This window comes from Tetrao urogallus (genome assembly GCF_951394365.1).
Source record: "Tetrao urogallus genome assembly, chromosome: 3".
Lineage (NCBI taxonomy): Eukaryota > Metazoa > Chordata > Aves > Galliformes > Phasianidae > Tetrao > Tetrao urogallus.
In genome coordinates this window covers 40888387-41032565 of record NC_136815.1, presented here as the reverse complement: position 1 = coordinate 41032565, position 144179 = coordinate 40888387, and the positions used below count along the sequence as shown (strand labels likewise).

General features: G+C 40.7%; 1 protein-coding gene across 4 annotated transcripts; it reads left to right on the top strand.

Moving 5' to 3' along the window:
* Positions 1-42378: 42378 nt before the first annotated feature.
* Positions 42379-138374, top strand: DTNA (dystrobrevin alpha; the record flags this gene model as incomplete). Of its 4 annotated transcripts, none has more annotated exons than XM_079533613.1 (22): positions 42379-42445; positions 51225-51305; positions 73987-74200; positions 79527-79612; positions 81151-81305; positions 86928-87033; positions 89596-89762; positions 92132-92256; positions 96683-96763; positions 98615-98704; positions 104135-104212; positions 104828-104920; positions 111135-111222; positions 113694-113791; positions 115108-115221; positions 118541-118637; positions 119856-119873; positions 123655-123814; positions 127100-127189; positions 127897-128065; positions 128818-128950; positions 138219-138374. In XM_079533613.1, 22 exons carry the CDS (start codon positions 42379-42381, stop codon positions 138372-138374), a joined length of 2466 nt encoding a protein of 821 aa, XP_079389739.1. The 4 variants fall into 4 exon arrangements, with proteins under 4 accessions (XP_079389739.1, XP_079389738.1, XP_079389737.1 ...); XM_079533612.1 differs by having other exon boundaries at positions 113691-113791; XM_079533611.1 differs by having other exon boundaries at positions 113691-113791; positions 119856-119876.
* Positions 138375-144179: the final 5805 nt, after the last annotated feature.

The following is a 144179-nucleotide window of genomic DNA, read 5'->3' as shown; positions in this document are numbered from 1 at the left end:
TTCAGCATCACACAGAAGTCATCGTGTCTCAGCACTGCTGTTCCTGTGGTGCACAAGTTTACGGTGTCTGTTTTTCTCTATCCATCCCTTATTGATATGGGGCTTACCGTAAGGAAGTGAATAATCATTCTGATAAACCTAGACATTCGTAATCTGACTTACTTTGTCTTTAGAAAACCTGGCTTTAGTCCTACTGGTACAGAAACATCCAGCAGCCATATCAGTGAATTCACTGCGTTCAGAAGCAGGGTCCATTTGTTACTCAGTGTACATTGACTCAGTATGTACTACAGCTAAGTGCTACTTTTTCCTTTGGAGAAGAATCAGAGATTTAGTTCCTTTGTAAAGGGGCAAAAGATTACTATAATTCTACACGCTTGGTAGTAGTAACAAGAACATAATAACAGGTCTCTGAGTGGTATTTCTGTGAAACTCGAGCTGGGGAAAGGGGAAGCCTTAAGAAACATCACAAGTGCTACTTGCTTTGAGTTTGAAGTACTGAGGTACCTGGTAGCCAATGAAAAACAGAGCATCTGAGAAGAATCAAATACAGATGTTGACAGTAAACAAAGGCTTTTGCAGCTGCTCAGTTCGTAAGTGTAATCTGTAAGGCTGTCTTCTTTATCTGTGATGGGTGATACAGGCTCAGGCTGTTGACATCTCACCATTTTGTTACTGAGGTGGGTGGACTGGAAATCATGATGACACATTGGAAGTCACTACAAAATCCTGTATTGTTTAAAGGTTTGTCGTGGTTTTATGATTTTTGTTATCAGTATTCCATATTATAAGATTATGTCGTGATGTACAAGATTCAATCCAACAATTTCAGAGCTGTATTTTTTCTTCTAGTAAAAAAAATTTCAAGCTGTTAAAATAATCAAGGGAGAGTACCTTCTTCCCCCAACCTTCTACATATAAGTAGTGGTCTTGCATATACCTGCAAGAATTGCTTGGGAAATCCTTGCCTTCCATCAGGAGATTAAGCCTTCCCGTCTTTTGGGTGAGGGTTAAGCACTATTAACCACGAGGATGAAGACTGGTGCAGTTGCCTTAGGGAGCTGGAGAGATGTTAAGACTTTCAGCTCACTTGATTTATTGCTCAATTATTTGACTGCATCCCAACAATTGTGTGTGAATAGTGAGAGCTCTACATTTCTTCCTGATTTGTATTAGCAGCCTCCAGAATAACAGCCTGTGTTAGCAGCTGCTTTTGCCTTTTTGTGTCTGGGAAAGAAACATTTGAAAGCTTTTATACTGTAGAGTGAATTAGGGAGAGAAAGAAGGTGCCCTTGTCTCCAACTCGGCCTTTATGTCCGGTCATTTGGGCTTCCACAATAAGCAGTGAAGGCATGTTGTAATACTGGTTGCTATTTTCTTATCTCCCTATTTATGAGGCATTTTAGAGAGAAGCTTACAGGCATGCAGCTGGTGAAGGATTAAGGGCTGAACAGTGCGGTCGCTCTTGTGTATCATGAGTGATAGGGGAAAGGCAACTCTGCCTTGGCTTCTCCCACTCTTCACAGCAGATATTTACGTTAGTTCTGGTGGAGGGAGTGATGGCTTTGGTTAAGAAGGAGTGGTATTTGACAGTACGGAGCAACCCTGCAGGGAGATGTATTCTGTGTGTTATTTGAGATAAGTTAATTGTCAATTTGTGGGTTTGCCTGATGTGAGAAATGTGAAGTACTCAGGCTGCTGGGAGCAGACACTGCAGATGTTGTTATGACACAAGGAATATATGAACTGAAACTTCAGAGAAAACCTGCATTAAAACCTGAACTGAATCCTGCTGGGTTTTCTAAGCAGCTCCAGAAATGATAGAAAGGTTCATGTGAACATCAATTAATGACATTCAGTACTGTTGTGATTTGTAAGTAAGGCAACACATGCCTTGAGCAAGAAAGTTTCTATTATAGCAGCTTAGACCTTCTCTCTCTCTAATTTCACCACGATTTTGCCTCCACTGTATCCCACCTCTTCAGCTCTGACTCTTACCGTTTATTTACCTGTTACTCTTCTCTCCTCTTTCCTTCTTCCCCTCCCTCTTTCCTTCTGACTTGCCATGCCCTTCTCTCTGAGAGTCTCCTGTTCTTGGCCACTGCTCTCTGGTTTGGCTGGGCTTGCTCTCCTCCCAGGAGGTGTGGGGCTCTGGGAGAGCTTAAAGAGAGTCCTCTTAAATATCGTTGAGACACCTCCTAGATATTGGGCTTGTGGTGGGGCTGTTTGATGTCAGTGCGACGAATTCTAGCAGGAGTGGTCTGCTAAATATCTGTCTTGAGTATTTCCAAGCTTCTTATTGGTGTGATTGTCTTATCACATCAGGCTTGGAAATTTTTTGTGCCTTCAGAAGAATTCAGTGAGATAGAATGTGCTGTTCATCCCATTTCGTAGGTGAGGGGCTGAGGTCAGAACAAAGAGGAAATTAAGCTAGGGTTTCCTAAATTACAAATCAGTATAATAATGCCTTTTTAGCAATATACTCTTTGTTTCAATTTGGATAGGTTTTTTTAAGCATGAAAGCAAAAGAGTGTGAAAAAATGGAGTGAACCAGCAGTTACAAGGCTGCTGAAACAGGAGGTAGGGAGGAGTCAGGGAATCACAGAATTATGTTATTATTGGACGTGCAGAATCTTGTCCTTGTATTGAAATCTGTCAGCATTGACAACGTGATTTTTTCCATTTACCATTGATTCAAAGCTAAGTTATTTTCAAGATAACCTGCAGAGATGGATTCCCAGAAACATACGTCATAAGAGCCCAGAGGTAAGGACAGTTGCTTCTCCTGGTGGCATTCCAGTTTCAGGGCTCCGTAGCTGTAGTGACAGAGTAAGGGATCCAAACATCTGTCTTCTCAGTCATCAGTGGATGACCTGACTTCTCATTGTGCATTACTTCTTATGGCCTTTCAAGAGAAGTTCTACCACAGACTCGAGAAACACTTCCAACAAAACTGTTATCAAAAGTAGAGTATGCTGATTGTAGATATTGTGTTTGATAAATCCGCATTTGCTTATTACAGACTCCTGTTGGAAAAGGTCCCAGCCAGCTTGGCTTTTCTCATGGTGCTGTAAGAAATGTTCTCCTCTTTTGTGTGCAAGTTTTGACCTCTGTTATACATGCTTGCTGAGTGTCTGAGCAGATAAGCTGATTTCAATTATCTTTCAATTGATTGTTTTCTATTTGTTTTCAGCTTAGTTCTATTTCGAAAAAGAAAAAAAAAATTCAAGGTACTTTAATTTAGCTGTAGCAAGAAGTAAACAAGTGAAGTTTATCACTGCTGGAGAGAACTCAGATCCAACTCCGACCTCCCAGGGGAATAAATCAGGGTTAAACGTAGATTTTCAGATGCTGTCAAGGGATGCATAGGTTGCAGTACTGAGTTCCGCATAGTGCTAGGAGTGGGCTGACTGTACAATGGAGAATAATCCTGATTCTCTTGTTTGATTCATTATTCTTCTTCTCATCTATGTTAAGGAAGAAACGTAGTCCCAAATGAAGAACTCCTAGTAGAGTTTCGTATATGGAAAATCAGACCTACATAGGCTTTCCAATGCAGGATTTGTGAGGCATTTAATCTCTGGATTACATAAGGTGTCCAGATGCCTAGTATATTTTCTGAAACTTGCTCTTACTATGCGTCTATGTGGTGATAATTTTTTTTTGTAAAACCAATTTCCTTCCGTAAGCCAAAAGTAATGTACCCAGTTATGAATGATGTTGCTTTTATTGTATTCCTTCAGACTTTACTGCATGCCTCCTGTAGCTTGCTGGAGCAGTTTTTAAAATAAAATGTTGTCGGTGATATTAAAATATAAATAATAATTGGCTTTAATGTAGAAGTCACATTTCACTCTGAAGTATTTCTGCAAAGGATTCAATGTGTTTTACAATTAAAATAATTTTCATACTGACACCAACCTCATTGCTGAAGACGAACAATGCTTTTGGTGTCAGATGTGATAAATCTGGGATCAGAACGTTTGAAAGAGAATGTAAAGGAGAAATCCATTGCTTTTCCTGCACATGGCACCATGGAGTGGTTCGGGTTGAAGGGACCTTAAAGATCATCCAACTCCAACCTCCTTTCCATGTGCACCTCCCACTAGACGCAGCTGCTCAGGGCCCCATCAACCCAAGCTTGGATGCCTCCAGGGATGGGACATCACAACTTCTCTGGGCAGCCTGTGCCACTGCCTCACTGCTCACTTCACTGAGTAAAGAATTTCCTCCTAATATCTCATCTAAATCTCCTCTCTTTTAGTTTAAAGTCATTTCCTCTTGTCCTATCACTACATGCCCTTGTAAAAAGTTCCTCCCCATCCTAAGGTACCTGAAAATACTGGAAGGCCTTAGTGAGGTTTCCCCAGAGCTGCCTCTTCTCCAGGCTAAGCAAGCCCAGCTCCCTCAACCTTTCTTAATAACAGAAGTGCTCCAGCCCTCTAAGATTTTCGTGGCTCCTCTGGACTTACTCCAACAGCTTCACACCTTTTTTGTGTAGGGGGCACCAGAGCTATTCAGTATAGTCCTGCAAGTGGGGCCTCACAAGGGCGGAGGAGGACAGTCACCTCCCTCATCCTTCTGGTCGCACTTCTTTTGATGAAGCCCAGTTGGCTTTCTGGACTGCAAACTGACGTGTGGTTATTGGCTTATGATGAGTTTTCCATCAATGAACTCTCCCAAGTCCTCCTCTTGAGGGCTACTCTCATTCCATTATCCACTCAGCCTGTGTTTGGGATTGCCCTGTCAAGGCCCCCCGGCTCGCAGCCTTTCAGTGTGTTGACTGCACATACAACTTCACTGTGTTTGTTTTTTTAAACTAAGTAAACTAGGCGAATACAACATTTTCCAGGTAAATGTGCACTCTGCTCAAACACAGTTCCTTTGGAAACAAATTTTAGATTGTTGCAAATATCTCTGAAAGTTTATCAGAATCCATAATAGGCAAACGTTTCTGGTGGGCAGCTGCTACATGAGGGTAGTCAGGATTGGTGTAGATGACATTTTATACACTGTGGGGTAAGAATAACTTGATGCCCTTCAGATTCGTCCCTGGAGTCAGATTCAGCCTGCAGAAGAGAAGACTGCGGGGTGACCTCATTGCAGCCTATCAATACCTGAAGGGAACCTACACCCAGGAGGGGAGTAAACTCTTCAAAAGGGCTGACAATAGCAGGACTAGGGGAAATGGATCCAAGTTGAAGGAGGGAAGATTTAGGTTGGATGTTAGGGGGAAGTTCTTTACAAGGAGAGTGGTTAGGCCCTGGAACGGGCTGCCCAGGGAGGTCGTGGATGCCCCGTCCTTGGATGTGTTCAAGGCCAGGTTGGACGGGGTCCTGGGCAACCTGATCTAAATGTGTATGTTTGGTGGCCCTGCTTGGCAGGGGGGTTGGAACTACATGATCCTTGAGGTCCCTTTCAATCCGGGTGATTCTGTGATTCTGTGATTCTGTCCCTCTTCTAACAACGTAATGAGATAAATTTATTACTTTATGTAGTCTGCATTTTGGTTGTCATTTCCCTCACCCCACAAGGCTCCATTTTAAAGTGCAGGAAGGAGCCTTGCTCCGTTTCATTATGCCTATTTTTTCCACAGTTGAATGATCTGTCATATTCCTGCTAACTGCGGATGCTCCATGACCTGCATGGATTTCGGAAGTGCTGCAATTGCTGCAGACCCACTGCCCTGTCTGCATGGGCAGGATGGCCAGCACTCTCAGCTGTCCGTCAGGCTGACAAGCAAACACTTTATTTGCATTCCTCCTCAAAGAGCTGGCTGACTCTCTCAGTGCTAGTTAAATTAAAACTCTTTTAATCAGATGCAGCTGTCTTCAACTTGATTACTTTGAATACAATTTCCTAGCTGTCTTCCCCCAACATTTATCTGTAGATATATTAATAACTGTGAAGAATAGATAAGTACAATATCTGCTTTAAACATACTTATGCAGGTGCCTCATTTGGAGATCAGTGGTGTGATTGGTCAGTCATTTCTAATGTGCTCGAATCCCAAGAGTTCAGTCACGTCAGTCCCCTGGGCCACAGTTCATTTACCTTGACAGGTCACAGAGGTTTTGTCTTGACAATGGCCCATTGCTGATGACCTGAAAGGCTCTGTCCTTTCTGTTGGCAATTGGAAATACAGCAGGTATTCTTACACATCATAACCATCCTCTCTCCCTGGTGCAAATGTCCAGTGATGCAGGGTTTCTTTTGTTCAGAACTGCTGAAGAGATGCTTTAGGGCAATGAGTGAAGTGCAGCTCAACAGTGGGATGAGGACCGATGCTGCTTTTAAGATGTTCAAAGCTGGCTAAGGAGAGATAGATCCTTTGAAGCTTGGGATAAGTATGGGATTTGAGGGTATTACAGGGGCACTTTAAGACGTTCATTGCAGTGAGTGGTAGAAGGAAGAAATCCTTCCTGTCATGCTTGATGTTTTGTTAGTTTACATCCAGAAGAAAGGAGAGATTAGAGGTTCTTGGCAGGAACAGGAGGAAGAATTCCAGAGTGTAGCAGTGCCCGTTGGGCAGAAATTCCACAACACCTTTTAAATTTTTGTGCAAGGTATGCAGAAGTCAAATTGCTGAGTTTCAGGGCTCCCTCTTCAGAAAAGGCTGCATCTGGGAGGGAGCAGGTCAATTGTAATCCAGCTCTCCTTCAAAGTCAGGACTACAGCCTCTTGTTTTGAATGTGAGGCAGTGAGTAGCAGGGTGCTGGCCTCTCCTCCCACTTGCAAGGTACAACTGAAATAAAAGATGATTTCTAAGGGAAGAATCAGGAAGAAAGAAGCTGTGTGGGTTTTTGTAGTGCATGCAATATTGCAGTTACAGTGCTCTTGGGTTTTTGACAGGTTACTCACTGGTGTGCACCCTTTGGTAGAGTTAGATTGGGAAATCTGAGGATGCAGTTGAACTGATTCACGATTAGGCATAGTTCATATACCGGAAGATGGACAGACAGTGGAGGAAGATAGCAGCATCCATGTGTTCAGCAGCGTGTTCTAAGTCACCTGTAGGTGTTGCGGCATGTTGTGGCACAAGCAGATCTGGATTCCCAGACATCTGTGTCTCTTTCATAAACAGTCAAATCAAAAACCTATTTTATCACTTCTGTTTCACCCTTTTTTTTTTTGCGATGGACACCAATCCTGTATGTCATTTTCGGCTCAAAATATGAAAGCTGGGAGGCCACTGAGCTGTGTTTTATCTTGGGCAGAGGAGTTTTGGGGGAAGAGCAGAGAGGGTTTGGTCAGTTAGGTTTTGAAGCTCATCTGTAACATGAGCCAGAAATTAGCTTTCAATTCTTTTTGTTTTCAGGGAAAAGTAGGGACCTAAGAATTCTGCTATATGTGGCATCTTATAAATTATCAAACGTCTCTGGAACTATTTTGATAACAGTTCTGTTTGGTTCAGAGTTAAAGATGCCTCCTTCCTATGGTGATTGTCTGGTGTAAAAAACAAATGTTCCTATTGAAACAAAGGCAGTTTGTTTTAGATTGAAAAAGAAAGAAAGAAAATATTGCCAAATCAAAGACGATAAACTAATTTTAAGAGAATACTTTTCAACTTTCCAGCAGGCAATAAAAGTAGAACTTAAATTAAGCACAGTGAAATTACTAAAAATCACTTGAGCACATCATTCAAAAATTAATGAAGAAATGTCCTTGTTTGGTGCAAAGTTTTGCTTGGAATTTTGTGCAGCTTGATGCTTTGTTTATGAACAATCAGGAACCGGACCTAAGGGAGGTCACCTGAGAATCACGTCTCGTATCTGAAGGACCATGCGGCTGTGGTAGGCTTATTGAAAAGCTTGTATGGGTCTCCTCAGGAAGGCAGGGACCATTCTGCCACTTCTGCAATCAACACTGCTCCTTTGGTTTCCTGCAAAAGGCTGCTTATCTTCTCAGATGGAGTGGGAACTTGTTTTTTTTTTTTTATGGAAAAGCACTGGGTGAAGATTGAATTTATTTTTATTTGCGATACAAGCAGGAAATGAATTCAGCCTGCCAGAGCTGGGAACAGAATCAATTAACTCTTTACAGCCTTTCCAGTCACAGCCCCTTCTGCCTACGCTCTTTGTGGGATGCTTGTGGAGAAATCAATGGGAGAAATGTCAGTAGAGAGCAGGTCTAATGGAGGGTGTTAGATGTCTTAGTGCATTGCCCATGTTTGACAATGGAAGAGTGCTTCATCTATTGTACAGAATTCACTTTAACAAAGGAGTTACAACAGCTAACAGTTTCAGGTGACCTGTCTCATTCTGTCTTCTTCCATCTTCATTTTGTTCCCTGTATCGCTGTGTATCGCACCATAGTTCCAACAGGAAAGTTGCTTTGGTTAAAGTCATGTAAAAACCACTGCTGTGGTTTACCCACTGTGTGTAATCACATTTTCCTTAAAGCTTTCTCTACAAAGGCTTTTACATTTATCACAATACTGTTCCTCATGCTTATTGTTCATGCTAATAGCAGATACAGCAATACTAAGACATTATTGTAATTGGTGCTGATGCTGCCCTATTTAATGTCATTTCTTTCTGAGTAGTGTTAGATTTGCCGAATCCATCCATTTTTGCTTTCATAAAGTAAAAAAAAACAAAACACATTAACATGTTTTCAAAGAGATAGGGGGAGAGGGAAACCACTACATCCCAGTGCACTAATTTAAAAAAATGCAAATAGGCCCATAAATGAAGATCAAATGTTGTTTCTTTTGATAGTTACGCCTCTGTCAATACAAGATCTATTGGTTTCTAGTCCTCCCAACACTTATGAATGTGCCTAATTGAACTCACTGGATTCAAAAGCAGTGTTTCTTGCACTCTGTGGAGCAGAATGCCAGGAGCGGGCTGAGTTTTGACTACTGTGAGCCTTCACATCACCAGCTCTGGGTTTGCCTGCGTGGGGGCAGTGCAACATCAGGGAACGTCTGTTCAGGGATGCAGGACCTTATAAAGTTGAGGTGTACATTCAGTGCTTCTGCTTGAAATCAGCCAAGTGGTGCCTCACAATATGTAAGGGGTTAAATGACAAAAGATTAAGGCTGGTATAGAGGGACATGCATGCACTGACTACTTATTGCCTCCCACTGATTTTCCAGACGTGTTAAGGCAGGCTAGCAAAAAGCACAGAAGCCATTGACGAGGCACTGTAAGTATTTGTGGTACGTTAGAAAGGCGAAATTGAAAATTGCAGCAGGATTTTTCTCATTTTCTCCATTCAAAGTATAATCAAATATTCAAGTAAGAGTTAAAAATATTTTCAGTTATTGCACTTCCCTTAATCTCTTGTCCATGTTTTTATTTCAAAATCACTTTTATTCTGTCACGCCTTTCTTTCTCTTCTGCTTTTATATTGAAAAGCTCCACAAACAGAAGTGCAAAGTGCTACTTAAACCATAAATCAAACCAACAAATTCAAAAATTATTTATTTCCAGAATGGTTTTATTTGAAGTTATTTTAAGTATCACTTAATTATAGCACATTTGAAAGTCAGAGGAGTGATTTTTAAAAAAAGACAGGTTGGTTGTATCTTTTAAGGACTGAACATACAAAGACTACTGTTCTTTATAGTAAGAAATAGAAAATACACAGTCATTAGAAGCCCTGTATAGACTTTTGTTGCCTGAAGGCAAAATAACTTCCATAGCATTTGCAGAGGCATGTTGTTGCTCCCCACAGCAGAATGCTCATGCTGCCTGCTAGCAGAGTAACACTGCAGGAAGCTTGAGAGGCCATGTAGAAGAGCAGATAGGTAGGAATTGGCTCTTGTTGCCATTGTGTTTGGACGCTGTTTACTTCACTTGAGGTGGATGCTGCTCCTGGCTCTTTCCTGGCCACTGCCCATGGATGCTGCCACCGTGGCTTCCCTCTGCCTGATGCACACAGGCTTCCCCGACGTCCTGCAATTAACCAGTGCCAGACAGTTTTAGCTGTCATCAGTTTTAGCTTTTCAGCTAGTGATGTCATGGCACTGTTTGCAATAACTTTATTTCTGTTATGGTGACCTTACTGACAGCAAATTACTGTTGTTAAAATGTTGTTGGTATACCCTCAGTCATTTTGAAATTAGAATATTCTTATGCCCCTCTGGCTGAGTGGTTAAATGACACCGCAGTGGCCCTACTTGTCTCATGAAAGACTCAAATCCAAGGGTTAATTAAAGTATCTAGGGAGGCATATATAAATGGATAACAGGATTCCTACTTTTATCTTCAGAGAAAGACATCACCATATATAGTTTATGCTAAGCTAAGGACAGAAAATCCTTAGATCCTTAGATAAGGCAGAATTTTTACATTTTCTGGCAGCTGCAACCTTAAGAAGCCCAAACAACAGTATAACAACACAAGATTTGATAACAATGATATGTAAATATATCCCTAATAATCACAGGGATTAAGCATTCCAGAAGACTGCATAAGGCTTTGTATTTATGGAAATCTTAGCAGAAGAACCTGCTTTGAGGGTTGGAAAGTGAGAAAGGCTGCTGTGTCCAATTGCAACTGCAGGGAAAATTGGAGCCATCAGAATTACTTACTGATAGTGTCATCTGGCTGGTGCTTCAGGCCAGGACATGACGAAGAAGGACTGCAGGATCTGTCATGACGGGCAGTCAGAGGTGTTGCTTGGCCTCTTGCCTGAGAGCCCTATGTTCAAGAGTGTCTGCTGGCATCTCCATCCACCCCTACCACCAGCTCAGAGTGAAGCACCTTCCAGTCCTCACCCTCCGTTTTGGTTGGTTTCGGTTTCTCCCGAGGGCTGTCTTTCTGTACCAACCTCAGTTTATGCCAGGTATTTGAGGTGAGGGAAAAAATGGGTGAAGTGGTGCTAGAGCTTTTGACAGGAGTCTCATCAGAGCCAGTGGAATAAGGGATTCTACAGAGTGTTTCTCTAGCCCCCAGCTAATGTGGATGGTGATCTGCACTCCTGAAACTGATTTTTTAGCATTTCTGAAGAGGGTAGCATTTGTCTACTCGAAGCAGAGCCTTAGGAGATGCACTGATACCATCTGCCTTATACATCCAACTTGGATGCAATTCAGAGGACAGCATTAGGAGAAGAAATTCCCTGCGATTTCACTGTGGAGAGGCAGGTGTCTCTATGTGGGCAATTCAGGTCATTTGAGTTAGACGCTTAAAATAGCAGATAAGCAAATGCAGTTCATCTGCTCTCTTCATCGAGTCCATCTATTTGTGTCTTGAGCGTGATTGGCCATCTCCCTGCCGAAGGAAGCTTGGGGCCTAGAAGCATGCATGAGGCTTTTGGATGGGTGATGAGAGGCTGATGTGGGGCTGACTTTGCACAGATTGGTTTTGAGGCAGTTCAAGCTATGTGTTTTGTATAAACATGTACAAATACAAATGAAGAAGCACACAGGTACTACAGCACTGCTGGTGCTGGAGTAGAAGCTGCTGCCCGAGGGCTGCGGGACCAGGCCGCAGTGTGCCACGAAGGCTGTCTGACAGTTATGGCAGAGATAGCATGACCCCAGTACTGCTTTGTGGCAGCCTGTGAGTTCTGCCTAATCAGAGGAGGGAAGGAAGTGCCATGGAGACTTTGGAAGCCACAGCCTCTGTTTGGCTATTGAAAGATTAGGGACACAGCTGCTCAGTATGAGCTGTGTGACATGCTGCCTCACTGTTCTTCCCACGTACCCACCCCACAGCTGGTGACTCCTGCTGCTGCACAGGGCCTCCTTGGCAGTAGTAGGGCAAAATATTTGTGGAACCATGAGTTTGAAGAAATACCCTGGTCTCACTGAAGAGAGAAAACGCAGTCAAGGGGAAAAATGCAAGTGTAAGTGCTAGCCTCTATCTAAAGGACATGCCAGGCAGGGGTGCCATGATGGCAGTGTGAAGGAAGTCAACCTTCTCTTTCAGACAAGCAAGGACACAGGGAAGAAATTTGATTCCCTCTATCAACTCCTGCTTGGTGCTGGAAGGGCTGGAGTGGTGCCGTGGCTCCATCCCCACTGCCTGGGCAGCATTTTACAAGGACATCTGAGTCTTGGCGGCTGCTGCTGCCGGGCTCCTCCAAATAGAGCCAGTTCGTGCTGGAGCCAGGCTTTGCCTTTATTTTGCATGGCTTGGGCTTTGCATAAGAGAATCAATTATCCCATGATAGTGAGAGAAGAGTCCTCTAAAAGCTTTACATAGGTTAGCAGCGTTTCTGATGAGAAGATATTTTCGAGGCAAAGTGGCCATTCATCTTAAAAGACCAAATGCTGCTTGTGTAAGGCAATCCCTGGCCACAGGACATGTAAAGCCAGGCAGAGTGACCTCCATGTTGCATATGTTTGACATTGGCACAGTCTCTCTTATGACTTCCAGGTGTGCATTAACTGTTCCAGAAGAAAAAGCATGCTCATGTCCAGCCCTTCCCACACAAAAGTGCACGCCACCTGGAACCTTCCTCAGGAGTATGTTTGGGTGCCTGCTCCTGTTAAAATACAGGGGCTATTCCCTATTACTATCAAGCTTGCCTGCCCTGCAGATGCCCTGAGTTCGCTGCAGACCCCCAAGTGCATAGAACTGGGCTTAGGGGGCAGCACAGCGGAAGGGAGAAAGCCTGTTAAAGCATTAAATTGTGAGCGACACGGGAGGCTGCCTTTAGCCTTGGGGCACCTGAGCAAGCATGAATTATTGATATTCTGGCTCCGATAATGGCTGAGTTGTCAGCCCTGCCATAAACAGTGAGCAGGTGCTGCCTGTCCCACGTCTCGCTAGTTGGGGTCCTACTGGTCAGGGACAGGGAGGCTGGTGCTGGGCTTCCATCCTGCGGCCTCAGCTATGAGCTATGGTGGCTCCTGGTTCAGATAGAGGGGACATCCCTCTTCAAAAGCTTGCATTCATTTCTTTCAGAGCAGATGACTTCCTTTAATAGTCCATGAGGCTCCATTGATAGGATTTCTTTCTTTTATATATATATATATTTCACTCTACACACAAGCAGAGTTGAGTCATTAAAAGCATACAGAAAAGCCAGTAATATTAAAGGATGTGCACAGAATGTTTGCTTGCCTCTCAGCTTTTGTTATTTTTTGCTTTTTTTTTTTGTTTGTTTCTAAAGTGCTTATTATAGTGTTTGCACATGCAACAACCAAGACTGCATCACATTATACAGCTTTAGGAAGCATTTTATGGTTTGTCTGCTGTTCTGATAGAGAATCTGCAGGGAGAATATTCACAGCAAGGTAACAATTAAGGAGATGCAAGTTATTGAAGAAGTACAATACATACTATATATATGCAATATATATACAATATATAATATAGTAATTGTAGAAATCGTTCTGAGGAACATTCTCTTGCACCGTGTGTTTTGTCCCTCTCTTTGAAACAGTAGATGGAATTTTGAAAATTAATAAATAGATGTCTACTTCAAGGCCAAGTAAGGCAACTCTTCCAGGAGCCTGCATGGCTTTTTCTGTCTTCAGAGGTCTCTTACAGCTGTGGCTGTGTACATCTGCAGAACTAGGGATCTGTGTCTTCCATAGCCAGCCTTTGTGGCGGTTACAGCAAACTACAGATTCTTCAAGTGGGGTACTTCGTGGCAATAGGAAAAAATATTACAAATTGACTTGAACAGAGTATGACTCTACTCATAAGCAGTACAAAATAATTAATTAGTAGGTATGATTTTATTTTTATTTTGTATCAAAATCCATGATAGCAGAAGCTAATTTCTCTGACTTTTTCATCGTATTTAGAAAGATAGAAAAATGAGTAGAAATGTTGACCTTTTGGTGACACAGTTGCAGAAATACATTACTACTTAGGTCATTTTTTGGAGCAGCGGTGTCTTTCACACTGACTAAACTTTTGTCTCAGAGATGAGAGAGACTATTGTGATTTAAAAAGCTTAGCAGGTCTGGGGGTGGGCTAACTGCTGGGCAAACCCCTTCTGAAAATACTGGCGTGGGTCTTGTGCCATGGATCAGGTTCTGTCAGCTCCATCACTGCTTGTGAAGGAGAAACTACCCTACTCCCCAGTCAAACTTTGTTCTCAAAGGTGCAGTTGAGGTGCTAGCCTATGTATTCTAGTATGCTTCCTGAGGCAGACTTTGAGTGATATTATTATACTATCTATCTAAGCAGTGCAATAATTCATTCTGAAGTTGGAAAGCATCAGTGTTTAACTCCAAAACGACTGCTGTGATTAATACTCATGTAGAATGCAGTGTAGCATAACAATTATTTAGCATTTTCCAGATAGATACAGTCATGTTCCAAAAGCAAACACTCTTGTAAGAGTTTCCAAGGCCAGGAGAGTGGAAGTACCCGTTGCATTTTCTGAAGATGCAAATCTGGCTTTTGCTACCTGTGCTGATCGTGCAGCTATACTTCTGTTAAGTATGATCATTTGTTTTCATTTCCCATGGAGGTAGTGACCTAAATTTGAAACCAGTGAATGCCAGGAGCAGAAAAACAATGATCAGCTGTTTGAGGGATCAGTGGTGATTTCATATGATTAATTCATTTGTTCTCTTATAAATAAAACTCAAATCCCCTGAAGTAAAATGTATCGTTAATTGTGTCTTTCTTTTTAGTCTTCATCACAGTGTAGCTTTCATAGGTGGCATGAATCTATCTGGATTAAATTTGCTGCACCAGAAAATAACCCTGACTTTTCCTGGGTGGGTGGACAAGGAAAAAAAGAAAAAAAAGAAAGAAAAAAAAACTTTTTATCAGTCTTTTGTGTTGCAGCAGCTGGATTCATCGCTGCTATGGCAACACACCACATGATGAGGTGTATTAGGTTGCTCTGTGCTGGGCGTGAGGGGAAATGAGCTCAGCTTTTTGCTGAAGGTAGAAACTGCTCTAGAGCTCCTGTTGCAGAGCTGGGTAAGGTCAAGTGCTCTGGTTCCCAGCACGTGTTGTGCTCAGAGAAAGCAGTAAGAGTGCGTGGCTGCATGAAACTGCAGAAGCAGGTAAGCATCGATTAAGCTGAAGCGTTGCCTTCCTCTCTGGGTCAGCAGAACTTCCAGGAGTGTTTTCTCTTCATTTTTCCAAGTTCTGTAAAGTCACTGTGCTCATGTGGCTATGTGAACACCTTGTGAGGTGTTTAACTGTTTGAGGGACTCCCCTACTGCTAAAAAGAAAGTCTTGTCATTTAGGAGGTGGTTGCCTTCAAATCAATGAAAAGTGTATGCGGGTTTCTACAACTCCATTGGCTTTGCCTCAAGGTGTGTAACTAGTTTTGTGTCTATCATTGTTGCTTAATGATTGGGAACATCTGTTGTCATTAAGAAACCAATGTTTTACTTACTCTTTTATTAATAATACTTCTTAAGAATCTGCTTTAGTCTTTAATATTTATTAATGTCTCCCTTTCTCTTTCCTGATTAGTGGAATCAATGTCTCTGATGAAGGAGGAAAGGAGTATCTATATCATTTCCTCCTACAGATTTTACACAGCCTCCTTAAGTTTGGCAGCATAAAACCAAACTTCAGTGCCTTATAGGGATGTGAATGTGGAAGCAGTGCCACAGAATATTCAGTTTCTTACCCATTAACCATTTATCTACATACAGATGAACTGAAATATCGGCATTGGGTTCTATCTGTGTATTCATGCCTACAACAAATTCAAATGAGATTTATCCCCCTATTATTTTCTCTGTGCACCCTTTTTCTTTCTTTTTTTTACTTTTACGCATGACTAGGTTAAATAGGACAGGCTGTTTTAAAATCCTTGTTCTCACTGTAGGTAAACTGGAAGCATTCCAGTGGGGCTGGTGGAGGTCAGCCTGTCCCTCTGCTGGTGGGGAGCAGCGGCGGCTCAAGTTATGGTGTAACTAAACCAAGTCTGAGAGGCAGGTAACTTTGCCACAAGCAAAGACGACGTGTTCTTTATGCCGTGCTGTAGGGATTAAGTGCTCAGAGCTCAGGTTTTCAACTCAGCTGTAATTAGGTGATTTTATCAAAGGTGAAGAAAAGCAGCCAGCCCTGCCTGCCAGCTTACAAGATAGAATTTGTGAAATAAAGAAGTGCAAAGCTAAGCAGTCCATTTATAAGTCCAGAATGCAACAGATTTACAATGAGTTGAATCAGGATTCTTGAAAATGGGCATTTTATGTCAGTGGAATTCTCTGAAGGAGAAGATTAGCCAAATGAGGAAGAAGTCAAGCAAAGTAGGACTGTGATTTAGCTCTGATTCCGTCAGTTCAAGCAGAGCAAGAAAAAATCAGATCAAATTATCCAAGCAATCAAAGAAGTTTGATCTCTCTAGATTTAAGGACCTTATTCAATTCAGTGAACGAGGAATCTAATTGAAACACCCAGGATTATCACAACTATAGCACATCCATTGTGACTCAAAGCATAAGGCAACAGGGGAGCAAGTGGTTCATAGTCTAGTATCACTAACACTCCTCTGACTGTCACAGAGATAACCCTAGATGTGGGGATTCAAAAATTAAGGAATTTAGATGAAAGGAGATAAACCACCATCTTATAAATATTCCCCTCTCTGAGAGTTTCATCTTTGAAGTCAGAGCTGTGATAGCTTATAACAAGAGAGGGAGAATTAGAAGTGAGAATCTTGGTAAGGGCCTTCATTATTAAGCCTCAGCAACAAACAAGATAGAAGAGTTTGTGTTTAGCTGGTCATCTTTGCAAAAAGGTAAGAGATTATGGAAGTATGGGTATGGAAAATCCTCAGTGAATTCTGGTGAACAAAAGGAGTATAAGCACTGTCCAAAAAAACCTTCCTATGCCTAATCAGGTGTTCTGCTGCGTGGTTTCTCTAGAACCATGCTTGGCTGTGCAGATGATCTTAAAGATAACCAACTTGATTTGGAAATGTGGTCATGTTTTGATGAAGAACACTATTTTCAAATAGCCACCTTTTGTCCATTTTTAAGAACTTTACATATAAACTTTCTCACCTTGGACTTTCGTCCCTGTTGCTTTCTGCTGTCTCCTTAATCCCTCTGGATCTGGTATAAAATTTTTTTGCACAAGGGATGGTGTCTTTTATGCCTGTAGACTGCACAAGATTTTAATAGCCAGGGCTAACTGTAGTTTTTGAGGAGTAAAACAAGAATTCTTTACAGGCGACTCTTGTACATGGGACAGCTGAGAAGGACTCAGAACACTGCTAAAATGTATCACTGTGCCATCAAAATAATTTCATAGAATAGTGAGTTGGAAGGAACTTTAAGATCATCTAGTTCCAACCCCCCACTACAGGCAGAGACACATCTCTCTAGACCAGGTTGCTCAAAGCCCCATTCAGCATGGCCTTGAATACCTCCAAGGAGGAGGCACCCACAGCCTCTCTGGGCAACCTGTTCCAGTGTCTCACCACCCTCACAGTAAGGAATTTCTTCCTAATATCTAGTCTAAATCTTCCCTATTTCTGTTTAAAATCATTTCCCCTTATTCTCTTGCTGCCTGGCCTTATAAAATGTCCCTCCCCAGCTTTCCTTTAGGCTCCCTTCAGGTACTGGAAGGCCACTAAGAGGTCCCCCAGAGCCTTCTCTTTTCCAGGCTGAAGAGCCCCAGCTCTCCCAGCCTGTCTTCACAGGGAAGGTGCTCTGATCATCTTTGTGGCCTTCCTGTGGACCCACTCTGGCATATCAGTGTCCTTTCTTGTACTGGGGGCCCCAGAACTGGACACAGTACTCCAAGTGGGGTCTCACAAGAGCAGAGTAGAGGGGCAGAATCACTCCCCTTGACCTGCTGGTCGTGTTTTCTTGATGCAGTCCAGGATACAGTTGGTCTTCTGGGCTGCAAGCACACTTTGCTGGTTCATGTTGAGTCTCATCAACCAACATTAAAGTCATTACAAGATTTTACTATTCAGATTTTACATAGTTTTAAAACTTGTAACTCACTTATAATATCGACAAAGTTATTGGAGAAATCTCATTGGCCCACTTCCATAAAATAAAATCACATGATTTACTAGTATAATCAACTTTTGGTAGTTTTGGATTCATGGAAAACAGTGGAAAAGCCAAAAAATGATTCCACTGAGAAGGAAAACATTGATCCATTGGACTAGCATAACTGCCTCAGTCTCTGAGAAGAAAGAAATCTGGAGTCCTGATTACCCAGAATCAAAACAGACACAACATTTTAAGGCCGGTTAATATGATGTGTACATGTGTTGTATGCAAATAATAATGTGGGCAAAATTCCAGTGGGGAACAACTTGCAGTGACTAATTGATGCCAGAATATGTGTACCAGGAGGAGCAGGCCAGTCCTTCATTCAACTGTCAGATGGCTGAGATATTTTTCCAGGGATAAATATGTTACAGCAACAGACGCTAACTTTAAGAGCTTGAGCTCCACATCCAAATGTTCATCTTGCTCAAATGAAAATGGGCAAAAGCATTTCTAAAGGGAGAGCAAACATCTCCTGGGCAACACCTCAGATCACAAGTAGGTGGATTGTAGCAGTCCAGGCTGTCCTTCCACACAGGACCTGTGCACTTGGGGCTGGTTATTTCCAAAAGGTCCAACTAGCTAACAGCATTAAGCAATGGTGAATTAGAGAAATCCATTCTCTGAAAAAATGTCCACTATTTAGTCGTCATAGAAGGTGATTCATTTTATCATTGAGCACGAGAGATTGTGGTATCAGTATATTTACCTTGGGTGTCTGCGGAGCTAGTTCCAATGTCCATTTCCATTTTAAGGGTGCACTAGAACAGACCGAAACAAACACATGTACCAACTTGCAGCAAATGAAGCTCCAGAAGTGCCACATATAAGGGACCCTTGTACATGAGTATCTCAGGAAGAGTTGTAGAGCCATCACCTAGCTGTATTTGCCTGTGGTCAGGCTTTCTATAATTGTTCCTCTGAGGCGCTTACTTGAGTTCAGTACTAACGTCTCAATGCTCACAGGTCATGAGTCAGTGCTACAGGACAATCATGGGATTTTGGAGCTTCTTTCTGAATCTTTCTGGCTTGTTGCAGAAAAGAAGATGAAATCATGAACCTTGGAGAAATGGAAAGAGAGCACAGTTTCTTCTTACAGATTTGTCTCACAATAAACCTGCACTGAGATAATCTCTTCCTCTGAATGTCAAACAACGCCCAGATCTTCTGCCAAGGAAAAGCTCCTTTTCATGATTTTACTACTTTCTCCATCAGCTTCAGACTGTGCTAAGTTAGTAAATAATCTACAAGACTCCTCACTCCCTACCTGTCTCATATAACGTAGCTCTTATATGCTTTGCTTGTGTACATGTACACACAACCACACATAAAATAAATCACATAGCCTTGCTATATGTTATTAGACACAAAGTAATGAGTTTGGGATTAATTACTTTCATTTTCCCGGTTTCAAAAAAAAAAAAAAGCTGAAGATGTTGAGTGCCACAAGCTGTTTTATCAAAAATAAGTGGCATAATCATAGAATGGCTTAGTTTGGAAGGGACCTTAAAGATCATCCAGCTCCACTCCCCTTGCCGTAAGCAGAGTTGCTGCCCACCAGATCAGGTTTCCCTGGGCCCCAATGCATTTTGAGTACCTCAGTTTTCTTCATGTCTCTTGGAGCTGGTTCTCCTTTCTCATTTATCAGAGGAGGTACACACTCCATGGCCTGTCTCTTCTGACCAGCATATCTTTAGAATCTCTCTTGTTATTTTTCACATCCCTTGCCAAGTTCAGTTCCATCTGTACCTTGGCTTTCCTGATCCCATCTCTTCATATCTGGACAGCATCCCTGTATTCTTCCCTGGCCGCATGTCCTTGCCATCCACTTCTAACATCACACTGGGTCAGGCAGAGTGAAACTGGCGCAATCTGCAAGTCTCTCCTTCCTTTTACTGCACAAGTTGCCTAATAATTCTGCCAAATTATGTGCTGATCCAGGATGGTGAAGTGATTTTCTGACTGTCTCTGAGGGTGAACTTTATTCTTGGTGTGAGTTGCAACCTAATACTGGATTGAAAGTAACTGGATTTGCAGGGCTGAGAGGAACAGTGCCACCTACCTACTAATGGTAATTAAGTATGTATTTCTTACACATTTATGTAATGAGGTGAAAGCTAAATGCCTGTTAACTCTCTCTGGCTATGGATATTTTTGTGTGGGATGCTGCTTAGAATTTAAAGTGGCAGATTAGGCTTTCAAGAACCCTTTGACAACAACAGTGAACTGCGGGTGCTCCGAGGAATGCTAATACTGGAAAAGTAGGAACATCTTGATTGTTAATTCTGCTGAAGTTAACAGAGCAAAACTGAAAAAGAGAGAGGATTTTTTTTCCTTTTCATAACCCTTAGGCTTCATAAATGCATCATGCTTCCTTATTGCCAATTTGCTCGGGAAATCACTGCTAACATCTCACCTAAGAATTTATTATCATTCCAGTCAGGCTGTCTTTCACGTATATTGAAGATTTCCTGGATTTTTACCAGCTTTAAATCATACTGAAAGCAAGCAGATGAACATTAAATTAAAAGGTTAACTGAAGATTAAATATTGTGATGGCACAATACAAATTCTATTGAACAGTGACTGGTCCCACAGATATCCTTTAGGTCTTCTGACTGACAGAAGGCAACCAACTATATAATTCTCTTCTTCTTTGAGGGCTTTTTTGACATTGACCAGCAAGATCCTCATGAGGAAGAGTTATTAGAGAAATATACCAGCTTTTTCTTTTCCCTAATTGGAGAGGTGGTCGGTCTCTTCAGGTAGAAGTACAGGAAAACCAATTCATTCCTGCTGTCCTGAAAGAAGTAAGTTTTTGTATTGGCTTTTCTAGGTGCCTGATTAACAGCACTGTGGTAATTTTTAGCAAGTAACCAGTTAGACTTCATTGGCTTTATAGCATTTAAAGCTCTGTTCTGTTTTATGGAGGTGTTTTGCCCATTTGAGCATCTGCCTGAATTATGGGTATGAGGGGACAGTAGCATACCAAAACCACCAGTCTTCTGTAGTTGGAAAACCCCAACATGTGTTTATGAGTTTATTTATCTTGCTAGCTGCACTGAAAGAGAGGAGACAGAAGGTAGATGGAGAAAAAGGTCTTAATGCATCCTGTTTTGCTCAAAGTGTGATGATAGATGACTTTAGTCATCTTTTATAAGACTTTCTTTGTGCACACCTAGCTCCTGCATTAGCAGTCACTCAGCAGAGCAAGTAAGTGCCTAAATGACTCTCTAATGCACTGTTTCCAGCTGATGTCTTCTACAAGTAGGCTGACCTCAAATACCTGTTATTCAGGTTTATATTCCATGAGTGTAGTGAGTTTGCTCCATGTTGGAAATATTTCTTGACCTCTGAAAACTCTGTGTGCAAAGGTATGATTCACCAACTTCCGTGAACTTTGAAAAAGCTTCCAGTGCCTTTGTGTGAAGGGCATTGATAATAATGGGTACCCTTATTATCTAGACTGTATGTTCATTGTCTTCTGTTACTTCGTTTTACTGTCCTCTCCTGCCTGCTTTGCTGCTTCTTTTTCTTATTGATCTATCCCATTCCTCCTTCTTCACTCCTTCTTCACCACGTATATGTACTTTTTTTTTGTCTCCATCACACTACTCACTGCCTCAAACTTATATTTTCTAATAGCCAGATGCTCTTTCTTCACATCTGTCTTTCAACACTTATGCAAGGAGTCCCTTCTCTTAGCTCTCATCATCAATAATCCATGCTCTTTTTCAGTTCCTTTAATAATTTCTATATGTCTTTCTTCTTGTCTTCGTTGATGGCAAGCTTTTCTTGTGCTCGTAAAACATGTAAGTTACATGTATGATTCCCTGTGAATGCTGATTGATTTCAGAATTCTCGCTGCAATTATTTTTACACTTTGTGTACAGTCAGTTGCAAATGTATTCAGAGATATTAACTGGATTTGAGCCACACTCCTGCACATCTTTGCTTTGTGTCTGATAAAATTTCCTAATTGGTGTCCTACATATCTTAGTGGGATTAGGCATTACCAGAACTCAGCAGTTACTTGTTACTTATGGGAAAAGTACTGTAACAAAGAAGCTGTGCCCGTGGTAGACCCTTTGCATGGTGAAGCCCACGTAACTCCTCAAGAGAACCTGAGCTGATTTGAGGAGATGAACAAAGCTGAGATGATTTGAGGTTATGAACAAAGCTTGCTCCTGGTCCAGCTGCCTCTCACATGGCTGCCTTGTGTGCACTGGACTGCCTAGGAGTCATGACTTCTCCAGGCATGCACATCGGGGTGCCAAGCAAGCTTTGAGCTGTCAGCATCATCAGACCTTCCATCCTCAACTGAAAGGAGACCTTTGAAAGTGCCAGGTCTGGGCTTGTGCGGAGACTTATCTAGAGGGCAGCCTCAAGGAGGCTTCCAAAAGAGCTCAAGGCATACCCTAAAAACTCCAAAGTTATAAGGTCACTTATTTCTGAGGTATCCTTGTGTGCTTGGGAGCTCCTTTCTAGCTAAGGAATGTTATGAGGTAAGGTGAAAGAGTAAGCAAGCTTATTTTCTGCACCTTTAGCAGTGAACAATGATCTTTGGAAAGGACAATCTATGGATGAATGAACAGAGGTGATAGTGTCACTGGGACACGGACTTCCTGCATGTTAAAGAAGAAACCTGAGACGGCTACACCAGGTGTAAGGAGATGAAGCCACCTCCTGCCATGCTGCCTTTTTCTTGTTGCTGCACCTCACTGCTGAGCCTCCTTTTCAGAGTGATTTTATTACAGTGATATATTGAATGCAGGAAAATATAATCCTGAGCTATGATTAGAAGCTGAAGAAGGAGGATGTTTTAAGCTAGCCATTAGCGCAGGGTTCTTTTCCCATTTGGCAATGTAAGTCTGCAAATGACATAAATAACCTAAAAGGCTAAAAGCAGAATGAAATAATTATTCATTTTGGGTCAGGTTTTGTTTTTTAAGAGCCTGAGTGTGATTATTCTGGCACAAGGGACCTTGGTTTTAAAGGAGAGGTTTTAAAGCGTGATTTTAAAGCAGAGCTGGCTGCAGCAGGAATCCTTGTGCCTTCAAACCCGCCAGGCTGAGCAGTGAGGCCCTGAACCATGAGCCAGAGCACCACCATCCCACTTGCCCTGGGACCTGTGCAGGCCTGGGAGCTTATGATGGCCTCCTGGCAGCAGTCAGGAAAACTGTTTGCGATTGGGTTTTTCACCTCCATTTACTCGTAAGTGTTTTATCGCTCTTGACATGGTAGGGGCTTTTTTTACTTCATTTGTTTGTTTTTGTAAGATGGCAAATGTATCAGATAGATGCAGAAGTAGGTCTTGCAGTTCAGAAGTGTTTTGAGTTGCTGAATAACTTTGGCTCTTAAATTTTGAGTGAAGTTCAAAAAATAATTCCAGAAAGACAATGCCGAATTTAGCCAGCCCATCCCATTCCCGTGACTCTCTCTATAACATTGGTAATAGGGATGAGCTCGATCCAAGATCCACTGGTACAATTAGCATTAGCTCAGAAAACATTCCTCAGTTTAGGATGTGACTTGGTGATGCAGAGAACAGCTACGGATCTGAAAATAGTGAGACAAGGGGCAGAAAATGCTTTCGCTGGCTTTTGGTAGGTTCACATCTGTGTGTCTGACTTCTGACTAAAACCCAGGCTAACATGAAGTTACAAATAGAGTCAGGACAATGTTGCAATGAGCTCAGCAGTTCATTTTTAAAAGTTTTCTATCAGTATATTTGTGTCTCGTCCTTGTTTATAATACAAACCAAAGTTCTATGTGTGAGTTGTAATTTCTAAGAGAAATAAAATACTGCAGTGTATTTTAAAGTGACTACTATCACATAAGAGGGTGTCTTCATGGTGATATTTCTTGTTAGGAGTTAACCCACACCAGACATAAATATTATACAGTTGTATCTCTTGGAAAGAGAAAATGAAAATTTGACATCCCAGTTTCCGAACATCTGTTCTTCTGGAGAAGTGGGAATGTGTAAGTCAGAATAGTTGGGATTATGGTGATCAGTGCTCCCTTCTACTGCTGCTGGTCCCACCTGTGTGCTGGAGACATGACAAATGTGACTCAACTGTCTGCAGCATCTCCCATCCATCTTTGAAGCTGGCCTCAAAGGGCAGCTGTGCGAACTGTTGCTAACTGGACTCCTGGCCCTTTAAATTGCCTTTGTGCCAGATGAAATGTTGGTATGTGAAAATACCTACAGGCCAGGAAGAACATTTTAAGTGATTATGCCTGCATTTGAAAATAACTTTTTTCCACCCCACGCTCTGATTTGTTGCATAAAAATAGGTAATATTTTAAGCCTGCCTCCCTTCTGGGAGTATCCCATTCAATCTTTATGCCTTTGCATCCTCTCTTGTATCTATTCACATATGGGTAGAAACACTTTACTATCAAAATTCTGGACAACTATGGGACAAATTGCTTTCATTAGAATCAGTGACTGAAATTGATCCATCAAGGTCATTTGGTTAATTTCTTTTCTTTGTAAAACAGCTGCTAATTTTAAATCCAAAATTATCTGAAGTGGATAAAGGTGTGGGAAAATGATTTGGTGTGATGATGTGCATCTCCTATCAGTGAGTGTTTCACATCTGCCACTTGAGGTTGAAGAAGATTTTGTCATTAGTAATAAATGCCACCTTTTTCATGGAAAATCTTAGAATAATTAAACTACCAACATACACATTGCCATAATTCATTGTATATCAATTGTTATTTTTGATGGTGCTGTTCTGCTGTCTTGACTGTCTCTTGATTGCTATCTGTTCACGTTACAATTTAACCTTGCAGCATTCTAATTTTAACACCACAACGCTACAGAAAATACAAACATGCTAGACTCTGGTTTCAGATAATGTTTATTTTCATTGCCCAGCTTGATCCCAGAGGGAGAATGAAAACTCTTCTTTCTGTGAAGGGCAGACGCCTAACGGATATCTTTCAGTATTGCCAGAAATAGAGGTGTCTTAAATCACAAGTTACTTTTGAAAAGATAAGCCATTATAGATGAAACTAAACATGAGTAAAATCCTGACAAAATTGACTTCATTATCATTGAAGTCAGTGCAAGCCGTTCTATTGGTTTAAATAGAACTAAGATTAAACTCTGTATTTATGTAGAAGATGAAGAGCTCTCACTTTTTTTTATACATACACATGCACATTTTCTATTCCTTATTCTGGTATAAACGTACTGTACTGGGAAAGTGCCACTTAAAAGTTCACAATCTTTATGAAAGATGTCATGCCAACAGCAGAGAAGCATTTAGGAGTGAAGGACAAGCATAGCTGTATACATCAGTTAGTTCTTTTTGTTCCAAAAAGAGAGGGCATTTCCTCTGACTGTGCTGCAGCACAAAAGTTCCAGGTAGATTTCAGCAGGCTTCATCTGAGGTTTAAACAAAGTTTCAAGCATACTTATGGGTTTTCAAATTCAGTGTATTACATTTTCTAGAAAATGTTATGCAGGCTACATTTGTGAAAGTATATTGCTAGAGCAGCTTAAAACAATGTACTGGATATCCACCTTGCAGCTATCTAAGCCATATCAGTGTTCAATATTATGGAGTTTTCACTTTTCAGCATGTTTGTTTGCACTAACAGACGTCAGCTCTGCCCTTTCTCTGTGTGGCAGTAATCTGAAGAGCAGAGAGCTTTGCCAGGCCTGGCTTGTTCCAGGTGTTTAATCTGAGGATTGCCTGAGGGCCTGGAAGCAATGAAACAAGAAATGATGCATTTTACAATGGACTTCCTTAAGAAGCAGGGATTGTACAAAGATGCCATTTTGTCAAAATAAAATTTGTAGTGTTTGTTCCAGCCAAGATAAATTTGCCACAATATTTTGCTCAAGTGCTCATGGTAACTGGCCAGGCGCCCTCAGGCACAAGTCTCCCCAAGCGTCTGCTGTTTATCGTTGTAGGCAAAATTTTGACCCAGCACCCAAAAAAAAAAACCCACTAAAACCTTAATTTTAAAGAGCTGACATCTACCTTCTCAGTTACCTGACTGGAATGTAAAAGAACTGTTTACTGAGACAAAAATGAAACAAAAGACATTTTTCTTTTTTAAAGCAACCCTCTGAGAAGGATGAGAAATGTAAATTAAATTTCCTCTTTTTCCAAGTCTGTATTTTTATCCCATAAGTACCAGCATGAACAGATACACGTATTTTAAAGTTCGCATTTGTTGCAGTTATATCCCGGGCTTCCAGAACAAGCAGAAAAACCTTTGTAACAGGACAGAGGCATTTCAAATGCTGCATCTTCCCTAGAGGAGCAGGAAATCTGTATAGAAATCTTTTTCATGAGTAAAGATAGAGAAGAAAAGATTATTCTGAGTAGCTGTTGCCCATAGGAAGCCTAAAAGTCTTAATTTTAAAAGCTATTCTATCCTGTGTACATTCAGTTGCTGCCAATTTTGCAGTCAGTTTTTGCAATACTGGGACAACAAATACAAAACAAACTGACTTTTATCATGATATAATCAGATGTGCACAGATGCAATCTCTGCTCAGTGTGTTTAAGGAGAATGGGAACAAAAGAAAAGAGAGTTGTTCTCTTTTTCTTATTCAGAAAATTGCCTGAACAGAAGAAATACAGAGTTTGTGGGATAACTTCATTGTTTTGATGAGAGATGAGTGGTGGGAGGGTTCTCCTTACCTAGGAGGAGTATTTGTGACCGTTAGGGGGGCAAAAAAAATTCACTCCCTTTTGGACACTTGAGAGTGCTGTATTTGTTCTTTTCTAATCCTTTGCTATACCAAAAACTAAACAGGCAAGACAAAGATTATGTGTATTTTTCATAGTAGCAAACATTCAAGTTTGATTAACTGAATTTTTTTCAATATGTTTGCATGATAAAGCTAAAAGGAGAGCAAATGAACATAGGAAGCATTGGGTTTTGTGTATTTTTCCTTTTCAGAGTAGCTTACATAAAACTGTTCCAGGATATCAGCTTTCAACACTGTTGAAGAGTTTGGCTGATGTCATTTAACTATTGCTGGCAGTTGTACCAACTTCAATGCACGTGAAAAGATTGATTCTCCCTTTTTTAAAAAAAGATTAGTTCATTTTATGGTTTTGTAAATTAGTTTTGTAATACATTAGAAGACAGGTGGCCAGCAGGGACAGGGAGGTGATTGTCTCTCTCTACTCTGTCCTCATGAGGCCCCATCTGGAGTACTGTGTCCAGGTCCAGAGCTCCCAATACAAGAAAGACAGGGAGCTGCTGGAGAGGGTCCAGAGGAGGGCCACAAAGATGATCAGGGGACTGGAGCACTTCCCCTGCAAAGAGGTGCTGAGGGAGCTGGGCTTGTTCAGACTGAAGAAGGCTGCTGGGTGACCTCATTGCAGCTTTTCAATACCTAAAGGGTAAAAAGAAGGGCAGTCAACTCTTTGAAAGGGTAGATAATAGCAGGACAAGGGGAAATGGTTTTAAGTTGAAGGAGGGAAATTTAGGTTGGATATTAGGGAGAAGTTCTTTACAGAGAGAGTGGTGAGGTGCTGGAACAGGCTGCCCAGAGAGGCTGTGGATGCCCCGTCCCTGGAGGTGTTCAAGGCCAGATTGGATGGGGCCCTGGGCAGCCTGGTCTGGTATTACATGGGGAGGTTGGTGGCCCTGCATGTGGCAGGGGGTTGGAGATTCATGATCCTTGAGGTCCTTTCCAACCAGGGCCATTTTATGATTCTATAATTAATAGTCTTGCAGCATTTTCACAAATTTCTAGTCTCCCCCCAAGACAATGTCACCTTTTCAGACAGTACAATTTCAGTAGATCATTCAAAAGAAAGGAAATGTAGCCGTTTTTGTCTCAGACTTGAATTTTCCTTACTAGCTAACACGACTTTCAAAATTATCTATTCTTTTTCTTTGTTACATGAGAAAATAGATGGAAAAATGAAGTTTGAAGGAATTCCATGCCATTTTTTTCCCTCATTATTTTGACCTTATTACTGCCGTGGGTTATTTATAGCTCAGTGACTGCTATGTTTAAAACCTTTGTGAGCGGACTGACTTTATCAGAAGCTGAATATTTGAAAGGCTTCCAGGATCACTGCTGCTTTGAATGAAGATCTGTTCCACACTGGTCTCTTGTGGGCCCTCATCTGTTAGATGACCTCCCATAGGCAATTCATTCAATTGACATACAAATGCTTACCTCCAAAAGCGTTACTTTGTAGTGCTGTTCTACCTTACTCAAATCTCTGTGATGTGCAAAAAAAAAAAAATGCAGTTGATGATACTACTTTAAATAGCCTGCTGCTGATATAGTGAGGAATGACTGCACTTGATATAAATGAATGGTCCTGGCGTTGGGGATTGCCAGTGGAAATCTTTTCAGTATTTCCCAGTTGCAGAAGAATGAAGCATAGGCAAGGAACACCATCAAAAGGCCTTTTTTTGCCAAATATTTCAACACCTTACAGCATCTAAGTCTGTTCAAAGCAGAGATATCTGTCTTCTCTGGCTGCTATATGAATAAGATTGAGTGGCAAAATTGTAAATAAAATAAAAAATAAAGTTGTAAGTAATGAGAAAAGTCCTGTCTGCCTTTTCAAAATTCTCTTTCTGACTTGTTTTTGTTGTAAAACCACACTTCCACAGCCTTGCTTAAAACCAGGCCTGCAGCTAAATATTTACCCAATAGATTTTGTTAAATCTATTTCATTGCCTCTGGAAATGAATTCACACCTCTAATTTCTAAGTAACCTTTGCCTCTGGGCATCTGTAGTGAAAGCAGGTATTAGAAGAGCTGAAATAGAGTTGAAATAACTGATAAACTGAGTCAATAAGTAATGGATTGAGAAAACAGAATAATTTTTTGTCTCTCTAGGGTTTGGAAATTTTTTAGCTGAAAAACTGAGTTGGACTTGAATATTTTCAGTCCTTTAGATGGTGCTGGAGATATTTTGAACTGCATGTTGTCAGTCTTCCTGTGCCTTCCAGGTCGCCTCCAGCCCTTCCCAGATTGGATCTCAAGAAAACAATGCTGTGGGGAGGTGCCACCACCTTGCAGTGGGAGACCTGAGGAATTCTGCTTGGAATTGCTTTTCTCAGGGGACAGTAGAAATCCCAGATTGGCTCAGAGAGTCTCTGCAAGGCCCTGCAGTCCTGCAATGGGTTGTACTCCATCTAGTTGGCAAAAGTGAGCCCCCACAACTAAGACACGGGTTGAGAAGATGGCCGCTTGCCTCATGTAGCAGATAGGCCCACCTGTTTTTCTTCACTGCTCATTGTATTACACTGTGTTCATTCAGCACGCCTACTCATTCTCTCCCTTTTCTACCTTTTCTACATCGTCATAGTTCTCCTCCGCCTTTACTTCTTTTACTGACTTTGCCGTAGCTTTGTCTTGCCTTGGCCCAGGGTCCTAATACGCAGGAGTCATTCATTTCCTGATCTGGAGCCCCATCTCTTACTGTGCCCCTAGACCTGTGGCCTCTAGAAACCCTTGAAACTTGGCTACCAGTCTCCAGTTTGATGCTTAGTTCCTCTGAGCTAGGTACATCATGATAATGCTTTGTGATGGTAGATCAAGGCTCACTGGTGTTTTTCCACCCACCACACAGGTTTTTCTTTCCTCTTTGTGTGATTCAAAGGCTCTCACTGGAGACCAAGGTGGGAGGATGGGGTGTACTCTCTTGCAGAATGTTGGGATAGCATACCCCTGACCTTGTAGGAGTTTGCCAGCTGTGAAGTGGTAGAATTTGCTCCAGAAAGTTCCATTATACTCAGTTTCTGCATGTAGCTCAAGCACCCTGTGAAAAGTATCGGTTAATTGAGCCCAGTCCTAAAAATGACCCATCAGAACTTGTTTTAGTAGAAGGTGAAGAACATGTAAGGAGTCACTGGTACAAAGGGGCTTCACCTGCTCCTTTTTCTAAAGGAAAGAGCAGCTTCTTCACAGTTCTAGCACTACTCATCGTCATCTTGTAAGATCTTAATGCATTTTGCTCATGTATAGTGTATATTGTCTTCTTTCTCATAGCTATAAGGAAAGCTTGGTCATTCTTCAGTCCTTTTCATGTTTCAACCACTGAGCTTTCAGAAGAAATGAAAGATGAGCCCAGAATCCAAAGTCCAGCTGTGCAGTTCTTTGCATTCCTTTACTCTCTGTTTACACTGCAGTCTGAGGCAAGAACAAAGTGCTTGACTGTCACCAATCAGTCTGTTGTAGGACATCACAACTTTGTGGTACAACACAGGAAGTCTGAGAGGCAAGCATCAGTAGAGGCAAAGTGGATGGTTTGGGAGTGATGCAGCAGAAAAAAGGTAATAGTGAAGGCAGAAATAGCAATAAGGGAATAGGATGTGGCTAATGAGCTAGCCTCTTTTAAAGACTGACTGTTTCAGAAACTAAATGATGAAATATGTAAGATGAAAAAATGAGTATACACATGGGGAATGAAAGATGGTTCTCTTCTATTTTATACCATCTGAGGATCTTTCTATGAAACACTTCTACAGTCTCCATTTCACCTCACTGAAAATATAGTTGAGCCTACAATATATATGATAAAGATTTATTGGGATAATTTTAAAAGACAGACTGTAGGGCATTCTCCACATTTCCTGAGAGACTGCCCAAGCCTAATACATCTTTCACTTCAGAGTTCCCCTTCTGACATATGACAGTTTCTTTGTTTAAGTATCAGTTTTTTATTCCCAGTTAAACCCTATGTATCATACCGAATAATTCAGCTCTCAGCATCAATAGCATACAACTATTTTATTTGCAGTTCATCAGCATTCAGCAAAACTGTGTAGGTTTGATGTTACTCTCTTCCCAGAAATCAGACTGTCCTGTCTCCATCCTCTGATTATTTCCCCATGTCTCCTTCTCGCTCCTTCCACTCTGTCAATAGCTTTCAGACAACTTGGTGCCTAAACCAGAGTGTAGTAGTTGAATGAGGTTAAATCAGAGCCAAACAAGGGAGAAGGTCTCTTCCTTCCTGCTCTGATTTGATACATTTGATAACAGACCACTGCTGCCTTTTTTTTTTGTTGTTGTCGTTGGAATGCTCAGAAGAATATTAGACATGATCTGATTATTAAGCAAATGGCACTCGAGGCGCACTTGTTCTTGTTTTTAAGTATCATTAAGCAGCTTAGTTTAAATCTGCTTAAACTACTTCCAGTTAGATGCCTCTGTACCAGTGTATCTGCTGCATCTTTCAGCAGGGTTCTCTTTGGAGGTGGTTTTGTCAAGGTGGTGATGAGAGACTTCAGACTGGCATGGAGCTCTCGTCAGTCTCAGTTTCTGTTCTTTGAAGTAAACAGGTTGATGTTTGATGTGCAGTTGGGGCATTGCGCCAAGAAGCTGGCAGCCTCATTGGAGGTTGTGAGTGGTGCTTCAGGAGGTGGAAGGGCTCTGTAGCTACTTGCTAGTCTTAAGTGCACCAAACTAGTGTGCTTCTTGCTTGTCACAGTCAGTTCAAATACATTTTTTGGTCAATGTTCAAGCCTAGATAAATTATCTCTCTCCCTGCGGGTTCATGCCATCCTCATGCTCTTGTGGCCTAATTTGTAAATCCCTGATGGTAGACAAAATACCCCAGCGAGTCTTGCTGAGGAGAAACAGGTACAAATGATCAATACCTGTTATTTTACTGTTAGTATTTGTGTAATGTTATACCTACACAGAACCATGATATTTCACATAAAAAATTAACTTGCATTTAGCATTTAGCATTGGAATATCTCTCTCCAAAATACATCACGTCTTGCAAGTTGCTGGAGGCCCTAGCACCCTCCACACTGCTGCAAGCAGTCTTCTTTTCACATGATCATCCCTTCTCTTTCCTTCATCATCTGTGAGCCTATCTGATAGTTGATGGCCACCCAATTTTGGTCACCAGTCTGCAAAATACCTACGTAAGTGTATTGGGTCTTGGAAATCACACTGTTAGAGCTAGAAGCTCAGTGACTGGGATTGCACCACTGGATGTTCTTTGAGCCAGTTCAGCTAGTGTGTTGTTGGGGCTTTAAATCCCTCTTCTGAATGTGACTGTGACCTAAGAACAGGGATGGGGAAGTCCAGTGTGGCTGTTGAATAACTTCTAGTTGTACTGATATTAGTCTGAGGAAGTTTAATCTTTTGTTAAGCATGACAGAAGCGTGTACAGATCTGAATTGTTGTGTGACAGTATCTTGACAATTTTGACACCTCTACTAACCTGTAGTTAGTGTTTCAAAATTAAGTTTTCTGCAAAGGCCATTGCATTTTGTGCATCCCTTGCTATGTTTGCATAGGAGTGTGTTTTGACTGCCCTTACATTAGCATTCTTAAGAAGCTATCTACTTGGTTTACATGAACAAAAGTCTCTTTAACAGCTGTTGGGGGATTTCAAAACACACAAGGAATCCCCGCAAATGTAGCTGCCAGCCTGGTGAGCTGTTCTTCCACATTGCTGTTCTCCCCTTTGCTTTCTTCACATTCTCATTCTCCCCTTGCCATATGAGAGGTAATTTCAGGACACTGAAATTTCTCCAGATGAATGTCTGCTTACAAGTCTATTTCTACCAGCTGAAAAGTTTACTCCACATTGGAGGGGTGTTTATAACCTAAATACTCCTTCACAGTACAATTAATATTTTTTTGTTAAAAATGTTCCTCTTCAAGCATATTTTGTATATATAGCACTAACTCAAGTTTAGCATGGTCCAAACAGTGTTACTGCATGTATCTAAGAAAGACCAGCATCTGTGAATCATCCAAAGCAGGATATTTCTGCTTATCCATTTACAGGCATCACCAGCCATTAGCTTTGCAACCCATATTTCAAACATTAGATGTGTGTTCTGGCTTAATGTCTAAGATTATTTGCTACGTAATTATATTGTATTTCATTTTCTTCTGTACACTGTTGTAATGATGATATTGCCTAATAAAATAATGTCAGATTTTAATTAGGTTAAAAATAATTTGGTGTACTGGGTTTTTTATTTGAGAAAATAAACTAGCTAGTAGTGCATATCAGACTAGCCATTTTTCAGTTTGTGTTTGTTTAGGTTTCGTTTCATCCTTAACCTGTTGAGATAAGAGGGGGTTGGTTTTTGTTGTCTTTCTTTCTTATGTAAGTTATTACAATCCCTCATCACCTTATATCTATTTTTTCATTGTGAGGATGGAAGTTGCCATAATATTAAATACATTTATTATTTATTTAATGGTTAATTTCGCAGAAATTTCTGCTTTGAATAAATAGCTGCACCTTATTAATCACTGAAGTGAGTTATCCAGCCTAACAAGAAAGGATCTGATAATACTGCATGAGAGTAGTTCAGCAACAGGAGGCCTAAATTTGCTGGGAGGCAAAGACAGAATATATTTGCGTCAAAGGCAGTTTTGTAACAGAAAAGCTTATGTTAGCCTTCTGTGGTGGGGTACTTGAGGAATAACCACTGATGTATAAACTGACATAAAATGTAGGTCTTTTCCACAGCTCACTTTTATATGTGTCCTGAATAGCATCTCAACATACACCCAGATAATGGAGAGGATGAAAGAGGAAAAGATTTCTATGGGTTTGATCCTCTTCTCTTTAATTCTTTAATTCCTTGTGCTTTCCAAGTGACCTCAGTACTCTGTAAACTTCTACGTGCTATGTGGAGGTATGTTCTTTGTTAGATACCTCTCTGCATGTGAATAAAGACAGTCATGTATTGGAAGTTATTTTGACTCCTTGACGTGCCATTTCCAAGTACATCTTTTTCTGTTAGATGTTTACTGAGAACGAAATAGAAAAATCTTTGAGTCTAGTTCAGCAGTCCATTCCTTTTCACTTAATACTCAGTCACCACAGTGGAGTTCAAGCATATCCTTTATGTCTAATGTGTGTATGAAGGGTTTGCTGAATAAGAACATATTAAAGACAGCTTTTGTTGAGCTCGAGTCTGTCTGTGTTTGCCTTTCCTTTGTGTTCACTCTTAGGAGGCAACAGAAATGTTTGTATCTGGCTATGATTTCTGATCACCTACCTTTTAACGAATTTAGATGTCTTATTGCTTGGGTTGGTTTTTTTTCTGCCGTTTTTTCTCTTAACACATGGTACTGCCAGGCTACCTGTTATGTTTCTTCTGGATATAACTAGATTGTATTGGTGTACTGCTTATGAGATTATTCATGAGTATGCAGGCCGGTACAGAATAAGAATGTACAAATGCTGATTTCAGGCATTGTCTTTGTATAGTTAGTATTTTAGCTGAGTATCTTGAGGACTGAACTGTTGTAGCTAAGGCTGCCAAATGAAATAATTGTGATGGCAGTTGTATTCCACCACAAACTTATAACTTCTAAGGCTGTAAGACTTAAGAGTTGCATCCTTAAATGTGGTCTGGTATTCGAAAGCAGAATTAAAAGCAACCAGATGGTGTCTCCTTGAAAAGAGCTTGAGCTACAATAATGGTGAAGTTGTGCTACTTTTACCCAAGTCATCAGACCACTCACAGAAAGGATATGTTCAGATAAAAAGGAGAAAATCTCACATCTTTATTCTCTGACAATAGCTAATTGCTAACATACCTTCTTCATATATTGATCTGATCAGCTCCTAGGATAATCTACTTGCATTAAAGATCTGGTTTCTCTCTGCATGAGTCATAAAGATGCAGTAATCAAAGCTTTTATTTTGCTTAGAAGGAATACTTTTTCCAAATATATTCATAAATTCAATAATTGCCATCCTACTGACAGTCTGCTATTCTAGCAACTGCTATTAATACTTAAGACAAATTAACAGCTACCACTACGAAAAAATATATGTGAAGAGTTTCATCAGCGCCTCATTAGTCTTTCATTTATAATTTGTTTTCCACTTTTTCCTGAATTAGGTCTTCTTAGCAACTTGGATTTCCATGGGAATGACTTTAAAGAATCTTTCTTAGCTGTGTTTTTGAGGTAGAATTGAGAATACGTCTTCATGAATCTATTTTTTACAAATGTTTTGGAAAAATAGAAAGTAGAAAAAGTCCAGAGTCCATGCATAAAGATGAAGAAGTTTAAGTTCGTGGTTCTCAGTTGAATAGTGAAAACTCTTCTTAGCTGATGGGGTTGTTTCGTCTTCTCTAAATCAATGGCCATTCAGTTAATAGTTTGGATGCTGAAACTATTGATCAGGTGCGGTGACAAAAAACAGCAGCTTCCCTCTTTACTAATTTGACTACTCAACAATACATTCAGTGAAAGATTTTCACAATGCGCACAGTGAAGCTTAATAACTTCAGTTGCCTAGGAATGTATCTTCACCCACAGCTAATATTTGGTTTATTTAGATGGGTTTTTTTTTTTGTAATTCTACCTACTGTTCTACAGCAAATAATCATCAAATCCCTATTTGCAAAAACTGACAACTTGTCTTATTAAAATTGGCAGAAGCCAGGAAATGCTTCCCAACACAATCACTGACAGCTTACTCAAATGAATTTGAGTTTAATTATGCCAGCACAAGAAGAAGTGAAAAGAAATCTTTGACTAAGAAGGAGTTTAATTATATCTGACATCCTGTAGCCTCCTTTGTGCCTCTACAATGGCAAATGAAAAGAACTGAGAGGAGACCATCGCAGCAAAGTATCGGTGTATCAATTACATACTTTCTGTGATAAAAGTCCTGATAGCTTTTTATCCCCTGAGTTTCATGAAGGTTCTCCCTACAAGCTATTCTTTGTCTAAACAAATGAAAGAAGTAGAATTGCAAACTTGAGTTTTCAGAGGTAATCAATACAATATCGATCCTGTTTTTCAGAAAAAATAGTAAAGAAAAAATAAAAGCCCAACAAATGTTGAATGAAAAACTACATTTTGGGTGAAATCCAGGTCCCTGAGGAGGGCATGGCAGAGCTCCACTAACAGATTAACACATCAGACAGGCAGATTTGGCATTGCGTATTGTCAATTTCTGTGTCTGAGTTTTGAGAGTTTGTTCTTTTTCTGAAATGCGTTTTTAGTGTAATAAAAAAAGAAGTGGCTGTTAGCAGAAGTTATTCCTAACAACCCCTCAGCTGTACAAAGGCTCCGAAACATTATGAAGTATAAAGAAAATCAATATCCGCTTAACTTGTTTTAAAATATTTAATGAACTTGGACTAAGTATAATTTGAAGATAGCATTTGAATAGAACTTTGAAGAGCTGTATTTAAATCTGCACCATTTAGCTGAAATCAATCTTGCTCTTTATCAGAATTGTTTATCAGAAGTTATGTCAATGGAGCACTGGAGAAAAAGATTTTGGAGCTGAACAAAATGATTTTATTGGATTGCTTTATACTCTCAGTGGGTGAAGATGCATTTGAAGCACTGAACATTGGTTTTCCTGCAGTGCTTCAGCCAACAGAGTAGTTTCTTAGAGTGCCAAGAAGGCTGACTCTAAAAGCACGTGATTGCAAAATTACATCTGAGCACCTTGTGTGTGACAGCCTCAAGGACTGCCTTGTTTGAATGGCTTTCCTGTCTCAAGTGGTAAGGGTCTCTTCTGTTGAGAGAAGTCCCTCTCTGAGTTTTGAGGGGAAAAGCTGGAATCTACACTCTACAGGCACCCATAGAAAGGTTTGTGGATATATTTTGGCCTAATTAATAACTTTTTGAATTCTTAAACTTGGCAATGTCTAGTGCACATGGAAAATGACTGGTGGCTCATTTGTTCCCTCATTGTCATTGTCAGTCATGATATTCTCTGTTCCGGTTCTCATTCTGTACAGTGTTACATATGAAATTCAAATGCTTTGTCTCTCATGTTTTCTACCTCCATACTGTCCCTTTCACCTTATACTGTCAGAGTGTGTTTTTCAGACCTTGCAAATAAGATCTGGGTAACGCTCAAGACTTCCCTGGATACTGAGCATTCCAAAAATGGGTTGCAGTAGGTGCCTTATTGGGCATTTTTGGCAGTTTCCTTCTAAGAATGTGAAGCTCCTGAAGGGGAACTGATGAAAAAATCGGTGGAAAATTCTTAAAAATGAACGGCACATTTTACTGAAGGAATTAAATCAGGAAAGATTTTTTTTATATAGTATTAAAATTGCAAAAATATGACAAAAATAAAAGAAGATGGAGAATTGCAGAGACTCATACAGAATGTAGGCCTAGCAACAGCTTACATTTTGTCTCCTTCAATGTAAAAATCTCATCTAGATAAAAATACAAACAAGCACTGTAAGTGCAATGCAATTATACCTAGCCTCAGGAAAGAGCACTGAACAATTTTATTATAGTGCCAAAGATTAATCCTGGAATGTAAAGCTGCAAGAGTCCTATTACGGACCTGCTTCATTAAAAGATGTGGAACAAGATGTTTGTAAGGCACCAATAAATCCATTAAGTGACAGAGGACTCTGAAATGGCCTTTGATGATTTCAGTTATTAAAATTGCTGAGGTTGCTGAAGTTGGTGACTGCAAATACACTTTTAGCTGGAGTCCCTTTTAACCCTCTGTTCTCTGGTCCAAATTCTCCTTGAAATAAGCACCTGTCACTCTGCTCTAGTTAAACGGGCAACCCCCAGCTAACTGGATTGAATCTGGAGAAGATGGGAGAAAAGAACTGTAGGTTTAAAATCTGTTCTTTCAGGTTGCTGTGATCCCAGAGTGAATAGTGCTTCAAACCCACGTATTGTCTAGAGTTCTTTCACTACTTTATCAGATCACTGTATGCTGGACCTTAGCAGGCTCTTTCATTTCCATAAACTGGGATTTCTGGAGCTGAAAATGCCTAAAAAGGAGCAACAGCACTTTGATAAAACTGGCCCAAGCAGTGACAGAAAGAAGCCTGTGCTACTGAAAAGGAATCCTATTGTCTAGTCAAACCTGTCTTTAAATTTTGACCAACAGTGTAGAAAATAGCATCTGATTTGTCAGCAGCATGAAGAAAGGCCATTGAGAAACCTGCAGTTCTCTCCTAATCCTCATCCTAATTCCTCCAACTCCCAAAGATACCTAAGCAAATTTTTAGATTGAAGTATTTTGACATTTCATGTTAGATTAAGAAGTAGCTCTTTAGATCAGGGGATTTCCATGCCAGGGAAATACACGCTGCTCAGATGCTTGAGCCCTGTTGATATTCTCTACCAAATGAAGTTATTCTTTCCGGAGGTGATCTCGGGACACTCACTGTTGATTTTACCAAGATTCTGGATCAAAACATACAACTAGAAGTTACATCCCAAAGTATTCCCAACCAGAAGTAGACAAGACTCAGGCAGACAGAAATGTTTGTTTTTTTTTTTCTTTTGTGCCAGCTGCAATGGAAGGAGCAACTTTTATCCAGTCTACAAGGCAGGCAGGAATGTCACTGATCTGGGTTTGGAGCTCTTGTGTCAAGGTTGTAAAAACGCGCAGCTGCGTCACAGCCATCACGTAGGAGTTTATAAATTTTCCATGCCACAATTAATCAATTTCAGTGTATGAAATTTCCTTGCTGGCACACTTCCTGACTCCCTGTGGCACTTCATCTGTCACTGATAAACAACACAGGGATTTGTCAAAGTGTTAATGGGGGTGGCTTTTCTCAGAGTCATCAAACTGTGCACGTATGTGAGTGTCACGTTAGGAGTTTCTTACAGTCTCTCCCTGAATTTATGGAGCTCTCAAGAAGAGAGCTCCTTTTCCAGTTAGACAGGCAGTTAGCTCCTTTTGGGTTTTGGAGCAAATGGTTTAGTGCTAGCAGGTGTTGCTTTTGCCAAGTTCAAGAAGCTGGTAATATACTAATTGATGACTTAAAACAGAATTTAATAAAAAGCTATTTATCCTAGAAATACTAAAGCCAAAAAAACACTTATGTGAGACAGAGGTTGTTATATTACTCATAAATCAAAGTGGCAGAAAGGAAAGAAAAGTAAGGCATGAAGTTCTCACCTTATGTATGTATGGTATTTTCTCTCAGATTTTATAAACAAATAAAATATACTAAAAAATAGACCAGCTATGCTTCTGATGCATAACAAGCATGAAGATTAAATTGACATTGAAACAGCTCAAATTGGGCTAAGCCATTTGTTTATTGATTGTTTTCCCTCCAACTCTACTGACATCATAAAGGCATTCAGCTCAAAGCACCGGTGGAAGTGAAACATTCATGGTATCCTTTTCAGTAACTGGAAACCTTATGCTTAATTATTTCTGCTCTAGAATGCCTGTAATGTTTGAAGCCTTAATACCTTGCTAATCAGTACCTCACTAATTAGTCCATGACAAGAATTTTAATTAGATGCACAGTAGGTGTTCTCCCTGTGTACAGAAGAGCTCTTTCCCAGGGAGAAAAGAGAAGGAAAAAAGATAGTGGAAGGCATCAAGGGAAGACAAATATGTCTCTTCTACTGAGAGAAGATTGTACGAGAATTAATATTTGTAAAAATTTATTCTGTTTTGTAAAATATGTTAAACTTCACTTTGTGATTTGTAGAACATAAGATACCTCTTTTTTTGTGAATTGGCATTTGTTTTAAGCCAGACAAGAAATACTGGAACGTGACAACAGTCAGTTATGCTCATGGCCAGCTCCAAGGACTGAGCTCAGAGCATCCTCAAGTACAAGTTTCTGTAATCTGAGTTAAAGAGCTGAGCTGCATATCTGTGAGCTGGAACAAGGTGAAGGGGTAAAAAGAAGATGCACAGCACTCATCACCAGTGGTGTTAGTTGAGCCTTGGCTTGGACACATTCTAGAATTCCTATCAGAAGAAACCCAAAGATAATAGTATTGATCACCATCATCTGTATTTGGTTGGCTGGTTAGTTCTATCAGAAAGATGCAAGAGAGGGACAGAAGATACTTCTGATAATACTGCCGGTGCTAATGTTCTCATTAGCTTAATGGTATATATGCCACTGGAGAGAATTTTAGGAGTATTTTGGATGAAGGCTATTCAGAAATCTGCAAAAAAAGCTACTGCAGTGAGAGTCTTACAAAGTTACTTGTATATATATATACATGTAACTCAGGCTTCCAGGGAGAGGCCCTTGTCAAGTCTCATAGTCTCCATATACTGCCATTTTCACAGCTGTGAATGAAGTGTTTCAATAGATATGGGACATTCTGAAAAATGATGACCATGTCTAAAGAACCCTTCATATAAAGAGATATAACCACCAGTGAAATAAAAATAAGGATGGACTGCACAAAAGAGAAAACTAGTTGATGATTTTTACCCCACTGTATAAGGATACTTCAGCAAAAGGCTTCCTGGAGGAACAAGAGATCTTGCTTTAGAATTAGCATTATTTGAAAAATGCATTTTTCATTTGGTTTTGATTGGGAAAATTCTTTCACACGGTGAATACAGTCACAGGTAAGCCATGCTCAATGAATGCTCTGTCTGTATGTAAAAGCTGTGACTAAAGAATGCTTTTATCTACAAGGAATTGTAAGGAAAGCATGAATAAAGTAGCACCCTTTTTGTTTTCAATAAACACTGAAGCAAGTCAGAGGTTGGAATGTTTGCAAATCCAGTGATTATTAGATGGACTGTATTGAACATTTCTGGAAAGAAATGCCAAATTAATCAATGGAGAAGAATCTGTGTTATCCATAAGTATAAATTGTATCAAGAAACTGAAAAAGGTGATGTAATTGTTGTGCCAAAATGAAAATAACCCAGTCTTGGTCAGTTAATATGAACAGTATGTATATTGTTGGTAAAATAACTCTGAATATAGTAAAAGTCAAAGAAAAAAGATGATGCTGTGTGAAGCACTCTACAAATAATAAATGTTAATGTAAAATTGTATTTGCTCTGAAGTGTTCGCTCAGCTGTCCTGCCTGACTAAAAAATGTTATTTTTTAAATTGCCTTTATTAACTCACCTGTTTTAGGAGATATAGTAATTTCCCAAAGCAAAATTGTTTGCTACAGTAAGTTCAATTAGAAAGAGAAAGGTGTGGGGAACTCGAGCTGGGATTAGTGGGATTACATGATTTTTCATATTTTATGGGAGATGTAAAGCTGGTCCAGGTACAAACAATCTTGTTACTTAGAATGTAGAATGGGTATCTTAAGGCTTACCTCATTTTGCAGATTGCTGTGAGCCTTCCTTGACGCCTCCCAGCCAGCAAGAAACAAACTAGCTCCAGATCAGAGGCTGTGTGGCCACTTCAATAAGGCATCATACTGAAGGCTTTTATCTTTAGAGAAAGGCAGGATATATTAGCTCCTCAACTTAATGCCATGGTACACACATCTGTATCTCTCATAGCCAAATCAGAGCATGAGTGAACTTGAATATACCTATAAACATTGTACAGCCATGCCCTTTGTCCACTTCGTAATGAGACTGCTACTCACATCACAAAATGTCCACCATAAACAGCACTTTAGTGGAACCTTTATCAATACTCTCAGACTTGAATAGGCTATTGGGAAAAGGCAGCTCTAATGTACCAGCACTTCATTTGAGCAGTGCATTATGGAGGGAAAAAAAATAATAATCAGAAATCTCTTATGTGACTGCTTTCCTTTCTCCAAGAAATGAAAAGAAACGAGTCTTCCACCCAGAGTCCTCTGGTAGGCAGATAGTAGACTTCAGCAATTAATACTTTTATCCTTCCTCTTAAATACATGTGTGGGTTTGCTATTGAAAACAGCAGAGTATTTTGGATTCTTTTCCTCTACATAGTATCTCCTTTTCATCCCACATGGCCCAATGTTATTTGACATGATCTAGTTGAAATAAGGATTTAGATTAAAATGTGGGTCAGAAGCCTGAACCAGGCTTGTTTTGCTAGAGTAATTATCCATAGGAAGTGGTGAAGCTGACACAGATTCCATTTTTTTAAGTGATTCTAAAGATGTTTATTCTGGAAGCTTTTGTCTTTTACAGTTTGAATGCCAGCTGTGAGGGAAGCCGTAGTTTTTCTCTATTCTCTATCCAGCAGTGGTGTTCTTAGTAATATTCTGAAGACTGCAGGACAAAATATTCTTACTTCTGAGCCTTTTTCTGGAACTCATTTAATCAGAAACATACTGTCCTAAGTTTGAATGAATATTTGGAGTGTATTTGCTTGAGTAAATAGAGGTGTTATGTTGTGGAGTGTGGATTTTGTTGTGTGATTTTTTTTCTCTCTTCCACCCAGAACTGGCTAGAAAAGCATTTTCTAAGCTGCAAACTAATTTCTGAATCTTTTATGATTTCTTCTCTCTTATATAATTTAAACTGAAGATTCCTTATTTAAGAAAACCTAAACTGAATTTCAGAGCTTGTGTTATGTAAGTCAGTTAGTTACATCAAGCGGAAAAACTGAACATTGCCTTTGGGAGATAGAGAGGGGGAAAACAAATGCTTGAAAGCTGAGTCTAGGGAATGGAGGGCAATTTTGGGACCAGCTTTCCCCCAAACCATGCCACAAAGAGGCTGGCAAAAGGCACTGAATACATATGGAGCACCAGTCATCCACAAAGGTTCTCCGGGATCGATTATGGATATTTAAATGTGAATGTTCTGTCTGGGAATAGTACTTAGACTTTTCACATGATTTTGTCTTCCAGAATGATTGAAGATTGCGGGAAAAGGGGAAATACCATGGCAGAAAGAAGGCAGCTGTTTGCAGAAATGCGTAAGTACTTCCTAGAAATTTCACTGTATTAGACCAAGCCACTTGCATTGCAATGTCAGTAAAATTTATGTAAGCTTTCCATCTCAAGTAACTGATACCTTTGTTTCACAAACAGTTTAATATTGTGAAAACAAAACTACAGGAAAATGGGCTGATTTAACCAAATATCAGGAGAGATGAATTTCCTATACTGGCTTTTGTATTTTTTCTACACTACATGATATTATTTAAATTAATGCCTTCTTGAGACAAATATGCTGAAATACACAGGTAGCAGTGAAAGGGGACTGGGGGGGGCAAATGTTTCCAAAAGCAGACCAGTGCCCAGCCAGTCTCTGAAGAGTGCCCACCTTGGAAGACCAAACTTCTCATCCTCTTCTTCTACCCCGACTTTTTATTGCTGAGCATGATGCTGTATGACTATGTACTGACTACCCCTCTGGTTATTACAGATCAGCCATCCTGACTGTATCCCCTCCCAGCTTCTTGCTTACTCCAAGCCAACTTACTGCAGGGGCACAGTGGGAAAGTAAGAGCACCTTGCTGTTCTGCTCAGCAGTAACTAAGAAACACTGATGTATTGTTGATGCTGTTCTCGCCAAAAATAAAAATACAGCACTGTGCAGGCTGCTATGAAAGCTAACTCCATCCCAGCCAAACCCAGTATAATCACTATGTTTTACTCCGTATCACTTGCATCATGCTCCTGTCTTATATGATCCACCATTCTCCCAGCCCTTTAGCACATATGCAGATACAGTTCCTTTAGTCTAAGAGCCATTCCCATCAATTGTCCATAAGATACCCATTCAAATGTCTGTAGAAGTGTGTTCAGTTAATTTTAACCATAACTTGAGCACCATCTGTTGTGGTGGTCACTAAGGATAGGATAGGCGGTGAGTTGTGTTGTGTGCAGAAACTGGCTTAGATTGGATCACTACTGAACATGCCCAGTTCCTTACAAGGCTCATCGTCTGCTGTTTTAGGTGATACCTGCTGTAGTATTTTGACATAGAAGGATAGCATACAACAGCAACATACAGTTTGGGCATAATTATGATGTTTAGAACTCAAATCATGGGTTATTTCCCCCCAAGGTTAAAGCTCCATAGGGTACATACTGGGTTTCACCATCTTCACACATTACCCACCAAGTTTGCCTGGGTCCTCTGGTGAAAGCAATCCCACAAATATATTTACCTTCTCCCAAGGAAAGAACAACCCATGCCATCTTTCCCAGCCAGTTCTCTACATCACTGTGGAGAATGTACTGTGGGGACCTTATCTCCTTCCATAGTATGTAGGGATAAGAAGGAAGAAATGCTCCTGGTACTCAATTTGAATCATTGATCCTCTTGGGACAGTGCTTCCTCAGCTGAGATGCAGCCCCATAGGGTGAATGAGGAAGAGAGATTCTCTTTGAATCCATGAAGTTGGAAGGACAGTCTTTGTGTGGTTGGTGCCTTGAAGTCTGTTTGAGCAGCCAGTTGTCACGAAAGTATAGGCGTATAACTCTGGTGTGTTGCATACCAGCCTCCACCACATGGGTTGTGTGCATTGTACAGCATCTGGATCTTTGGTGTCCTGTTGTCCAGATTGCTATAGACCCTGTCCACCACTGCTAATTCCCTCAGATATTTTCCTCAGCAGTGGTCCACTGCCCATGGTAGTTTACTTTGTTTTTGAAAGCAATCACCTTCATGCTTGACATGAGCTGCCTCCAGAGGCTGCGGACATCTGGCCCTTTTCTGACTATTTTGTGGGTTAGGTGGTCCCTAGAGAGGGACCCCAGCTGCTGGGCTTCCCTGCCCTCCAGTTCCAGACCACTGGCACCACTGGCCCAGCATTTGAGCAGCCAGCTGCTCTCCTGGATCATGGCCACAAGCATCTCGCATATCCCACAGCTTATTCAGCGATGAGGTGGTTTTTGCCTCTTCTGTGATGTTTCTCTTCCCTTCCATGTCCTTACATCTGTCCCACTGAGGAGCAGGCTGCTTGCCATGGTTTTCCCTCCTGCTTCCCTCCATGCTACTCATGGGGAACCTCTTCGTCCCTCACCAACAGTCAAGAGTTGAGTCTCTGGTTTAGCCACAATGTCTGTTTGTTCTCAGGTCTGTAGATCCTTCCAGTGTCCATCTGTGTGCCCTCAGATCCAGATCTCACCCCACTAGGGGCTCTATATAGAGCATCTTTGTAGACGTAAAAGGCCACAGCATAACGCTAGAAGCTGCTGTCAGGAAGGACAAGGCATCTTTGTTGCAAGTGATGCACCACAGTGCAGAAGACTAAGAAAGGAAAATAAGAGAACCTAGATGGTGTGCAAGCAATAGCTAAAACACTGGTATGTTATCAACACTGTTTGAGTCACAAGTCAAAAATACAGTGCTCCGCACACTGCTCTAAAGAAAGTCAGCTCTCTCCTAGCCATACCCAGTACAGGGTTTCATGTACCTCAGGTACCACTTCAGTATATTTTTTTTAATGTCTAGTTAAGCTTTGTGTTCCCTGCAGAACTGTGTGTCATGGATGTGTTGTTCTAACAACGCTCCTGCTATTCTCTTGCCAGTCCCCTCTTACTTCTCTTACAATCCACCATTTCACAGGGAATTCATATCATGTATGAAGTTTGAGACTGACACCTTCTTGCTAGATCTACCAACGTTTTGTTTGTTTGATGGTTAAGATTCCTATTATTTGCCCCTTGAAATATAGAAATATAGAAAATGGATTTTTGTGAATATTTATTCCTCAAAATATTTGATCAAGTTAGCACGTTGCTCTTTCTGTCCTGTGTATCAAGACTTTGGTTCTCTGACTTTAAAGGCAAGGCCTTAATGAAAAAAAAATCATTAATGTGTCCAGAGCAGCTGTGCACTCTGAAAGGCCAGGGCTATCCTGGTGAATCAAATGTGGTCAGTACTGTTCTCCAGGGATCAGCTCAGGTGCACTGAATGGTGTATGTCTGCAATACTGAGCTCTGCAAAATAAGGACTTTTCATTCAGCTAGGCTGTTAAGAACAGGCTTGGCCCATTCCACTGTATCCACTAGCTTTGACTGTAGAATCATAAAATTGTCAAGGTTGGAAAGACCAATAAGATCATCTATCCAACCATCAGCCTAAGCCTGTTAGCATTCTAGACCACGTCACTCAGTGCGACATCACCCTTTTCTTGAACACCTCCAGAGATAGAGATTCCACCACCTCCCTGGGTAGCCTATTCCAATACCTCACCACTCCTTCTGAGAATAAATTTTTCCAAATACTCACCCTAACCCTCTCCTGATGAAACTTTAGGCCATTATCTCTTGTTCTGTCACAGTTATGTGGGAGAAGAGGCTGACCACCACCTCACCACAATCTCCTTTCAGGTCGTTGTCTCCCTTGAGCCTCCTCCAAATTGAGCAATCCCACTTCCCTCGGCCACTCACCGTAAGACTTGTGTTACAGACACTTCACCAGCTTTGTTGCCCTTCTTTGGACACACTCTAGGGCCTTAATGTCTTTATTGTAGTGAGGGGCCCAGAACTGAACAGAGTACTTGAAGTGTGGCCTCACCAGTGCCAAGTAGGAAGGGACAATCACCTCCCTGGTCCTGCTGGCTGCACTATTTCTGATATAAGACAGGATGCCATTGGCCTTCTTGGCTACCTGGACGCACTGATGGCTCATGTTCAGCTGGCTGCTAACTGACACCCCCATATCCTTTTTCCTTCCTGCAGCTTTCCAGCCACTCTGCTCCAAGTTATAGCAATGCATGAGGTTTTTGTAACCAAAATACAGGAGCCAGCTGTACTTTTTAGCTCCCTACTATGGGCAAGGACACCTCCCTCTACACCAGGTTGCTCATAGCCCTATCCAGCCTGGTTTTGAACATCCCCTGGGAGGAAGCATCCACAGTCTCCCTGGACAACCTGTTTTAGAGCCTCAACACCCTCACAATAGAATTTCTTCCTAATATCCAGTCTAAATCTACCTTCTTCAAGTTTGTAGCTGTAGGATAACTGTTGAGTCATGGCCTGAACCACTGATTGAGCATCCGGGGGAAAGGACCCAGTCAGCCCTGGGAGCACAGGTGAAGGCAATTCTCCTGTGTGACTGGAAGGGGCGGAGCCTGGCTACATCTCTCTTAAACCTCACTTAAAGGCTGACCCCTGTGAGGGAAGGTTCTCTTTCTGGATGTCTCTCCTTTGTGGAGTTTTCCCTTCTGAGCCTAGGTATTTGGTGAGCAGTCCTTTTTCGTTTTTAACACTTTTCTGTTGCATCAGTCCCTCAGTCATTGCACCTCTTCTATCACCCTTCTATTGTGTTGATCTTTCTGATTGTTATAGTAGCCATTTCCCCTCATGCTGTTGCTACTTGCCCTTGTAAAAAATTCCTCCCTAGCTTTACTGTAGGCCTTATTCAAGTACTGGAAGGCTGCTAGGAGATTCCCTTGGAGCCTTCTCTTTACTAGGCTGAAAAGCCCCAGCTCTCTTAACCTGATTGTATGGGGAGGTGCTCTGGCTTATCTAGAGTAGTTGAGCTTGTATCAGCTCAAGTCAATGGCAAAGCTTCCATCAACTTGAGTCAATTTGACGTGGTCATGAACTCCTAAACCAGGAGATAATTCTCTACAAACTTCCAGTGAAGGTTTGTGGTTTATTTCCATGAGGTTGAAGGCTTTGTTGTTTTGAGGCAATGTTTCTAAAATATGCAGTGAGCACTGGGAGGACAAGGAGGGATTATTTTCCATGTAATACACAAATACTCATTGATTACTACTTTTTTTTCCTCACACTTCAGTGCGTTAACATGTTACTTGTCTACTTTTTGTGCCAGGTGTTCCTCCCTTTTCCCATTTGCCTGATATAGGAGCCATTAGATTGTGGCCCAAACCAGTGATTGAGCACCTGGTGAAGGGGTATAGCCAGCCCTGGGAACACATGCAGAAGCAGGTCGGGTCACCTGTGGGACTGGACCCTGTGTGTCCACCCCTCTCTAGCCTCATGGAAAAGGTCTCTAGCCTTTAGGAAAAGCTCCTTTAGGAGTTTTCTTGTTCTCTGATCTTTGGAAGGGGGAGGGTAAGTTATTCCTTTATTACTAAATTGCAACCAGTACCTTTCTTGGGTGATGTGAAGGTGATTAAAGGCAGTTATATCTGCTGTCTCCTATCATTACAGCCTGCCTCCCTTTCTTCTTTTCTAACATGTACTTCCAGAGAAGCAGGTTTCAACTAGAGTAAAAGATAGAGGGGAAAACACTAATTTCTAGTGATAAAATAAATGTTATAGGTGAAGAAATGTCCACATTCAGAAAATGCCCAGTTTTGCATGTTGAGAGTACCTTCAATTCTAGCATTAGTATGATGGGTGTGCTTCAGTACAACAGCAGCTTGTCCTGCTGTTGTTGCATTTAAGTTTTTTCAGCTGTGTGCAAGCCCACACAATCCATGTTTAAGTGTAAACATGTACCTAATGTGCCCTACATACCCTTGATGATACGATGTTTCTGAAAACTGTAAAAAACAAACAAACAAAAAGAAACCATAAAAAAACATGCACTTCTGGTTAAAATTTAAACTCTACAATTTTAGAGGAAGAAAACAAATGATACAGAGGACTTTGCTAGTGTTTTTGTTTCTAGTGGTAATACTGGCAAGTCTGTGGTTAAAATTCCATGGTATATTTAGAAAGTGGATTGTGCTGAAGATTACACAAGATAGTAACAAAAGAAATTCTTCTATTCATTTCTTTTTAAGTAGGAAACTTGCTCTTAACAAGGAGGAACTTACCCTCACTTCAAATCTGGGGTGGTTTGTGCTTTTCCCTGTTTTGAGAGTTAGTTTGACTTCAGAAGAGACATTTTTCTGGTTTCAAATTACAAACATTTGTGAATTAGTATCATACTCCGTAGAGTCTGAGTCTGGATTGTCTTATCTCGCAAAATGCACCAGTGGATGTCAAATCAGTAGGCTACCCTTAGTCTAACCTGACATGCTCATATGTATCCAGACTGCTCTGATGGGGAGTTCATAATGAACGTAGTTGTTGTGCTGCCAGCACATATTATCTACTGTGGAAAAAGCAACCAAAGCTTGCAGTGCATCTCTTTTTCTTTTTTTTTTTTTTTTGCAAACAGTCAACAGTATTACATAGAAAAGAACATTCAAAAGAAGCAGTGAAACAATGCTAGTAGTCAAAGAGAATGGGAAGCCACTGGCAGTCCTTGTAGGCAAGTTAGAAATTCAGTCTCACTTGCCACACATCTTTCCACTTTTGAGCACTATCCATGTAAGAGAAGCAATATTTTACAGAAGTGATTTGACAAATAGGTTTCAGACTATGGTAAAATGTGAATTGTGTCAGAATTAGATAGTGTGTTCCAAGGATTTATCAACAAAAATACATAGTCAGAAAGTAATTGTGTGCAAATAGTAGGGGGGAAAAAAAGCAGCATTACTGCCTACAAAATTGCTTTATTGTTGATACTGCAACCTAGAAAGTACTATAAGCCAGAGTCTCACTTTGCTTTGAAAAGGTGCTAGGTTGTTTAAAAGAGTGTGGGTGGATGGTGCCAATATGGCTATATGTACAACAAATAATGTCATGATGAATCCTAAAGAAAACATTTGGAAAACACATAAAAGCTGGATAGGGCCATCTCTAAATTGGGATATGGATATGAGGGGTGGACTGTTTCATAGACAAGAAATTGGTTAGAGGGCTGTATGCAGAGTTTTGTGTTGAATAGCACTATGTCCAGGTGGAGGCTGGTGATGAGCTGTATCCCCCAGGGTCTGTTTTGGGACCAGTGCTCTTCAGCATCTTCATTGATGATAGGCTGCACCCTCAGCAAGTTTGCCAGTGCCACCAAGCTGAGTGGTGCAGGTGACACGTGAGAGGGAAGGGATACCATCCAGGGAGACCTTGACAAACTGAAATGGTGGGTCCATGTGAACCTTATGAGGTTCAACATTGCAAAGTGCAAGATTTTGCACTTGGGTCAGAGTAATTCCAGATGCATATGTGGACTGAGAGAAGAACTCCTTGAGAGTAGCCCTGTGGAGAAGGACCTGGGGGTTCTGGTGGATGAAGAACTGGACATGAACCAGTAGTGTGCTCTTGCAGCCTGAAATGCCAATGTTGTCCTGGGCTCCATCAGAAGACGGGTGGTTAGAAGGGAGAGGGAGGTGATTGTCCCCTTCTTCTCTGTCCTCATGAGGCTCCATCTGGAGTACTGTGTCCAGGTCTGGGGCCCCCAATACAGAAAAAATGTGGAGCTGTTGGAGAGAGTCCAGAGGAAGGCCACAAAGACGATCAGAGGGCTGGAGCACCTCCCATGCAAAGAGAAGAGACGGCTGCGGGGTGACCTCACTGCAGCCTTGCAGTATTTAAAATGGGATTATGAACAGGAGGGGAATCAACTTTTTACAAGGGTAGACAGTGATAGGACAAAAGAAAATGGTTTTAAGTTCAAGGAAGGTTTAAGTTGGATGTCAGGGGGAAGTTCTTCATGGAAAGGGCAGTGAGATGCTGGAACAGACTGCCCGGAGTGGGTGTGGATGCTCCTTCCCTGGTGGTTTTCAAGACCAGTTTGGATAGGGCCCGGGGCAACCTGGTCTAGTAGCACACCTGAAAGTTGGTTGCCCCTTCTGTGGCAGGGGGGTTGGAAGCCTGGGACCCTTGGGTTCCTTTCCAACCCAAACTATTCTATGATTCTGTGATATTTCACTCCGCTTTTCTTACAGCCCAAGTGTACCTTGTATAGACATGTTTTGTGTGGACAGTCCCTTAAGAAGCTCTGTTTTAGGTTGGTACCTTTCCTGCCTAGGAGGCTGCTCAGCTGAACAGGATAGTTCTTACTCTTTTATTCTAGGGCCAAAATATCATGAAAAAGAAAATGTGCAAAGATTCAATTGAACATTTCCTTGAAATGTGTAATGGAATTAATAATCAGCCTTGTATTTAATAGGCCATACTGTAGCTGTGCAGCAATACTTCTTGGGTAAGACATACCAGCCAAGGAGAAACATTTAATTAACGACCTACTCATCTACTTTCTGAGATTCTTTGAAAATGTTATGAGTGATACACAGCAGCAAGATGCCTAAAGGCACTGTGTCACATCCTGCCCCCGTTTTGGTCCCTTTGTGTTGCTTTTGTGTGTGGAATAGCTTCTACCTGGTATTCTACCAGTCAGCTTCTACCTGTATCTCCTGGACAACTGCTCTGGAAATCTTGCCGAATCTTTAAGTTGTAACAGCCTGGACCATACAGTGTGTGAGCCAGAGAGCTAACTATTTGAGATCTCCATTGCAGAGAACACGCATCTATGAATTGGAGGATGCCTCACCTTGCAGTATTTTTGCTCCCTTCTGCGGGTTGCTATCAGTCTATTACTTTTGGCATAATATTGTTTCTAATTTGGTTTGCTGGCAGTACCTTATTGTGATCTGGCATGTCAGCCAAAATTTTTTGTTAAGTATTAAAATCAGATGAAGGTTTTCATCGTGTTGGAGCCTGGCCGTTGTCATTTAGCCTGCAGCTTGACCAGGTTGTTCTTCAAAGTGACAGACACAGTGGGCTGACTACTTCTTGCCTTCCCTCACAAAAGTCTGTTAACACTGTAGCTCCTACCTCTTCTTGCCCACCCCTCACTACCCTCCCTTCAAATGAGATAGCCTTGAAAATAATTTATGACTCAACTGCTGTGTTCTTTGTGTTCTCCGCTTTCCCTGTCATGAAAGATGCACATAAGTCATATTCCATACAAATGTTGCTGTTATTCTCTTCCACTAGGGGCTCAAGATCTGGATCGCATTCGTTTGTCCACCTACCGAACAGCATGTAAACTTAGATTTGTTCAGAAAAAATGCAACTGTAAGTATGCTTTCCTATACTATTGATAGCGTATTTTCATTACATTACAGTTTGTCTTTCAGATCAGTCCCAAAAGGGGTTGTTGGATCTGGCATGGCAAAAGGCACCAATCAGAGCACCTGGGAAGATTTCAAATACTGGCCTGTTCATATAAGGAGCTTGTCTCTCACGTGCCCATGATTCAGTGATAGAAGCACTGGTTTTCATGCAGGCTGCAGTTTTAATTAACATGAATGCTAACTGTGTTCTCCAGTTTTCTTTTAAGTAATACTTGGGGGTTTCAGCAGTCATGCAAATTAAGTGTTATAGTAACTCTGATGGAGTAAAGGTGATTCCTTGTCTGGGGTGCAGCAAAGTATGCTCAGTATTAGTCAGCTCTGTTTTTTCCAGAACTTCTAATTCCCAAGAAGTTTCCCACTTGATTAGTGATCTTTTTAGCATTTCTTCTGAGATCTGGTCTTCCTTTACTGTTTCAATTTCTATTACCACATTCATGAGAAAACCTATAAACTTTAATGGATTTCAATGCATATAAAACCTGTTACGGATTGTATCATTTATTCTCCATCTAAAATATTGTTCAAATATGTAGAATGATGAGTTTTGGCTTATGTGTTTCACTGAATCTTTCTACATTAAGTTTAATGAAACCCATCCTATCTGTGGAAGCTCTTGTTGGCAGAAACAGAAGGAGGGAGGACTAATGCAGGGAGACCAAGTTTTTTTGGTCTTCATATCTAAAGTAGAATGACAGGCTGGCTGCGCTTGTGCTATGCACGGTGGTAAATGCATTAAGAAATGTTCTGTTGATAGGGATTAACCCCTTGGGAGGGAGTTCCTGGTTTTGAGGTTATACATGTCTGTGTTACAGAAATGTTTAATTCATGCTGTCCATACATACTACAGGGACCAAGCTGTGAGAGAGAAGTCTTTTGAGAGTGTTTAGTAGATTATTAACTACTTGGTCTTTCAATCACTTCTGCAGTATGTTTCTCATATTTTGAACCTGTAGTTAGCTGAAGTATGAGTTGACAGATTAGTACCATTTTGCAAGCAGACTGCCAGACACAAAACTTGGGAGGGGTTTAGTACCTACACAGCAGCTACCCATACAAGAGGCAGTGCATTGAAAGACACTATTATGCTGTGTTCAGTTGTTCATTTTTAAATTTTTTTTTAGATTGTGTTTAAAAAGATGAAATTTCCACTTTGTTTTCATGGTAACAGTTCAATAATCTGAAGCGACCGAAATATCTAATTAAGTTGACAGTGATAGCAAAGATGCAGACTAATTGCTTTGGTAACTGTATGCGGAGCAAATGAAAAGGCTTAAGAATGAGATAGCCACATTGTTGGGAGTGGCTGACTGGCTAAAAATATTGGTTGTTAATCTTAACTTTATTCCTCCTAAATGTGTACTGCTTCTGTGGAACTATTCTTTTTGTTCTTTGTATTAGAATCACAGAATCACACAGAATGGCCCAGGTTGGAAGGGATCTCAAGGATCTTGAATCTCCAACCCCCCCCACCAGAGGCAGGGCCACCAACCTCCCCGTTTAATACTAGACCAGGCAGCCCAGGGCCCAATCTGTCTTGAACACCTCCAGGGATGGGGCATCCACAACCTCTCTGGGCAGCCTGTTCCAGCACCTCACCACTCTCATAGTAAAGAACTTCCCCCTGACATCCAATATTAGAGAACCAATGCGCATAGCCTTCAGTTGACCAGTCTGTGCTGGGTCCCTCACGGCGGTACTTGCCTTCTGGCTGGCATTGGTAAGTAGTTTGATGGCCTTACATCAAGAGTTACACAGTATCAGCCCTTTCCAGGAAAAAAAAAAAGTCTTAAACAAAAATGTCCTAGGAATTATGTTCTGTGCAACTCAAGGAATAATTTGTCTTGCTCTGGATCAGGCTGAATTGAGCATGTATTTTCACCATAAAGTACAATTTTCTTTTCATTTCTGTCCGACTGCTGCTCTCCCACATAGCTTCCTCTCACTGGAAGGAGTCACTCATTCACTGTGCAGTGGTGGTCCAATGCATAGCTTCTAAGCATAGAGCCAATGAACCAAGTACTGGTCTGAAGTGGTTAATGTCTGACCTCTGGCTCGTGTTAGTGACTCTTGTTTCCTACAGAAATCGCCATTAAGCTCTACTCAGTACTAAGATCAGGAGAAAAAAAAAAGTGACATAGGGAAAAAACTTTCTGTTGTATCTGAGCTCTTTTGTATACAAGAGAATATAAGAAGGAAAAGCTCAAAGGCAGTCACACTCTACTCCTGTGCATGTCACCTCCTGTCACCCAAGCCATCTTTATCTTCTTTCAGCTGTGCTCTCTGGCACTACCTTGACCAGCTTCTTGCTCAGTCACTGTGGCCCGGAGTCACTGGGAAAAAGAATTGCTTGGAAAAAAAGTATGTGCAAGGGGTTCTTTTAGAGAACTAATTTAATAAATTGCAGGGAGCTGCTCTTGGCTGCAGGCTGGAGATGTATGAGGATGGAAGCAAAGAGCTGTTCTAAGTGCCAGAAGTAGCTCTTCCAAGAAAAGCAGAGCAAAGGTTTTATTAACACAGGCTTTTTTTACCCTGAGGTGCACATTAGTATGGAACAGAGTGTGACAGTCCTAGGATATCAGGTGGCTGTGCTTATCACAAACAATACAGTGCTTGTTTCTGCATCCTTTAAAGCAGGGACACACGGAGGGTCATCTCTCTGCCACCCACTGTGAAGTCTTCTCACTATGAAAGAGTATTTTGCTGAAACCTACATCATTGGGGTGGCTTTTACTGGTGATGTGAGTACTCTGTAATGGGGTAAGGTGCATTGGCAATCTCAGAGCTGTTCTCTGCAGTATTTCTCCTTATGCTATTCAAATGATGTGGCCAAAAATTATAGAGAAAGTGGTAGTTTACCACCATTTACCAGAACATCACTGCGTATGTTGTGCTCTGAATACTAGCACTTACTGATCAAATTAATTATATCATTGAATTACTTCACTTTCTCAAGAGGAAGATACCTCTTAAGGTGTTTTAAAAACATCCTTCAAAACGGTCCATATTCTGTAAAACTTTAGGAAAAAAAAGTGAAAAATATTCCTTCCGTAAAAATCTCTCTGAGCACTTAAACCAACAGCCAGTTTAAATAAAATCAGCAGTGTGAGAAAAAAATCAATATCAGTCATTGCTGTTATTTGTCAAACAGAACAGAATTGAATCCAATCCAGCTTCGTTCTTCAGAGAAGCAACAAATTCTTCATAAGAAGTAAGAAAATATGTGCATAAATATGAAAAAAATGCAGTGCTGTTTTTTTTTTTTTTTTTTTTAAGGAGAGCTTCCTTCAGTTTTAAGTATTCTTCTTTTCCTGTGTTGATACTATCAATAAATAACAATAATATTGACAAACTATTGGGGCACACCTCTGTACCTGCTAGTACCCAAATGTGAGATGCAAACATCCCAAAACAAGAGACCTACAAAATTCTGCACATATGCATTCTGAAAGCTGGGAAGCTTTACTGCAACATAAATATAAATTCATTTTGTGCTTCCCTATTTCTGGTAACAATTTCTAAGCATATAAGTAATGAAAAGACAAACTCTAGATAATGTTCAGTATAGAAAGAGATGAGTATGTGCTACTTGCTTATTAATTTGCACATCTCCTTGCAATAGCGGTATTCTTCTCTTAATCATAAAGACCAGCACAAGATGGAGATACCTCTACTTTACAAAAAGAAAAAAAAAAATAAAAGAAATCTTAAGAACTTACGATGGGGGCATGAATAATTTCAAGTGAATTAGACGAGTCTTGGAGAGACAGACCCCAGAGAATACCCTCCTGGAGGTTGCACTATCTTCAGATCTAAGAATGTAAAGCAGGAGCATGTCGGCTGACTGTGACTGCTTTCAGGAATCTCCATGTTGGATATAGTATCAGGAATAGCAATGCTCTAATCATCTGAGGCTAAATTTCATTATTTGGGATGATGATAACACAGAGGAAGCAGGTGTGGAAACCTGATCAAAAGTACAGTATGTCTGTGCTGTACAAAATGTATGAAATGCAGCTGGCTGAACTTCATCTATGTTTTCTAGTGTGTGAAGGAGGCCCACTGTCAAGGGGAGAGATAGGAAAGCCACAGGTAAACACTGTGAGGTCTGTAGCAGTCACAGAACTCAAACCCTACAGGCTGATGTTTCTCAAAGTTGGGCATTAGGGTACTGTCCTTTACTTGACTTTTCTGTGTGTTGAAGCAGGCTTTGAAACATCCAGTGTACGTTCTCACCATGTAAGGAAGATGCCACCTTGACAGTGTTGACTTAAAGCTGTTTATCCATAACAATCAGACACAGAAGAATAATAATGCTTTCCTAAAAGAAGGCATGAGTGTCCAGTTATAATGCAGCCGCATTTATCTTTCAACATTCACTGGTCTTCAGGAAACACCAAAAAATTATGATTCACAGTAATCCCAGTCGTCCTTGTTCTGTTGGTTTATTAAAATCCAATTGTTTATAGAGAGAAACAATCTGAGGTGGAATGTCATGTTAACATGCAGATTCCCTCTGGGCTATGGTGGCAGCAGGAGTAGAACGTAGCAACATATCGTAATCAAAACCATTATACAATTACACATCACTCACTTGTACAGAACTGTACAGCTGGAAAACTGCTGCTGTCCTCGGTGAACTTCTGAATGTGTTGTGAGGTTATTCTGTGACTCTGGCTGCAGAGAGCAAATTTTGCTGATTTCCATAGATCAGAATAAATCACTGGTAGTTGAAAGCTTGAACCTGAAGCCTTGCCAATGATTGTTATAAGACGTTCAATTCAGACAAAAAGGAAGCTTTTTTTTCCCTCTTGCCGTTTAATCCCAGCACCTTAGGGTTTTGGAGTCTTTGTTTCTTTGCCTTCAATATTTTTCTGTGTGAGTGAATTTGGTTTGGTTTGGTCTGTATTATCCAAGTCGTAATAGGGCTGTTTCCATACAGGGAGTGTAGCTGCTCTGGCTGTGATGAAGACTTTGTGAATGTCCAGGGCAGCCTTTTCCACCTCTACCCTGCTCTTCCTCCTACCTCCTCTGGGCTTAAGCAATCACCACCAAGCATGGAGGCATGTCAGCTTAATTCCCATACATGCTCCTGGTTGCTTCTCTGATCTGCCTTTTTACATTTGTTTTAAGTTAGAATCATTTCTCACCCTCTTGAAATATAATAATTTCCCACTGAAAATGAATGACAGTTACTGTAAACACACTATTTTTAGATACTTTTCTTAAAGCTTTTTACCTTCTGTGCTCTTATGCCTTCTGTAACGCTGCTGGTTTGTCTTAGAAACTGGCAATTTGGGTATGAAGTGATGTAATCGGCCTTTGTGAGCTACTAGCCCCTGTCAGGATAGCAATCACTTGTAAGGAAAGCTTTGCTTTTATTAAATCAAAGTGAAATTACTGCTGAATGCTGTTGTTTCTTTGTTTTCCCGTACTGGACTAACACTTAAAAGTATTTAAGCTTTCCTATTCGACTTGCCATTCCCCACAAAATGAAGTGTTGCAGTATCTGGTCCTTGTGGTAAGAGGAAAGGGTATGAAGATATGCAAGTCTTGGTTCCACAGGGGAAATGGTGCTGTGACCTTTGTTTTACCCCAGTGGCCTAGGAAGACATTACTAGATACAGTTTCAACTTTCTGTTCTGCATGAGAAAATATGCTTTGGTCTTAACTATTTAAAAAGTTCTCTTTTGGGGAACACAGCAAGAGGGTGTTCAGAAGTGTCCAGGTCTGGCCTGTTAATAAACATCATCAGATCGTTCATCTTTATATTTTAATTGATGCAGGAATTGCTTCTCTTTACTTTAATAAGACATAGAATCATAGAATCTTGCCACCATAATAGAAAACTATTATTTCTTTGATTCAGTAACTTCATTTTCTCCAACATGAAATGGAGTCCACAAGAAATATTTGATAGTGTGCAAGAATCCCATGAAGATCTTTGTTGTGGCAATATTGTGCCTAACAGTTCTCGTGGACTGTATAGCCTGTGTGCTTCTGTGCTTGCCCCTCATTCCTTCTTCTCTTCAGATGACCATCACAAGCAGAGCCTCCAAATTATCATAATTGTAGAGTTGTTTAAGTTAAATAACTTAATCCCCCATCATCGTCAGGTTCTGTGGTTAGTGTTCTGTTCTCATTGTAGGTCTTTATCATGTTTTTCATTCCATCCTGTAAGCAATAAAGCACAAGATGGTTTCTGGCTGGGTCACAGAGCAGTCAAGCTGAATGACAAGTAATGTTGCCTACTTGAGAAGTGTAAAAGGTCTGCTTGGCTGCAATTTGAAACGTTATTTCCAGGGAAGACAGTCTGCCTCTTGAATTTTTTATCATGGCACCCTTATATTCTTCTAAACCCTCAGTAGCAGTCGCCTGGGATATTTGCTTAGAAATCTTATATTTTTGTTTTTGTCATCGCTGACCCTCCTGGATATTCTACAATCTGCTTATTAATATTACTAAGTTAATGTAGAGGCCTGAGGTTTTTTTTGGTTTCTTTTTTTAAGAAAACTGAGACTTAGTCATTCATGTAGCTCTTGAAGATATAGCTTTAAATAAAAATGAAGAAGAAATAGCACTCTACATTACATTACTATATTACAAGAGCATTGTGTAAGTTACTAATTCTGGTATCCTGCAGTACTTGGATAATGAAAAGAAAGATGAGCTAATGATTTTGAAAACTTTTTTGTTCCTTTGTCTTTACTAGCGACTTGGAGGCTAAATGCTCTTGGAACTGCTAGTACCATCCCATATGGGTTTCCAGGCAACTATGGGAAAAGGATGCATATATTATACATTCTGCATTATGCATCAATTATTTAATCAAAAGTTCAAAAGGGCTTGATTTAGCATATTCCCTGCAGACAAATCCTTCATAAAGATTTTAGGCTGTAAGTGTTCACTCACAGCACAATATCTTGAAAATGGTTTCAGATTTTCTTCTCTTAACTGTAAAAGTTTGTTAATGTGCTTGACAGATCCTAATACCTGTCATATAAGCTGTTATATTTAACATGTTCCACAGGACTGATTGCAGTTCAGCCTTCCTTCGATGCTGGCACAAAGTGGACTGTTATTACGTGAGGGATTGCAGTGTCTCTGATCCCTGATTATTTGCTTTTAAAGGCTGCCATCGCAATTCCAGCTCATACATGATTAGCATAAGAACTGTCGGTGGACATTTGGAATTCATTTCAGCGTCAAAAAGAGTGATCCAAACAAGGCTGCATATCTTAAATTCTCAGCTCTTTGCGTGCTCCCAGATTGATTTTTCAGCCACACCTATTATTCCAAGTAGCTCCTGTTAAGAACTGAGTTGCAGAAAATTGTCAGCTCATGTTACTTTGTCCCTTGCAGAGGAAGATGTCTGGATTGGCATCCTTTGAGTCAGAAGCTGGCAGACACATAGATAGACCACATCCTCAGTACACCTACAGGCTGCCCTCCAAGACACCAGTGACTCAGCCCCAGTTCTATGCAGACAGCTTTGTAATTGGATCACAGCTGAAAATCTTTTCTGACTGACTTCCTGAACTCTGATACAACTGCCGTTCACTGCATTATCTCTGATGGCTGTTCTGATACAGGTTTGAGATTGAGACTGGGCAGTCTGTTCAGTTTACCAGCTGCTGTCTCTGAACATCTGTTCCTGGTGTCAGGCATTAGTTGCCTTCGACCCAGGATGCTTTGGTTTAGAAATCCAAAACCAGAAAATGCATCCTATTTCGCATTGGTCCTCCTAAGGAAAATTCACAACGAAAGAAAATAAACAATTATTAACTTAGTACTGTTCTAGACATCCTGAAAATTGCAAAATGCACATACATGCAGACATGCAATCTCATGAAAACAGATGGGTATCTTGATGATAATAGAATTGCTGTATTGTCTGGGAGCTGCTTCTGCTTCATCTGAGAGCTTTTACTTCTTTTGCCCTCTTCTGTTTTTTCCTTCAAACTGTAGCTATATTTTTAAATCTCCTCCATCATCATTTCTTTGTCCCTTCTTCAGCATCACCTCATTACCTGTAGCATGCATTTTATCTCTGACTTCTCTGTGACTCTGATGCTCTTAACTGCTCTTTCTGCTATTTCCCTCTTGGCTGCAAGAAGCCTGTCTTCAGGCGCTTCCTCTCTTACACTTGAGACTGTCCTACCCACATGGGTATTTTGCTGGACTCTCCCAGTGTCATGCAAGTACCTCCATAAGGTGCTAGAATGCATTAAGCAGTGTGACTTCATGCCTGTCACATGTTGGTCATTCTCTCAGTTTTTATCATTTGACATCATATTTATCCAGGAAAGGAGAAATAAACAAAATAGAAGTTTTCCTTGGAGCAGATATCAGTAAATTGGGTGATTGCAGTACTTTGTTCCTAGGGAGATCCGGACCATCGTTTCAAACCTACTCTGCCTCTATTCTGAACTCAGAGCAGAAGGAGGAGCTACATGTGAACTCTATCCATACCTGAGAGCAGTGTACAATTTTGAAGCCCTTGCAGAAAACTGTTTTTCTGAGAAGATAAGCTCCAGCATTTTGTCCATGTCCTGTAGTATTGCATTAAAAGTGTCCTTTTCCACAGCATCTGCTGAGTTGGATTTTGTTGAGGATTCGTGGTTGGTTAGTTTGTTGCTGTTTTTTGGCTTTGATGCTGTCACATAGCTCTGAATAATGGCCAGGCACTATGCAACTTTCCTAACCAGTTGTCTCCTCTGCAGTCTTTTCCTAGATGATCTGATGCATCTCCTATACTTCTTCATTCCCTTTCAGACTCCATCCCCGGTACCATTTGGAAATATAACTGCTGTGGAGTCATCAGGCATGCTGGCTGTTTGTGGTGAATGTGGGCTTCTTAAGGGTGAAGAGAGCAAGTACTGTAAAGAAAGGAAGTCAGAATGTAGGCCTTGATCTTGTTTTTTACTGTAATTCACTGCTTCTGAAATTCCCAAAGTTTTTTTTTCCCTTCTAAAACCATGTTCAGCTGAGGGAGCTGGGCTTGTTCAGCCTGGAGAAAAGAAGGCTGCAGGGTGACCTCATTGCAGCGTTTCAGTACCTAAAGGGAGCCTACAGAGGGGAGAGGAATCAGCTCTTTGAAGGGGTTGATAACTGCAAGACGAGGAGAAATGGTTTTAAGTTAAGGGAGGGGAGATTTAGGTTGGATGTCAGGGGGAAGTTCTTTACAGAGAGAGTGGTGAGGTGCTGGAACAGGCTGCCCAGAGAGGTTGTGGATGTCCCGTCCTGCAGGTGTTCAAAGTCAGATTGGATGAGGCCCTGGGCAGCCTGGTCTGGTATTACATGGGGAGGTTGGTAGCCCTGCCTGTGTTGGGGGTGTTGGAGATTCGTGATCCTCGAGGTCCCTTCCAACCCGGGCCATTCTGTGATTCATTTCTATTCAGAGTTGCACCAAAGGGCAATTTGTGTACCTGTAATAATAAAGGTCAACTTCATAATGCCTAGAATATTCAAAGAGAAGCTTGAGTTTAACTGTTACCTATTTTTCCATACCAGCTGTACCTACTATCATTTTCTGTTAGTCTTAGTGGAAGATTTCATACGGCATATATGCGGCGTGCCAGGACAAATTGTGAGAACAGAAGATGTTGGCCATAAAAATAATTTCCCACCTTTAAAAGTGTGAAGAGACTGCATAATATAATGTCCTCAGTGTGTGCTGCTCCTACTATGATTATAGGATGCTACACAATGAACGTTCAGCTTCCCGTCATTGACTTGTTTGTGATGTACAATAGCTTTGCAGAGACGGTTTTGTTTGTGCTGAATTAAGCCACTGTGAGGCCAAATTCAAGCTGAGTTATACCTGTGATATTGTTGTTGGCTGTAACAGGCTTGTAGCAGGGGAGCTGCCAGGAGTCTCAGACCCATCACTGTGTGAAGTGTGGCTAATTCCAGCAGAAGTTCTAGGGATACTCAGCCTTTACAAATTGAAAGTCTGCTGAATCCACTGACATTACTGTCATGAGGAGAGGAGTGAATCAGTCCCTTAGTGAAGAGGATGAACTCGGTTTCCAATAAAGTAGTAAAGTAGTAAGAAGAAGTAAATGCTAGTATCATAGTATGTCTCTTGTAAAGGTGCTGATCTTCCACAGGTTTAGTTTTCCCTGTTTCATTCATGCCCATTTTACCTTGAAACTCTTTATTTTGTCTTGAATCTGTAGGATATCTTGAAGGATTGCGTGTGTAAAGGATGACAGCTAAGTGGCCATGTACATTGAGGCTCTTACTCCATCTAGGGGCCCTGAAAACATCATTAGAGAGTTTCTGTCACACAAAGAAGGGATATAGATGTGTGGTGCTTCATCTAAATCCTGATTATCTGTCATTTTACATTCTATGTTTTTGCTTCCTTTCTCATTATTGCTGATTGTTAAGCAATGTTTATGTTAACTGGAGCTTTTCTCCTTTTTCTGGCTTAATCTTCAAGTATCTCTCCTTAAGAAATGTGATGGTTTAGTGCATGGTACCACAAATCACTGAAGTAGGAGCCACTGTAATTGCCACCTGGTTCTGGAGTTATGGTTTCTGAATGATTCAGCCAGAGACTGGGGTGCTGACTCTTGGAGAAGGCATTGCTTGGAGTATGGCAGGAGAGCAGATGTGCAAAGATTATGTGAACACAGAGATATGATTTGGTCGAAAGTTCTGTATAGTTTGCATGAATTTAGACATTGTTTCATCAAAAGAATTCAACATAAAGAAAAGGATCTTCAGGATACCAGGATCCATCTCAGAGCTGATTGTAACTCAGATCCCAAAAGACTTCTTAGGCAAATAAATCATCCTGTTTTCAAATGTAATAGATGTTTAAATGTGAAAGTTTGAACCTGTGGCAGTAATGAGCACTTTCATTACCAATCTCAGCAAGGGATTAAATCAGCTTGGAGTTCGAACTGTCCCTATGACTTTAGCCATAAGATGTTTTTTTTCACTTACGTCCCATGCTACAGGAACATCCAACTTTATCTCAAGGCTCTTGCTATTAACAGCTGAGGTTGATATTGGGATTTTGTCCTCATAAATTAAGGGCTCCTACAACTCTCTGGATTGGTCTTAACTCCTGACAACAGAAGAGAGGGATGTATATCATCTCTTTTTTGTGTGTCACTTCTGTTCTGGGGGGAGAAAAATACAGTTCTGATATGAGCAAGTTTACTCAAGGATTAAGATGAATTTAAATATTTCTCTAGTTATTTGATGAAAATTTTGTAGGCCAAATTCACTGCATGTTACATAAGAAATAAATTAATATAAAAAGGATCAGCTTAACAATATGCTTATATGTAAAATGCTACTTTGATATTCAGGGAGATGTGCAGTTCCTCATTCGTTAGCATTCTGCACCTTGTGTTGTTGTTTACAGTCTTGCCAACCCTAAGTGATTAAAAAAAAAAATTAGGAACAAAAAAAATGGCATGAGTCAAACTCTGAAAAGCAGAAGATGAGCCGAGGAGAGCTTTGTCATCAAGCAGTTTTGAGTGTGTAAGTGCTCATTCTTTTTCTCTGACCTTCGTGGTATGACTGAACTTTAAAGGTTGCCAATGTAATGTCAACTTTTTTCTATGGCCATGAGGGAGGAAAGGGTTGTAAAGACCTGTTAAGCTGAATATCTACTTGCCATCGCAAGCTTTCAGTGTCAGGGATTTTAAGGAAAGCAGCAGTTACTGTAAGAGCAGGGCTAACACTTTGTATCATTAGAGCTGGTAACACATATTAATTCAAGATTAGCGGAAATGTAAGTAACTCAGCTTTTCAGCATTTGCATTCGCTTTACACTTGCTGTTTGCAGGTAACGTGGCTAGAGGTCTCTTGTGGTGAGGGTCTCTTGTGGTATGGAGAGGTTCTGAGGGGTAGAGGGCAGCTGGGAGCAGCGGTACCAAAGAAAAGAAAAAAGTGGAGATACTTAGGAGAAAAAGATGCGGTATTAGTCAGAGTTGGCACTTGAAGAAACATATTTCCAGAGGAGATTTTATTACCGTAAAAAGGACACCCAACATGAAGATTATTCTGCCCTTTCTTTTACCTCTTAGCATTATTTGCCTATCAAATGCGATAGCCTTTATAGTTTGTTCACACTGTTGAATCTCCAAGCACATATTCAGCTAAATTCATGGACAAGGCCGTTTTCTGGGGACAGCAGTGGGAATACACAACCTTTGATTTGTGTTAGTTTGGTTGACGTTGTGCCAATACAGAGTTAAAATTTAATGGCCAATGTGTGCTGCATTTACTAAAATGCACCCAGTAGTGCCATCCTGTGGTCAAGGCTATGTTGAACAGAAGGCTTGTGCACTCTGTTCTGCCTTTTCTTTAAAAGCTATTTTGCCTTGGATTATTGCACAGAAGCTGAGTTGTGCCAGGCTGTCAAATTATAGCCTTCTTCTCAGACACTCAGTCATTTCTGAACTTCTAGTATGATCTCATAAATAGGAGTGCTGGACCATGTCTTTTTCCTGGAAACACTTTTTTGAAAGTTTCATTTCATTTTCTGTCACCGGTTAGGTATAACAGAGATGGTGTTTTGCAAATCAGCTGCAGGTACGGTATCACCCATGCTGGAGGTTGTTTTACCTCCTTTTGGGAGTGCAGAAACATCTTCCTAAAATATTTTTATTGCAGTATATTACAGAAGAATTATATCTAATTAAAATTTTGAAATGCTGTAGTTTTGCTGATGAAATACAAACTCAGATGTAAGACAAATTGCCCTTGTTTTAAGAGAAATGAGAAAGCTGTTCTGTATCATCCATATTTACTGACCAAGTTTTGTTACCTCATATCCCCATTTGAAGGAAATACTTAGTCACGTTCAGGCCTGACTACGCAGTGCCTCAAATGAGGCATTTCTTACTAGAATGGTGTTAGGGAGAGATATTAAAAAATAAGGGAGATGAATAATCTAAGGGTACCATTGTCATTTTGGGCAGAATTTACAAAGTTTCTGGATATGGAATATAGATATCAGCATGTCTGCTGTTGACACGCTGGTCTTTGACTTATGAATGTGTTCAAGGTTTAAAACAGGTAAGTGATATATAATGTGTGGATTTAAGCTACATGACTTGTAGTAACAGAGCAGTGTTTTAACTGAATGTTCTCTCTCTCCTGTTTGTCACAAAAACGTTAAGGAGCTTAGAGTTATGTTTTTTCTTATTTTAATTTATGTATGTCATACTTTATTCAGCATTTCGAATAAACGATTTCCAAGAGTGTTTAAAAAAAGGAACCCCTTTCCCAGCAGCTGGGTGAAAAGCAGTGGCAGCCGTTTCCCCAGCCCAGCACTGTGGGATGCATTGCCCCCTGCTCTCCCTTACAGGATCGACTGTCATTAGCGGTGCCTGCTGGGGAGACTGTTGGCCTCTTCAGCCACCCACACAGAGCCCTTCTGTCAGTACAGGTGAGATAGAATAGGCAGGAAGAGACAGCAGGGGGGAGAAGGAGCTTTTATGTAAATGTAATGAACATAGACAATAATTTTACTGGAGATGTCCATGTGATCTTACACATTGGAGGCTTTGTCGGTTGCCATATTAAGGATAAAAAGACCACATTTCAGCATATTGTTATCCTAGCAGTTCTTCCTCATTAATAGCACTTGGCCAAGTTGACAGGCACGTCCAACAGACCACATTTGTTTAATGTGCTGAGTGATCAGAATCTCAAAAAGCTTTAAAATAACTCACTTTTCACTCTGGGCAGAACAGTAGGTGAGGATACAAGAATGCAAGCCTAGAATTTGGACTGGATAACATTTAAAACTTTTCCCCTGAAATCCATCACCTCAGCTCTATACATTTTATCCTACAGATTTCCAGGCATCCAGCAGCCAGCTTTGGCAGCAGTTCAGGAATACTGCCTATGCGTGCGTTCTGTCCCGTCATCCTGGTCATTAATGAAGGTGTTCCACAGCTTTGGCCTCAGTATTATGCCTCAGGGTATGCCATTAGTGACTGGCCTCCAGCTGGACTTGGTGCTGCTGTTAACAAGATTTTCAGCCTGGCAATTCAGATAGTTTTCAGTGTAGCTCACTTTCCACTTGTCCAGTCTGTAGTTATTTTTTTCGGTGAGGAAATTATAGAAAATTGTGTCAGTAGCCTTTCTAGAGCCTTAATAAAGAATATCTACTGCTCTGTCTTGTCCAGGGAGGCAGTCATTTCATTGTGGAAAGCAGACAGGTTGGTCAAGCATGACTTCTCCTTCATAACTCCATGCTGACTGCTTCCAGTCGTTTTCTTGTCCTTAACATGCTTGGAAATGACTTCAGGAGGATTTGCTCCATTCCCCGTTCTGTGGACTGAGATGAAGTTTTAGATCGCTGGATCTTTTTGCTTGTTTTTAAAGAGATTAACACCAACTTTCTCGCAGCTCTCAAGAACCTTGCCCTGTTACCTTTGAAAGGTAATTGAGTGGCCTTGCTGTGACATCACCTGGCTCCCTCAGCACTTGTGGGTGCATCGCATATAAGGTACCATGGACTTGTGAGTGTCCAGTCTGTCTAAATGTCCTCTAACCAGTTCCAAAACACCTCAACCAAGATTGTCTTCCTCTTCTTGACTGTCCCACTTATCACAGGGATCTGCATCTTCCTGAAGATGAAGCTTGTCAGTGAAGACTGGATAGGAAGGCTTCAAGTAGCTCAGCCTTCCCTATGTTTTTTGTCTCTGGGTGCCATACCCCATTCAGCCTACTTAGCCTACTAAGCTTGTCCTGCTGTTGAAAGCCTTTATTGTTACCCTTCACATCCCTTGCCAAACTCAGCTTGAGTTGGGGCAGTTTTTGAGAATTTGATTTCTACAAAGAAATACAGAAACGTTGTCTCTGGTTGCTCTAGATTATCAGTACCTCAGTGTATCATCCTCTTACAATCTTTCTTATTATTATATGGGAATACACATATTTCAAAAAAATTAAAGCATTTGGAGATCAGAATGTCTGTAAATATTCTGAATGTTTTGTTACTTACGTCTTTAAGCTTAAAGTATTTACTCGCAATCACTGCATCTACAAACTAGAAATCATATGAAGTAGCAGGAAGATGCAATTATAATTTGTGTGTGTATATATACATGTGTATATGTACATATATATACATACACACAAATTATAATATATATGTTTAATAAAAGAACTCATGTTTGGCAACAACCTGGATGTCCACCATTCTTGAGTTTTTGGTAAGCAATGATGACCAGCCCAAGAGCTGTTAGTAGCTTGCAGAGCACTCAAAACTAGCTTAGGACATGCCGTGCCTGTTGGATTAGCTGCCCAGTGGGTGCCCAGCTGTGCTGGAAGTCACTGTGCTGGATAAACTGTGTTTGGAAGCAGAAGCAGATGAGGGAGGTAGAGGCAAAGCATAAAAGACATTTCCAGGAGCAGGTTCAGATATTTGGGTAGTGAGCGTAGCCTGGGTGTGCCAGGCTATGGAGGGTGGCATCTGTTGCCAGACATACCCAGCCAAAGGGTGGAATACCTCATTTTTAGCCAAACAGACCTAACACCCTGTTACATTTTCTTTTTCATGTAATTTGGCACCAGAAAATGTGAAGCCATCATAGTTGGCACTTTGGTCTGCATAGTGGTAGGACAAACATTAAGGCTTTTACTGAGCATGCTGCAGCTGCTTGGTATGAGGGGCAGCTTGGCCACAAACAGGTGTTCTGTAGTGAGAAAATACCTTGTTCAGTGCTCCATTACCCTCCTGGCAGCAGAAAAGAGGAGTCAAGCAGAAAGAGTGAGTGACTTCCCAGGGCTTCACAACAGTGATGATGACAAATGGCTGCACACCCTCATTGGTGATGGGTTCATGGATTCTAATCTGAAAGAGAAGAATCATCTAACATTTTATAATATCCGGGAGATTGCTAGACAAGGAAGCGTAGGTCTTTCACTTCTAATGAAATCCACATTGAATACCTGCAATACATTCAAGTGCCATTGATTTCAAATTACAATGCTGGTATGTTTAAACTCAGGCACATCTGTAAGAACTGTGCTGAACTAAAATTGTAATGAAATGTATCCTTAGATTTTTGAAATGATTTAAGTTAATACTGCTTTTAAAGTTTTTCTTACATTCACCAACAAACACTGTCAAGGTGGAATTCTGTGGTAACTGTCAGTTGGGCATATTTACCTTAGATGTAATTAGGCCTACTGTAAGTTAAGCAAATTTGAATTGATTATTAAAGCCATAATTTAGTTGCTTCCCGTGTTTGATTAAACACAGTCTTCTCTTCCATGTTCATTTAATAATAAATGGAAAAATAACATTGTAGAGTTCATGGTTTATGTGGAGTACAAAAAATACTGTAGAAAAGATTTGTTTTTTTTTTTGCATAAGTAAATTGGTTTAATCTTAAGAAGGCTTAAGCACACAAACTCTTCCTCTGTTTTGTTTTTTTTTTATTGTTGCTTTTTCCACTTAGAAGATAACTTCCACTACACTTTTCTTTTTTATGCTTGCTTCAGGCAACGGCATTTCTTGGCAGCTGATGTTTGAAGTAATCTGCCTCCTTTGAGATTAGTGATATATCCAAGATTATCTCACAGCTTCTGTATCTCGTGGTAACTATAAATAAACTGCATGATGGGAGGACAACTTCATTTCTCACCTTATAAATAAATTTTAATTTCTTTGCTTTAAGCTGAGTAAAAAAGGATAGTCCATCTCTTATCTCACACTTTGTCTATACTGTAATCTACCAAACAGAAAGCTACTATTTAAGAATAGCCATTGAAATAAAAGTGCATTGATTTCCTCCTAATGTAGAAGCTAAAGAACTCTTGGGAGAGAAAAGGAAGATCAAAATTGGTAAAACTGTCATATGCATTTATAGTAAGCAGCATAATTTTGTCCAAACTTCTCTCCAATGGTATCAAGTATACCTCCTTCAAAAATCAACTTCCTGACAGAGTTGTAGAATGGTGGAATTCTGCCCTGTGGCTTCTAATTCCTATTTTTCATAGTATCAAATCAGTAAAAAGCAATAGGAAAGGATGTTCTGAACACAAATAAAGGGAGAATGGCAGGATGTAAATCCTCAGGAATGTATAAAAGCTTTTTGGATAGAGGAAAATGCAAAACACTTTTCAGACTGAGATGGTGGTCTTCCATCCACATTTAAATGCTGCAGAGAGAGACCAATTCATTTACGATGTACTGGCAATAGTCTCTCTCTCCAAATGCTGTTTTACCAGGTGAAGTAGTTTCACTGAAGAAAATAACATTTGTTATTTGGAGTGTATTTCCATATGTTAATCTTAATTCTCTATGATTCGGGTTGTGCGTCCTCCAAGATTGCATTTGTTACTAATGATTGTTGTGTAAAATAAGTGAGTGGCAGCCGTCTGTAGTGCTGTTCATCTGCCTTGTGCGCTCTGTAGTTGTGTTGTGCTTACGTGGCAGGGGTGGGTAGCTGTGAGTCCCATGTTAGATCAGAGAGAGCTCTAGCCTTCTCCAAAAGGATCCTGCCATGGCCAGATCTGAGCTTGTGCCTCTGAGAGAGCAGATTTAAGAGAGGGAAAAACACTGCAGCAGCAGCTGGGAGAGGAGTGATAAAATGTGAGAGAAAAGCCCTGCAGGCACCAAGGTCAGTGCAGAAGTCCCCTGCAGGCCGTGGGTACCCCATGGAGTTGATCTCCATGTGCAGCCTTGGAGGAGATCACTGTGTGGTGGATGAGGCCTGAAGGAGGCACAGCCTGCAGAGAGCCTCTGCAGGAGCAGCCCTGCGGTCGGGTTGCAGCCTATGGAGAGGAGCCCATGATGGGCAGGAGGGCTGGGGGAGCTGCTGCCCGTGGGAAGCCATGTTGGAGCAACTCCTAAAGGGTGGGCGCTGTGGAATGAACCTGAGTTGGAGCGGTGCTTGGAGAGCTGCAGCCTGTGGGAAGCCTAGACAGGATCAGTTTGGGAAGGACAGCATCCCATGAGGCAGACTCCACACTGGGCAGGGGAAGGGAGAGACCATGAAGGAGTAGCAGACTGAGCTCAGCTCCCATTCCCTGCACTGCTTAGGAGAAGAAAGTGAATGAGGGGAAGGTGCTTTTAGTTTGCTTTTAGTTCTCAGTGCTGTTGTCTGTTAGCAATAGGCAATAAATTACATTAATCTCCCTATGCTGACTATTTTGCCCATAACTATAATAGTTGAGCAATCTCCCTGTCCTTATCTCAGCCCTTTTTCTTATTTTCTCCTATTCCTTTGAAGAAAGGCAGTGGGAGTTCAGCTGCCCATCAGATGAACCCACCACAGCAGTTTGCAATTGATGTTTCGCTGGGCTGTATATCTTTGAATCACTTTAACTCCACACAGATGCTAGACATGAGCAGCTTTTGCTCCTGATGTGTAGTGGTAGTCTGGTGACTCTGTAAAATCAATTAGCAGATATCTGTCTGAGAAAGGGCATTTTTCTCATGTTGAAGGTATAAAAGTATAAGTGCACAAGGCAGCAAGAGCTGCCACAGTATCCATTACAGAATCTGAGACAAACCTACAGTTTAACTTTGTTGAAGGAATTGGGGCAGATTTTTTGAGAGAAAATGTTGGGTAGTATTTGTAAGCTGGTTACACTGAAAACTTCCTATCACCACAGTACTTAGAAATCAGATTCAGGTTTTATTGGACTACATGTTTTACGAAGTAAGGAGAAATGCCTTCTTCAGTGAGATTAAGACAATCTGAGGGATGGGCAAATGAATACTTGGGCATAGCGGAATGATGGAGAGGATGAAAAGTAAAATGGGAGGGAAACAAGCTTATGGGAAGTTTGCAAGGTTATCATTCTGGTTTTGCGTTGAAAAGGGTGTGACGCTACAGATACCTTATTAGCTGCAGTTTGAAACTGACGTAAGTTTCTAATAGTACAGATAGACAGAGTGGAGCTTATAAAGGCTGATGTTTGCCTCTGCTTTTTCCCACCTTAGGCAGGCAACATGGTGTAGTACTTAAGCTTGCTTACTGCCTAAGTACATTTTTGAAATATAGGGTTCTGAGTGATCAGTACCACCCAGATGCACTCAGTGCTAAGTCAAGGGATGCAGAGGCGGTGGCTATGGTAAGATCTGATAACTTTTTATACAGATTAAATTATTTATTATTTGTATTTTCTATAAAACCTAATTATTATAGGCCACATAGTGGTCAGAACAAAAAAGGCATCTTTCCTTACTACTTAAGGAACAAGGTGTGGGATTCATCTCAGTTAACCTTGCCAGCCTTGAGGTCACATCTCAGGTATGCTTGTTGTCGTATGCTTTCTAGTCAATAAAGAAATAGAAAAGCACCTTCAAAGCATCATTCACCTCATCTGTCTCTAGTAGGTGATTTTAGATGCCTTTCAGTTTACCAATTTTTAAGGGATTAAGCTTAGGTGGGTGAGTTCCAAACTCTTGCCCATAACAACCAACTTGAGTAAAAGCTGGGGAAGTCCTCATAACAACAATTTAGCAAACTCTATTTGTAATTTTGAGCTAGAGATTTAAAGAGATGTTTTCAAAATTAGCAGATGTTAAAAAGTTTGGATCTTATCCGTCTTTCATTTCTTCCTGCAGGAAGGAGCTTCTGTAAAATAAATTTAAAATTCATGAGTAAAATGAAAAATAAAATGGTGCAATAGGATTGTTGATTATTTGGCTTCAAGTGGAACCAAGGCATTTCTGGGGGGAAAGAAAAAAGGAAAAAAAAAAAGCCAAGTAAAATTATTTATAATATCAAATGCACAGCAGTTCTGTGAGACTAATACTTTATGGTAGGTGGGGGACGGTTGCTGCTATGCAGTTTCCACTAAATCATTTTCTTAGATGTGTGCCCTACCTTTGTGGCATACGAATGAACATCAGGACAGCCTGTGAGGCTTTCAGGTTAGAGGTAATGCTAAAAACAATATTTTTCACTTGAATGTGTTAGCATGCTGATATTAGTCTCACCTCTGCTAGCCTCTGGATATTTCCCTTCTGAAAAACATCATCAAAATTAACTCTGGATGTGACTGTGTTATGAGAAATGTAGTATCAGTGCGAAAAGAAGAAATGCTGCAGGGGCAGAAGTGAACCAAATATGCATGTGGGCAGGACAAGGCTTGTTGCTGTCTTCATTTCTCTGCACTGATCAGGTGCAGAGCTGCTTGAGGAGTACCCCAAGCAGCTCCAATGACATGATTTGTTGTCCTTTATATTACCTTCTTCCACCATCACACTGTGGGTTTTTTTCCACTTATGCTCATCTCCTCTCAGATGAGCAGCCTTTCCCTGCTTGTCCCTTTCTTACTGGCCACAATGTTGCTGATTTTACATCCTTATTCCATATTTATGTCTAGAGTGCCCTAGTAATTTCCGCCTTGGTCAGCAGTGCTGTTCAGTTGGTAACCCTGTTCATGCTTTTTTGGGTTTGCTATCTTGCTAGTGTAGCCTCAAGTCAAGGTTAGCCGTCTGTGTGGGTATTTCTCCCTTTCTCCTATTCATTATGCCTTGTCGTTGCTGACACTGCCACCTCTCAGTGTAGCTGCAGCCCAGGTTTGACAGTTTGCACACAAACCCCAGCACCCCAAAACTACTGGTGGAAGCACCTTCTTCATCTCTTCTGTCTGTTACCAGAGGCCAATCTCATGGCATGCAGCAGCTGGACCCTGGTGGAAACTTCTCAGTCAACCTTTGCTTTCTGCCTACCATTTCCCTCATAGTAAGGCCACAGAATAAGTGCAACAGGGCCAGCCTCTTGCTGCGTCTTCCAGCGTATTGCTCTGTGTTTGTTTCTTTGCTACCTTATGCTGGTGACCCAGATTGGGAAATTCATTAACTTCTCTCCTGGACCAGACAGTGGCTTGATTTTTGGTGATGACTTCTGTCCCCTGTCTAATCTGTTTTCTGAGCTATGTAGAGAAGCTTCCTAGCACGTTGTTATGTACAGCCTGTCTTCTCTAGGATTGTTCATCTCCTGTTTACTGAGATTACCTCAGTGGCAACTTGGCAGTGAAAACTGCTTGAATGGGAATGGCTGCATTAACAGGATCTGAGTCTTACACTGGATTTGTTTTGAGGAATGTGCTCTTCTGAAAGATAGAAAGGATGAGTTCAGAGAGGCTGTGTTCACCCCCCTGCCTTCATTCAGGATGGCTCTCTGAAGACAATTTCCTGACAAGGTCAAGCAGACAAGGTGGGCTGTAGAAGCTTCCTTTTAGTATAAAGGCCAAGTAAGCAGTTAGTGTAACAATGGAACTACGTCTTGCAATTTTTCCCAATTATTTGCTAGGGAGCAGCAAGAAGAAGGGGAAAAGTACCTTGTATAATGCCTGAGTAGTTGCTGCTGCTGTTGCCACTTGCCTGTATGCTCTGTGTTCCTCCTTGGGCTTGCAGCTTACATATGCAGTAGCAGGGCAATAGAGATGATATTTTTTTTCTCCTGAGGTAGAAGTAAAAAAAAACAATAATTGGCAAAATTCTAGACTAAGTAAACCCAGGCAGTGTAGTTTCATTTATCTAACTAGTGTTGGCTTACATTTCTCTGCCATCAGACCGTCATGGCACATTGCAGTCTGAGACTGCCTGCAAATCAACTAAAAATATAATGATGAGGATTAGAACTCATTTCTATCTGCGATAAAATGCATCTTCATCCAGATACAGGTAGCTCTCGATATGAAGACATATCACTATGCTAACTAATAAGAACTGTACAGTAGTTCCTCTGGTAAAAAGAAAGAATTTGCACCCTGAATCTCATGATTCATCTCTTATTGAAATTTTTAGGAAAGAAGGTAATACTTAAGATTAAAAAAAAAAAAAGATGATTTATTTTAGTTGTGTTTAAACTAAATCTAACTTTTGAATGACTGTGCTTCTTTTTGATTTTTGGTCCACCGCTTCAAGAATTGCCAATATGCAGCAAGCCAATCACATAGTCACTGTAACACTGCTATGCAAACAAGATCTCTGTTTGGATACAATATGAGGGCTGAGCAGAGATTGTCCTTTCAGCTGTCCTTGCAGGCAAAACCAGCCCCTGTGAAATTCAGCCTAGATCAGGAGATCAAGAGAGAGATTTAACAAATCATTTGGGAAATATATTTAGAAGACCAAAATGTGACTTAGGGATCCCTCATTACATGTTCTTTATTTATATGTAGTTTGTCTGCCCTGACTCAATTACAACTCTGTTTCTGTAAAATATTTTGCTTTCCGTTCAAATTGCTGAAAAGCATTTTCAAAATGTCAGTGTGTGTTAAGCACTTAGTATTCATAGGCTCTTCTGAAAAGCCCATATGCTATGCAAATTAATATCTAAGAGTAATTTCTGAATGGGTATCCATAGAGACACGGTTCAGAAAAACTATTAGCGTGCGTTTTCCTTCCAGTGGTTTCAGTGAAATACAAATTTTTGCTTGAACACTTCATACAATGAGGAGTGATTTCCTGAGCTGAAGTTGTACTCGTTGCAGATAGTGGTAACAGTATATGGTTTGTTTATTAATGGATTTGGTTTTTATTTGCTCTTCCCTCCACTAAGTTGAATTCTCGGAGATGGAACATGCATACATTCATTTAATGTTTCCTGAAGCACCTCCTGCGTGATCATCTAGGAACGTGTCCCCCTGACTGTTTGTGTGTTGTCCCCTAGTGCACCTGGTGGACATTTGGAACGTGATAGAAGCCTTACGGGAAAATGCCCTCAACAACCTGGATCCCAGCATCGAACTGAATGTGGCTCGCCTGGAAGCTGTGATTTCAACTATTTTCTACCAGCTCAACAAACGGATGCCGACGACCCACCAGATCAATGTGGAGCAGTCCATCAGCTTACTGCTCAACTTCTTGCTAGCAGCCTTTGATCCGTAAGTCTGCTTTCATACCCCCACGGGCTTCCCTGCTTCCCTGACTGGTGAAAGGGTTTCGCTTGCTCTGAAAATATCTCTGGAAAACAATCCCACAAGCTATATTCTGACCCAAATAATGAGCGTGTGAATAGTGCTCGCGAGGGAGAAAACCTAAAATTAAGGTCCTCTCCTTTCTGTTGAGCCAAATTCAGCACAAGCGTGTTTCCATCCAGTTTCTCCAATTTGTTCATATCAAAGAGGAATTATCTACAGAAACAAATTCACATCCACTTCTAATTTATGTTGTTATTTATTGATGCACCAGTCTCTGACACCACTGCAATGACTGTGCGGCAGTGACAGGGGTTAATAGCTCATTATTTGGAAAGAGCTCAATTTACTGCGAGTTCTTGCAGCTGTAAGCATTTTTCTTTTTTCTGGCTCTTCCCAGTGCAGTATGATTTTGAGACCATGACAGAAATAGAATAATGACCAGGAGGTGAAACTGAAATTCATGTTGTTTATTACTGCATGGGACCCATACTGCAAAAAGGACAGGTTCAAGGCAGAGTGAGCTGCTTGCTGTAGCAAGTGTACCTTGTGTACGTATTAGTTACTGAATGAGTAGACATCAGCCTGCATTGCTGTGTTCAGAGTCCTCAGCCCCACGTTACTGGAGAACAGCTGTTAAGTCTGCATATTGCCTATTGCCTCATTATGGCAGTTCACCAGCTGCAAACATTGGCCGTGCTGCCCTTCTCCCCTCCCTCTTTCCACCCTCTCCTTCCATGGTCCCAGTGCTGGGTATGGTCGGGGCTGGGTTTTGTGCACCTTTTGGAGGCAGCCCAGCCAGGCGGCTCAGTCACCATGGCAACGGGGAGAAAAAGTACTTGTTCCACATGACAGGGCTGCACCCAGCCTCCCCTCCGGTTCCTCTGAGGGAAAAACAAGAAGTCAATCAGTTGTAGAACTGTAGCCTTCAGGAATATTTTTTCCTTCTCAACAGTAGTAAGGCAGGGAACAAGCATTTTAATGTATGCCATTGAGGCTGTGACAAGAGCACAAAAGGACAAGGAAAATGGCCGGATGCACACATCGGTGCATGCCGCACGCAAACTGCTCCCCAGCTGACAAGCAGCAGCCCCAGGACCATGAGAGCAGGAACTGTGATAACATGCTTGTTTTGTAGCTCACCATGGTGGGGGGTGGAGTTGTCAGCTGGATGTCAAGGCCAGTCATAGCAAAATGGAGGATAGGGTTTAACTCCTCTGTACAGAAACAGAATGTGAGAGCAGGGTTTGGCTTCCCCTGAGCACAGCTTCCTACATGCTGTGTGATGACCTGGTTTGGGCTCCCAGAGGACCTGAGGAGGCTGTAGGCATCTCATCGTCCTCATGCTGCTGCCTTCAGGCAGGATACACAGGGTGCATTTCCTATGGCAGAGACAGACAGGGCATCCTGAGGAAAATGCTCTTTGCCTTAGAACCTGAGGTAAGGACTGGCTGCACATAACCCTGTGCTGAATGCACCAAGCATTGTGTGTGTGGTTCATCTAATCACAAGGTTCAGGCACAGTCTGTGAGACCTAAGTTCAGGCTTCACAGACATCTGTGTCATCTAGATGTCTCTTTAATATGATGGGTATTTGCCCACCTATTGCACATATAGACATGAAAGTCAAATGTCTGATTTTCAAAACTGGTGTCAAAATCCTTTAGCATGACTCAGATGATTGATATTTTGTTTTGAGTGTTTGTTTAGCAACCGCTTGCGGTGCAGATTTCCCTGATTCTGATGTGAGTAGCTCCTGCTCAGTAGAGGAGCGGTGTAGAGCTGTCTGCGTTCCTAACTGCACTGATATGTGTTCATACATTGCATAAAGGGAGCTGTGAGGCTGGATGAAGTCTTTTTCTCCAATTCCTTCCTCTCTTATGGAGAAACTGGACAGTTAAACTAAATTGCCTTGTCTGATGGAAAAAAAAATAGTCACTCCTAAAATAGTCCTGTTGTCTTTGACCTAAGTTCACTCCTGTTTTGTAGCCATGTTTTCAAGAAATGGCTGGCCTTTCCAAAATGCCAAACCCAAATTGTGAGGGATGTGTTTATTAATGAATAAGATCACATTTGATTCTATGTACACAGGCAGCAACAACAAACCCAAACCATAAAAAAAACCACTCTGCTTTCTAAGGCTAAGACAACATAGCTCTTTCAGTATAAATGAGAAGTGGTCACAGAGTGTTTTGGTGTCTGTGGCTATGCAGAACAAAGGCTGCTCCTGCTGTTCCAAGGGTAGTTTCAGAAGAGATTGCTCAGTTGCTCACGTTCTATTTGAAATGCGAAGGAAAGGAGTGGAGTAGTGGAGTCCATCACTTAGTGTATAAGAAAGGACCACAAGGGACAAGTCAATATGTGATTTAAAATCCAATATACCTCTAATTTATTCAACTCTGGTCAATATAGACTGTCCCACATGACCATGCTGGCAGCCTGCTAGCAACAAGTTGAAGATCATCCAAGCATTATACATTGCTCCTTTTAATTATAGCCCACTTAAAATCTGGCAGGATTCTCTGCTCTTGTGCAAGGAACATTCCACTTAATTTGCCCCTAGCACATGAAAGTTGCTTGTTCCTGGTTTGCTATTTAATGTCACATGGAAACCGGGCTATAGTTTTGCTTCAAGGGCTCAGGTGATTAGCTGACTTTATGAAATAATAGCATACCTCATTCACTGGCACACAGATACTATACAACATGACAAGTTCAAACCTCTCTGAAAAATTCATCCCAAGACATGTCAAAGCCCAGACAGCCAACTAGGTGGAATGTCAGCCTCATTCAATAAAGCAGCTCCTAAAAAGACTCATGTTAAGCAGACTGTAAGATAATCTGTTCTAGGTCATCTTCAGCATCTGCTTCAGTATTGCAGTACAGCTGTTCTCCCTGCAAAGTTTAAGTGACAGGAACATCACAGATATTTCTGTCCCTTGACATGTTTGTCTCATGAATAGATCTGAGAGCTCTGAGCAATGAACAAACTAAATCTAATTGCAGGGGTTAGACTTCTGCAGAATAAAGAAGAAATAGTCATGCTTGGTTTTAATCAGACGTATATTAGAGCTTTATTGAGTTCAACATGTAGAAATGTTCAGTGCCTGTTTGGATATATAAATTCTTGCTTGATCATCCACTTGGAGCTTTGAAGTGTAAAACTGCCCTCTTGTCCATCTTTGCTAATCACTGAAAGTGATGCAGTTAGACCGGATTTCATGGAGGAAGTCCTGCAAAAAGGAGCGTGACAGAGAATTGGCTGTTACGAATTTTTCTTTCCTAAATGAAAGAATGTTGCTTGGTTCCAATAATTTTGTCCTTGAAAACCATTTGTGAAAATCACAGAATCACCGAGGTTGAAAAAGCCCTCGGAGGTTGAAATTACAGCGTCTAACAATACTGCTTCTGTTGCCCTAATTTAGGTGGATGATAGGAAGTCCACAAGTACAGAAGTTTTGCTACTAGGAGTTGATGGAAAGTTGATCAGGCAGTGTGGGGGACTTCCCTGCTATGGAGAGAGGCCGTCTTTTCCTCCAGCCACACAGTAAATGAAGAAACCTTCTGCTCTGCTCTGTGTCTAAAAGCATGTATTACTTTTTGCCCTTTTCCTCCCAGCTGCAGGAGATAACCTTACCTGACCACCATTGCTTTCTCTAAGTACTCTCCCATGCTGGTGCTAAGTGCGTGTCAGCTTCAGGGGTTGCCTTGGCCATCATTAATGCTCCCAGCACTTTTCTGCAGGGAACTGAAGAGGAACTTCTGGAAGAGGGGTGCTTTATAAAGCCACAACATTTTCTGCCCTGTCCTGTTTCCACTAGCGAAATTTATATCTTCCTGCATTATTTGTTAGAGTTAGGGTAGTATGGTTAGGTTGCGGTTGGACTTGAAGATCTTTAAGGTCTTTTCCAACCTGGGCAATTCTATGATTCTATCCAGCTTAAAGCTTCGTTCAGTGGAGGGCTTCATGCTGCTGTGAGCCGCTGCTCCAGCATTGGCTTTTATGCCACAAACATGCAAGGCCCTGCTGCTGCAAGTCAAGGGCATCTGCAGTGCTTAGCAATAGCTTAGGGCACTTCTGCATCTGACTGATACTGGAAAGTCTTAGGCTCCATTATCCTCTTTGCTCATCAGTCATATTTATTTGTGCATGTGTGTGTGTATATGTATGCACGCACATGCACGTATATATTTGGAGGGCTAATTGAATTTATACTGGGTCTAGTGATGCTTTTATGAATACAAATGACCGATACAAAACACAGTGTCAGAAGTTATCAACTCTAACTGAGAGATTGAAGAGGTAAATGAAATCTTATTCTTTCTGTTCCTGTGTTCTGTACCATTTGAGTGTGGGAAATGCCAGTGCTCTGGGATGGAGAGCTGATGGTGAATTGATGTGTCTGCCACTCAAGAGTATAATCCTGTTAGTAAACATAACTAAATTTACTGGGAAAAATATCTAAACCTGAAGCAGTTCCACATGGGCTTCATTTTTTGTTCAAATTTTTCCATAGCTTCTTAATAACGCTATTGCTTTCACTTAGCATTTATTTTTCTTTAGCATAACAACTCTTTCCAAGGCAGGTAAAAACCTCATATAAAACACTGCAGAAAAAAAATCCCAGAAGTCTGAAAGGTGTAATGCAAAAAAGGAGTGGAGTGCAAAATGATCAAATTCTCAGCCGTAGCCACAATTTGTTTGCACAAATTAGAGTCTAACCAATGAAGAGTGGAAATGCAAAAAAAATTGGAATAGATTCTGAATGTCCTGTACTGGGATTTAATCTCAGGAAGCCAGGCACAATGTGCACAATGTGATGAACACAATGTGATGAAAAAGGAGATGTGCACCAAAGCCAGCACTAAAGAACATATTAAAGATTTACTTCTTAAATACTGAAGTAGTCAATTTATTTCTTTTTGTCTGCATTTCTTGTTGATTGAAGGACAATTTTAAAAAATGAACATAGCTGTAAAGCATGTAATAACATTTAATGTGCTAAAACAAGCACATAACAAGAAGAGGGAAGCCATGAATTTGTCCTTCAGTACTGCTGTTGCATAAACAGCATTAATGATGATCACCTTAACGCATGAGATAAATAGTTTAATACTGAGAGTCACATACATTGTGCATCACTTCTGAGGTCTTTACAGAGCAACATACTGATGTTTGCTCCTGCAAAACTTCAAAAGTCTTTGTGTGTGAATTTCCTTATAGTGTGTATTACGATATGTTGTGTGAATGATAACATATTACAAAATATGTCTACTTTCTATCTTTGAACAGGGAAGGACATGGTAAAATTTCCGTTTTTGCAGTCAAAATGGCCTTGGCAACTCTTTGTGGAGGAAAGATAATGGACAAATTAAGATGTAAGTCTTTTGGGTCGTATTTTTTACCCATTAATCATTGTTTTACTTAGAGATACAATAGTACAGGCAGGGAGAAGGAGGAATTAGGGTAGGTTATAGTTTCATTGCTGGGTTTGGGATTTGCACTGTATGCACCTGCATGAAAATCCCGCTAAAAGTTTGGCTGAATGTCACAGAAGATTTCATGTTTTTGAGACCACATTGCATATATTGCATTGATTTTTTTTCTTTGGGATGATTAAATGCAGAGTATAGTCAAGTGCCTCAAATGTTCATCATGAAGCATCATTTAGCAATTTCTTAGGCTTTTCTTTTTTTTAAAAAAAAAGAACATCTCATTTCACACTTAGAAGTACAATATATTTACTCACTATTTATATTTCTTCCCATAGGGCACATATTAATTCCATCTATTCTGCAGAATGGATTCTCATTTCACAGGACTTATTTCAGTTTCCAATCAGCTAAGATACATTTTACATGCAGCAGCAAGGAAAAACTTCATGTTCAGTGATGTGATGTCTGTAATTCAGATCCAGAACAACATTTTCCAAACATTTTTACCAAGGGGTTAAGATTAACCTCCAGTTTCCTCTGAGCCTTCTACCACAGCCAAAGAAAACTGAATTTACAAATTGCTGTTGGTTAGAGTAGGACAGTAGAAATTCCAGATGCAAATTTAGTCTGCCAGATTTGGTGCCATTTTTTTAGTATACAGTTTCTATGTAGAGATTCAAATATAGAGCCACTGTAAATTCAGCAGTGTTCTCTAGGCTGTTTTAAGGATGAGGAGCAGAGTGCATCCAGTGGAAGATTGGGGAATGATGTTAATTTTTCCAGTGGCAGTCTCAAGGTTCTGTCACCAGGATCTTCATACCAGCTTCCTAGAAATGAAGCAGCTGACATCACAGCCTGGAAAATGATAGATATTGCTTAGTCAATGATCCCATGATTGGCTTAGGATCCTTTGAAGCCAGAGGGAAAGTAGTGACTGAGAAAACAGAAACCTGCATCTCTGGAGCAATAAAACGATGTAATATTTTTCTACGAGAACAAAAAAGTTAAGCAGAGAAAAGAATAGAAAGGAACGTATTTGAAAGAGCTTCACTGTTTTGTGTGTCCAAAACAATGTTAATTAACTTAATGAGCTTGTTGTGAAGATTTAAATTTGACAGGGTAAGCTGGCAGTAGGAAAAAAGCTGATGTTGCGTATCTTGTCAAATTAGATCCTTCTTATCTGATTAAATTGCTGCCTCATGTCATGCATCAGATTCCACTTAGAAGATGACCACACACAATGAAAAAAAAAGCAGGAATATTTTCATATCAATATCAGCTTCTTTTTTTATATGTAAATCATTCTCTTTGTATTCTACTGAGTAGGATTATAATTAAAAATGCGGTAATAGTGTCTGTTTCCATAAGCAGAACATGTTGTTTAGCACTTCTTTTTCAGATCAGATAATACTGAATTAGGAGCAAATTTGAAGCTCAAACTGAAATTGCTGTGTCTTTCTCTTGTCTTTTTTTCTCCTCAGATATATTCTCAATGATTTCAGACTCCAGTGGAGTGATGGTTTATGGCAAATACGACTTGTTTCTGCGGGAAGTTCTCAAGCTGCCCACAGCTGTTTTCGAAGGGCCTTCATTCGGTTATACTGAGCAATCAGCAAAATCTTGTTTCTCTCAACAGGTAAATGAAGAACGAGTGTCCTCAACACAGGCTTTCAGTCACACCTCAGAGCAGGCTGAGGCTTTCCTCCTTTCTTACGTAGAGGAACACATGGCTGGATGGAGATTCAGTTTGCTCATTGCTGGCATGCAGGTTAGCTACACATAGTGGGAATCTAGTCTCTATAGGTTCCCTACATAGTCACCAAGGAGTGAGCAGCTTTGCCAAAAAGTAATTCAGAGCAGGAGACCCTGTAGAGACTAAATTCCTAATCTAATCACTGAAGTTAAATGCAAATTCCTACGTAATGTGAATACCCCAAGACATGCTGTCTCCCACTGCAGTTAGTTGTTGTTGCTGCAACATATGTGAAACTTTAACTTCACCATACAACTCTCATCAGAAAATCAAACTACATGCTTTCCAAGTGATGGTGTGCACACACAAAAAGTTTACAAGGGAGTAGAAATATTTGCCTTCAGCATGTATTGAAAATGGAATTCTGTAGGTTCTAGAAAATCCCTAGTCCCATACAGATACCATCAGGAAAACAGTGAGGTTATCCTGAAGAGAGCACAAGATTTGCCACACTTCACCAGGTTGTGTAGGCACACTGAATACACCACTTTGGCAGCAGCTAAAATCAAACTCTTATTTCCCATAACTGGGGCTGGGTATCCACTTCTCCAATAGAGTGGAAGGAGAGAGATCCTCTGGCACTTGCTATGCAGCACACTGAGTAATGCCATAAATCTAGCATAAGGCAAGATGCTGAAACTAGGAAAATGTTAGAAATAAAATGTTATTTTCTTTCGTTACATTCATTACTAAAGTGTAACTGAATGCTGTTGAACAAATGGAGCAGGAATAGTGTCATTTCCATGCAAAACAGTCTCATTTTTTATTTTCCTTCAGTTTCATCACTAATCAGTAGGCTCTCCAGTAAACCTAAAGACATTGTTGAAATTCGTTTATTGAATCATCTCCCAAATGATTTTAAATGATAATGCTTGCATATGTGAAAATAGTCTTGTTTCACAGTGGGAGATTTAGAACAGCACTTCATATTGTCTTGAAGAATAGGAAAGTGACTTTTGGTAGTTTTGATTTAAAATAAAAAAGGGCTCTTGCATGGCAACAGAGCATTCAAGCTTTGAACATTGAACATGATACTATGAAGATCAAAAATTAGTTTCTTCTTTTTCCTTATATTGTAATTTAGGCCTCATTTTCTATTCAAGCAGCCATGAGGGCAATGGGGCTTTCATTGACACTGCATCCAAATAAGAGTGGACCAGGCATATTAAGCTACCCTGAGAAAGATAGATCCTCCAAACAGTCATTAGAAGGTTTAGTTCCAGACTAAGCAGACTCCATTTAAAGCCACCAAGAGTTAGGTCTCTGAGTAATGTCAGTACGAAGTGGATTTACAAAGTCTGCATCTCTAAACAGCCAAGTGTTCTTGTAAATCTAGTCCAGTAATTCACTTATGTTCACTTTATGCAGTTCTCATTCAGTCATCACTAGGAATGAACAGGAGTTTTGAAATGTGAGTCTGAGCAATGTATCCATGTGACACTGTGATAAATGGTAGCCACAGTCTTTGTCACACCAAAGGTCATTCTTTCACCATCTCATATTACACTTAGTGTACCTGGGGATAAGTTCAACGTTCTTTCTGTTTTAAGCATTCCTGAACTTCAGATATTTTTTCTACTGTAGTTAATAAGCTATATAAGTAGAAACAATTACCATTTATTTTTAAGCAATGGCTGTTTGCATGTATTAGTACCATATGTTATATTCAGTATTGTTTTTAAAGTTTCAAGTGAGGGAGTTTGATTTTATGCCCACTAGGTTGTATATCCAAGGAGATCGATGTATTAACATGTTCACCCTGATATTCCAATACATTTTTGCTGTATTTGTTTTTTTTTCCTTTTTTTTTTTGTTATATAGTTGTGTGTTTCAAAATACCACTTTCCTGAGCAAACCTGATCATTTCACTAAGAACATGATTAGGTTGAACTATTAATTTGAAAAAGAATTCTTAGAATGTTATTGCAGAAATGACCCTCCTATTCTATATTTTTTTTTCATGAGCCAACCAGTGCAGCAACCAATGGGAACATTAAGTTTCAGCTACTGGAATATCATGTGGTAGTTAAGAAATTCAGGCTTAGCATTCAGCACAGACCGGCTTCAAGATTACTGCTTCTGGTTAAAGTTATAATAATAAATCAGACTCATCTTCAAAAACAGTTTTTAAGTGCCTTCCAAACAGTTTGATGTTTTTCGTTGCAGTACATACAACACTGCAAAAAAATACAGTCCTCGATCATCTCCTTATTGTCTAAAAAAATTGAGATGGCAGATTCCAAACAATATGAATGTTTTCTTTTTATCCACAGCTAGGAAGTTACATTGATGGTATGATGGCTGTCTCTGAACATTTTTGTGTAAAAAATAATTGGTATTTTGTTTATTCGTAGAAACACACATCTAATTCTTAGCGTAGACCTTGCCTTCCCTAGGTCAGAGCATTCAGGTGTATTATTGACTCAGTACACCTATTCTGCTGTAGAAGAGAGACCTCGCACACATTTACATGAGTCATCTTTTTTTTTCCATAGTACTTCAATGCTTTTTTGTGCCTGTTTACTTCTAGCCATTCTCCCCACACCCCCAGAGTGATAATGCAGGGGACTGGGGTGCACAGTTAGCCACTTCCATTTGTTCTCATCTTGATCTACCAGAAGCAGCTCAACCCCATAATAAGCAGATTCCTAAATGTCGTGGGAATAAAAAAATTCTGGGAATAATCTTCTGCTTGTGATGCCAAATCCATTTCATTTTGCCTCTGAAAGGAATTTACCTATTGCAGAAATGTTTATTTCTTCTCCATTGTACTCATTCATTTGATTAAACCATGTGCATTCCTCTGTCTTTGAACCACTGCTAGAGGGAATGACTGATCAAAATAGAAACAGCATTTCCTCATCAGCAAATTTATGGAATTTATGGAAATGCCAGGCAGAGGAAATGATTTAGTGTTTCAGAATGTGGATCTGTGGCTCAAAAAGGAGTTTGTTTTTTTTTTTTTGTATTTTACCACTTTCCCCCATGGGTAGGATTAATGTGATATTACATTGTATTCATGTTAAAAAGTGCTATGATGCTAAAAGCATATTTTTTAATTTATCTTTTTATCCCAAACTAAAAAAAAAAATAGGCACTAGCTTCATTTTGTTATCACTTGGCTAAGTGTTATTCCACAAATCCAGACTCCATCTGCATGTGATATATATTTAGAAAACAACTTTCTCTTTTTATTCTCCTAGCAGCTGATAAAAACTGCAGAAGGAAGCATGTCTTCTAAAATGTATGGAAATTGTTCTGCCGGTGCCCTTTCAAGGGCCACTGCTCTCTCTAATGCATAAAACCAGTGATCATCAGAGGAATGATGATCTCCATACGGCTCCTCCAGGCCGTAAAGCTGTCGGTGAAGCTAACTTGTTTTAGTTGCCACTGTTTGAAATTATTTTTGAAATTATATTTGCATGCAAAAGCTGTATCTGTTGTGGAAGAGCTGTTCTTGTCTCCCCATCTATTTGCTTGCTTAGAACACTTGTGGATGCAATGTCAACTTACCTCCTAGCAAGAGCAGAGAGGAGACAGGTTCTGCTTGGCCCTACGGCTGAGGCATTGGAGGACCCCATTATTCCCTGATTTGTTCATCCACTTTGGGGAGGTCATCCATACAACAAGCAGGTGGTACCTAAGGTGATAGCGCATTGACATAAGCTGGCTTGGGGGACTGGCAGAGCTTTAATTACCCTTACTAGACTGTATGTTTGGACTTCCATACTGCAAGCATGGCAGGGAAAAGGCTGTATTTCATTAAGAGTTAAATCTCATATTCCAGCTACTTGTGTTCTTTAAAGAATCAAGACTGTTTTCACAAATAGCCTAAGGTATTTTCTCTTGTCTTAGGGATAGAAACCCTTATATATTTCCCGATATCTTGCAATATTTCAACCTCGAGATTGCTCCAGAGTGCAGAGTTTTCCACTGATCACTCAGTATAAGACAAATATTGATTTTCTTTACATCTCACAGCAATTGTATCTAAGTGCAGCTGAGGCACTCCATCTGAAAATTTCAACTCCTAAAAGCACTCCACTACGCATGAAGGTAATATACGTCATTGCATAGCTGCTGTTGTCCTTTCTGATGAGGATTACCACCCTTCTACAGCAAGTTAAGGCTGTGCTTACTCAATCAAATATGAAAACTTAGCAATCGTTTTGGATTTGGGATGCCACTTAAATACATAGGTTTATAAATTACACCTGCACATATTCTCAAGAGGACTCAATATTTTTTATCTTAATCTTATTTTAAAGGAAGGCTCAGTTTCTGATTTCTTAAGGACTCTCTCTTGGACCAACCAGTAACTGTGTACTTTAGTATTCTTTCTATAGCTAATGCACTACATAGGAAAGTGAAAGGACTTATGGAAGAGATATCTGAAGCTGAAGTATCACCTGTAGGTCTGAAAAAACTACTGAACTAAGGTTTGTGTGACTCCAGACATCTAAGAAACTTAAGGCCCGATACTGGATTGTTAAATCAACAAGGATATTTTGGAGTTGAAATCTCTTTGAAAGATAAGAGTGGTGTAGTGCTTATAGGTATTTCTCTTATGAAGAAAGGCTGAGTGAACTGGGTCTGTTCAGCCTTGAGAAAAGAAGACTGAGAGGGGACCTCATCCAGGTCTATAAATATCCAAGGTGTGGGGGGCAGAATGGCGAGGCCGGACTCTTTTCAGTGGTGAGTGGAGACAGGACAAGGGGAAACGGCCGGAAACTGCAGCATAGGAAGTTCTGCACAAATGTGCGCAAGAACTTCTTTACAGTGAGGTGACGAAGCACTGGAACAGGCTGCCCAGGGAGGTGGTGGAGTCTCCTTCTGTGGAGATGTTCAAGACCTGCCTGGATGCCTACCTGTGCGACCTGGTGTAGGGAACCTGCTTTGGCAGGGGGGTTGGACTCGATGATCTCTGGAGGTCCCTTCCAACCCCTACAATTCTGTGATTTTGTGATTCTGTATAGAGAGTTAATGTTTTCATGGTCAGAGCTCTCCCACAGCCACTTACCGTGGCCCAAAGGCTATGACACAATCTGCTGTGATGATCTGCCCATATCTTACGTTGTTTTCTGAACTTATACTCCCTTGTCATTTTCTTTTTCTTTGTTGGACTATCAGCCATTCTTTGCTGACTGTTAGCTATGCACAGCGATACCCTACATTCATTTGTATTTTTAGAGGGTACTCAAAACGTGTGAGAATGTAACTGTGAATTTTATTCACAAAGGATCTTCAGGGGATGACTTTAGAAGACCCTTCTAATAAGTGGGAACTAGGAATCTCCAACCCAGCCTCATGAAAGTCATTAGTAATACGAATTCTGACTCCTAAAAATAATCCATGTTTCCTAGTGTCAGTTGTCTTTTTCAGTAGACCAAGGTTACAAGAGTGTCTGAAGCTTGTTCCCAAGTGTTTCTCTAAGAACACGATATAATCGTGTTGATACATCTGATCACTGATTCTTTGTGCATGTTTGTTTTCTTATTTGAGCAGAAAAAAGTCACGTTAAACACTTTCTTGGATACTCTCATGTCTGATCCCCCGCCACAGTGTCTGGTGTGGTTACCACTTCTGCATCGGCTGGCAAATGTGGAAAATGGTAAGTAAGAGCTGTTGACAAAAAAAAAAAGCAACACATTACTAGAGTAAGCTTCTGTGGAAGGATTTTCTCACTCTGTGGTTGATTTTATAGGAGCTACTGTACTGTGTTCATTAATTCCATGTGCTATTTTTACAGTTACTGGTAAAATACTTGAAGAATCCTGTTGGTCATTCAGCCAGAAACAGGCTACTCTACTTGCTTTAGCAAGGGGCTTGGACTAGTTGATCTCCAGAGGTTCCTTTCAACCCCTAAAGTCCTGTGATTTTGTGGAGACGTTTTGCTGTGCTCTGGAAATTATCCTGATCTTGTCCATTCCTCCTGTGCTCTGGATAAGCAAAGGATGATAGGATTTGATCCATTCACATACTTCAAGGCCACAGCTTTTATTAGCTGTGACATATGGCAGTAGTGGAGGAACATCTTGGCAGTTTCTGTTCATGTGATATTCTTGGCAACAGAAGGGCAGTGCAGTGCAGAATACCAAGAGGCCTATGCTGCCAGGCAGTATACTATGAAAAGGAGCAAGGAAGTTGCAGATTCATCCTTACGTTTTTGGGTTTTTTTGCGTGGAAGATGAGGATTAACTGTCAGATGGCTCTTTTTCCATAAAGGATTGTCCTTCCCCAAAATGAGTAGATGACAGACGTTAAGACAGGAAAGGGACGTGAAGATTGGCTACTTTGGTTATTGCATTGAACACAATGCTTATCTCTGGACAGAAACGTCTGTCAGACTTAAAACTCCTTGAGCACCTTGGCAATAGTCCATGCTCACAAATGAGGAGTCCTCCAGCCGAACCCTTCATATATGATTTCTCTAGGACGCAGACAGTGCTGCCATGCTGAAAGTGCAGGGGCAGAACTGGAAAGTCTGCCTTCTCATTTCAGTGAGCAGCCACTAAATTGCACCCCACAAACTGTACAGTTCCTCATGTGCTTCTGGAAGAGTTTCTCAGCTCCAAACCAACATGCTGCTGCTGTCCAGAATGACCAACACTGCCAATATTAAATAGACCAAAAAAAGGCAATACAAGGAATGCCTGTCATGTTTAGGTGTACTTGTTCTTAGTAAAGGGGCATTTCTTGCTCACTGGCATCAGGAGGCAACCATGCTGACAGGCATTATTCCAGTACTGTTAAACCTAGAAAAAGCGAAATGTAGAGGAAGAAGAAGTTTATACTAAAACAAAATCCATGTTAAAATACTAATTATGCTTTATAAATAGATTTTTTGTAAATAATTTTTCAGTGCAGTGTTTTGCCTCTGAGGTTGCTATGTAAGGGGCTTGTCGAATATTCCTGTTCCTGCTTCTCAGAAGGCTTGCCTCTAGCATAACTGAAGCTTTGAGGCAGTGCAGGGGTGAAGAAGCAAGGCTCTGAAAGCAGAACAAATCATATATATACTCACACTGTTGGGAAATAAAAATATTCGTCACGTGTTTCTCACAAGTAAATGAGCCTGGAGGAAGTTGAGATCTCCAGCCATTTTGGTGATAACAAGAGACAGAGGACTTTGTACATCTTCTTGTACTAATTCCCCTTTCCACTTAAAGGCATGAAGGTGGATGAGGTGACAGTCTTAAGTCCTCCTTGGCTACAGAGCCAACAGACAACCCCACCTTCCTCCAGTTTTTGTCATCCCTCAGCTTCCTCCTGCTCTCCTCATCCATCCCTGTCCCTTATTGGCTTTGCACCGTTTCCCAGCCTTGAGCACAAACCCTTCCTGCTGCGAAATTCTGGCAAGGAAATGAAACGCTGACATACTTAGACTGGTCTAAATCCTCCCAGACCGAACCTCAGGAGGGAAGAGCAGGTGTTTGGTTAGAAAGAGAAGTACAGTGTCTTATGGTAAGTATGACACATGGTGCAGTGAGGAGAGAACACACATAGCAGAAGTGCCAGGAGAGGGGTTCAGAATGTCCTGACTGGTGCCTTAGTGTGCTCAGTGCTTGAATCCTCATTTCTGCCTGCTTCTGAGGGGAGCAGAGAGCAAGACCAAGCTGGTCCCTTCAATGGCCACATTTCCAAAATAAGACATCCGAAGCCAAATGTGTAATTCTGTATGCCTAAGTGACATCAGCTGTACAGACGAGACAGAGGTAATAAGGGGCAACTTTATGCCTGAGGACACTGCTGTGTAACTGGGCAAGGAGCCTGACATATTCTCTGGGACACATTGCTGTACCTCCTGACAGCACAGCAAAACATTCAGCTTCCCGCAGCAGTGTAGCCGAAGGCTGCAGGGGATTATCTCACTTGTGTATTTCCTCTATATTCTCTTAGATACAGTTTGAACGTATTTCTTGCTGATGCAAGCAGAGACACAGGTACCTGTCCAGCAAAAGTCAGAGGCTTAGGGCTCACGGCTCAGGCCAGATTCATGGAAGGGCACATGAATTTTTGTACATAGAGCTCAATGGGTCAGAGCACAGACAGCACCTGATGTCACAGATTCCTAGGGGAAAAAAAAAGATTCACTCTTCCATTCAGAGATTTTTCGCATCTGCTTTTTCTTGGGTTCCTCTGCTTGGGGTTAAAGCTTGGCGTCTTTCTCCCGCAGTCTTCCATCCTGTTGAGTGCTCCTACTGCCACAGCGAGAGCATGATGGGGTTCCGCTACCGCTGCCAGCAATGCCACAATTACCAGCTCTGTCAGGACTGCTTCTGGAGAGGCCATGCCAGCGGTTCCCACAGCAACCAGCACCAAATGAAAGAGTATACGTCATGGGTAAGGGGAGGCTTGTGCCTGGCCGCGGGCGCTTTGCTTTGGGTGGGGGCTCCCGGCAGGGACTGCCGGTTGGGATCAGCAGCCTGTCGGGGAAGTTGCATCCAGGGAGCTGGTGGGAGAGCACAGAGGTAGGAGCAGACTTTCTGGAGTGTGCATTCAGGGTGGGTGTGTGACAGCCGTGCTGCAGACCTGCAGTGCCGAGGGCCCAGAGCAGAGCGCCAGCTGCACAGTAAGTCCTCCTGCTCCCATGGGACTGTCCCCAGCTGTCTCTGTTGGGCACTGCTGGCTCTCTGTAGGTGGAGTGGCTTAATGCTGGCTCATCAGTATTTTAAGCCAAGTGGCTGCAGCATATACGTAGATTTTGGGGTAGTCCTGGCATGGTAGATTTGAGCGTGGTCGTAGGCTTAAATCCATCCATGGCAGTGTTTGTTGTGGAGAAAAGCAGACTTCGGCCTTTTTATCATTAAATACTTTTTCTAAGCTGGCATAGAAGCACTGACAGCTACCTTACCCTTTTCAGGGTATCAGGTGTGGTGGCTGTACTGTCCTGGGGTTGGAGACAACCCTTGCTCCCTGAGCCTCCCTATCCTTCAGGGTGCTCAGCCAGAGACCAGCAGACAAATCCTGGCTGATCTCTAATACAGCAAAAGCGCAATCGTTATAAAAGAAAATGATAAGTGAGGCAACAACTTACACACAAACAGTGCTTTTTGTATGCTTCTTAACAAAGCTCTGAAATTCACATCTATAAAGCAGCAGTCTTACTGTTGATGGAGCCAGCAAGGGTTAAATCTGATGTGATTTGCTCTGCATGCCAGTCACATGGCCCTGCACTGCCTCAGAGCAGATCTGGGTCTGTGAATGTTTTTGTGGGTCTTAATTGCTGCTTTTTGCATAGACACAATGACTCGAGCTTGGTCTCTGAAAAAGGGAATGCCAGCTACCTAGCTCTGGCTCCACTTACAGCAATCTGTGCTATAAAACCATTTTTGGCTGTAGCAGGAGAACTGTAGTTATAGGCAAGAAATCATTTTGACACGTAAGATTTCTGCTCAACAGAAGAGAAAACACGACTATACCTTATGGTTTCAAATGTCTCATAGTCAGAAACAAACATTTTCCTGCAAGTATGAAATAGCCTTTCTACAGTGATCATTAGCATTCATTCAAAACAGGTTAGTGTTATCTATAATAAATCTATATCAAGCTCTACATGCAGGTTAAAGGTTTTAATGTATATGGTGGAGATCAACTGATCTGAATTCAGAGTAAAATTTCATTTATAATATGAGAGAAAAAGCCTGAATTTTATATATTTAGGTTGAAATTGTGTAATAGAAATATTTCATTATTACATTGATTACAGTAATAACTTTATGTGGCATGCATGTACACATGTACATGTGCATATATATATACCTCTCTTGCTACCTTCTCAAAGCACTTTTAAATTTCATCCTGCTGAGCTGTTTTTTTTGTGGGGGAGGAAAGGTTGTAAGGATCATCAGCCCCGGGTTTACCTGGCTGAGAAGCTGAGTCGCAGAGAGGTGAACTGGATTCCCCAAAAATCTCACACAAAACCTAAAAGGGATCCTCAGTCTCCAAGCTCATTTTTAAGAAAGGGTTCAACTGCAAGGAGTGCTCAAGCAAAACTAAAGCAGAGTGTGTTGATTTTTTAGATGAGTACTGTTGAAGACTAGTGAGATTTGAGGCTGGAACTCATGCTTTCTGCACAGAGCCCTTCAGTCTTCTGGTGGCAATGCAGTATGTCAGCTTCTTCTCACATGCTGTTGGTACGATTCTGGCCAGATTTGTGTGAAATTTCCCATGTCCTGGTTCATTCACCTGTGTAACCAGGGAGGTGAAGATAAGCTTTATAGCAATATGATGCTGAGCTGAGGAGGGAAACACTCATGAAAAGGAGAAAGAATGTATCAACTCTGTAGCTGGCCCCCAGCTAGAAAGTGGATGGTGTCTTGTACAGTACTATACAGACAGGCACAAACAGATGGGTTCAGCTGACATTGCCAGCTGGTGAGGTGTAGCCAGCTCCAGCCTGAGAGACCTCCCTTTGTACTGCTCTACCTTCAGTTTTTCCTGAGCACAGCGTTGCAGGGACCAATGGCAGTTGCACCTGTCTGTATAGATAAACCCCCCCAGAGCCTTCTCTGAAGGCAGTTGAAGGTAAGAGCAATCTTTTTTCCAATCTGAACGTTCTTTGGCTTACCAGAGTGGGGCGGGAGGAGACAGGAGAATGTCGGTCATATTGATGTAAGCAGTAGAGCTTCCTGTTGTTTTGTGCATCCTACAGCAGAAACAGTTTGCACCTTACTTGTCCACATTACCTCTACCTTCCTTGTTCCTCCCAGAAATCACCTGCTAAGAAGCTAACTAATGCACTTAGCAAGTCTTTAAGCTGTGCTTCCAGCCGTGAACCTTTGCACCCAATGTTCCCTGACCAGCCTGAAAAACCTCTAAACCTGGCTCATATTGTGTAAGTATCTGTGTGCTCTAGAGAAAGTAAGATTTGTTGTGGGGCTTGCTTACGCCTAGTCTAGATGGTATAGCTCTCAATAGAGCAGGAAGCAGCTGTGTCATTACCAAGTTCAATGCATCACAAGTGCAAATCTGCTGATAGAGATAATTAGTACAAAAATGTGCTTCTGGTGTGTCTTCACTAGAAGGCTGGTGAAATATGTACATATAATCAAGTATGGGACACAATGGTGATATGTCCCTGTTCCCTTCAGAAGTAGAGAAGATGCAATTTCATACAGTTTCAGCACTTTGGGATGCGTTCATGCTCAGAACATAATGTGGTTTTAGAAGTCTTCCAAGGCCTAAAAGTTCTTTAGACTAAAGGTGCTCCAGCAGCTAGGCAGTGCCAAGTTGCTGTAAGGCTCAGCTGTCACCTACTGCCTGCACAGCTCCTCGTGGAGGTGCTCTTTGGAGCACATCAGCCAGAGATGGATTTGCTGAACTATCACTGCCCTGCCTGGTGTGAAAGCCTGGCTGTGCTGGTTGAGGCAGCGGTAATGTCACAGGGCAGAATTGGGCCATTCATGTCTCAAGGCAGATTTGGAAAGCCAGGAAGCATGGAACCAAAACAGAAGCCTCTATTCCCTGGTGGCAGAGGGCCTCTGAGGCCTCAGGGCGTGTTGGAAGATGGCAGCAAGTAAAAGCTGGACTGCTGTGAGTAGGCTGAGTGCAGTTAGGTAAGGGAAGAAGAAGCTACTGTAATTGATTAGGATCTGTTCCAAGTCTTTGCTGTGAAATTAACACCTTCCCTTCTTCCTAGCTATATAGGCATAATTTAGAGTGATTGGATGTGAGAATGAGCCACCATCTATTTTGTTTTATGATAGAATTTCTCTTTATCCGTAGATTGAAGGCAATATAGCTATATTGGCTATAATGGGATGTGAATGAAAAACCTCTAAGTTGTGGAGGTAGCATGATCTACAGCATAATTCACATAAATTAACTGAGGGGAGAAATATGCCACAGTATCTCATTGAGAATAACTTCTTGCCAATGTGATTTTTATTTTTAAACATAATGGAAGTTGAGAGAAACAGCTCTGGGCGAGAATCCAGGCAAAAAGGTTTTTATACGTGCATTTAATGGAAGAATTCTGGCAACAGAACATATCCTTTTTTTAGTAGTTTCTTCCTTAAATGAGGACAAATACTCTCTGCATTACTATACTATCTTTGCTGTTTATCGTTCTTTCACTTAGAAGTGGTAGCAGACAGAAGGGCGGCAGGATTTTTCTCTTTTACTGGAGCCACACAAGATTTTCAATTAAGTAATATATCTAAGGCTCATTTTGAATAGTTTTCAATGTGTAGTTAATCTGATGGAGGAATTACTAAAGGGAGATTTTACTTTTCTATAGCTAAGATTGGCAACAAAAAAAGCACCATAGTCTGCAGACAAGTGGCTTGATCAGAGGGATTTTCAAATACATTCTGCAGTATCCTAACATTGTTTGCATCCAAGCCAGTGGGAGTATTATTTTTGACATCGCTAGAATAGATTAGACAAGCAAGGAACACTTTGTAGAATTCCTGTTTTTATTTTTTTCTTTTACTATGGTCGCATGTTAGGCTATTGCGTGCACTGTGATGTAGCATTTTTAAGTTGTAGTGTTTTAAGTGTTTTTGCCTCCTTGAGAAAGTTGATTGAGTATCACCAGTTCACTTTTATCAGAGAGCATAATCACTCACTTTCAAAAGTTTAGAAATAACCTCTGAGAGATTTGCATTTATAATCAGTAGGTAATAGTTTTCCTTTGTTTTACCACAAGGGATGCTCTTCTTGTTTCACCATGTCACCAGCTTTTATAGGTCTTTGTAGCTGTGTTTGAACATCCATTTGAAGCTAAACCTGAGGAATGTGACAGTGGGCATCAACCTTGCAGAAACATGGCTTGGGAAAGTCAGATTCATTTTAAGTTTTCTTGATATAAGAATTGACAAACAAATGTTAATCACAAAAGTTTAGCAAAGCCTTAGAATTTAGAAACATCTGTACACAGGAGTAACTCTGCATATATTAGCAGCATCAGTGACCTTTTATGCATAGCGGCTATCTTGGTTTTTACAAAATCAGGGTCATAGGAAGGGAGATTGTCCAATGCTGTACTTAAATCACATATTTTTCAAACTAGCAATTTAATTAATTTTCTCTTTTCCATTTCATTTTGGCTGCAAAAGAGATACTTGGTGAGTATTTTTCTTCTTTAGTACACTTGTTGGAGGAAAATAGCTTGAAAAAATTCCATGATCTCATTACCAATCCCTAACTTTTTATAAGAGTCTTCAACACAATCATTGTCTTTGAATGCAAAGACATATTGAAAGGAAAGAACTTTGCTAGGATTTAGAAACCTTCCCTTCCACCCTGACTTTGAGATAAAACTTAGAAAAGACATGAACCTGAAGCATGGATGTAATGATCTGCTGAATTTCATGGATGCAGCGTACGCACTTCCACATGATCAGAAGGAGTGAATGGAGTGCCAGGAAGAGTGGAACTCAAGCTCTCCCAAACCTGTCCTGCCTCCTCTCTAGAGGAGCATTGGAAGACAGCCCCTCCTCCTGTCCTCTTTGGCATCTAGGACTGCATAGCCTTGGGCTAGACCCATCTTTCAGAAAGGCTGCCCAGTTAAGAGTTTGAATGTATTTGCTGAACAGTGGTTACACTGTGAAAATTGAGAAAGCAGCAGATCAATAGTTGCTCCTAAATAATTACAGCTCCCAGCCAACAAATCACCAGTTGCTTACCCGTTATTTTCCAAGTATTGTCTCCAAGTTTCTTTTCAAATCTCTGTATCACAAGGCTCATCTTACAGAGACCTTGCCATTATTATGGAATCATACACCATGGCCTCACCCAAACTCTTCCTAGCTCTGATGAAGCAGTTTACAGAAAATAATACTTAACACTTTTTCATCCAGAGATAATTACATAGGACACACAGAATCACAGAATGGCCAGGGTTGGAAGGGACCTCAAGGATCATGAATCTCCAATCCTCCTGCCACAGGCAGGGCCACCAACCTCCACATTTAATACCAGACCAGGCTGCCAAGGGCCCCATCCAATCTGGCCTTGAACACCTCCAGGAACGGGGCATCCACAAAACTATTGCTCCTAAAACAAATTTCTTACTGACTAGATCTGTAATTTTGCCCATGGGTCTGAAGACACTGGCTAAAAACTATGCTGTCCCATAAGTATGCGGAATTCTACATCTTGCTATTCCCAGCTTCAAATTTCTTTCCAATCAGTGTGGTATTTTCATGCTAAGAAATTCATTGATACTCACCGAAAAGGTATTTGTGCTTGTTTTTGAATGGTTACAAAGTAAGAATGAAAATATATATTAATAGTTCACTTCTGTGCAGAACTGATTTTCTTTGTTTCTTACAAAGAGTTTGAAAAATTTGAAAAAATTGAATTTGCAAAATTCAGAGAGCAAGACAGATCTTCCACAGAGCTTAAAGGGAATCATGACCAACTTGAAATCTAGGCAGTTTACAGCCTGGTCTGTATATGGCTTCGTGTTCTGCTTATATCTGAAAAGCCTGTGATTTAGTATCATATTTTCTGTTCTTTCCAAAGCATCCTTGTCTTTTGCCTAGTGTTGTGTAAGAAGTCCATTAAGAAGGGAAAAATTTGCTTTGATGGACACAAAAAAAAAAAGATTATGCACAAAATGTTTTTAAGAGGAGACAATAAAAGAAAGCAGAGGAAATATTCTTTCTCATTTCATTTTTAGTAAGAGTGGGAAATAAAAAATGTAATAATAAAACCATCATTATTAATAGGTCCTTTTAAACTAGAAACTGATTTGAAATTTTGATTTAGGGGTTTAATAAACCCCAGTTGAAAAGCTTTGCACTTAAGGCAGTTTTGCACTACAAGTATTTTATGGGACACTGAGGCGTATGGATACGCTGTGGTCACTGTGGGGATATGGAGCACAGTGCTGTGGATAAATCTGAGAAAAGCTGTGTAATTTATTGGCAATGGCCTCGTGCAAACCTCTGTACTGCCACAGCTAACCTGCTACTGGTGCTCAGCCTGGCTAGTTGAATACACTGTCTGCATCACAAACTACAAGCTCTGGAAAGAGTCAGTTTGCCAAATCAGGAACAAAATCAAGAGAATTGCTTAAAACTCCCTCAGAACACATAAAATTATTATTTCCTGCTGGACCTAAGTAACAATGTGTTTTTATCAACTTTTCGTTAAAAACACAGCATTATTAATTTTGAATTAATACTTAAAACAGACGATGCCAGCTGTATTGTTAATTTAAACAAGAAACTTATGTAATTCTCTGTAAATACTGTTGCTGTTTGATTGTTCTGTACCGAATGAATGCAACTAGATATTTTACCTTCCTTTAGGCCCCCCCGACCTGTAACCAGCATGAACGACACACTCTTCTCCCACTCTGTTCCCTCAGGAAGTCCCTTTGCCAACAGAAGGTGAGTTGTTATTTTAATTTATGTTAAATCACTAGATGAGGGTGGTAGAGGTTTCCACTTTTGATTTCCCTCCTCAAAGAAGGCAAAATAAAATTAGCAGATGTGAGCAGAAAAATACGCAGATATCCAAGTGGAGAGATGGAGAAGGGGCACTTCAAACTCCTCACAATTGAGTGCAGAGCTCTGGTTCTTATTTGGACCCTCAAGTTCTACTAAATCTGCTCAAATGCAACTCAGTAATCCGCTGACAGAGGCTGAAAATGGGCCTATGTAGACATTTTGTGGATGTTAAAGCAGTGTGGGTACAGAAGTTGGGGCATACCATTACCTACTAGGAGTGATTGCATCATACTGCAAGATATGATATAAACAAAGGGAAAATGTGTTGATTCTTACAACATCGCAAGGCATCCTTCTGTTAAACCATTCAGATTTTCTCTAAAGATTACAAGAGAGAAAAGACTGTCTTGGAATACGGTGAGTGTTTGGGGAACAGTACAGAGTGGGGCAGTCAGCAACATTAATCCCAAAGAAAAGGTGCTTGCAGCTGAGTGTGTACATTTTGGCCCAGTATTTTGGCTTATTATGTCCAAAATACATATGTAGCATTTGCTGGCTTTTTCACCCAATCTCTGTGTAAGCTTACCTATGTACATAGATGAAAAAGTGGCAGAAAAATAACATCTTGCTATACTGGGGAAGATGAGTGCTATGTCTTCCTCAGGTGCATTTTGTTGCCTGGTCCTTGCTGTATTTGTCAGTGCTTCAGTGTTCCCTAATAACCAAACACAATCTCTGGGTATGTGTGGATACCTTTTCTAACAGAATAGAAATCCTCAGTGTACAACACTGAAATGTCAAAGTAAAGATGTATGGTTACTACTTTGATTTATGGACTTCAGTACTGGGAGCTATAAACTGTAAACTCTCATTGTTATCTTAGTGCAGAAGGCTGCTGGGTACATCTGAAATGCTTTTTGAAAGCCGGTCCCAAAGCAGCCCCTTAGTCTGCTGCCTGCACAAACAGTGAGACTGCAAATGCAAATTTGTTTCTAGAGTTGGCGTATGTGGGATTTTATGTTCTGGAGCAAGGCAGAATAATCTTATCTGTGGCTTCTCCAAGACAGGTCATTAAAATCAATGCTCTCTAAGAGTATAGCTGTTGCTTCTATTTATGCCCAGGAAGTCCCTTTCAAAAGAAGTACGCTTTGCCATGTATGTCAGCAACCTGCAGGAATAATTATAGCACAGTTTTCTGTGCAACATTTATTTTTTTATATGTGAAAAATTCCTGATAATTTTACTTTTGTCTTCTTCAGTAGTTCAGCTGACTGCCTAAATGTCAGGATTAAATGTAGGTAATCTCTGGGCCATTAGAATTATTTTCCTTCTGGAGGAAGAACTGATTGACGGAGAATCCTCTGAAGGCAGGAGGCAAAACCCACAACCATAGGTACTCATACTAAGCACGCAGTATGATGTCCTTATACCATGAAAGTTTCCATGATACAATGGTTGGTTCTGGCTTTTTTTTTTTTTTTTTTTTTTGAGCTAACAATACTGTGATATATTAAACAATTCTGTGTAATAAGTGCTATTGTAACTTTTGTTTCACTTCCCTAACTGCAATTTAAGAGCTTCACCTTATTGTCATTATTTTAACTCGTATACATTTCAATTGCATTTATTTATTTAGAAAAAAAAAGTAACAAACACCTACAAGCTATCAAGTCAGTGTTCTTTCTAAGTGGTTATAAGTTGCATCTATTTTGAAGAATTCACTGTGAACACGCTATTGCCTGTGCTTACTTTTTGGAGTATTAACAAGGTTTCATTGTTTGAATCATTCAGGTTACTTGGGGGTATAAATGTAGCCAGTCCTGTGGCTGATGAGCATTCTCTTATAAAGCTGTATGTAAATCAGCTTCACAACAATTCACGGTCAGTATGAGAGCACTAACCCACTAACTGCCGTAGTTCTGTAGCTCGTGCACTAAATCATTAGCAATTCTGCTCAATTACTAAAGATAGTCTTTAAGGAAGGGCTCTGGCGGGCTGGAGGATTTCTTATGGCTCTAATTATTCTTTTGATTAGACTTCCTGCTGGCTGTGGGCTTTGCCAACTTTCCTTGCTTTCGCACAGCACTAATCTTTCATTTCACCTTTTCACATAGGATTAATATTATGCATCTGGAGGAAGTTGGACACATTGTTTTTGAAAGCCAAAAAATGCACCTCTATGTTTGCATCTTCAGTGCATGACTTCCCGGGTGTATTCCTGACAGAGGCATGAAAGAGGCTCGCAGAAGAGTTTGGAAGCGATTCCAAGTCCCACAGCCAGCCTGCCCTCTCTTGTCCACAGCTCTTGCTGCTGAGAGTTAGCGGTCAGCAGTTTGTTCTGCTTGCCAGTAACTCTCCCTGAACCACTTTGCTTTGCTTTTCAAAATGGCCAAAGAGAGGCAGGTGTGTATCCACTCCTGAAGTTAGTGAAAACCTTCCATTTCCTCAGGGAGCTTCAGAGGAGAACCAGTGCTTCTGGCTGATGCTCTTCTCCCAACATTCTCTCTCATTGTATTGACCTGTAGGGAGAGCCAAATTCATGTTATGTAAAAGTACCCAACTGGATAAGAACAATTTCCCAAGTTTTTACTGTGGAGTGTAACGGCCTTTCTCTTTTTCTTCTTTGATTAGTGCATGAGATTAGCTATAATTCAATGAGAAAGTACTGAGACAAAGGTACTTTTTTCCTAAATGCCAACTTCTTCAATCTGTATTAGACTAATAACAGCATCTTCGTTCGTTCTTGTAGGTTTTACTGTTATTATTGCCTTGGGAGAATCAGGCCTCATTAGTGGAAGCTCATCCTCTCATACATCAGAGAAACAGACTTTGACAGCCTTGTTTGCAGTTCTGCTGATTTCATATTAAATGCTCAGTGATTCATGTTATAATAAAAATTGTACAAACCTAGGGTAGAATTTCTAGCTGAACATAATCAAGGGTAAATCCGCTGTCTGTTTTCACTGCAGACAACTTATGGTTACTTTAATGTGTGTTGCAGTCTAGTTTAGTGGTTTCAGATAGCTTTGAAGAAAGTTTTTATGTAATTAGATAGTTTATGCAAAAGAAAGTTGGCACAAACTCTCATTTGTAGCATTCCTGTGGTATTTGTTTCAGATAGCTGCATTCACATAAGAGCATTGCCATTCACCGCCAGTCTTTCCCTGTAGCAGGAAATGCTGAATACAGCACCAAGTCACTCTGCTGCTAGAAATGAATATGGTAGCATAAATGCAGCAAACCACGCTCTTCCTTTCTGAATTCTTGGGTGGACAAGGGAAAAGGACTGGGAAGAAGAATCTTATTAAAGAGAAGATCTTTGATAACTAGCAAATATAGTGATAAATTGTGGGAACATCTGAAAGGAGACTAAACATGAGATGTTATTTGCAGTTTAATTGAGCTTTGGGTGGATACACAATTATTCCAAAGCACAAAGGAAGTCAGATTTATGCTTTCCTTGAGATGCTTCTTAGCTTCTTCAGTCCACTTCTCCATCACAGTCTGCTTGCTCTGTTTGAGCCATGATGTCCATGAGTGAGTGTTAATGAGAAGTTTGGCATAACAGTTGCCTTCCTTTTAAATTTACAGTGTGCAAATTGGTATCAACAGTACAGCATGCTCAGCTGAGTCCTTTACCCCTGTCTGTACAGCTTAAGAACTTTAAAGCACTTATCTTAGTAAAGAAAGAACAAAAAATCACCGATCTTCTCCCAAATACCAAATGATAGACGTTTGTTGTAATGACAGCTAATAAGTGACTAACACTGCAAGAGCTGATTTGTTTTTACCCTGGCTAATATTTTTATTTTTTCTTAATCTCACACTTATTTTTGTGATCTCTGATTAACTAGAGGGCAGCAGAACACTGCTGCAGAGTAGCCATTGCCCTTAGAAATTCAATGAGCTGAAAGTTTCAAGCCAAAACAGGTAGATTGAGCATTGTAGAAACTTCTGTCTAGTCAAGAAGTAAAACTCTATCCCTAGCTGAATTGACAATGTCTTCCCTATTTGGATTCTTTTGTTCCCCAGCTGCGGTCTATCACTAGCATAGTAATGGATACAACCTCTTTCAGTCTTCTTTAAACTATTGAATTACAGAGTTTGAGGTAGGATAAGGTGACACAGAATGGCTTTTCCTGCATGTTTTTCAGTGCCCCCTCACAGCTGATACATTTAGTTCTGAAGATATAATCAACTGGAATAAATGAAGTGATGCAGTATGTTCCAGTAAAGTTGAAATTAGTAATTCTGTGGTAGACAGAAAGAATATACTGTGATATCAAATGCCCATAGCCAATGAGAAATTGAGTGTTATTTAATGCTGAGTCAGTGTAGATGGTGCCTTCTTTGAATTCCAGATGGATGTAGAGCACTGAGAGATGTTTGTACAGTATCTCTGGAGCATACTGGTTGCCTTTGTTGACCACATTTCTATGTCTGAAGAGTGTTGTAAACTTGAACTGTCAGATGCCTTTGCATGTCGTTTTCGGGAAAAGATGAGAATCCTTCTTGGATTTTTTGGCCAGTGTTCTGCCTGCTAAAGGCAGGCTAAATGTCTGGCTGTTTCAGTGATCGGGTAGGCTCTAAAGAGAGTATAACTTTTTCACAAATCTCCTTAGGTGTACATCTTTATAAACATCTGCCCAGAGATGAAGGCCTTATCTCTTAGTTTGGGTAGGAAAACATTCTTCAGCAGCTCATTGCAACAGGAATGTATCTTAGAAAAATGTACTCTAGGTTGTTGGATCCAGACAAATTCACTGTGGTAAAAATAATCTTTGTGTTATTAGCTGTATTTTGGGGAAATTATTGGGTATGTAGGAGGCTGTGGGAGACAGGGAAGGGCAAATGTAATCTCTTCCAAAGAAGGAAACAACTGAAGGTGGAAATGGACAAAAAATCAAAGAGTTATGCAAGTAGAAGCCTAACCTTGGTATCCAGCAATACTGAAATTATGAAAGAATTAGTAAGTTCCTGAAGGATAGTAAACTGATGAGAAATAGCCAGCATAGATTTGTCAAGAAGAAATTATGTCAAACCAAATTGATGTATTCCGTTGAAGGATAGCTGGTCTAGTGGGTAAAAAAGAAGCAGCAGATATGATACAGCTTGACCTTAAAAAGACTTTTGACATAGTCTCTGTATGACACAAAAGTACCCAAAGGAAATAAGAACGTAGGGAAATTAGTATAAAGTCAGTGCACAAGCGGTTGAAAATTTGTAATTAGATTTACAGAAGTTTGCTATCATTCTAGGAGGATGTATCAGCTGGGATTCTTAAAGTTCTATCTTCAGTCAGACGCTGTGCACTATTTCTTGTAATGACCTACCTGGAGCAGTAGAGTGAGTGTATGCAATTTGTAGGTGGTACAAAGGTTGAAACAGTTACGGAGAGGAGTGCTCAGAGAGCAATTTCTGAATTAAAAAAGCAGCTCAATTGCAGTGGTAGTAATTGATGTCCAAATGATTTGAAATCAGTTAGAGGAAACTCAGTAATTGTAAGTGCTATAGCAAGGAAGCAAATAATCAAATAAAACATGGAGCATAGTTGAATGGACAGAAATATTTTGACAGAGGATCTACAGTTGCAGTGAACCACAAACTAATTGGGGTCAGCAATATGATTGTTAGAATGCATCTGACTAGGACTAGGACTGAAAAGTCATTACCCAGAGGCGGTGGCAGGTTGCGCCCTACGTAGGGCATGGTACTGGAACAAATGTGTTACTGAGCATGTCAGAGTCCAGCGGAGATGCACAAGTATCAAAAAAGCTTAGAAAATACAGCTCCTAAGAAAGGATTGGATGCTCATGCTTTCAGGATAACAAGGTGAGGCCATTTGTCATGTTCGTTCATCGGTTCCTCCACCCTAATTAAGTTGCTGCTGAAGCATAGGACAGTTTATGCATGATAGAGGGGACATCACAATGTGCTGTTAGAAAGCAAAGCTTGAAATCTTCCCTGCCGATTATGGCAACAAATTTATCTTTAACACATTCTGTATCTCCTTAAGGCATTTTCCTTTTGTAACTGGGAAAAAAACACTGAAAAAAGTGTATCCTTCTAGACAAAATGGAGCATACTTTCCTGCGTGCACATTACTTCTGTAGAAGCACAGCACACATAAACAGCATGCTGATGGACATAGAAACTAGAAGCAAGTTGTTTTGTTGTTTTTTGTTTGCTTGTTCTGTGTTATATTGCATTTCACTGAGCTCTCTTTCAGATTTAGTATAAAACAGTAGGGCTTGGATTCCTGCGACACCTTTTACTGCCATGTTTGTCAAAACTCCATGAATAACCTTGGTCTCCCATAGCAGTGGGAGAAGGACAACATTTCGTCTTCGAGAATTCCTTATTTATCCCAGCGTTAAAATTTTGCTCTTCAGTCCATCAGAGCATCATGTATCATATTTATGCAAAATGATCTGCCTATACACACACACACATCTGGAAGCACAGGTGCATACATGCTAACACACAGGTCTTCTGATCAAAGATACTTACAGTAATGGTAGCCAAACCCCAAAATAGATTTTAAAAGCAAAAAACTAAAATATATTTCTATTTAGCTGCCTACAGCCAGAAGTGCCGTAAAAAGAAAAACTAATATTGAAATTTCTCTACTTTTGGCCAGTCTTATTGGCCTTGATAATAAAAGTGGTAGTAGTATGTAAATAATGCCAATAATAGGAATTTGCTTATTAGCCTGGTGAAGGAAGGAACTAACTTATAAAGTTATTAACACGGATATTTTTGTATTGGAAAAGATGCAGTTACTGCAATCCATTGAATACAGTAATTAAGAAAAAAAGTGGCATTTTGCAATTGGGCAGTTGAGCTTTGATGAACTGTATATTTTTTAATCAACAGAAAAACAATACTTCTGAAAACAGAATTGTTGTGTCCCATTACTACATGTAAATAAGCAGATGTCCATAGGTTATTGAATCTGCCTCATGGCAGGCATGGAGAAAAACAATTTAGCTGTTATGGGGAAGTTTTACCAACTTGGAGGCTGCATTTCAGTATTTACATTATACTCTACCTGCAAACTGAGAGAAGTACGTTTTGTTTCTCTTTTCCATAGTGAAGGCTTTATAGTTTTGCTTTTCAAGAACAGGAGGGAAAGCTAATTCTTGACTTCACATTTCTGAAGTTTTCTAACATTTCTTTAAAGCTCTGTGTTTGTTGTTTTTTTCTTTCATTCAGTCTAGACTTCTTGAATGAGTTCCTCCAGATTGTTCTGTAATAAATGGTAGGCTTCAGTGATTACCTTCTTCTTAGTTCTCCTGTCTTATTAACTAGCTCTCCCTCCAAGAACACTGAAGTAGAGCAGAGCAAACTGCTGGCTAGGGCTGCTCCAGCTTTCTTGAAAGGCAAAGGGTAAGTTAAAGAGAGAGTATGTTCGTAGCTTGCACTAACACAGCTAAAACAAAAACTTCTTCTTACTTCCCCCTGTTTTTAATATACTCTGTAAATATATTTCCTGATAAGATGCTAGCAACCAATTAACCCTGTGAGCTCTATAGGGCATGCTTAAGTGTATTTGTGTGCACCTGAGCGCGAGGTCTTGATCAGACATTTCCAAGCAAATCCAGCTTGTGATTTCAGTATGTTAATAATCTGTGTAACAAAGATATATTTGATGTATTTAAACTCTACAGAATATAATGAAACAAATAGAGCTGACCTTGCAATCTGCTTTATTTTAAAATAAATGGTTCTGCATAGCCCCAGTCCCTGGCCTGATCTGGCATTTCACCAATTTCCATGGCTGGCTCTCTACCTGAGTTGGGTTCTACCATCCTAAGCCATTAAATATTTAATATGTAACTTACAGCAATAACAAAATAATTTCTGCACTTGGTATCTTTTTTCTAAGAGCTCTTAATTTTTCATTCCTACATTCTCATTTCGCAATCTCATTTGCTCCTGCTTTCTCTGTTTATTTCCCTCTGTCTATCCGGACTGCACCCTCTCTCCCCGACCCCGTTCCAGGTTACAGTACAGCCTCGATGTTGCAGACAGGCTGGCCGATGAACATGTGCTCATTGGGTTGTATGTCAACATGCTGCAGAGCAACCCCGCACGGTTAGTGCAGGTTTGGCACTTTGGGGTGATCCAGGAAAGGGACGCTGGTCGGCCACTTGCTCTCCTCGTGGCTACCCATGAAGCAGCTTTTTATGAGCACTAACCTGAAGGGAACGTGTATGCTTGTGGGGTATGTCTTCCAGGAGCTGCTGAAGATATTGCTGGTAGCAAGGTATTGCAAATAAGTACTTGAATAAAAAGTGACCTCACAAATTGGTTTGGAATGCCACACTCCAGTCAGTGAGGAACTTGACGATGGTAAAGTGTTCACACAATTACTTGAATTTGTATTTCCAAGACAATAATTTCTAAGATGATACATAATTCGTAGCTTCAGCTTACCTTGATAATAAAAATGGCAGTAGTATGTAAATAATGCCAATACTTGGAATTTGCTTATTAGCCTGGTGAAGGAATTAATTTCAATTTTTACTTATGCCAGGCATTGTTTTTACGTTTACCTGATTTCTGCTTTGTTTATATGTATCTTATATATACACACACACCTTATATTTCATTCAGATTCAGGTATGAAAGGTTTTTAAATGGGTGCTTTGAATGTAGTTCATTATTTCTGAGGGAGGGACTATGGAGCACAGGGCTCCATGCTATTTCTAAAGTCATGTGCTGTCCTAATGCTGGTGGCTAATGGCCTCACAGCTGTTCCTACTGCTACTGCAGAGGTTTTCCCAGGTTAGAAACTCCCTGTATACTGTTATACGTAGAGAAGGCAATAAACAGCTTCTTTAGAGAGGGTGAATGCAGTGGTTCTCTGCAACCTTAGAAAATTGATTTCTGTGTGTAGCTCCTGTTGAAAATGGTAACTTGCCATGTAGCTGTGCCCTGTGGAGCAGAGAATCTGCATTTGTTGTTCTGGATCTGCTTCTTTACTCTGCATCCCACTAGAATTTATCAGAGGGGAGAAAAAAAAAAAAAAAGCTGCATTTTAGAGAAGAAAATGAAAACCACTTCCTCAAAACAAAAACATTTTGAAAGGGGATCAGCAGCACTTTCAGAAAGCAAGCCTATTTAATAATATTTACAGAGTGGCCTTGAAAACAAGCTGCTGGGGCATTCAGAGTGGTCTTTGCCCACTTATGATTGAAGATAACAGGAGGAGATTACCATTAGGTCTAGTTTGACAGAGGAAGGAGGAAATGTTGCCCTGCCTTCCATGAGTGACTTACTCAATAAGGTGATTCAGGAGGTCCACATAGACTGGACCTGGTTTAGAGTCATTTTTGGTGGTGTGCTACTGATGCCATGCCTGTGATTGATTTAGCTTCTGAGAGGATCACCAGTGAGATCCCATTTGAGCGTCCAGCCTCATCTTTACCTTCTTCAACTTCTAAATTCTATCCAGTGCTTCAACCTGTTCCTTCAAGCATGTGGACCCACCTCACCAAGTCACAGTACATATTTGTATCCAAATGTGCACATAAAATTTATGTACCATAGCATCCTTAAAACGTCATGTTTTTAAAAGAATGAATGGACAGTGACTGGTAGTGGCATTAATTACTGGAATAACTGATGCAAAGTATAGTACATACAATCTCATTACCAACTTTAAATCACTGCAGTCACAACATCCTCAACTAGGAACAATCTCAATCATTTATATGAGATACCAATTAGATTTTGACAGAAACATAACCGAGAGGAACAGCAGTCTCTGTCATGCATCAAACCATGCTGCATTGTCAATTTCTGCTCAGCTGCAGTGAGACTGATAATAGTGGATGATTACATTTTGGTTAAGATGGGAAGAACAAACAAAATGTCACCACGAGAGGAAGGTGAGTTCTCTGCATCGTCTGGGGCAGCATCTTCAGGAAACTGAAAATTCCTTCTGTCCTGGTCCCGACATGACTTGATGCATCTTGCTCAAAACCCATGCAGCTGTGTTAGGATGGTGTTGAGTTCAAGATCATTAATACTGCAGCTCAACATGTGGTCACTTGAGTGAAACACACAGCTAACTGTAATCAGGTAGCTCTGCAGCTAGCCAGCTCAGCCTTTGAGTCTTCCTGCAACATACTGTGTATGCAAACCCCTATCTGCCACAGCATGCTTTCAGGTGCTGCTGGCATCTGTTATTGAAAAGAGAAATGATTGGAGGTGGACCTCCACCTTAAAGACAAATACAAATACACTTCATGAGCACAGTACATAAAAGTATTATTGACAGCTATAAGTCGTGTTTCAGAACAGAACAGGTTAGCTTTTTAGATAACGACTCTGGCTAATTTATAGTAGCTAACGATCAGCTAATGATCCAGTATAGTCCAGTTAGTGTTTTTGTCTGTTTAAGCATAGCTAGTATTCGTATTTGGTTTTTTGAATTATTTTTCAGTGCTTATCTTTGTCTTCCATCTGCAGTTACTTGACACTGAAACGAGAGAAGTACAAGCTTCCTTTCCATCTCTCATAGGCTAATAAGCTACTTCAGGTTTTATTTAGATCCAGTACTGCAGGGCAAATTAAGAAGCAAGATAAAGACTATTTCATTATTTATAGTAACTGTATGGGTAAAAATAGCACCCCTTACCCAGATGCTTTGCTTATTTTATTCTTAAAGTGTGTTTTAGAGTGTAAAACCAAGAGATGATATTTAATTGTCTTCGTTTTTAATGTCTGATTCTGAAAGAAAAGCCTTTAGCTGCGCCTCTTTGTTCTCATAAGTTAGAGTTTCTACCTAGTTTTGCATATCAATTTCACATATTCCAGTCTTTCCTTTTAGTTGCAGAGTAAGATAAGATACATTATGAGGAGGAGGGTATTTTTGTTCTGTAGAGAGCTGGCTTATGGTTTTTATGTTATGCTGTATAGGAATGTAGTGAGTCATATTTCTGTACTATAAAAGTGCCATGTTATTCCATGTTATTTTAGAAGATGTTTATTACAGAAGTGTGCAGAAGAGCTAACTAGCTAGGAAGGCTGGGCTCACTTTGAGCTAGCTGGGAGGAAAGTAAAGCGTATCTCTGGGTGAGCTCAGCTTCACAGGCTTTCAGAATACTGGAGCTGGGTTTCTGCTTTAAGTCTTCCCATGAAAGAAGAAAAAAATCAGAGACGCTCTGATGACAGAGGAAATGTATGGACACTGGGCTCCCTCAAGTGGAATTGATTTCTGCATACCTTATTGATACTGACATTTCTGTGGTGAAATATAGGTGATTCTAAAGTAAATCTGAGATGATACATCTCAGCTTTAAATGCTTGTAGACCAGAACAGTTTTGAAAGTCTCACAGGTAACAAGCATCAAAGTGCATTGATAGGTTGCAATTAGAACATTGTTCTTGTAGCACTAATACTTAGAAACCTAACATTGCTTTTGTCAGCATTTTTCATAGTATATTATTCATTTATTAACTAAGTGAAAGTTTGCATTTTATAGAAGAAGAGCATACCGTGCAGGCCCTGCCAATTCCAATACTGCAAAACTTTCATGAGAGAATGGCAATTCAAAGACTTTTCAAACCATTGATGGCATATTTTTAAGAATGCCGGGGATCGCTGGATCCGTAACACCCAGTGCAGAGCGTCTGCTGTTGAACAGGCTAGTTGAGCACATCTAAAGCATAGGAAATAGCCAAGGAGCTTGGGTGTCTCTCCTCTTCCACAGGCTATCATTCCTATGCCTGGAGTTTTGAGATCTTTTCTCGTGGATATCCTTCAGCCTGTAAAGTATCAAACAGAAGAACAAAAGCCTAAACAAAAAGTCCTATTATAAAGGGAATAGTATTGGTTATTTGTCAGACCAACTACTGCTGATAATTATCAAATCTTTAGAAAAATGGTCACTAATGAAGAAGCAGTGTTAAAATAACTGTGTAACTTTTTTTGCACAAGACTCGTCAGCAGACTGTTTTTATGTGATGAGTCTCCTTTGAAAGGATGGCTGCAAGATTCTCTTGAGGATCCCACATTCTACACACATATTCATAACATTTTAAAGCTTGTGTGTTTTCAGTGTATCATATTCCGTGAAATTGCTGAAATAAAAACAGAAGTGGATTATGGCAAATCTGAAATCTAAGACATAAAAGTATTGGCAGGCTAATGCTGCTGTACAGACCTCTGTGCTTAATGATCACATAGAATAGGTATATTTCGAAATTAAATATCTCTCAGACATTGAAATTTAATTTACAAAGAGTTGATGCCACTGATTTCTGGCATTCATAGGCCAAATTTGATGCACTGCTGCATCAATTTGATGACATCAGCCTACACATAACTGTATATCAAAGACATAAATAGGGAGTAAAAATCAAAAAGCAGCAGAGCCTTGATTCTTTCAGTGAAGTCATTGTTTTAGGAGTTAGCTCACATCCCAGAGCTGTGCTGCAGATTGTGTTGTGCCAGCAAGTGGAACCATAATCTATTATTTTTCCAGGATGGATAATATAGTTGCACATTGCTGTAAAAAAGAGAATTGATGCTCAATGCTTGCTGTTTTCACAGCCATCTGTTAGAATGTTATGTTTTAGTCATTAAGGAAAAATTAAAAATGAATTTTATTGTCATGAAATTAATCCTTATTACCTGGTTTGCATGATCGATTGTGTCTGTAAGAGTTTCTTCTCCTTTTCTTTCTCTGGATGACATACTGGTACAGTAGGCACGAGTATGTAAGAAGAGCACTATTCATGGATTTAGAAAGATCAAAAAAACACCTTTGGCTTGAGACTTTTCAGAAAGTAACTCCGTTGTATGTTGTCATCCTGCAAGAATCTGAGTAAGAGCAGAGTTAAGCTACATATGCAATAAAATAAGTTGGATAACTGAAACAAAAAAAAAAAGCACAAGCTTAGGTTGCACAGACCCTCTCATGCCTGACTTCTCATAGCTTTAGTGTTTTTCTGTACTTCATGTTTTTGGCCTCACAGGTTATTGTCAGAATGAGAGAAAGATGTTTATCTCTTTTCCCTTACCTCAGCAAGTCATAACAAATCCACATGACTCCCAGCTTTAGTTTAATGATCAATGAATGTCAACAGTTACTCATCTTTCCAACATAACTTCTAGATCCCAGTGGACTTAATCAAGCCAACCAAAAGATGCACACTATATTTCTTTGAGGTACCTGGGGATATGAACTCACTGAGAATTTTGGGGGGAAATATTTCTGTTTTCTTTTATATCTGCTGATTCTTCAGAAGCAGAACTTCTTGCTCAGAAATTATTTTCATCTGGCAGGCTTTTCAGGTTCTGGTAAAATTTCTAGCAGAATAACAGGATAGGATGCCCATGCCCTTGTTTTGTGCACTCCTTTGAGATGTGAAACTCATTCTCCAGCAACAAGCTGTATGTCGTAATTGGTACACGGGGAAAAAGAGGCACGTGCCTCTCTCCCTTCAGCCAAAACATCACACAGTTTCCAAGGCATCAGAAGAGAGGGCAGGCTATCCAGGATCATCTGCAGGGCTGTCATGTTCCACACAGCAAAACATTCTTCTTACCTTCTCTTAGCAGCTTCATCTTCACTTCTCTTGTATATAGTGGGCATAATGCAATATAGAATAGTTTTGGTGGTTCTCTGCAAACTTCTAAAATGTTTAGAAGAAGTAAATGTTTTCACTGTATTAAGTTTTTCACGCTCTTCTAACTTAGTAACAATCTCCATTTAAAATGACAGCTGGCAAAGGATTAACCTGTGAGGAGTATTTGCCTTTGATATTGTTAGAAAACGAATTGTAATTAGGTGCAATATTTTAAAGGAATGCAGTGTATTTGCTGGAAGTTCTTACGCTTTCTTAGCAATTTTTATGGCAGTTCTGTATGTGACCAAAGCAGACTGTTACAGTTGGTGCTACTAAACTCCTGCATCCTGCTGCATGAGTTGGGTCCATGGTAAAGCCAGTCCAAGGCTAGGATCAGTGGGGCACATTTATGTGGTTTTCTGAAAACTTACTCCTAAATATCAAGAAAACAAAAATAAAAGAAAAAGTCTGATTATAAATTCCTAGATCAGTGGTTCTAAAGCTGATTTCTGTGAGAGCTTGGTAAGTGCCCTGCAAAGCTGCCCCTACGAATTTACTCTCCCACATTTCTCCGTGGCTCAGTTAACATCTGCTGTTGTAAACATGTTGTCGATGTTTTGTTTCTAAGTTCTGTGATGGGGGAGTGTGAGTGGACAAAGTGGCAGAGCAGCTGCCGTGCGTACTGTGCGCTAACGTGTCTGCCCTCCTCCTCTCCCACCCTGAGCAGCGTGCTCGACAGCGCAAGTCGCCTGGATGAAGAGCACAAGCTGATCGCCAGGTATGCAGCAAGGCTGGCAGCAGAAACTTCTTCATCAGTAAGTGTTTTAATTAAAGGGAGGTGCTTTCCTTCTGTCATGTTCCAGGGGCTTGGCAAGATTGGGGAAATTATGTCTGACAAGCTCCGTGGTTAATGGGTTGTATTTCACTATCCTTCTCATCAGATGTTGTTATATTTTATGAGTAACATTTTATTTAAGTCAAAGAATTCACATATTAATGCATATAATCTATATACTAATGTAATGGTACTTAATAAGTACATCAAAGGGAATCTGACACTTTAAACTCAGGCAAAACTGGAAAATATTGTCTGGACAAGCTTTGGCTAAAGGTTAATGATTTACTGCATTGGAAAAATGAGTGATGGATCCATTTTACTCTTTAGTTCAAATATCACTACCACCAGGGCCTTAAGTGCTCAGGATTTTAAAGAGTGATCTCCAGCAGGATGGCCGTAATGACCCACTGCATTAGCCCCGGCTCTCATTTTCATTTCAGAGCAGTGATTATTCTGCTCTGTGTATCTTGAGACAGAAGGTAGTGACAGGCTGAAACCTCACTAACTCTGTTAGAGAGGGAAGTGGGAGCCTAATCGAGGTATATAAAATCTTAAATGGCATAAGTAAGGTCAGCCTAGTTACTTTTTTTCCATCTCAGCACATTTGGTAGAACAAGGAATCATAAATGATAGTTAAGTGAAAGACAGCCGGTCCAGGATGTCAGGAAGCATACTTTCACACCGAGATTTACACTGTGGGGTCAATTGGAAGGGTGAAGCCAGGCAGTGCTCTCGATGTGAGGCCACCTCGTGCAGCCATCATGTTGGTGCAATTTCTCTCTCGAGGAGTGGGTTCAAGGGTTGTGGTCGACCAGCCATCCCACAGCAGTTCCTTTCCATGGTGTGACACACAGCACTCAGCTCTTAGGCAGCCTGCAGTTGACTATTATTGAAGGACTATTATTGAAGTAATTTATGATGGGGACGAAATTCCCTACTCGTAAGGTCTGTGAGTAGGAACTGGTAGAAATCAGGTGTACATAACATGTTCCTTGATAGAAGGGAGAAGAACTGAGGAAACAGTACTTAAGTAGCTTTTAAATAGAGCTGGTCTGAGTAAAATCAATGTATTTCTCTTTGTCAGCCACGTGCCCATTTCTTTGTGCTCTTTGAAGAGACGAGACAAAAGAAAAAATGAAAGTTTCCATGTACAAAAATCTTTCAGCAGAGCACAAGAGTAGAACCAAGTTAGGAGCAGGGTAGGAATGTATAAAGCTTTGCTGGTGGCCACTCTGCTTTTTAAGAAAACATATGTACTCATAACACTGGGCACTGAGGAAAGTGACCCTGGCTCCCTCAATATCAGACACCCACCAGCCTGTCTTTATGCGCTGCCTTCCCTGGTTGTTGCAGTGTCGGTTTGAAGATGCACCCACAACAGAAAAGATAGCACAGAGCCCACTGACCACAGGGTTGTCTTCATCCTTTTTGAGGGCCCGTTCCTGCAGGAGGAGTGTCTGGCATCACACAGAGCTGGTCCAGGCCTCACAGGGTTTGGACAGTGAGAAACGCTCAGATCGCAGCAGCAGCTCAGCAGAGGAACCTTCATTGTCTGATTCTTTCACCCTCGTGTTAGACATAGAATAATAGAATGGCCTGGGTTGGAAAAGACAACCATGATCATCTAGTTTCAATCCCCCTGCTGTGTGCAGGTTCGCCAATGACCAGACCAGGCTGCCCAGAGCCACATAATGGATGTCTTTGATCAAAATTATAAAACTTTGTATGTCTGTGTGAATTCTTGCCTTGCACTGCCATTGATGCAATGCTGAAATACTGGTGTGTGTACGAACAAACAAACCAGTAGTTGACATCTGCTGAAAAATACAAGAAAATAACATAGTCCAATAAAACTGAAGTGAATAATGCTTAGGTTAGTAAGAAGTCATTCAATTCCCACTTCATTTTATTAGGAAAAAAAGGGCTTTTTATTTCTGTAGGATTGGAGGGTGAGCTTTCAGAAGTATCAAGGAGCATATGGGAAAACTTGGCCGAGTGGGCAGTGCAGCCAGACTGAAACCTGGATGCAAAAGCCTTCAAACTGAGAGTAAAACCCAACTTTCGAGGGAAGGAAGCACTGCTGAAGTGGAAGCATATCCTCTTCTTTTTGGAGAGAGAAGCTGTTTTTTTGTCAGTGCCTTTCTCTTGTCTTTAGTGTCTGTACTGCAGCAGCTGCCTGCTGCAGCGCCATTCCCTCAGCTTTTAGATGGTGGAGCTGAGAAAGCTCCCAAAGGAAGTGTGGAAAGACAGGATGGTAAACACTCCATTATTTACTGTAGCACCTGCACTGCTCGCTAGCAGTGGAGCCATGCTGGTATGAAGCAAAACATGGATGCTCTCTGTATGTGGACATGCATGGTACTGTGTGTTCTGTGAGCAGTTCTCTGTGCTGAGCTCGTGGGTGCCCGCTGGCCATCCCTTGCTCAGCAGCCCTCCTTTTTACAGCAGCAGCAGGCACAGCAGAGAGGGGCGGCAGACATCTCCTTCACCATCGATGCAAACAAGCAGCAGAGGCAGCTGATTGCAGAGCTTGAGAATAAAAACCGGTAAGGATCCACAGCGTACCTGGTTTTGCTCAGCCCCATGTGTTGTGTGTTATTTTCTACCACCACTTCTGTGCTTTGTACTTAAACACACTTATATGCCTTCCCCAGCAAAAAGCAGAGGGCACAAAAAGGTCCACAGAACATGACAAAGGCTTTAAGATCCCCAGCCACCCTCTTCTTTAATGAATGTCCTGTCAAATGACATGATACAATCATTGATACTTTATTTTTCACAGCTGCTGTTTGTTCAGGTCTTAAAAAAAAGCCCAGTTCTGTTTCAAAACCACATTAATTTTTATCTGGATCCTCTGTAGAGCTATAACACGAAACGATAAAAGGATTAGTCCTCCTGGTAACGATATGCTCCCCTGCTTTTATTTGTGAAGAAGATGGTTAAAGCTCCCCAGAACACAATTTGCCTGAGAAAGGCCTGCAGAAATGTTAGCAGCAAGTGAGGGCACTGATGAAATGAGACACTGGGTTCAGATGTGAGTGAGATTGAGGGAGAGTGCCCAGGAGAAATGGGCTAGCCACCTCCAACAGGAGTGACACCCATGTGCTGTCAGCAGAGTGTCTGGCCCTAAGTATCAGACTGCCCGATGTCATGAGATGTATGACAGCAGAGCTCTGCTTTTACTGCTGGACTGTAAAACAGGACAGCCCAAACCAGATGGTTTCCTATTGCAAGCCCTGCATGGCCTTCTGTCATGGTATAATGAGCCACCAGCTCCAGTCTTGATTTGTCTTTCATAGTTGGAGTCCGCCTCCTGACCGTCTGGTACCCAACACGTTGTGCAGGAGAGAAAAAAATCACAAAGGTTTCAACCTTCAGCTGTGAAGCTTTGTGTTCGATCTCTGACAGCATTCCAGGGATGGCATGCCAGCCATAACAAGTCCTGTTAATGTGCTTCTCCATGAATCAGTGACCATTCTTGGATCTGTGCTTAGTCTACAGTATATATACGTATATACTCAAGATGGGCAGATATTATTTTATTATTTGTTAAGTTGAAGTGGTACTAGAAATATTCCTGGGGAAGAAATAGAAAGGAGCAATTTAATTAAGCATATAGTTATTTTGTGTCTGCTTCTGGCATTGGGGATCTTGAAGAGATGCTTCCCTTTTATTACAAAGTACTGAATTTATTTTTTTTTTAAATATCCAGAGCTGCTTCTGTTGGCTGGAGCCCAGTCACTAAATCCACATTGGTCAAAAGCTGTGTACAATCACATTTCTTCTCCCCCAGCTGTGTGTAATGAGCTGGTTTTGCAGAAAATGACTGACTTGTGGTCTTCTGCTTGTTCCCTTTCCCAAGAGAAATCCTGCAGGAGATCCAGAGGCTGCGACTTGAGCATGAGCAGGCATCTCAGCCCACACCAGAGAAGGCACAACAAAATCCTACCCTCCTGGCAGAGCTGCGGCTCCTCAGGTAAGTGCACAGCAGTAAAACCTCCAGCAGCTCCTCAGACAGACTTGTAGCAATTGAGGAAGAAGTTTGAGATAAACCTGGCTTATGCATTTGGGACCTTTTTTATATAAATATAGCACTGTATTTTTTCTCCTATTTCAGTGCAGGCTGTGGTCCTAAAAGTAATTAAGTTTATGCTTTAAGCAGCATGCATGAAGAATCTCACATGTTACTCATCCACATTAAATTAAGCCTGTGCATTAGTGTTTGCAGAGTTAGGCCCTTAAGTCATTTGGAATAGGTCCCCAAAGCCTTGTCCAAGTGTCATTAATCATATGGGGAAAAATGTTCTTCTGTCAGAGCAAATGCTTCTACAAAGACTTCTCATCTGTGCTAAAGTAAATATAGAGTTACATGAAAATACAGCCAGAGTTAGACGTTCATTTTTGGAAAATTCCCCATGCTTTGAACTCGAAGGAAAGGTCAGTTCTCTTCATTGTGCATAACCAGGCTGCAGAGTTGTGCGCCATGCCATGTGAGGGCGGGGAGGAATAACGACATCTGCTGCAGCTGAGGACCTAGAGAATCATTTCTCACATTATCCCACTAAGCTAAAAACGTTGATATGGATGTGTCTGCTTGTTAATTAGGGTATTCTACACAAGTATGCTAATTGCCATATATGTCAAGTTGAAGAAGAACAATTGGTACAGATCTGTAGGCTCCCTGTATGTCCCAAAGTTCGTGTAGTGAGAGTCAGGCTGGGAACTATTCAAAACACTTAAATCTATTTAGAGAATAGAGTGTAAATCATTTCTTTCTGGTGAAACAATGGTAGATTAAGTTTTATTCCCCTCGCCCAAACAGCAGTTCTCTCATGAGAAGACTAAAGAAAATTTTTGGCCATGTAGCTCTTCCTCCTTGCACTAGAAATACTTCTGGTCCCTAATTCATAACTGAAGGAAATTACTGTAGAAAATTATGCTAAATTCTTTCTTTACAAATACCGTACAGTTTTATTGCTACGTTTTCCACACTAAAATATTTTTCTGTTTCACAAATACTTACATTTGCTTTCCAATCTGGAAACAAACAGCTTCTTGATTTCTGAGTGATTTTAGTATGTAATTACTCCTAGATATCCACAGGCAAAAGATAATTTTGTGAGAGTTTAAGGTATAAAACTGAGCACAATGAAAATTGATACGCTGCACAAAACATGCTAATGATGTAGCTCCTTCTGTGTATCAAGCTGAACCTCTATTTTAAACAGTTTTAGGAGGTCAGCTTTCTTCTATGTAGTTAATAAATAAAATTATCCTTTAAAAAAAAAAAAAAACAAAACGATTGTGTAACGTTAGCAGATTGACTACTTAATTTTACATCTTTTCAATTTTGCCACACTTAGTAAAACCTTAATAACCTTATTTAAATTTCCTGACGTGGGATGTCCCTAGGGCAGTGGTGCTGAGTTCCTTGACTACAGTATCTTTTCTGATTTAATGTGCAGTGTCAGAAGCAGTAAGTAACTTTAAATCTGTGCATCTGTACACTGTGTTGTACCCTGCTTAGATCCTCTCTCTACACAGATTAAATCTAAAAACAAACAAACAAACAAAAAAAAACCAAAAAAAAAAAAAACAAACCCACAGAGGTATGTGCCTAGGATGTGCCACTTTGGATTACGTGGATATCTTATTTTTAATGGCAATTTCTTGAACTCAGTAGCTTTTGTACAAATCATAGCATTTCCAGCCATTACATTCTTGGAAAAGAAGGTCCAACACAGGTAATTAGTCCTCCAGAAGAGGAAATACAACCTAGCAGAGTTGTTATCTTGTTGTCTTAATATACAGGTGAGAGATAGCACACATGCTAACCTGTAGAAATGAATGATATTAATATCAGTATCTGCTCACATATCTTAAATAGAAGTCTCAAATCAGAATTTCATGCTTCCTTAAATATGGGAAACATATTTAGTTTGTTGATTTTGTTCTTCCTTAATAGAATAGAATAGAATTGGACTAGACTAGTTCAGTTGGAAGGGACTCACGAAGATCGTCCAGTCCTACTCAACCACTTTAGGGCTAACCAAAAGCTCAAGCGTATTAACAAGGGCATTATCCAAATACCTCTACAACACTGACATGCACTGGGCATCAGCCACCTCTAGGAAGTCTGTTCCAGTGTTTCATCACCCTCACGGTAAATAAATGTTTCCCAGTGCCCAGTGTGACCCTCTCCTGGAGCAGCTCTGCCATTCCCATCCTGCCATCAGTTCCCAAAGAGCAGAGCCCAGCACCTCTCTGCTTCCCCTCCTCAGGGAGCTGCAGAGAGTGGTGAGGTCACTTCTAGGGCTTCTCTTCTCCAGACTGGGCAACCCATTGCTTTCAGCCTCTCCTTACAGGACATGCCTTAGAAGTCTGCTACCAGCTTTGTTGTTCTCTGGACACTTTTAAGTAACTTAACAGCCGTTTTGTATTGTCAAGCCCTGAACACACAGTACTCTAGGTGAGGCCTTTAGGATAAAGTCATGTTTTACAGGTAGTACAAAGATAACAACATAGTGTTGTTATTTGATTTGCATGATAATGTATAAGATATACCCAAGATATACCTTTTTCAACAGTAACAGTTTTGGTTACATCCTGGCTTCCAGCAGGCAGCAATTCCATACTGTATTCATTTGGGGACCTCTCATACAATGCTGTGTCAGTGAAACATGTGGTGCTGTACGTCCCTGCGATGCACTGGAGCTATGCAGGATCAAAACTATTGCTGACTGTGGGGCACAGACTGGCTGCCACACGAGGTGGCCCAGTGTTCACATTGCCACAGGACTAGCACTGGACTTAGAGCCCAAACAGCTATTTTCAAGCAATTATAGTTCTGCTGTGTGATAGTCTTATGCTTGCTTCTGAAAAGATAGGAACAAAGGCACTGTGGTTTTCTGGCTGAATTTCTGAACTCTTATAGTACACAACACGTATCTTGCCGTGTGCAGTGCCCCTGCTGTAATTTCCTGCCCTTCAGGGCATGGCTTTAATTTCTCCTGACAGTTAGCGAGGTTATTGACTAGAGAGATTCACAGATAGAAAAATGAAATCACTGCCAGGCATTCCCACAAGGGAGAATGTACACAATCTTGAACCCCATTTGCTCTTTGGAGAAGGATCTGTGTCGATATCTGTCTTTTTCCTAATCTCTGCACTCAGCCTCACGAACATTCTCAGTATGAGGAAACTCCATAGCCTACACATAACCCTGCTTTCTAGGCACTGAACGTGGTTAAAAGCTGCTGAGGGCTAAGGTCTGATTGTATCTGCTTGTTTCTCAGACAGCGGAAGGACGAGCTGGAACAGAGGATGTCTGCTCTCCAGGAGAGCCGAAGAGAGCTTATGGTTCAGTTAGAAGGCCTCATGAAACTGCTGAAGGTAAGGAACTGCACTTGATACTAACACTTGGTATTGCCCTTTCCTTTGACAGAGAGGAGAGACGAGTGCAGGATTCTGCAGAACTTGGCAATTTTCATGATAGAATTTGGCAACTTGGCTCTTTGACCTTCCCTTTCTTTTCTTTTTTTTTTGCTTTTTTCTTTTTCTTTTTTTTTTTTTTTTTTTGCTTTTATCTTCAAATTCAAGGCTTTTAAATGATGACCAGATAATGGTGTTCCTGCAATAACATATCATCGTTGTCATCTACTGCTAAATGGATGAAACAGTAGAGATAGGCTCCATACTATGGACTAAATAACACAGTCATTTGAATAACAGTATAGCACAATGCTATACAGTCCTTGCAGAAGGATTTGACAGCATTTCTGGACTTCAGTCTATCAGTCTCTGAAAGTGCTTCCCAAGTAACACTTGATCATCTTCATAAATGTAGAAACAAGCCTGTGTTAACGAGGTGAAACATACCTCAAGAAAGGATCTCACTTAAAAGCTGAGGTATCAAAATATCAAAACATATGCACTTTTAAGAGAGGCTAGAGTAAGGTTGAAAGTGCATCTTTCTTTGAGTCTAGCTCCATTTTTCTTCTGTGCCTCAGCACAAACAATGCCGGAAATTCATGTTGAAAGGAAGAATTCTAAATGGCGTGAGAGTGTTTTCTTTTTTGCTATGCCAGATTTAATGAGCACGTGGAAAATTCAGTGCAGCTTGGGTCAAATGTGGCTCTTATAAAAGCAGAGAGAATTTCAAGGAAATCCATTAAGCAGCATGTATTTGCATTAAATGATGTTGGACCCCTTGAGTTATTTGCATCTCTTCTCACATGGTCTTCTGCAGCCACAGTGCATTGGTGACATCTGAGCACGGAGGCCAACCGAACACCCAGCAGATTTTTGCAAGCCAGGATTAGATGAGATACTTTTCCCTCCATCCATGAAATGCTTCGCAGCTGCAACTAGTGGTCAGGTCAGCCTGCTGTCATTGCACTGCCTGAACAAAAGGAACATAGAGCAGGAGGTTGCAGTAGCTTTCTGCACACTTTACACTGTTCTGTGTTTCAGACTGCTTAGAGATCAGACCATCACCTGGCCACTTTCTCAGCTACTGTGGCTTTAGCTTAACTTTGTACTCCACATTTTTTCTTCTATTCCTCACTTATGTGCTGGTTAATCTAATGTGCTGATCCTCTTTTTCTTTAGGAAGAAGAATTGAAACAGGCAGTAAGTTGCCTACTTATTGGAGACCTCACTAACTCCTGAATGTGATTGTGTTCTTGTGATTTATTTTACTGATTTATTTTACTTCCTCTGCTTGAAATGTGTGCATATTCTTTTGACCAAAATTAATATCTTGCATTTCTTTCACACATTATTTTCAAGTATGTTGGAGCGATTTTCATAATCAAACCCCTTAGAATGTGAGTCATGACTACAAGGAGTCTTGATCTTTTTCTCACTCTTCTAAATAAGGACATTTATTTTATATAAAAAACAGGATGTGAAAGCGACCTTGCACATGAATTAAAGAACACTTCCACCACAGAAAATGTTTTGAAAATGTAATGATAACTTTAGGACTGTGAGAAAAATGTAACTGATTTTACATTAGAACAATGAATTTGAAATTCATTCAAAGCTAATTGAATTCATTTGAAATTCAATTGAAAACTAATTGTTTTCTGTAAGCTAAGTTTGAAAGGGCAGTTTTAAACTTTAGATGATTTCATTGGTTTGGAGCTTTTTAGTATTGAAAAATATTTGGAAATAGTCTTGGAAGAATATTAGGCTGAAAAACACCCTTTTCAGACAGCAGTCTGATTTATAAGTCCAATAAAGAAGTGTTGCATTTTGACAAAGCACATTTCCTCCAGGTTTCATCAGCAGAAATACGGTTAAAAGTCTGAAGTTTTCTGTCTGTGATACAACATGCTGAGTTCATAGGCAATACTTATCATATAGCTAGTGTTTTGCGTTTTGGCTAATTTTTATAAAGCATCAATCTGTGGCACCCAAAAATAAAATCTGACCAAATACTGATCTTTAAAGCCCCCCCATCCCAAGCCATCTTATGAAATATCACCTCTGTTTAAGAGCCATCAATAAGTTCTGCGTAACAGTGTTAAAAGGATCTTCCATTCACAAAAGAGAGGCTCCCAACATGAAGAGTTTCCCTATCATATAGAATGTTCACTGGACAGTGTAAGTGGAAGCTCATTTTTGGGCTATTACAAGATATGAGTTTTTCTTCACGGAGTAATAGCCATGCTGAATATGAGGTGATGGTGCTCAGGAATTACTCTGAGTTTCCATGCCATTATACTCATTACACTGTGCCATTTCATGATCTGTTGAGAGAAACAAGATTAAATTAATTTCTGGATGAATTCAATTGGGATGAGCCATCTGGCAAATCATCTAACACTTATGAACTTTCTATTTCTCTGCTGCCCCTCCTTGAGAAAGGATAATGAGTTCTTCATGTCTGTGTAGCTTCTTCACCACCTGGTGAGGCTGCAGGACACTTTCACATCTGTGATCGCTGCTAGTCCCGGCAGAGGGAGCAGTGCACCAAAGATTCTGTTCTCACTCTGTGCCTTTTCTCCTAGGCATGCGTAGTGCGTAATGATGGGAAACCTTCCCCTGTCTAGCAAGGGTTAGCTTCAAATCCTTAATACATTAACTAGAGGTGGTGAATTAATTAAAACACAGATTTTCCTAAAAGGCACCAAAACAGTGACAACTGCAGCCAATTACAGCATAAAACCTGAAGTCATCTACAATTTGGTGGTCGCTGTCCTAGCTTCTTTTTCAGCATGCCCTAGACCTCAGCTGGTATGGCTGGCTACCTCGGGAGCAATTAGGTGCTACATTTCTGTGTCAAATTAGCGCTGCTGATGGTCTCTGCAGGTTTCAGGGGCTCCAGCCCATGAAAACCACATTTTGCCTGATAGCCACTAAGTAGGAATAACACTTCCATCCCACAAATTTGGGCTGAGCTGAAACTAAGTAGAATAAGCGTTTATTTCTCTTTCATCAGGCATTCCCTAACACCCACCTATTTCAGCATTGTCTTCATTACTTCTGTATGGTGTTGCCCAAATAATATAAAAATTGAAAAGTTTTTAGCTAGACAGTGAGATCCAAAAGCTTCACTCCTTTATGTTTCACAAACACTTTGTCCAGAAACTGAAAGCTTCAGATAAGAAAATACTGTTTTACATAAACACACGGTGTCAGCCATAGCTGTAAAGCAAATGCAATGCTAAGCACTGGTGTGCAGCTTTTACATTTCCCTTGTGGGAAAATTCCAGTGAAGAAGTACTGGCAGGCATCTGTTATTTTTAGTAAATAAAATGCCTATTATGAACTTCATTCCTTAAATGTGACTTGGTTATAGGAAACAAATCTCATCCCTTTTTTCTCATATTCTCTGAAAGTTCCACTGTTGGTGTTTCCCAGAACTATGACCATGGGGAGCTGAGGAAAAAGAGCAAGCAAAGGAGGGAACTGGGAACAAGAAATTCTTTAGCAGATCTGTTTGATAGAGGAGTTGAGACATTAAAGATGTAGTTCCCAGGTGCCTTGCCTGTCGTGCAGGGTGTGTGACCTCCAAGAACCTTGAAGCATCTCAAGGGTGCTTTTTACTCAGCTCCTTCTGGACCAGAGATCAGTATTGCTACTTCTATGGGGACGGCTGATTGCAGAAACAGGAGAGCATCTGGCCATTATGTATTTGACTTCTCTTTCATCTATCATTTAAATGTTCTAAAATCGATCATTAGAGAAATTTTATATATTAAATCCTTTATTCTTCCATCAGTAATGTGCTTATTCCTCATAAGCCTTGATGTCTCTCTGGTGATAATGTCTCTTAGAAGGGGGTGATAGAAATGAACAAATAGCTTAGTATTCTGATACATAATTTATGATTAGGGGCAGGAATTTATAAAAATCTCAAGGGCAATGCTGCCTTCTCTCCATTATGGACTGCCACTGTCTTTTCTTAGAATATATTTGCCAACCCTTTTCTGGGCCACTGTGGCAGCCACTACAGGAGTCAACAGAAATGGCATGGGAATACTTAAGAAATCCTTTTAAATTCTCGGAATGAACATGAGGGAAGGGAGAGACAGCACATATGTTACTTTTTGCTGTAAACTAGGGTACGTGTTATAGTCACTGTGTAAAAGTTCTCCAGCCACCTCCATCCGCCAGGATTTCAGTCGTTAAGGATGTGTGCAGCTTGGCGTGGGCTTGGACACTCATTTTTCCTTATGTGGACGTGCATTCCCAGGGGCTCTGAAACAGTCAGAGAAAAGGGCACCGTGTCTCTTGGCATCACTCACCCTGGTAAAAATTATTGTTTTGTAAAGTCTGCTTGAATTTCAACTAAGTGATACTAACGGCGAGGTGCTAACAGCATGACATTTTATATGGCTGGTGTGAAAACATGTTAGCTTCCAGTAAACAATTTAGAGGTGTATGATTTATGTGGCTTAAAATAGTTCTCTAGACCCAAATGAAAGGCCTGAGGCTTTATTATTGAGCATGTCAGCTTCCATGTGGCCGAGAGGCTGCCCAGGCCTGATGGGACTCTGTGAGGAGGTGGAGGGCCTGATGTCCTCTGTGCAGCATCACTCCCCTTCTCACAGTGCAAATCAGTTATGTTTTACCACATGTGCATGTGAACTGGGGGAAGTGAGTCAGGGCAGAGATCGGGCCTATGCTTTGGTGTTCATTAATATGGATTTTTTTTAAATTTTTTTTCTTTTAATTTAGCTGCCTGACATTTTCCCATGTTTTCAGAAAGTCAGATCTTCACTCATGTTTTCCTACTTACTATTTTTCTACACTGGAGCATTGCTGTCTGCAAACAAACAACTGACTCCAGTGCATTTCTTTTTAGCATTACACAGCCCGCCTACAAAGAGAACGATGCCTTTGAGCTGAGGACAAGGGCTCTCACGAGAACCCATTTCTGTGCTTGGTTGTTTTGCAGACCCAAGGGGCAGGCTCCCCCCGCTCCTCGCCTAGCCACACCATCAGCCGACCCATCCCGATGCCTATCAGATCTGCCTCTGCCTGCTCCACACCCACCCACACACCTCAGGACTCTCTGACTGGAGTGGGAGGAGATGTGCAGGAAGCCTTTGCACAAAGTAAGTCTCATTAGGAGCTTGTCTGAGGTACTTGGAAATTATTTGAAAGTGGCTGTTTGTGTGGTTAATGAATGACGGACTTCTAAGTTGCATGCAGTAAAACAAAACAAATATTCTTCCCTTCTGTACTCAGCACTGGTGAGGCTGCACCTCAAGTACTGCATTCAGTTTTGGTCCCCTCACTACAGGAAAGACATCGAGGCCCTGGAGTGTGTCCAGAGAAGGGCAGTGAAGCTGTGAGGAGTCTGGAACCCAGGTCTTATGGGGAGTGGCTGAGAGAACTGGGATTGTTCAGTTTGGAGAAGAGAAGGCTTAAGGGAAACCTTATTGCTCTCTACAGCGCCCTGAAAAGAGGTTGTGGCGAAGGGGATGTTGGCCTTTTCTCCCAGTTAACTGGGATAGGATGAAAAGAGAACAGCCTTACATTGTCCCAGTGGAAGTTCAGATTGGATATTAGGAAAAGTTTCTTCTCCAAAAGAGCAGTGAGGCAGTGGCACAGGCTGCCCAGGGTGGTGCAGTCACCGTCCCTGGAGGTGTTCATGAACCATGTGGATGTGACACTGAGGGATGTGGTTGGGGTGGGTGGCTGATGGTTGGACTAGATGATCTTAGAGTTCTTTTCCAACCTCAGTGAATGAGACTATGATTCTATGAATCCACAGTTGTGTTTCACTGTCAAATATTGACTTTGTCAGCTGTCACACCTTGCTTTCCAGGCAGGCAGGTAAGCAGAAACTGGACACTATGCCATTTAATGAATTCTATTAACCAGAATAAGAAGAGTTGTCACTGACCTCAGCAAGGTATATTTTCAGTATGGTTTTTTTACATGAAGACTGCTGAAGAATATATGCTACAACCATAGAATTAGTTCAGGTAAGAAGAGCTCTGTTGGCCACACATCCTGCCCCAAGAAAGCCAGCTTCAAAGCAAAATGCAGTTGTTCAGGACTTTTATCAGCTGAGCTCCAGACAGCTCCCATCATGCATCTTCCACAGCCTCTGCTCCAGTGTTTGACATTGTCTCTTATGTAAATATTTTGTCCTTGCATCTGAGTGTCCCTTGATGCAACCTATGGCTGTTGTCCCTTGCCCTTTTGCTTTGTGCCTCTAAGAAGGTCTGACTAGACTAAACAGGAACTGAGCTGGGAAATCTCCTTTGTTTTTTTTTTAATACTGCTGTAGGCTACACTGTGTTTCTCATTTCTCATTTCTCGTTCCACTGTCTTGTCGAGTGGCAATACATCTTCAACTGTTTCGAATTTCTAAGGCCACAGGTTAAGTGATTATGTTGAATGCAAAAGCAAGCAAATAGCCCATGTGACCCAAATGAGGAAATAATTCCTTCTTTTTAAAAAATCTGCTTTATTCTAAAATATTTACATCATTGCAGTTCTTTTATTTAAACAATTCTTTTGCCCTGTTTCAGTAATATAAGTGAAATTGTAAGCGGGACTCTCTAGTTCCCCTGCTAGAGTGAATGTGTGTTTGTTCCTAAGAACCCAGTTCAGCACTCATGCAGCCCAACCCCTGCACTTCTCTGAGCACTGTCTCTCTGTATCTTACAGCAAGGTCAAATCTATAATGCAATGAAGAACTTTCTACTAAAATGCTAGTCAGTTCATATATTGAACATGTTTTATTTAGGTCTAATTCCTAATTCCAGCACACCAGGCTGATGGATATCTCATTTTCTGTGAGAAAAGAAACAGTCAAGACATATTCTCCTTTTTCTGCTGTGAAAAAAAAAAAAATTAAAAAAATGACAGAGGCAAAAATTTGGCCACTAACTCCAATGATGTTGTTAAGTAATTTCTTCCAGAGTTAAGACTGTGAGAAATAAGATAGTGGCAGCAGTAATTTATCCATAAATAACACTAATTTGCCCCAGGCAGATGTTCTTAAAGTACATAAATGTGTTTTATTCAAGAAAGAAAGCAGTAAAAAAAGTTAAGTGATCACGTTTAAAAACTGCAGCATTTGATGAATATCTAGCTTTATGTCATTGACCACATTCCCTAGGCAGAGAGGTCAAAACCACAGAACCCGAAACCAGCCACTCTGTCACATCTTGACATACTGTGTTCCATTCTGCACTGCACCAGCAGAGACCTGTGTCCATATCCTTGTCTTTTAATGCACACAAACCATGGTTAAAGCACCATTTCTCTTGCTTTTTTTTTGCTGCGGAGTTTGCCGTAGTTTATAGATACAAATCCAAGACAACTTTAGAGAGGGAGTGGATGTCTGAGTGTTCCTGTGTGTGTGAGAGAGAGATTAACCACTTTGATTTACACTCCAGGAATCATCTGCTAACAACAGTATATTTAAAAAAAAAAAAAAAAAAAAAAAAGGAATAGGAAAAAACCTTAGGGTTTGGAGTTTTTAAAAGGTATTATTTTACATTCAGCCCATTCTGAAGAATCTACAGCAATTGAATCCTGCAAGTTCCTGTGAATAAATCAGTCTGGAAGATTAGAGGTTCTGTGGGATATACTGATTATGCAGCCACAATAGGAGCTATGTTTGGGATCTGGGGGAGTGAAGCATGCGTTACCAACAGCCTGCTCCTAGGGAAGGAGTTTTTCATGCAGCTCACAAGAATCCTTCATGATTGATGATTAAGGGAATATTGCCAGGTCCAGCAGGGAAGCACTTCTAGATTCATTATTAAAAAGAGTTTAAAAGCAGCCTGGGGCTGTTAAGAGAGGCAATAGTGCTTCTTTTATTAAAAAAAAAAAAAAAAGTAAATTATGAAATATACAGAAAAATCCTTCAGCTAGAGCAGAAGCTGAGAGGAAGCAGAGAAGGAAAATCCATATAAATCTTGATGAGGTCAAGTGTGTTTCTTCAACATTTGCCGTAATTATCTGGCAAATACCTAGCAATAATGGTGTCATTAAACAGAACTGTGGGAACTTATAGAAAACACTTCATTTCTTTCCTCCTTCCCCACAGACATTTTAAATGAGTTCACGCTGGATTTAATCTTCCAGGCCTGGTCTGCTGGTGTCAGTGCACAAATGCAAGCTTGATGGCAATGAATAATCTCCACATATCTGGCATTGTGATTAAATGAAGCATGAGGGTAGGCTTCTGCTCTTGCATACAGCATGAGTAAATGAGGCCATTCTGCAGAGAACTCTTCTGCACGTGTCCCTCGTAAGGTCTTTGATACCCTGAATCATCACAATGGCAGCTTTCAGCAGGGTTAAAACTGCTTTGAACAGGAAAACATATGTCTTGTGAAGAATATTAACACTGTTTTGTCTGTCTCTTGCTTCAGGTGCAAGACGAAACTTAAGAAATGATTTGCTGGTAGCAGCAGATTCAATCACCAACACAATGTCGTCTTTGGTAAAAGAACTAAATTCTGGTGAGTGAGGCTGAAGAGGGTGGATAGTCAACACATTATTTTGTATATATTTATAAAAAATTAGAGCTAGGAGCATATAAACCAATAAAGAAAGCAGTACAGAAGTTTCAAAGGTAGTTTCAAAGGTTTTTTTGCTTATAGAAAAAGAAGTCTCCAAATAACAGCTTTAGAATTCAGGGGTTTTGAAAGCCGTGGTTGTAAACACACAGCTGAATGCAATGAAAATTCATGGAGAAGTTTGGCCCTTGTTTCTTAGGGAAATGACCTTTTCAGGGAATTGTTGTACCTGAGAGGAAACTTTATCAGTGGCTGTGAAAGCACCCTGATTGATGGCAACTTTCCATTCCATAAAGAGAAGTTTGCATTTAGAGAGATGACTGGGGTGGCACTGAAGAGAGATTTCAGTCTTTGGAAATTTCATTCAATATAGAATGTATAGGAACTTCTGTAAAATGCAGTATGTAGTGTACTCATAAAAATATCCTACCTAATAAGCCAAATAAGCAAAAGCTTCACTATCCTGTCCCACCACAAGATGAAGACCATTAAGTCTACAGAAACATATTCTACTATATTCTACTGCATTCAATATGATGAGATGACCACCCTAAGCTGGAGAGACAGAGAAAGGTTTAGAGAAGTAGACTGGAAGTAGCCTTGATCTTGTGAAAGTTAAATGGAAATATCTGTCAAATTTGGTTTCACAGAAGTGGGCAGTGAGACAGAAAGCAACGTGGATTCTGAATTTGGACGGACTCATTTTGATGACCTTGTTCCATCTCCAACATCTGAGAAGGCTTTCCTTGCACAGATCCATGCCCGGAAGCCAGGGTACATCCACAGTGCTGCTGCCACTGGATCCATGCGCAGTGACATGTGGGTACCTGCTCAATTCACCTTTGTTCTCTCACTCTTTTTCTGCTGAAGACAATGCAGCATATTTTCTCACCCTCTCAATTATTTGAATACTCAAAAAAGCCTAAATCCAAATGAGGACAGCTTTATGAATAGACAGTAGTAAGTTATTGCTTTCAAGTACACTTGAAAGGCCAGAGCTTAGGATGCCTTCAGGTGTGAGCTATCTCCTGTCAACTCTAGGACACTCAGATAGTGTGGAGACTGTGGGACAGCTGTGTCCCTTAATCATATATGCTCTGCAGTCCTGATCCCTGCTTATCGAGACCTAAGAGCCTATTGGAGCACAATGACAAAAGAAATTGGTTTTTTTTCTGGGGAAGACAGAATGCTTTTTTATTGACCAACTAAATTGATCAACAAACTAATTTATTTTTAGAACCAGAATCTTATCAATAGGCATCTTTCCAGTTATTTTTAGTTCAACCTCTTCCTCTTTGTTTTACTCTCAAAGCAATTACTGAGGACTGATTTCCATATCCCCAAAACACCTTCAGCTGAATATGCCCTTTGGTCTACTTCATCAATACAAGACCACTGGAGAGGGCAAACAACAGCAATGTTTTCCACTTCCAGGACATTATTATTAACTGGTGGTGCATGTGGCTGGAGCAAAGGTATCCTGCTGTCCTCAAACTTTACAATAAAGGGAGGTTGTATTCATTTTGAGTGTCATTCATCTCAGGAGCTTGTTTATGAATAATTGTCTTTAGGGTTACAGAAGACGGAGATCCTTTTGTCAGAGCAGATGATGAAAATTATGAGAATGATTCTGTCCGCCAGCTGGAGAATGAACTGAAGATGGAAGAGTACCTGAAGCAGAAGCTACAGGATGAGGCATACCAGGTGGGAAAAGGAGCTGACCATACCTCTCCATAAACAAGAAATAATTATATACCAGAGCTTCCCAGAGCCCTTCTTATCCTGTCCTGGGCCCTAGGGTGGTGTAATCTCTTCTCAGTTACTAGAACAGCCACGTTCAAAGAATCACAGAGTTGCAGGGCTTAGAAGGGACCTCCGGAGACCATCATGTTCAACCCCCTGCTAATGCAGGTTCCCTACAGTAGGTTGCACAGGTAGGCATCCAGATGGATCTCAAACATCTCCAAAGGAGACTCCACAACCATTCTGGGCAGCCTGTTCCTGTGCTCTGTCACCCTCATTGTAAAAAAGTTCTTCCACACATTTGTGTGGAACTTCATGTGTTCCAATTCTTGACCATTGCTCCGTGTTGCATTACTACACACCACTGAAAGGAGTCTGTCCTCATCCAGATAACTCCCACACTTTAGATATTTATAAACATTGATCAGATTCCCTGTCTTCTGTTCTCTAGGCTAAGTAGACTCAGGTCTCTCAGCCTTTCCAAAAACTACAAAATTCTGAAAACTGCTGCTGTTCTCTCCTGTAGGCATGTGTGCATCTAGCTTCTGTGCATGCTCAGAAGGACCACACCTGAGGCACACAGCAGTAGCCCTTATCCTTACCAAGGCCCTCAGGTGGGCCAGAATTACCTCTCAGCTTGTTCTCTGCCAGTTTTCCCTACGTCGCTTAGACCTCCACACTCCATACCACAGAGGCTGGTTCATGGTATTATGCCAAGCTCTTGTTATATTTAGATTTTGTTTTCCTCCAGTAGTTGAAAACATTCGTAATGGTTTCTCCACTGTGAACTGAAGCTTAAATACAGTCTGTGTGTCATTGTCATTTTCAGAATCTGGAAGGGAGGGAGAGGGTCTGGAATGAATTATATCCTAGAGAACCAAGTATTCAACAAGCATCTAGTATAGTGGAGCCTGGGGACTTGTCATTAAATACCCCCTGAGGAAGCTTTCAAAGGGCGTTTGTTTGAGAATCCAAGAAAAGCTAATTTGACAGAGGGGCCTGGAATTCCGTAGATATCCTGTCCTGCCTGTGCAGCAGTCTCCACTTCTACCTGCTGTAATAAACTATCACAACTTTTTAAGTTATTCTGATTTGGATTATACTAATATAAAACTCATATCTTGTAATAATGATAGTAGTAATGTTTCCATTAGGGCATGCCCAATTCAGTTACTAAGGAGCGGGTTTAAAGCAAGCAAGAATAAGTATTTTCCCATATGGTGGTCAATTAAAATTTGGATCTCACCTATAGAGTGTAACAGAGACCAGAAATATAAGTGTTAAAAAAAAAAAAAAAAAAGGATTTAGCTGATACAGAGAGACCAACTGTACAGAAATCAGATTCAAAAGCACTTTCTAGATGGGAGATGTGCTGGTAGATTTTCTGCTTTCTGATGGTCACTTTGGATACAAGATTCTGGGACTCACATGCTCTTGGTCTAATAAAAAATGGCAGTTCTTGTAGTTGCCTCTTCTGCAAAGCTGCTAGAATTAATTATTCTTAAAAAGTTCATTGTCTCATATCAAAATTGCAGGTAATTTTGAGGTTGATGAGCATCTTTTGGGGGCTTGTTTACCTCAGTCTGCTACAGGCTCATGGTAACTTGCCAAAACTCGTTTAGTTGCAAAGGTTGCTAAGGACATGGTAGCAGCAGCAGCAGTACTGTTATGGGATATATATGCTAAGGCAACAGTGGATGATACGGGTTTGTTTTTTTGTCATGTTTTTGTTTTAATCCAAGGTAGGAAATTAGGCCAATATGACTGATATTTGATTACACTATGGAAGTACAATATACAGTAACAGTGTTACATGACATATAAGTTACATTTTGTATATGCACAAAACTGAATACACGAGTATAATGCAAAATAAGAGTATTCCTTGTGTAGTAGGAGTTGCAACTGTTGCTAAATAGACCTGGATGTTACTCTTGCTTCAGTCAAAAATAGTTTTTCTACTGTCTTTCAACAACACTGACAGAAGGGGAGGAGATCTCCTTGATGATGTCAAAATAAAACTCCTCTTGAGTATAGGTGAGCCAAGACTACACCAAGATGAACAGAAATGTGTTCACTGAGGCAATAGAAAATCCTTACTCTAGACATGTTCCATTTAAGAAAATTTTTCCAGAAGAAATTTCATACTGTACTCCACTGTCTATCAGGTTGTCAGCTGCTATCAGGCAATTATTTGATAGCAGTAACTTATAAGTAGAAACTATTTTTAGTTGATAACCACAGGTCCGAAGGATGCAGTGTGTATGAGAAATCCTTTCTACAATATTTGATGCCCTTTCGATTATGTAACATGTTTAAGCAAGCAAAATTGTGTATGAAGTTAGTAGCAACCACTAGAATGACTGGGAGGTGGTTGAATAATATCACATACTGCTCCTGAGACATGCGCTTTTGCTTTGGCTTGCTCTCTGTGCTTCGCAGTTAATTTGTGGTATTTTGTTATGCTATTCCTTTTTCCGCTGTTGTCACTGGTACTTCCTTAAGACAAAGCCATGGCTTGCTTTCCACTTGTAAAAATAAAAGAAAGCTGGAAAATTATTGTTTTAGGGTATCCTATGGAACAGTGGTCAGGTGAACTATTCTCCTTGTGCATCCAGCCGTTGAAATTTATTGCAGGCTATTTTACTGTTTGTACTCATGTGTACACTGAATTAATCTGAATAGCAAAAAAATAACTGGTGGCTGCAGCTGTCATAATGCAATTGTCAGCTGAGATAATCTGCAAGGGAGAACTCCTACTGAGGTTACAGAATGGTAACCTCGGTAACAATATGGCAACTGTTCTTACTTTATTAAATATCTCACTTTTTGTAAAAGCGGCACATTTAGAAAAACGTGTAGATGTAGCCTTGCATGGAAAACGGTTGGTCAAAACCCACTCTTGTTATTTTGTGTCACCTTGTCTTCAAGCAACATTTTCAAGCAAAACTCAAAATTAGTAAAGTGAGCAGAACACTCAGGATGCACAAGGGAATCTGGAGCAGGGAACCTCAAAGGAGGCTTCTTTCTCTCTTTTTCCGAAGCATGTTGTAAATAACAACTATTTGTACCAGAAAAATCACATTTAGTGCACAAGTGTAAGTGCTAACAGTGCTGATGCTCCCACATCTGTTAGCAGTCGTGTTCTTGTTAAAGTCTTTTGCTGAATGTGTTGTGTAAGGCACTTTTCATTGGGTTTGTTTTCCAAGTCTGTAATTACAGTCTTTATTTCTAGGCTTGTGCATGGCTTTCTTCAGAATAATACACTACCTGGCTGCTCACTGGCTTAATTTGTCATGTTCTTGTTTTCTATCCTTTGTTATGCAGGTCAGTTTGCAAAGTTGAGTGCAATATCCTTCTCTCTCTCCTCTCAAGTAAGTATCATTATAATTTAGAAGAATGTTTGGAATGAATCCTCCTAACATATTTTAGTTGCAGAACACCTTGTATACTACTGAGTGTATATGATAATGCTGTTTCTTTCTTCTTTTAACTTGTATTAGAATGCCTAGGAATGTCACCGAATCATTTCTAATAACTCATTTGAAATATGGTCGTGGAATCAAAGACTCACGTTACACCATCACACTTTTCATCTTTTCCATTTGTTGGCCACAGAAGTGAGAATGCAGAGTTTTCATCTCTGGGGATGATGACAAGTATACTAGCCAGTGCAGAGAAAGTATATACAGAAGATAACAAATCAGAGTACATTTCAGGAGACCTGAGTTTAACTCTTACAAAGGTTGAGTCTTCCTAGTATAACCAAAATAAATCATTTCTGGCAAAACCAGAACATCTGCTGTAGCGTGGGAAACAGGAGTTAGGCAAACATCAAAGAAAGCAATCCACCAGCTGCTTAACTGTAGAGGTGTCTTCAGATGCGTTGTGGAGGTTTAAAGTGCTCTGATACAAAGTGCAAGGTACCCACGTACTAGCTAAAGTCTGGCAATTCAGAGATAAAGCAGGATAGTTTAAAAGTTCCCTGTTGGCCCGTTTTCAGGTCATGTTCTTCACACGTCAGCCTCACTGAGTTTAATGCCAAATTCAGCAGTTGTGTTTTTACTTGGAAACTCAGACAAAGACTATTTTTACGAAGGAGCCTGTTATTCTGAACATTTCCCTGGGAAATGGGAGACTGCAGGCTTACTTCTTGCCTCATCTGAAGCTGTGGTCTGCTTTTCTGACTTCCAAGGAAAAGTGCAGTCCCCTGCAGTGAGAGGTCCCCTATCGGTCGGTAGTGGGAGCAGGGTGACATTCAGATCAGCAAAACCAGCAGGCTGCACTGTGCCAGCTACAGCAGGAATTCATCTTGTTGCGTTTTGGTTGCTGTGTTTTATGCTGGAGCTGCCAGAATTTCAGGAAAGGCTGAAACTCTTCTTCTTTAGATGGCAGTTTTGATAGCAGAATTTGACCCTACTTCAAGAGTTTTACAAGTTCTGGTGGTACTATGATCTGAATGTGAAACTGTGGGCCTTGGTAAAGCAGCCACCAGTCTTGAGTGTTAAAAGTCGTTAGGTATTTCTGAAGCATCTGTCTCAGTGTTTCTAACAGCTAAAGCAAAATAAATGAATGTGAAAAACAAACAGCAATACCCAGAGTACTATAAACACCAAATAACTGCATGTAAAATTTTCTCCTAATGTTGCCCCTCAGGTTACATTCATTTTTTTGGTAGTCCAGTAAAAAATGTGAGCTGAGTAGAGTTTCCTAAGCACAGACAGACAGAAAAGCAAGTTTTCTTCTTTTATTTTGTTGCACTTGCCAGTTACAGATCATGTTGCTTGAAAAGAGAAATAGGTCTTTCAGAAATAATGTACATATAAACTGTGTGTGTAACGGAAATGTTATATATAGCTGGGTTTAATTGCAATTATGAATAGCTGACTTTTGTATCGTGCACATTTTATTCAGTAGCAGTATTTCGTAGTTATGGAAAAATAATTGTTCATACCAGATAGAATGTCTGAAATGCCTATGCTGTTTGTGTTGGGCTCTTACTTGAAGTTTACAAATTGCATCAAGACTATTACTTCAAAGATTGTATTGTTCAATCAATAATGACACAGTCAATAGTGTATTGCCTGTATGTGTGAGACAGAAAGCCAACTGGGAGGGGACCATGTCAATTTATTATAGCATCATATGAGTGACATTGCCACTGATGGCCAGCCATGGCTTCTATTCATTTCTTTATTTATCAGTCATGGATAAGCAATGTTGATGTCAATTGATAAAGGCTTTTTGTGCTCTATTTGCATTTGATTTTTTAAGAGTGCTAATGTTCAATTCTCCAGAATTGATTTTGAAAAAGCATATAGTACTATAATAAGTATAATCTAGTATAATAAGATCCCAAGAGATAAGTGGTTCGGGTAATACATAAAATATAATTTAATCATGTTTTTGAGATCATTTTGTATGTTAAATGCACTTGAATAGCACTTGGTTTGTTCTTAATAGAATAGCAGAATGAATTTAAGCTTGTCCTGAGCCAGCACTAGGCAGGTCTCAAAATGCAACTTCGACATTATTTTACCCGCTCAGGTGACTAGGGTTGACATTTTCCATTGTAGAGGTGATTGAATGGTTAGTATGGAAACAGGCAGAAATGTCTCAAATATAAAACCCCCACACTGTCTTGACTTTTTGCTAAGAAGACATTGCTAAAGAATAATTATTTATTCAACTTCACTGTTTTTCCAGGACAGGAAAATTCTTTGTGAGTAGCACTATTAAATTTTTCTCACCTTTTCCCTTTTTTCCAACTCTGTTCTCATGTTTATCAGCAGTGATTATAAATATTGCTGAACACCGGTTGAGAAAACCCATGGGTCTTGGGAGATAGTGTGTCAGTTCAGCCTGCCTGTTGCTCACCAGAGAAGGGTTGCTGGTTAAGCCAAGGGACACAGTGTGATAGATTATTTGTTTAAGTGCTATGGAAGCATAACAGCTTTGTATCTTTTTTTTCAGGGCAAGATGTAAGATTTGAGAGCAAACCTGCATTTCACAGGCCATTGACATTTTCAGCCCTTTGATATAGATCTGGCCATTTACTGTTTGGGAAAGATGAAATGAAGGACCTGTAGCCCAAGGTCCAAGTTAGGTTACTGGCTCACAATTAATGGATGTCCAGTTTTCACATTTGCTGTGCCCACTGCCTGAGCTTTTCACCACATTTCCCAGCCGTGCCCTGACCTGTTTTCAGCTGCAGGGTCCCAAACACTGCCAGTCAGAGCTGACTGATTGCTTCTAGTGATTGGCAACCCTGCCCATGGCAGGGGATTTGAAACTAGGTGATCTTTAAGGTCTCTTCCAACTCAAGCCATTCTGTGGTTCTGTGATTTAAAGCTCATGCATTAGGGCTCATTCCTAGCGTGGGCTTCAAGCCAGAAGCTCAGGAGCTCATGGAGGTGCAAGTGTTCTGTTTGGTTGGGCCCTCTGGAGGCTCAGTTCCAGCATGAGCTCCTATCAGGCGTGACTTTGTCTATCAAAAACTTGAAGACCTCCCTGGGTGGGGATTTCATCATCTCTCAGGGCATCCTGTGCCAGTGCAGCATCTCCCTCCTCATGATTACCCCAAAATCCAACCAAACCACCCGAAATGCAATTTGTCTTTGTGTATACTCTATCACTATCAAGGGGATTTTGGCTTTGTTATCATGTAACTACCCTTCAGACAGATGCTAACCAAACCTCCCTTTCTGCCCCTTCCTAGGGATAAGCAAGCCCAGTTTCTTCAGTCCTGTCTTCATAAGTCAGTGATGCAGTGATGAAGATGCAGATTACAAACCCTGGGTGAACTGATCACATCAATAAGGCATAATCCACTAGCGAAACCATTTGATTTGGTGTCTCTTTTTTTTTTTTGGTTTGATTTTTTTCTTACTGAAGAAATGCATTAAAAACAGCATTATGTGATCCGTCCCACTTGAAAATAACAGGAGGCTGGCAGCACAGCACTTCTAAAACTGTCTGCTACTTTGTGAGCTATATTTTGTGTCTCCTCTTTATTTTTTCTTCTTAAATCCTCCTCTTCTTAGCATGTAGGTGTAGAAAAGCTGCAAGAAGACTGTGACCAAGTTAACTGTGAAGAAGCAACTTCAGTTCTTTTAATTTAGTTTTAAGATCACACAAGTGGCAGGGATGTTTCTTGAAAATCTCTGAATGATATGTAGCAGTTAAGAACTTGAGGATTCGGTTATAAAAAAGACTGAGAAACAGTTTTATAATATGACAAATTGGAATTAATTCTGGCATATCCAAAATGCTGCCATGAAATTAGAGTTGTGAGGTTCATCAGTGCTCATTTTTACTTTTATGGGAGCCTCTCTATCACAATGCTGGATGTGAAACAGAGAGAAGTCATGAAAGAATGTAAAAAACCCTCTACTCACTCAAAAAGTAGTTTATCCAGAAAATTAGAAATAAAACCAGCTTCTCGTCAGTACTATCAATGCATCTTCATGCATCCAACGTTCCACAAGCCATTCCTGCTTTGCACTTATGGTTATAATGATTCCATCACGAAGTATGAAATGTACCTATATTTACATAACTTTTACATTCATTCAATAAAAATTAGTCTCACACAGCTGAGAACTGACCTATGCCATGGCTTTTGGTTGTGTTTTTTGGCTGTTAGTGTAAAGACCAAAATGTTCATTTATGAAGCTTTCCAAATTAGTTTGCACAATTAGGTGGTGCAGATGCATGCCTGATTTTTAAAAACAGTTGCTTAAAATACACGTCAGAAATTCTTTGTGAACCCCTCATTAGACTTGCAATGCAGGTTTCCTTTTCATTCATCAACAGAATGTTAATGTTAGGTCTTTTGTAACTGCCTGACACACAGAGATACTAAATTAAGATCATCATACCATTTGACACGCTTAGATATTGAGGAATCGGGTGGAAGCATTTGTGCTTGAATAATTAATACAATCAAATGGTGCCAGGAAGAAGAAGTAAGCTAAACTACCTGACCTTTCTTGATTCATCAGATTTCATTTAATCCTTCTTTGCTGAAGCCATTTGCATTTCCTCTCTCATCTGGTAGACCAGCTTTATTCCTGAACTGAGTAGAAAAGAATTCATGTCAGTAGGGTTTGGTCTTTTATGCTGTTACTATCAGATCTCATGCAGTGTGAACTGGTGCTCTGAGACAGATCAAGAGAAAAAGGATGAGCTCCTTATTTCTGAAAAGGGATGAGAATACAGTGCCTTTAGAGTAGATATGCCAAAAGAAAATGGTTGCAGGTCCTGATGTAGTTCAGGGGGAGCCAGGTTGCCTATTAAGCATTTTTCATTATCAGCTGAATAAGATGTTTAGTTGTTCTTCAGGACACAACAGAAGAATGAACTGGTGTGCCAGTGAACTGGGATGTTTATGATGTGTTGCTCCCAGAATTGCCCTCCAAGTAACTGCATTTCTTCTTAGACATAGTAAAATATACCCAAGCCTAAATGAGGGTAGGACATTTTTACAAATGGAGGCTTGTGGTGGGAACTGGCAAGTGGCTGTTAATGGAGTGGCTCAGGACCCTGTGCTTAAGGGGAATAATCCATGGTTTGGCTGCCAGTAGTCTAGCTGCAGAGAAAGCTGTAAGAGTAAAAAGGGAGGGGAAATGAAAAATCTGCAAATCTGTGTTAATGTCAGTTACCTCTGTATCCTACATGTAAAGCAGTCTTCTCACCGTGGTAAGAAAAAGAGGCTCAGGAGAGACCTTATCGCTCTCTGCAATGACCTGAAAGGAGGTTATGGTGAGGTGGGGTCGGCCTCTTCTCCCAGTTAACTGCAGTAGGATGAGAGGGAATGTCTTTAAGTTGTCCCACTGGAGGTTCAAGTTGGATGTTAGGAATGATTCTTCTCCAAAAGAGCAGTCAGGCAGTGGCACAGGCCGCCCAGGGAGGTGTTAGTGTGGATGTGGCACTGGGGGGCATGGGTTAGTTGATATGGGGGGCATGGGCTTGTGGGTGGACTAGGAGATGTTGGTGGCCTTTCCTAACCTTAATGACTCTAGGATCGATTCTATGACTCACCTGGGCACAATTACTTTTTCTTTTTGATTGTTTCAGGCATAGCCACAAGAGTTGGCCAGCTCCTCCCTTTCTCTGTCAAGCAGCCTGCTCTCATTCCATTGTGGGTGTGCTTGTGTGGCTGTGTACACACATGCAGTGTCTTCCACTGGCTCTTTTCTAAAAAGTTTCCCTCAACATTTCTCACCAGGCAAGCTGCAGCCAGACAGACAACGAGAGCTACGTAAGAACTGATGATGAGGAGAGCTGCTTTCGGACAGATGATGAGGAAAGCTTAGCTGCAAACTTCACAGAAGAATGGAACCAAGAGGTGCAGCGTCTCTTGACAAAAAAATCACATAACTAAGTTCTGAGGACTGTAGCACAGTACTTTTGTTCTAAGAGTTGTAGTTTGTAGATGTGTGTTTTGACAAAAGACTTTCGTTTAAAGCTAACTTACATTAGCTACATCTTCTGTAACATGGCTCATTACCAGTGAAGAATACAGACTGAAGTGCATACTGCTGTTACAAAGGATGGCAGTATTAATAACTCACATAAACCCTTTGCACATGATATTGAACCTGTTCAGTTTACAATGACAGTACTGTTTATAGATAGAAATTTGATTTCTGAATACTTTGAGATTTTAGTAGATTGGTTTACTATACACTGTACATTTTTTTCCACAGAAGAAATAAAAAGCGATTATGCATTAACACTGAATGATTATACTCCTGAGTGTATATATCTAGTAGCCCAAAAATCAAAGTACCGGATTTATATTTGCGATTTGTTTGCGAGTCTTTAAATTAAGACTTACACAAAATGTACTAAAACAATAATAATAATATAATTAATAATAACAATTTTAAAAATCTCTAATTTAGGGCTAATGTGTAACTTAGGAATGTTTCTTTCAGAATAATCTAACAAATCAGCCATAGAAGTTAGTGTAAATATTTTTTTTCCAAATAGATATCATATACAAAAGGTGACATTCAAATGATATAGAATCTAGTTTTTAAATCAGCACAGATCTTCTTAAAACTGTGAACTATGTTTTGAAATACTCGTTACTAAAGCTGTTTATAAACCACAGGTGCCATAAGATCCCTGAACTGACTGATGTTATGTATAATCTTCCACGGTATTGTTTCATTGATGTTTTAGCTTTAGTAAGCATGTGTTCAACAAATCGTCTCTTTCCATTCCTCTGCCCCTCCGTCTCACCCACTCCATTATGTTATTTTTGAGGCCTTCAGCTTTAAATGTACAGGCTTAAAGTGCGCTTGCAACTGTTCTCTTTTGATTTCCGAATGTGTATTGCCTTAGCCAGCCACCAGATGTTCTGCATGCACTCTTGGAAATGTGTGGTGAGACTCTTTCAGAGCTGGATGGAGAATTAGCTATCAGTGAAAAGCACAAGAGAAGCGGTGGGTTTTCTCGAAAGGATGGGCATACAGTTACAGAATTGGAGCTTTGTGCATTTTTGTAACTCAAGTGTAAAGGTATTTCAGGAGAAAGGGGACATATCCTGCTGTTTGGGATTAGGAAGTGAGACTGCTAGCTAAGAACTGTTTGCTCACTGTTACTGCAAACCGAGGGACAGTTCTGAGCAGGGATGGACGCAAAATAGCTGGAATGTCCCCCGCACAGCGTATTGCTTGGAAATAAAGCTTACACCTGTATGGCAGATCACATACCATGGCTAGTTCTAGAGCCACGTCTCTGGAGCCAGCCCATGGACAGCTAGACCAGAAGCAGGACGGCCGTGTCAACACAAGGCAGTGCATTGGATATACAGCCCAGTGGAGAAGCGCAGTGCATTAGCCTGGGGCGACCTCTGGGCAGATGTAATTTTACTGCACCGATGCGACATTGCTGCTTCCAAAGTGATGCCGTCCAGCAGCCCTGATAACAGTAGCGTTTCATACAGGTATTTCACACCAGCACAGTTTGCCTACAGCAGGTGGTCAGTTACCGATGTGGAGCAGGTGAACATGGTTTGTCTGTCCTCTCTTTTGTGGTTACGTGGATGTGCGCTGCCATATTTACTTGAGATTGCTGTGTAGCTCAACTCTGTTCACTTGATGCTTGCATGCACTCTCCAGGCTTATGGCTGTTTCCCTGGGCACAGTGTGTTAGGGGATGAGTATCTGTATGAAAGAGCTGCTGCCATTTTTCACTTTCATATCGCATTATTGCTTATGCAGATCTTTTATCCATACCTCCTTGCGTATCTGGGCTTGGTCTCAGACATCCAAACAGGTTCTGAGGTATCCAGATACCCTCATGTAAACTTTTCACTTCTGCAGCCACAGGTCCTTTCCCTGGGATATGTACCGGCCTGGCAAGGCTGGCCCCATATTCTGATGCCCCTCCTCCAGCCTCCTCTCAGGAATGGGTGAGCCTCCACTAGTGCCTAGCACTCCACATTTAGAGCTACTCCAGAGAAACTGTAGATGTTGCTGTCAGCTCAGGATTCCAGTCGAACATTTCCTGAACAGAGACAGAACAAACAAGTTGGAACACAGCTACGTGCGATGGCTGACTAATTCAACCCATGTCATGTTTAACTGTACCCAGAGTAGTAGCTCCCTCCCATCATCTTCATGTCTGTGTGATCATTATCACTATGCTTAAAATAGACACAATAGAATAACTCTATTGCGAGAGCTTCCAGACTAGGAGCAATGAGGGAAGCTGGCGGATCGCATGCCTCTCTGTCAGACTGGTGTCAGCAGGGCCATCCCCAGCAGAGCTCTAGGTCCCTGCCTCCCTGGAGCCCCGAGATGAAGCACCCTTCACTCAGCTCTCCAAATATCTATTTTAAGCATTTCCCAACTGTCAAGCTGGCTACATATTCACCCAGCTGGTCTTTGTCTGCTTGTTGAATATTATTTTGATGGTGGTTTGCGGTCATTAAAGCAAACAGAGTTACAGAAGAGGTCCTCGGCGGGGGCCTCTTCTTAGCTCCCAATGGCCCACCACAGCAGTCAAAAAACTGGGTGGTTTTACTGTCACTGGAGGGAACCAGTGGTTTGGATTCAGGAGACAGGGATGTGAAGATGTATAGGGTCCTCGAATGTCCAAAGCGAAGGTGGTGAATGGGTTGTCTGTAAGTAGTAATGTTAACTAAACTGCATAAAAAGGTGTGTGGCCTTTGTTGTGATATAATATGTATTTTCTTATATGCATGAGCCAAATTGTTGCATCATGATTTATCATGTGTGTCTGCCTTTACTTTCGGTCATCTTCTCCCATCTTTATTGGTTCTTGGCAATTACTGTAGATAGATTTTGTAAATATTGCAACCTCGGGTTGCTGTAATCACGTTGGTTCAATTCAGCAGACGGAGCTGTGAACAACAAGCACTCCACTGTGTCCTGAAGGCAAAGGGCATTTTTACCTTTGAACCAAAAACAAATGTATGAAGAGTTACATCTTGAGGCTACTAACTGCAAGACATTTTTAAAACTACTGTACTTGACACCACTTGAGACAGATACAGAGACACTAAAGATGTCACAATATTCATTGGTATTGTAACAGAACTGCTATTGTATGGGTTTTTTGTATTGCTGTTAAGTATTGTTTTGTGTGTGTGTGTTGGAACCTACTGGGGACATGTTATATTTTGAAGTGATTAAACTATTTAATTGTGTGTCTATATTTTGGAATGGAATTATTTCTTCATTAAAAAGATTTTTAAAAGTAATATATGGAGCATCATGTTTGTGGCTTGTTTTGGTTTCAAAAGCCCATGGAGCCCAAGGACAGGTGCCTTCTATAGTTCCCCTGTGGTGCTGCAAGCAGCCCTTTCTAACTGTCTAGTTAATTGCACCAGAGTGGGCTCCTTTAGAACAGAAGTGCTATCAGTGTATCAAAAATATCCTGTAATTCTTATCATGGAGAGAAATGTCCCGATATCTGGGAAGTGGATAAAACCCAGTCTCCTTGTTCCAAGCTGCCTGCTGTGGTAGCCTATAAATCCGTGAGGTTTATTTGCCCTAATTCCCCTGTCTGCACGGTGGTGTTCTTCAATAAAGGTGATCATTTTACATATTAAACTATTTGCCAGATAGTCTGAACTTTGCCTCCACAATCCCAGTCCAAATTCATATTCTCAGGATTTTAATATATGATGACATATTGTTGGCTCACGAGGATAACTCTGTTTTATCCATGCTTAATCTCAGTTTGCTGTATTTCTTCCTAACCCACAGTCACATGGCCTGTGGGGAACAAAGGAGCCACTGGAAACTAATTTATAGGTACGGGCTGTTTTACTGTTGCCTCTTGGTTACTCTACTTTCTGTTCCCCATGAGAAAAATAGACTTATATAGGAAGGAATAAATTGGTTTCATTTGCTAAAAGAAATGAATAAGAGAGTAAGAGTAGAATAGAACGAGAGTAGAGTAGAATAAGAAAAGAATAAGAATAGTCATCTTTATGTCAGGGAAGGTGTAACCTTGTCTGCATCATTTCTAAGTTAGATGACTGAAAGCATCTGGAAGTCTCTTAAGAGCATCTGGGAGTTTTATTCAGCAACTTGGGAATTGATGGATGCTCTTCCATAGCATGTCTCCAAGGCCTGTAGCTCAGCAGTTGCCTCATAAACAGTCCTTCATGCGGGGTGAAGCCTTTGGTATTCTGTAAGAGGAATAAGAGGTTAAGCCTATCACAGAAATGGGTTCAGTGAGGGAGGGAGTAGAAATCTCACATCTTTTCCAACTGATTTTGAGAAACGGAGCTAGCATAGAAGGGAAGGGAAGTAGAAGGAGTTCTGCAGGTCCATTGTGCAGGCTTTGAGATAAGGTCATTACTGCTAAAGACTAAAAGAACGGGCTATGTGTTAGAGTAGCTGCTGTTACACGCCTTGGAAGGAATCAGAGGAGGCCATGATGTATTCTGCCATTGGCATGTAACCTTATGGAGTGTGGCTTACTGTTTTCATACAACACGATTTACCACCAGCAAATTGGTTTCCTCGTGATTGAGTTTTTTTACAAGACACTTAGCGGTGGGCAGATGGCAGATGTGCTAAGCCTGCCGCTTGTTATGCTAATTGCCAGCTGGGAAGGCCTCTCACTACCACTCCCGCTCTGTTGCCTCTAACTGCCTGGTCCTGTGTGTAACCTGCCTGGTCTACAAGGAGAGTAGTGCTCCATGAGTATGTGTTTTGAGCAGCTTTCTTATTGCTGTGTGGTTTGGGTTGGGGCCCTCTTGGTGCATCAGCTGCTTAAAAAAACACATATGTGGTTTCCAGCCTGGGGGTGTAAGACATGCATTGCTTAGCCTTCTGCCTGTACCTCCCCCAAGCCTTTGGCTGACTGTTGGGTCAGCTTAGGAAAATGGCCGTCACAGCCCTGCAAGGCTACAGACTGAAAAATCAGACTCCTCTGTTCAGCTGGGTGTCCACCTTCCCACGTGAAGGGAGTGAAACTGGAGAAGAATGGCAAGCACAGTGTGGTTGTTCCAAAACACTCACCCAGTCCTGCCAGCTCTCTTTTGTTGTTTTTTCTTTTTTTCTCCAGCCACGGTACTGAGAATAAAATAAATTCATTTCATTCAGAAGGACTATGCCATAAAGCCTTCCTAGACAGATGTGAAAAAATTATTTCTCACCTCTGAACTCAGCCGGTGTAACTTAAGCCAATGCATTAATTAAAAAAAAATCAGGAAGGCAAGGATTTCACCAAGCATCTTTGTCAGCTGCTGTTGCCTAGGTATCCACGTTTAACATTCTGGGGCTTGTTTCTAGGAGTCATAAGCTGCAGAAATAACCAAGTTGTTTTAAAGGGAAGAGGACTCAGCTTTGGTTTGCTGTGTTCACTTTGTTGTACTGATGTGGGTGTTCATTGTCTGGTGATGGTGCAGGAGCACAGATCCCCTGCAGCAGCATTTCCCTGGCTCGCTTCAGCCAGCGTTGCACACCTGGCTGTGCGTGACGGCTGGCACGTGTGCACTGTGCGTCTGTTCTTGCAGTGCTGAACAAGAAGCGGCACTTCAGAATGCGTGAGTCACAGAGCAGCTCTCCTGCCCCGTTTGCATAGGTTGGGTTGCTCATTTCCACTGCAAAGGAAGGTGTGCAAGCAGCCTTCCCCACGGGGCAGAGGAGAGCTGTGCTGGACATGCCCTCACACCAAGCTCCCACGGCAATTGCAC